The sequence below is a fragment of the Anarhichas minor genome, unplaced genomic scaffold, assembly GCF_050575085.1.
Source record: "Anarhichas minor isolate MPS153535 unplaced genomic scaffold, ASM5057508v1 ptg000020l, whole genome shotgun sequence".
Lineage (NCBI taxonomy): Eukaryota > Metazoa > Chordata > Actinopteri > Perciformes > Anarhichadidae > Anarhichas > Anarhichas minor.
This window is the reverse complement of record NW_027466466.1, coordinates 2,692,025-2,836,203: the sequence shown is the minus strand read 5'-3', so window position 1 is coordinate 2,836,203 and position 144,179 is coordinate 2,692,025. Positions and strand designations below refer to the sequence as shown.

At 41.6% G+C, this 144,179-nt stretch overlaps 3 protein-coding genes and 1 long non-coding RNA gene across 11 annotated transcripts in view; 2 read left to right on the top strand and 2 right to left on the bottom strand.

The window, feature by feature from the left end:
• The window catches only part of klhdc8b (kelch domain containing 8B), a 112,142-nt gene extending 64,812 nt beyond the window's left edge, over positions 1–47,330 (top strand). The window contains exons 3-5 of the mRNA XM_076095495.1: positions 5,316–5,540; positions 36,803–36,904; positions 47,134–47,330. Coding sequence (XP_075951610.1) covers positions 5,316–5,540; positions 36,803–36,904; positions 47,134–47,330 — 524 coding nt within the window. The remainder of the gene's footprint in view (positions 1–5,315; positions 5,541–36,802; positions 36,905–47,133) is intronic.
• Positions 47,331–73,160: 25,830 nt separating this feature from the next.
• Positions 73,161–88,640, top strand: LOC142954370 (scavenger receptor cysteine-rich type 1 protein M130). Its single transcript, XM_076095335.1, has 19 exons — positions 73,161–73,221; positions 75,413–75,724; positions 75,846–75,950; positions 76,900–77,109; positions 77,219–77,410; positions 77,602–77,760; positions 79,027–79,173; positions 79,373–79,675; positions 80,308–80,607; positions 80,794–81,078; positions 82,010–82,306; positions 82,482–82,787; positions 83,137–83,412; positions 84,179–84,354; positions 84,512–84,620; positions 84,828–84,986; positions 85,328–85,423; positions 86,362–86,511; positions 86,619–88,640. Exons 1-19 carry the CDS (start codon positions 73,161–73,163, stop codon positions 86,777–86,779), a joined length of 3,804 nt encoding a protein of 1,267 aa, XP_075951450.1. The 3' UTR covers positions 86,780–88,640.
• Positions 88,641–93,644: 5,004 nt separating this feature from the next.
• Positions 93,645–114,884, bottom strand: LOC142954417 (serine/threonine-protein kinase SBK1). Of its 4 annotated transcripts, none has more exons than XM_076095406.1 (5): positions 114,345–114,884; positions 98,869–112,245; positions 97,737–97,901; positions 97,117–97,319; positions 93,645–96,480 (listed from the first exon to the last, which is right to left on the bottom strand). In XM_076095406.1, the coding sequence occupies exons 3-5, from the start codon at positions 97,897–97,899 to the stop codon at positions 95,815–95,817; spliced, it is 1,032 nt and encodes a 343-aa protein (XP_075951521.1). In that variant the 5' UTR covers positions 97,900–97,901; positions 98,869–112,245; positions 114,345–114,884; the 3' UTR covers positions 93,645–95,814. The 4 variants fall into 4 exon arrangements, with proteins under 4 accessions (XP_075951521.1, XP_075951522.1, XP_075951520.1 ...); XM_076095407.1 differs by lacking the exon at positions 114,345–114,884 and having other exon boundaries at positions 98,869–98,904; positions 99,014–112,322; XM_076095405.1 differs by lacking the exon at positions 114,345–114,884 and having other exon boundaries at positions 98,869–112,322.
• Positions 114,885–125,462: 10,578 nt separating this feature from the next.
• On the bottom strand, positions 125,463–138,474 carry LOC142954421 (uncharacterized). 5 transcript variants are annotated; one of them, XR_012955705.1, is made up of 4 exons: positions 138,292–138,474; positions 131,242–138,211; positions 131,102–131,148; positions 125,463–129,803 (listed from the first exon to the last, which is right to left on the bottom strand). It is a non-coding gene; the product is annotated as an uncharacterized LOC142954421 (long non-coding RNA). The 5 variants fall into 5 exon arrangements; XR_012955706.1 differs by having other exon boundaries at positions 131,242–138,113; XR_012955708.1 differs by having other exon boundaries at positions 131,242–136,384; positions 138,292–138,467.
• Positions 138,475–144,179: the final 5,705 nt, after the last annotated feature.

Below are 144,179 nucleotides of genomic sequence, written 5' to 3'. Positions count from 1 at the left end.
TAAGGGTATGTAAATTGTGTGTATTTTTCAACCTATTTTCGCTTGTGTTTTCTGTCTGAGGGACTAATGGGGACAACAGCTTTTGTAGTTGGTCCAGTATTGAGTGAGAACGCTGTATCAGCAGCTGCCGCACGAGCTGCGAGGGCAATTAATAAAACTGTGCATTCAGTAAAAGAGCTTGTTTTTGTCACTGACGGGCTGGTTTTTATTACAAGTGTCTGACAACATTGTGGAAAGAACCCGACAGAGAAATGAAACGTCTTATCGTTCGCTTGATCCGGTCTGTTTGTTGTTGTGATCACTCAAGAAATCTGAATATCAGGTAGCAACAAGTCCCTCTCTTTTCAGCATTCTTCCTCTGAGGTTATAAGGTCCTACCCTGATATTCCTACCCTAACCCATGGGTATCAAGATGCAGAGGGCCGCTGCCCAAGGGTTGTTATTTGCCCCCCTGGGGGGGGAGACCAGGCTGGTTGTAAAGATCTTTCAGAGTTTCCTGTACAGTGCTGGTTATCTGGCCTCAGACATTGACCACCGTATTGAGAACCTTTTTGAGAATGATACCAGCAGATAACAAAGAACGTGAGCACAGAGTCAATAACAGATTGCTAAGAGATTTGTCATCAGGGTCCTGTCAACTTCATCCTTATTGGGGACAAAAGAGACGCTGTTTGCTTTTTTTCTCGTACACCATGTCAGCATTACTCTCAAATGTCAGTTTATTGTCTTGTATAGTTCCCCAATAATTCCACTATTTCTGTATTCTGGCCATCAATCAGTGCACTGTCAGGAGAGGGCTGAGAACGTCTGAAATAGATGCGCGTCCTCGTCTTTGACACATTCAGCACGAGAAAAGATTCACGACACCAGTCTAGAAAATAGTCAACAACGGGACCATCGGAAACTAGTCAAGTTAGCATTTATACTTAGAGTGGCTGAAGCTGAATTTATCCTTCAACCATTTTGTATCCATTACTTTATCATATTTTGACATTAACCCTCACATCACACCAATTCCTAGTTTATTTGTTTGTCTTGTGGATAAGAAATAAAGTTTATTTTTATAATCAACACTTGAAATGATGAAGGCACTTACAAATGACAAGGTAGTACAACCTGCAAACCATACTTTGGTGTTTCGGTTTTACCTCTTTACTTAAAATCTTTCCTAAACTTATTTTTCTTTCTTTTTACAAAATCTCCTGTGGCTCAGTGGTCGAGCAGGGTTGTCCTACAATCAGAGGATCGGCGGTTCGATCCCCGGCTCCGCTAGTCCGTGTCGATGTGTCCTTCCACAGGCTGTTCCTGCGGTGTAGGAATGGGTGAGAATGGTTAGTTAGAGTCCTGATGGGCAGGTGGCACCTTGCATGGTAGCACCCTGTCATCAGTGTGTGAATGGGTGAATGATGACATGTTGTGTTTAAGTGCTGTGAGTGGTCGGAAGACTAGAAAAGCACTATACAAGTACAAGTCCATTTACCATTTACCAAAACACATGAGTCACGACTTGAGTCCCAGTAATGGAAGGAAAAACATCTGGTATCCCCATCACCTGTTTGAATTTTCATAAAACATTGTTTTATTACTTTTGTCCACAGAGAAAATAGTTCAATGTTTCTATAGATAAGTACATAGTAAATTAGCTGAACTCCATAGGCCAAAATTTGATTTAACAAAGCGTTACACACGTTGTTAAAGGCTACTATTGCCCCTCTTTTCCAATTAACTTAAAGAAAGAAGTGGGATATTTTGGGAGATGCACTTATTCGCTTTCCGTCAAAGAGTTAGATGAGAAGATGGACTCTGAGCAGTTGCTCGGCAACGTGAAGACGGCAGATTGTTGTTTCATTAGTGAGCTGTAGCGGTGCTGCTTGGTTGATCTTAATGTTGGACAGAGCCAGGTCACTGAAGGTGTTTCCCCTGAATCTCCGTCTTTGTGCTAAGCTAAGCTAACCGTCTGCTGGCTGTAGCCGTTAAATATCAAACTGTTCCTCTGAGAGTCGGAGACCCACACACACACACACACACACACCAGCTGAACTTTTGCACTTTTGATTTATAGTCACATGTGAAGTCTCTGCACTTCATTTCGTGCTGTTTTTCTGGCTTCTTCAGACAGCCCATGAAAATCTCATGGGCTGTCACACTGCAATGAAATAATAATTAAAAAAAGGTCTGTTATGATTGTAGTTAAACACCAAAATAGAAATAAAACATGGTGCAATGAAATGAGAAGTCCCCCACAAATGAATACAACCTAACTGCAGACCAGCACGCTAAATTACAGAGACGAGTGACACAGCGCACACACAAATACACACACGAGAGTTTAAAGAGGTGGCGTCACAGTCAGAGTTCTGAGCGGTGCGCAAACAGAAAACGTGACACTCCTTCTTTTCCTCTTATAACTGGAACTCCAGGTCATCATTTATTCACCCCTCTCTCTCTCTTCCTCCGTGTTGTACTGTGTGAGCGTGATTCCTGTGCACTGGCTGCTTTTGAGAAGCTGATCACACCTTGTTAATTCAAGGCGCTTCTTCAGCTGCAGCTCCACTCGGCGGGTGTGTCTGGATCAGTTGGTGCCTGAAACCTTTTGATTTAAATTGCTGTGTGTTCCCAGACAGCAGCAGGCTTACCAAGCATGTGACGTAACTCATCAAGGTTCATGCTGCTTTTCAAATTCTTGTGCGCACATTTTAAAATCGAGGATTTCGTTCGCAGTGCTGGGGGCCGGTAATCGGCACACAAGTGCAGCTGAAAAGAGGCCGTCAACAAGCTGATCAAAAATCATGCGTATAAACACACACACTCTGCACTTCTTTCATTGCGTGAGGATCTTATCGGGTGTTCTTGAATGAGCGAATGTGGGATTATACTGTGTTGTCCTTCTGCAGCTGCAAAGTCAGATCAGGAATTACCACAAAGACAAATCTGCTCACTCTCTGCAGCCTTTACACTACTGAAGCTATGTGTCAGTTAACAGCAGACCAATCAGAAAGGGTCACTGTTTATACCAGCCAGCATCTTGAACCTTCATCAGCAAGGAACAGCAGGTATGTTATTGTAGCAACAAGCACAAGTAAGAACACAAGCCAGAACAGCAAATAAAAAAAACACTTGTTACAGCTTTCCTGGTTCTGTTTTAGAGGAGATGGTGAGAGGGGAGACAGACCCAGTGATATTTAGCTTTGCCCTGTTCAGAAGCATAAATATGTTATGGAGAAAAGAAAAAGCTCTTGTGGTGTCTCTAGCAGACGCTGTCCTTTGGATTTGAATGCTGCTTGTTGCGTGTGTTACGCTGTAATTTGTTCCATTCAATTAGATGTAATTGAGTCTCCGACTACAGCTGTGCTAGCAGTCTGTGCATTGCAGCATTCATTGATACTGTTTAAAGTTACTGGGACAGTGCACTTTAATACACCTCTGTAAATGTGCCAGTTTTTACTGACGACCACAATAGAACCACGAAATACATAAGAACAGGAGCAGCAATATTTACATGAAACACATTTCATAAAACACCTGAAATACTTTAAAACAAGGACAACAACACATGAAATGTAAAGCAAAGCATACTTCCGACTAACACATGTGGGATATGCTGATATTACTCTGGTCTTTGGACATGTAAACAGTGCATTTAGAATATGAGTCTCAATAGGGTTTTTTATGGCACTTTGCGACACACAGCCTTTCTCCTGTTTACGACCAGCTCTGTACTTTGAACACAAACCAACTAGCCAATAGTTTGCAAAGCTGGAGGAGAGATGCCTAAAAGAAAAGCTGGTCGAAAGGAGAAACACACCTGCTTTTAAGCACTATGAAGGACTTGGATATCAACAAGTTTTTGGACACGCGCAAATATCACAATGCCGACCTTTTCAAGAAGGTGGTTGAAGGCATGAGAGAGGGAGGCTGTGCTCGCACGGGCGAACAAGTCTTCCAACGGTGGAAAACTTTGGAAAAAAACAACATATTTTTAAGCAAAGAAGCAAAATGGCACAGGCGGCTCCTGCCGTTCCACTTTTCCATAGTTTGACCTGGTAAACGACATGTTAGGGCATCGACCCGTCAAACACAGCTGAGAACGCTGTCGACGTGGGATTCACAGGCCCGGTGACGAGGATGCAGCATGGGGTCGCTTTACGATAATCGGAATATGCACAGCTGCATGTAAACGGGAATATTAGTGGAATATTCATTTGTATCAGCCATGTAAACAGCTTATTAGGTATATTGTCTTTTTTAGGTAAAAAGCGCGAAAGCAGTAATATTTGATGCATGTAAATGTAGTCAATGTGAACTATCCGATCCCACATCAAATCCTACACAGAATAAACTGAACATACTGCCTATTGTGGATTTTTAGTACCTCTGTATACTGAACATTTATATTATAATCAACACATCTCTTAGCTCCAGAACGTCCTTCTTTCTCTCACGCCTCTCCAGCTCTAATGCTTCCCACTCAGTTCGACTCTTAGTCTCGCTACCGCTATCGATCTCCGTGCCACCCGGCCCACTCCAGTCGACCCTCTTCCACTTTCTTCTCTCACTCCTCCACATTCTCCTCTCTTCCCGGTCTTACTTTTGCACAATTTCCCTCGTGTCACCGTCTCATTTTCCCCTCTCACACCTCATTCCGCCTCTTTCTTCTTCCCCGTCTGTTTCTACATTCTCATTTCCTCCCATTTTTTCTGTCAATGTTTTTTCCCTCAGTACCCCTCTGGCGTTGTCCAGCGCTCGCCTCAACCTCCCTCCCTTTCTCCGCCATTCACATTCTTGCCGCCCCGCTATACGCTCCCTCTCTCGCCACTTGACTTTTCCCACTGCTGTTATATTTTACAAGGTTATGTTATGATTTGTGAAAGTAAACAACTTGTAGGCGTCCTGGGGGAGCACCCCCGCTTGTGTGCTCTGCTCTCAGTCTGAAATGAAATGTGGTCCCAGCGCTGGCCCGGACGCTTGCCAGACTTTGACATAAATGCCAAGGAAACTTTGTGACAGGAGCAGGGGATTAAAAGCAATGAAAAGAAAACAGGACAAGGGAAACGGGGACAAACCTTGTCACACCGATCCAATCTGTATTCGCAAGTCTCTGGCTCTGCTCATATAAATGCTAATATTCCTGGAAATGCATCGTTATGATAATACAGAAGTTATTTGTCGCTGATGATGTTAAAAGTTGTTGCTTTAAACAGGGCTGTGTTCCACAACTACATCAAGCGATCCAGCAGTGTGTTACAGCATCACATCCCAATATCATCGTTAATGCTTCGTGCCCCTGAATGTGAATGTTGTCCTTCCTCGTCCAGGCGGTCGTCAGGGAAAGATGCCGGTGACAGCGCTGGAGGCCTTCGACCTGGAGAAGAAGAGCTGGACACGTTACCCCTGCATCCCAAGCCGGAGGGCCTTTTCCTGCTGCGCCACCAATGAGCAAAGCCTCTTCAGCCTGGGGGGGCTCCAGCAGCCGGGGCCGCACAACTTCTACTCCAGACCTCACTTTGTCAGCACCATGGAGGAGTACGATCTGGATCAAGGTAAGCGGTGACCTGAGTATTCGTTAAACTACCACTTCCAAAGCAGGACTCGAGGGCGGACTGCCCATCTGGAGAACCCGGAGCTTTCCTGGGGGGGGGGGGGGGGCGCGCTACACAAGTCGGGCTGATGCGGGAAAGAAAACGACTTCTCGCACACACAGTATTAGTAACAGGCCCAGTGTAGGGAGCAGTCTGCCTCTTTACTGTTTGTGTTGAAATCACATTTACACTAATGGAGCTAGTCTTTGACTGTTGCTGAAGTAACTAAATGCTGAACAATGCACAGTGTGAATGCAGGACCGACAACAGTCAACATGAAGCGTTACACAGTGAATAGAATAATAGGTGTCGGCCGTAAAACAAAGGAAAACACAGGTCATACTTGCGATCATCATTTTCTTTTATTGTGCTTTACTAAAATCTGAATTCAAGGAATTTCCTTTTTGTTGTAACGAAAACGGAGACAAATTGTGTAATCATCTCATCAAAAAAGTTACAGCGATAGCCCGTGAAAATAGATTTGCTCATAGTTAGACCTATAAACAGATGGATGAGTAAATATATTGTAGCATATGCCAACATATAGGTGGAAAATAGAATAGCTAGCTCTATTCAAACTGTCTATCAAACTCCTCTACTGCGTTTCAGCACCTTGGACAGCGACAAAACGACAAAACGACAAAACAACCTATCCATCTGAGGAGAACTCATAATAATTAACTTTGATGCATAATAACTAATATAAGATTAGTACTCCTTATTTCATGTGCTATTTGGGATGCATAGTCTATAGCTATTTGAAAAAAATATGCATCCGAATACTGATTTGGACATCGATTTCCATGGCGAAGCTTTAAAGCGTCCTGCTCAGCATAAATATTTATTGAGGTAATTCCTTCTTCGCGTGATTCTCTTGGACGCATGAGAAGAAAGAAGCTGCTTTGTATGCGGCCCAAAATAATAGTTGTTTGGTTCATCACAGTGTACGCTCTCCACCCTGGAGCGCGTTGAATAAAGCGACCTGTTCTGTGCTCATAACACGGGAAGATTATGCATTAGTTGAGTCCGATCATATCAAAGCTGATGGTGATGCTGATCCAGAGAGTCCTTTCCTGCACCACACCTCTACCCAGTGAAAGACACAAGCAAAACACTCCGACGGGGACTTTTGCCGATGAGTTATGGCTCGCATGAAATGTTGCAGCATAAATGTATAAATGCATTGTGGGTAATATGCCTGCCGATGTAGATGAGGCAAACGCATCAGTTGCTGTAAATCTGTGAGTGAATGTAACTGTATGCTCTACTCATACCTTCTACTTTAAGGCTGCATTTTGCTGCGCGGTGAAGGTTTAACACCCAAAACCAGATGAATCATTGTGGAGAACAGGATGATTTGTGCTTTATTATTTAGTACTATTTGCTGCAAATCCCATTTTAACCAGCACCAATACAGAACACAGTGCCCTTGTCATGTTTCAAGCTGTAATTATGTCTGCTATCATTATCAAGGAGGAGACATCTGATACTCCAGATGGATTCCAGCAGCTCTGTGAAAAAGTATAATCTTTTTGAGAAAGATGGAATCGTGGTGCTATGAAATTTTAAGTGAATTTTAAGGGGATTATCATGGTTTATCTTTATGTAACTCAGCAAGTAGGCCGCTGGCTAAAGGGTGAATCAACACCGAAGCCTCTAGTGTGAGAGCAGAAGGGGTTAAACATTGCTTTTGTGCACAGCAGCAATACTGATACATATAAAATGTTGTAGTTATATTTAACAGGGAGTTTATGGTATCAGCATAATGCTGGAGCGTGTTTGGTTTTTATAGAAGAGATTTGATTGCAATTTTCGCAGCCAAGTCTAACTGTGCGTTAGTCGTGCAAATGAAAGGAATGAGATTAGTTTGCCAGTTGGCTGTCACAGATGGTAAGGCGCAAGTCAGACTGCAACACTGTCATTAGGCAATTCATAATGGCCCATTTACACAAGGCAAAACCTTTGATCTTCAGTCAAAAGCAACGGTTTTAGATCGCACTGTGAGAAGCTAACTGATGGCTGATCCAGAGCTTCTGCAACCAAAGACATCCATTTATCCACTCTTCTCATCTTATCCGGGGCCGGGTCACAGGGCCAGCAGGCTTAGGAGGGTATTCCAGACGTCCCCTCTCCCAAGCAATTTTTGGGTCATTATTTAAAGCCACAGCTGACAATTGGAACTGGTGGACTGGTAAATTAAGAGCTCAGCTCCTATACTTCACCACAACGGTCCGGCACAACACCTGCGTCACTGCTGAGGCAGCACCGAACCGCATGTCCAGCTCCCGCTCCGTTCTGAAGCCAGACCTGGGACTGGAGTTACTAGTGATCTTTCTCTAACCAAGCAGGCGTCCAATCACATGTGTGACATAGGACTCGTTGAGAAAAAAAGTACCAAAATTCCCACCATGTGATTGTTGCCATGACCCATATTTATAGAATGCGACATGAAATGAAGCAGAATACGCTGTTGAGGTAACGTAACGCCACTGTTCAATCAAACCTCAAACTCACTGAGCAAAGTCCGCATTTCACGTGTCCCTCTTCGCCCCAAAATGCCCTCTTACTACTACAACTGCTTTGTGAAACTACAGGCCAATATCATGAGAGCAGAAATTCTGCCTCACTGACAGCTGATGAAAACTGGATTCTGCTTCCTGTTGGACTAATATGTTGCACATGAGCTCTTCTGCTGTGTCATACCCACACTACAATATCAAAGAGTGCACCAGAAACATCGTAATATGAACATTATTCATCCTACAACGATAATGAAGCACCGTTGGAAGGGTGACATGTTTGCTCCCATGTCTCGTCTTTGGAACACGTTGTACAACGTTGTACAACGTTGTACAACCTTGGAGTACAAGCTCTTACATGAATCAGAACCGATGATATAAATTTAGAATGTGTGGGCATGCAGCAAAATACCGTGTGTGAGTGCACACTTTGAGGTGAGTGTGAAGTATTCACGACGGATGAATGAAAAACAGGGTCCGTCTACTTTAACGTACATGACTGACACGTTGTCTTATGTGTTTGTCATTTAATGTAGCTTCTTAGACAGAATCGCTTTTGTCCAGACAGTGTCTCAAAGTCTCCTCACTGAAATCATGATGATTCATATTCTTACAGATCCTCAGATACATAGATGGCCTTTGTTGTGCAGCGAGTCGTGATTTGATGCAGCTTGAGGGCAATTTAAGAGTCGAAGAAGGAAATTTGGACTTGGAAGAAAAAACATGAGGAGAATCCAGGTTTCTAAGCTTCCCTACCAGAGCTTTAGCTGACGGTTGTTTTCAGCCCTGTATTTAAGGGGCCCGGTGTGAAGTGAAGTGCACTGAAGTGTGCCAAGCCCTGGGCTTGGCAACACTCTTTTGATAATTCTGTAACCAGAGGCACCTGGAGCGCCTAGATACGGGGTAGGATCAGAAAGAATACCTGATCACACATTGTGGTGGGTGTGTTAGAGGCTGTGACAATCCTGGCCAATCACATTTGTGAGAAACCTTTTCCCTCATACAGCTGGTAGTCTTCATTCTAAATGGAAGAGAACCGTATGTGTGATCAGGCGTTGGTCAGTTGAAGAATGCAGAATAAGATGAGGGATTTATGTGATTTTAGAGGTGTCAGAGCAAAAGGTGTCGGAGGAGATATTTCTTGGTCTTTTTGCTTCCCATGGGTCCTCGGTAAGTGGTGAGTCAGCGAATCAAAATGTAGAAATATCTCAACATCAACCGGATGGATTGGCCAGAATGTTGTCCACACGTTCACGGTTCCCAGATGATGTACCCTGACTCTTCCTTGACTCTTCCTCTAAAGCCAACACGAGGTTAACAATTGTGCTTTTGAGCGACATGTCTCTATGATATTTGGCACGGACATTCTCTTCCCTTTCACGATGGATTATAATCACTTTGGCGATCCCCAGTGTCCTAATCAGGTCAAATAACGTAATAGGTTTATGACCAAATATCTGCAAAACTAATAACGTTCCTATCAGCCTCAGTTGTGCATATTGTTTGGTGCTAATTAGCAAATGATAGCATGTTAACACGCTAGATGGTTTAGCATGTTTCTATTTAGTACAGCCTCACAGAGGTGCTAGCTTGACTGTAGACTCTGGCCTTTACACACAGACCGCATTTTTTCATGTGGTCAATTTGCACATAAATAAATATAGTACATCAACAGTTTTGATGCGAAATATTCGCCGGCGAATGTTATGTTTTACATTTTCGTGTAGTTTATTTGTTACGGGTGTAAAGGCCTAAAATCTTGTTATTTCTATTGTTGAAGGCAGAAGAAATGAATTGACCAGCTTGAACATTGAAGCTGAGCTCTCATTCTCTGAGAACATTTGTTAGGACTTGGAAACTGTAAAAAACTAAAAAAGTCTTGAATTTGAATACCCATCAATAATGTAAGTCATTTATTACATTTCACATTTTGACTCCCGGTCAGGGAGAGAGTTCACACACACACACACACACACACACACACACACACACACACACACACACACACACACACACACAGCAAAAAGGGCCAAATGCCTCTGTGTTGGAGCCAGGTGAAAGAGGACAGTTAGTTATTCTACAAATGATGAATCAGCCGCTCATTGTTGGATGAATGGATTAAACCACAAAGAAGATATTAAGCAGCTACTTACTGTGTGTGTGTGTGTGTGTGTGTTTGTGTACACCTACATGTTTGTACAAACAGAAGCCACAGAACGGGAAGTGTTTCAGTGCGTTCAAATATGTAGATCTTTTGGTTGCTCTCTCGTGAAGAGATCTCCCCCTCTGAGTGTACTACTGTGTGTGTGTGTGTGTGTGTGTGTGTGTGCTGCATTTACGTGGAAAATCAAGCGAGTCTAACCTCCAGCCGTCCATATTAACAAAGCTTAATGATAACAAACCCTGTGGATCCTTCCAGTCAGGTTTAATGTGTTTGGCCTTAAAGGATAACGGCGCCCTTCTCAGCTATCAGGTCTCGTTCTCACTTTGCCTTTGAGAGGGAGCCACGACCTGAAAGAGAGGTGAATGCAGCGCTCCTGGTGTGCGGTTCAGTTGTGAACGCAGTATCGTTACATGGCTTGGGTGTGTCTGTGATAACACAGCGAGTTAACTACTACCAATGATGTCATCAGGGCTATCTCCACTTGGGCTTCAGGAAATTCCTAACGAAAGTCTGCCTTCTAAATGAAGAGCGTGATGCTTGAAAGACTGTTCACTAGCTTTGAAGAGTCCTGGGAAAAGCTGCTGCTGTTTGCATTGTGGGAAATGTAGGATCCAGTGACGGATCATAAAACTCACAGTTCGGATCGGATCATGGATCAGATCAGCACAAAAGATAAAGGGAGCAAATATAACTTTTAGAGATCCCTGATCACTGACGTTTTTTTGCTGCTGATACTAATTGCTGATCATGATGATCCAGATGTGCAGAATCAGATCCCTTTGTTGTTTGATTATACAGCTGGTCTTCAAGGTTACAGACAATCTTTTTTTTCATTTCAATCGCTCTGAAGTCAGTAAACCATCAAAAATACTGAATACTGAATGTTTGAATTTATGGTGGTTTTTTTCTTCATAAAAACACACAATTGTATTTTTATGGATTAAAACAAATCTAGTCATTAGTAGTTTTACTGATGTATTATAATCTGCTTAGAGCTAGTGTAAACATCTCATAATTCATCTCTAATATCTATTTATGTTGTGAAAACATCTCCTACAAGCTACTGGATTTATTCAAGTTTCTCACCAACACAACATTTGATGAGATCACATGTGAACACATCATGATAACGTTATCGTTTACCTTCACCCAATAATCATTTTCACTGAACAGAGCCTGAACACATCATGATGTAACTGAACAGAGCCTGAACGCATCATGATGTAACTGAACAGAGCCTGAACGCATCATGATGTAACTGAACAGAGCCTGAACACATCATGATGTAACTGAACAGAGCCTGAACGCATCATGATTTAACTGAACAGAGCCTGAACGCATCATGATGTAACTGAACAGAGCCTGAACATATCATAATGTAACTGAACAGAGCCTGAACGCATCATGATGTAAGTGAACAGAGCCTGAACACATCATGATGTAACCGAACAGAGCCTGAACACATCATAATGTAACTGAACAGAGCCTGAACGCATCATAATGTAACTGAACAGAGCCTGAACACATCGTAATGTAACTGAACAGAGCCTGAACACATCGTAATGTAACTCAACGGAACCTTTGATTGTTCGTCAGCCGGTGCCGCTATCGTTACTGACTCTCCTGTCAGTTCAAACACTGATTATTTGTTTACAATATAACGGTATCAGAGATCAGAGACTAGAAAAGCATAAATGATGCCCTGATCACATATTTGACTGAATATTGGCAGATAACGATCGTCAGTAAAACTTTACTTCACACTGTGATGGTTGACGTTAAACTGTGTAATTAATCCACGATTCACATGCGTGCCGAACCGTGAGGGGATCCGTCTGGATCACGGATCGACAATGATCCGTTACACTGCTGGTCTTTACCCTTACTTAAATCTCAATTAGTTGATCATCTTGGCCACTTGATGGCAGTCCAACAATCTGGAAACACAATTTGAACATATTGTCAGTTTATAAAGTTGTTGTGGTAAATGTGTGAGCAAACGAGCAGGTAGTTCACAGTAGGTTGATCTGAAAACGATGCTGATGAGTCTCTCACGTTTTACTTTGTCATATCACCCGTTCCTAACAGTATAACAAATATTTATTAGAGTAAGTTAAGTAAGTTAAGTTAAGTATTGGCTTTAAAAGTTTGAATTAAAAGCCATGAGCATGAACAGTCTGGAACAGAATTTGACATTATGATGAACAGCTAGCATGTTGAGCTTCTGAGCGATCTGGTTGGAACATATCTCATAATCATAATACTTACATATAGAGTAGGGCCATAGCAGCTGTCCAATCTGGTTGATTAAAGAGCACGTGAAAGTTTCAGCAAAGGACAGGACAACGTGATAAAAAGCAGGATTCCAATCGTTATTGCTGCGATTCTCGTCAAACCAAATCGTGTTCTTGTTTTAGCTTCAGTTGATACCAAGATGTCCTCAAAATAAAGTGAGACACTGAACATGTGCGTGAAACACACGTTCAACACCCAGTATGATCTGAGTCTTACTACCTGTATCCAGAATGTTTGTTCACGTGTCTGCGCTTTGTGTGTGACTAATTTCCTCATGTCCCTGTTGTTGCTCTGGAATACGTATTTCATCGCTGTTGCTCCCTCGTTTCATGTCTGCTCCTTTTGAGCGTGTCTTGCCAGTATCCTTTAGGAGGGGGGGGGGGGGGACGGCAAACAGGAGCAGGTACACAAGCGAGCCGTTAAAGCAACAACAACATCAGCAACACGGTGTCCTCCCGAGGAAACACGACGAACAAGAGCTGCTCTGTGGTAATGCTCTTTAATAGAGGTTATGACCCTCTGGGCCTTTTGCTAATACCGAGCAGGTTCATTACCTGTTCATTTCTGAACAGTCAGACCGTTTTCATCGAGGTGATTTGCATTTTAAATGTTCCCCGCATCGGCTTACAGCGCTGATGAGAAGCACAGCGGCACGCGGGGTTAATGGCTGCTCCGGTGTTCACTGAGAGTCGTTGCTGTGTGGAAGACCGTATAGCATCTAGAGCAGAGCGTTCCTGTGTGCAAGATTAAGTGATAACACCGCTTTTAAGTGCACGCGTCCTCGTTTTGGATCAACATGACCTGTAAACAGCAGAGAGGTAGTAGAGCAACTGGATAAAGTTCAATCATGAGAGACGGGCTGAAATGTTTGGCTTAGTCTGATGTTGAACACTTTTGGTTTGACATAAAAAAAAACGTTTTCTGGAACTTTTTGCCACATCTTGCAGGCTTCCATCAGTGGATGCAGTTTGCTCAGTTGTATCAGAGATGGTTAAGTTGTTATTACATAATCACGTAAGTGTTAGTCTATAAGGATGACTATACAGTTTAGCCCAATGTCGGTTACTTGGCAGATATACGAAAACAACTAATACTGTAGAGATGCACTTTTCAATTTTCTTCGCCAATTTCTTTTTTTCTTTATCTGAGCTGCCCATTCATAATTATATATTAACAACTATAAATTGACAACAAGGCTACATGTGGCACAATAAGTCATTTGAGTTCAGGAAGTACAATAGTTGCTTGGGTGTAGTGTAAGTTAAGTGAGTTTATTATGTTTCCTATGTGTTAATGAGGAGGAAGTGTTCATTTTAGTTAAAATGTGGGGTACAGTGTTATTTATCGCCAGATACATTTGTAGGCAATAGATCCAGTGGATCGCCAGTAGGTGGCAGTGTTGCGACATCAGCAGTGTTTGTGACAGAGAGCCAGAGGGAAGTCTCGCGTGAATACGCGAGAACATGAGAATCTCTGAACAGGATAGAAGAAGAAAGTGCTGAGAAGCGACTGCATACCTAAACGTATATATTATATCTTTGTATTTTACAGGTAAGCTGGTGATGTTATTTAGGTACCCCGGGCTAGTAGATACTGTTATACTGTACGTTGGTGGCAATGTGTTAGATCTTGTAAATGTTTATTTGTAACAGGATTAACTGTGTAAATTTAGCTAGCTAGCAGCTAATGCCAGATTGCTGACCGCCATTGTAGCAGTAGGAGCGCGGGACGGCAGCCGTGATAATGAGCCTCGTGAGAGGGAGCCCCGTCGCTCATATTATTGTTTTGTTACTACTGTTTAGTATACGCGAGAACAGGAGAATCTCTGAACAGGATAGAAGAAGAAAGTGCTGAGAAGCGACTGCATACCTAAACGTATATATTATATCTTTGTATTTTACAGAACCATTTTCATTAAATGTGTAGCACCAGATTGAGCCTGTGTGACGTCATTCTGTGCACCGCTACATACAGACTTAACTTTTTTCACCATTTATCTACATGCTTTGATTAAAAAACATTTTGGGCAATATTTATGTATTATAAGCTGCTTAGAGCTAGTGTTAGGAAATTAAACGGGTCATAATTCATCTCTAATATCTATTTTATGTTGCTGTGACAACATCTCCTTCAAACAACTGGATTTATTCAAGTTTCAAGCCAAAAACTCAAATCGAGTGCAATGTGACCATACCCCGAGGGAGAGGGACAGACAGGCCCGGTTCTACGAGGGAGCAAAATCATGCATTGCTCCCTCTGTTTAATATTTCACACCCTCAATTGAAATAATAAATTGCAAGGGCAAGTTGGTAGGTGCTCGGAGTGTGGGGACCTCTCCACGCGCCTTCTGTTTTGGTTCATGTGTGCAGCATATTGATGAATATTGATCAGCAAACCAGAGGTCTGCGGTCTGCTTCATTAAAATAAAAAATAAAAAAGCAGAATATGGATTTCTAACGGACCAGTCTGATGTGTGTAGAGGTCTGTCTGGTTAAACTGTGGCAGCCTGGTGTTGTTGAGGGTAAATGCAGTGCGTAATGACTCTCCACTCCAGCGCTATATATATCAACACGTGTCCCGCTACCTTAAAATGCTGCATGGATCTCATGAACCCAAGGAGAAGCTTTTCATCCAATATAAAGCAGCTGTGGACGGCAGACACTGCAGACTGATTTACTGACTCTCCTGCTTCAACCACAACAAAGGTTATTCTCAGGGTCGATTTTGGTTAGATTACTTTTAATTCCAAGTAAAGTATTATTACTTTTTAAAGGACTAACAAGTAAAAATTACACTTCCTGAGTAACTTTTCCCTGACTCATTAGCTTATAAAATGTTTTTAGTACCTGTCCCAATGTGGTGATTATTATAGGCCTTATACAGGATCACTCATTCTGTCTGTCAACATCTGTCTGTACAGGAATTAAAATGTCATCTGCAACGTTAAATTCCAAATGGACATCAATAATGAAAGGCAATACCCAAGGATGTTCCAACTGGAGCAAAAACAATATACTGTAACATTTTACAGTACCGTATTTGTACATTTAGTGCTTCATTGTTGTTTATGTGCCGTTATAATAAGTATTATCACATACCTGCTTTTCCTCCCTATAAATAGGAAGGTAATCATGGAAGGAGTTATGAGCCTGATCGCAAATGATGCGCTAAACTTCACCCATATTTTCCAAATGCCCTTTATGTGAAGTGGCGATCGGTCTGTAGGGAAGTCTGCTCCTTCACTCTACATCTGCTTTAGTCTGTTTCTTGTTCTCTTCTAGCTGCATCACAGTTTAATCACCACGTGGAGGTGGTCCGCTGCTCTCCCCAGCTCAAAAATATCCTGCCCTTGTCTCTGCCATCTGAACCAGGTCACCGGGTTGATTTGATATTTTCCATCCGTCCGCTTTCTCTACTTTAAAGTCTTGTTCGGCTGAAATTCATGTGAAAAGTCAATATGGATTTTTAAAGTTCACACAGGCGATGATGCTTGAAGCCCACTTGCCTGCAGATCTTCTTCCCAGAAATGACACCCGCTCCTCAGAGGGTAAACATGCACAGGGCTTTGATCTGCCAACGGATTGCTTATAGTGGGAAAGTCATATCAACCCGTTCATCTAAGATTCCTTTCCTTTTCCTACTCCCTCACTTCCTTTCTTCCTTCCTCCCTTTGTCTGAGCCCAGCTGCTCGGACAGACGGTCGGCACAGATTATGTGGTAAAGTGAAGCGTTTACAGATTCAATTTTGAAAAGCCTGAATGCTTTTGCATGTCAAAGAATTTGGATATTACCAATGACACTTGGATTCATGAGGAAAAGATTGACTGATTGATTGATGTGTAGACTGCCACGGATAAATCAAATGTTTGAAGTTACACTGAAAAGCTAGAGCTTATAACAGTGCAAATAGAAAGTCCCTTATCAGCATGATTCTTTTTGTCTTTCTCCCCTCCAACCATACTGAAGAATCTAGATTTAGATTCCAAAATATTCTTGCAGGGATTATACATAGACATCGCAATGATTTGCATGTTAATATAAAACTAGGTTCATGAATAATCACATTGGTTCTTCAGAGATAAGAGGCCCATACACAGTGACGTACAGGATAACCTGGACATAGTCATCGTGACGCCACCCATTGGTTTGTGGACTGCCGTTATGAAGCCTCAAATTCGGCGTCGCCATCTTGCCTTTTTTGCAACCAATGAACAGAAGTTACCATATTTGTAATACTGAGGAGTGACGTCGGATACCGCTCTGGTAGCGGCAGCGACCTGTCAATCACAGTAGCGAGAAGTAGAGTAATTTTCTCATAAACTTCTATACAATCAATCTTGGTGTATGTGGTGAAGTAAAATATCTTGGTAATTTTACAACAGAACAGATGACCGATGATAATGATATTTCTAGGCAATGTCGTAGGATGTATGCATAAGCAAACTCTCTCACGCATGTTTAGTATGTGTACTGATGGAGTATAGATGTCTCTGTTTAGAGCATATTGTCTGAAATAAAGTTTGATTGACTGATTGATTGAATCAGACTTCTTTTTGCAACTGGAGGAGTCGCCCCCTACTGGCCAGTAGAGAAATTCCAAGTTTTAAGACACTTTCGCATCAGCTTGACTCAACAGAACCGGAGGTTGCCGTCTGGTTTTATCATCAAGTGTGGGACATCCCACTCTTGCCTAAATGACTGTTCGCTAAGTTGCTATGCCAGTCAAGCTCTGTTTCTCGCAAGACACGTCTGGAGTTTACAGAGTATTAACAGTGTAACATTTACCAAACAAATCTCAGTAATTATTGAAACAATGAGTAATTGATGCCAGACAGAGGTAGACAGAAGCAGGCACCTCATTCCTAGCCGCTGAGCGTCGATTCTGTTTGCTGGAATGACAACTGTCGTTAGCTGATTTTATTAGCTCTAGCTAGCCAGCTATTTAAGCTAACGTTACTCCATGTGTTGGTGGAAACTCGTTTTTAATGTATCCAGCTGACTTGTTGAACCCTGTAAAATGGTTTCACATGCACTTGAAGGTTTACACAAGCAGTGGTGGGCCGTCAGGGCCTGCAAGGCCTTCTCTGCTGGCCTAAACAGAATCACAAAGCTATATCTATTTTATAATTTAATAATTTTTCTTAAATACACTACATGTATTATAATTTATAAAAATATTTTTCCCATTAGCTTATTTTCTCATTGCACAGCTACTGTCTTCTTCAGTTGCTCTGCTTCCAGTGCAGCTTGTTTTAAGTAGAGCTTTTATCCAATCAGATCTCACCTCTGTGTCTCTAGGTAAGAAGAGAGGCCCAGGCCTGCAGACGGAGGCCTGCATCCATTTGCAGTTTAAGTGAATGGGGACGATATTGTTGATTGTCATATTCTTCAACCAATCAGATCTTTAGTTTGACATGTTGGGCGTATTCTTTGATGTATCAGCGCCTGCTCGCCTGCCTATAATGACGTCAGCATTAGTGCAGCTCAGTGTTCATGTGTAGCTTTGCCGCGAGGTGCAGAGTGCGCTGTGATTGGTCAGTGGGCGAGCACGTGACTATCGTGAAACGAAATTTAACAGCAGAGGCATGTCGGGTAGTAAATCACATCACGTGATGCAGCTCAGCCAATCAAATATGGGCATTCTGACTGAGTGAGATGCACCATGACACAGGAGACTGAGACGAGGAAAGACACTGCAGAGCAGTACGTATAATGCTGAAGTTGTGAAAGTAAAATCATAAGACGATCTCTTTGTGCCGTGACTTGTCATTAAGGAGTGATGGTGGGTCCCACAGCCAGACCAGCTGAGAAACACTGTCCTCCATGAGCGCAGAAAACATTATATTTTCCTGAATATAGGCTTCTGCATTTTCCAGATGCTCTATTACTATTCAAAGGCATTGCAAGTCTCGTACCGAACGTTACGTACATAGGTACGGCCTTAGAAACTGATAATATATGTGGCGCCATCATGTGGTTATAAGGTGGTATTTCAGCTGCAGGACAACAGTGAAGGCCTAGGTATAAAATGCACGGCCTGCCACTGTACACAAGTGATATGATCCTAAACAACTGAGGCTAAAGCTATCAAGTCCCAGGTGAAGAACATACATATATTCATAAAGCTATGAAGCCGGGGGGAATTGTGGCTATTTAAAACATTTACGCATTACATAACGCTGGTTTAGGTTGCAACAGTACTGTAAGTAGTGAGCTAGTTAGCCGTACAAGCTAATGTTTGCATTTTATCACAGTTTAATCCAATTCTTACACTTTTGCGCTTGTATTTTTGGTTGAAAAAGACACCACTCTCTGACTCTTTATATACAGGGCATCACTCTTACTACAGCCCCACTGCACATATCACACTGCTTTGGGAGCTGAGAAATCCAAAGCTTGATTAGCAACCACGCCAAGTTACTAGCTATGATTTGGCAATCGTTGTCAATTGTCCTCCACGTGAGTCATATCCATCGCGTGTGTTTGGGTGGATTTGAAGATTAGTTTGGCCTTTCAGAAACTCTCCCATGTCTCCCCACCCGTTTCCTTTTGAGCTTTATGCTCCCTCATGCTGTCCATCCACACAGTCCACCTCCTCTCACTTTCACCTCCCCATCCAACTCCCCCAGCCTCTCACTTTTTAAATGTCTCCACTTTTTTTTCCCCTCGCTTTCCATGTCATTGAACTCCCAATTTCCTCGCACCGCTCTCCTCTGTGGCCTTGCTCTTGTCACACTTCTTTCACACTCTCATCCTTTCGGTGGCACACCTACTCAGGAAGCAGAGACACTGACCACATTACAGTGGAAACCGCTTTTAGTGAAACTCCATGTCAAATCATTCTTAGTGGATGATTTATAACCCGATTTCTTTCTTCTTTTTTTCTTCTTTATTCTTTAAGCAGATTACCATTTACTTTCCATTTGTATATTCATTACATAAAGCAATGAAACGGACAGCTTCACTATTTACCAGCTCGCTGCCTTTCCCCCTCACAAAGGGCCCCTCTTGGTGAGGCTCTGCCGGGTGCACTCAGATGAGCGGAACTCCTCGCTCACTTTGTGCCGGCGGTTGAGCGAGGAGCTGCAGGCGCTGGCGCCAATGAGGGAGGCAGGCGCCGTACGTCTGCATGTGATGCCCGAGCTGCAGTGGCATTTTTGGGGCATTACGTGACCAGACATTATCAATCCACTCGATGAGGCGCTTCACGTGTGTGCATTTGTTTCCTCTAGACTACACAAGGTAGCCTGAGGAACACCAAGTTTAGCTGCTGCATCTCTTTGGCGGTTTGTCATAAGCTTCGAGGAGACTACGTTTTTCACTGAGAGAAAATCACTTTTGTTCCCTGTCATTATCTCAACGTGCACGCAGCATCAGCCTCAGGTCGCCAGCCGATAAGCAGATGGGCTACCGCGAGGCAAAGTATCAACGCAGTAAATTAAAATGAAGAAAAAAAGATTGTTTTTGAGTTTGAATGAAGTGTCTATATATGGTTAGCGCATTATAGGTTGTATTCATTCAATCACACAACGCAGCAGTGGCTGGGGGAGTTCTGAACTCTACTGAGTGCACCTTTCTAGTTATATACCATTTATGTTTATTTATTTACCACAGTTTTTACTTTTCTTTTTCAATATTTTGTCACGTATAAAAAGAGCCAAAATGAACACTGTACGCGTTCTACATGATTACTATTCGCAAATTATTTCAACTATTTTTACAGGAATGATTTTGTCCCAAGTTTATAAGCAGTTGATTAATGTAACCGTATTCGCTGTATACACATGTTTTATATACCCTAAAAGCACAAGTTCTTCCTTGCTGTATAGCAAGATAAATACATTAAACCCATAAATACAAACAATAATTTCACAAACCATTTCACTACTCGCGGAGTTATTTATAATTAATCCACATTTCACTGCATCTGCTCCTGGTGTCGACACTGATTACCAGGCAATTACACAGTAATCAGCTCAGTTGACATTAGTGTCTGGTGATTAGGAGAGAAGTTCACTTTGTGAAATGTCAAAGAAGCCTAAAAGTGGTGTCTCTCTTTTTTTTAAATTCTGTTTTCCTCACCTGCTCTTGCTCTCTAACTGTGTCACTCTCTCTCAGTCACATCCCCCTCTCTCAACTCAAGCTGATAATGAGTTTCATTACTAAAAGTGTTCCTCCAGTGCTTGATCGGGGGCCGGTGAAAATACAACAGGTCGTCGCGGACATTGCTTTTCCCTCCTACGTGTTTTAGTCACGGCGCAGCAGAGCAGCAAAGACGTGGCGCCACAGTCATACCGCTACACGGCCCATTGGCTTTATGGTAATTATATTCATGCATATTTAACTCATCTCCTAACCGACGGGCGCTGCAAACAAATGTAATTATATTAAGTGTGAAGCTGAATAGGTGTCTCATATCTGTTGACTAAGTATGTGATTAAAAGACCGGCTTCCTGTTCAGACTATTATTGGTTGGGACATGCTGTCGCAGAAAGCCTATAAATAGACCCCAGGGAGTGCTGCTGAAGGCCGTGTGTGTGTGTGTGTGTGTGTGTGTGTGTGTGTGCGCGCGCCTGTTTGTTTGTGCGTGTGTGCATTTGCTTATGTCTGTATGAGCCTTATGTTAACAAGATGATTGCACAGGTTGGGAAGATGTTTTGAGACATGAATTCGGGCAAATAAACACAACAAACGATGACATAAATCGTCCTTGATTGTTATTATTTGTAGATTCCCAGCTGTGGTGAAATGTGGCTTGAGAGAGGAAGGGCAAAATAGATTCATTATGTGGTGCCACATGTGATGCAAAGGAGCCTGAAACCAAAGCTTGTCTCGCCATAATGCACAGAACATGTCGTCTGTGCTGGTGGAGGCTGAGCCCTTACTGTAAGGGTATTCAATTATAATCCAGCGAGGTCCAGGTAGAGAGAATTTCCTCACGCAAAGGTCTGGGACATCACAGTAACGTCTAACTTGCGCTCTGATTTAGTGCCATACATATTCAAGTAGCCTAGCAGTTTTATCAACATCCATATGTAGTCAACAACTGATTGATCTTATATTATCTCATATAATATTTATAAATAATGCATACTCTTATAATAAATACATGTTCTTCTCTTATTTCAACTAAAATAAGGGCTGGATTAAAAAAATAAAATACATACCAGAAAGTTTAAAAAAAAGTACTTAATTTTAGATAAGTGAATGTAACTGAATTGTCTTTGCCCTGCAGCTTTACATTCTTTTGATTCCGGTGTGAAGTGATGTCAATCAAAAAAGCCACACTATCTATATTCTTCTCATCTTCTAGAAAGAGAAATTTGTGTGGAGGGACTTTATCTGTTGTTATTTAAACCACTTGTTTCAGCTCTATTCCTCTCTGTTAACATCATTGTTGGTCAGTGAATTCATTCTGATCATGTTGGGCACTTAGGTTTATTATCTGTGACTTAATTTCGGATGTGAGTGGGTACGTTTGCTCAAAAGAGTCGTGCTTCGTCTCCTAGTGGCGCTTCACATTACCGCCTTTAATAATCGTCACAGTCTCTGAACATGTGAGACATTTCTGAACTGACGTGGGAAGAATTAACATATACATATATATATATATATATATATATATATATATGATGTGTTGAGTTCTGTATGTATTTGGGATAAGTCAAAAACGTATGTAATCGGAGAGAAAACAATGCAGTTTTGTCAGATGGGACAGCTATTTTTTGGAGACAGGCGGCTACATGAAGGGCACCATGGTCTGAAATTAGGTTTCCTTCTCAGCTGCCGCTGTGGCAGGTTACTGAACATTCCTACTGGCCGCTTATTCTTTTTGTACCTGCCACTTCTGAAAACTATGTAGAACGTAAATTGTAAACACAATTGTGTGGCAGCAGACAGGAGAAACATTTTTAACTGAATTGCCTTTTGAAAATAATGATTCTAAATATAAGGAAAACCAATCTGCCATGGTGGCAGGTGACCTGAATCTTTTACCTGCCAGAGCTAACATTTACCCTGTTTTTGGCAGGTGCTAATTTTATTCCCTGAAGGGCACACAGCGTATCCACTCATCAGGCACCCAATGAATATACCTCAAGCAACCTGTAAATGGATAACATGACTAATCAGGACCTGGCATTTGAAGTAGTCATCGATTCAGTCAAACCTGGCATTGCACATTAGCACAAGAGCCAGAAGCACCACCTACATAAGGCACATGAAAAGCTAATTGCAGTGATTTTTGTGATGCAATGTCATTTTTAACATTGTATGCTAACATGGCCCCTCTAAGCACTGAAAACCCCATTTGCCGAAGGCATTGTGTCTACGGGTTGTCCGTCCAGTCCAATTTCGTGAACTCGATATCAGGAATGCACAGAGGGAATTTCTTCAAATTTGGAGAAAACGTCCACCTGGACTCAAGGATGACTCAAGAATTCATATGCTAAACATGAAAATTCAAATATCTAATTGGATAACATGGCGGTGTGCGATCACAAGGTGGTAGTTGTAGTTAAGTGCATTCATCTTTTAGAGGCATAAACACACGTCTGTGTTCTTTTGACAGCAGCTTTGTTCAAAGCACCAACAAAGACAGAAACACTTGGAATGACCATATTCCAATTGGTGTCAGACTTTTGATTTATTCTGGTAAAATACATCACAATAAAATCACATCAAAGCCGGCATATCCGCGCTGAATGTAAATTCAATAATGGGTTATTGACCACAGTTTGCTCAAGGCGGAAGCATGTGTAAGCAGGTTGGACTTGGGAGTGATTCAATCAGATGTCAGACAAAGTCAAGGCTTTATCGAGAGGTTTGGAGACGCACTCGACACGCCCCACCGCCCCAAGCACTCATTCAGAGACGCACTCCGAGGAACACTCATTGGACCTGAACACAGCCTCGTAACCTCTTCTGAAAATGACCTTGTCAGGGTAAAGCGATTGGCCCTGGCGGTGTGTCCTCCCTTAAGAGTGTTTAAGTGTCAGTCCTCTGCAGGAATATGACTGACGCTGTTGACTCTTTGTCCCTTATGTGCGTTTATGCGTTTCCTCTCCAACCCAATCCCTCTGTGACATGAACAGTGAGCAGACACGCTGTGAACACTGTTCCTGGCTGCTTCTTTATCCCTTTAAAGGGCCATTTCACCTAAATAACGAAAGACAATGAAACAAAACAAAGCACATGTTTTCCAGTGACACCTAGCCAAGCGCATCGTTTTGGTTTAATTTACTCAAGCTTTGAGACATTGTTTCTCTGATCTTGGATATTGATTTCTGTTGAAACACTAACATTATGTTGAGGTCAATAGAATTGTATTTGTGGTGCTCTCAACATTAAAATAAGTCTGAAGATATTCTATGATTATTGTTTTTACCAACATCCTTACGAAAAGAACTAACAGTCGAAGCTGGTTTCTCAGAAGCAGGGCCGTTCCCTTTCTGTTACCATGCAGTGTTTAGACCCAAACCGGGATCTCTCCATACAAAGTCCCTTTTCTGCCGTATCCTATAACCAAACCTCACACACAGCAGTGTCCGCTCAGGCAACTGTTCATTTTATTCTTTCTAGAAGGTTGTTTGATAACGTATTATGTCACTTCATTTGGGGGGACTTGTTGGAAGTAAACCAACCGGCTTGACTGTGAGTGCAGCAAACTCTTGCATCTGCGAGCCAGATACCAGCAGCAGTGTGTGAGAAAGGATGTGTTGTGATGTGGTAGACCTCGTGTTTCTCTCTGACTCACACGCGGCTCAGTATGTCTCATATCTGACTTGAACTCAAACACACATGCTGAGGGGATATTTGACATGGACTCTGTTGGCTTTTGTTCACGCAACAAGTCGAGCTGAACTGAAGAGTGAACCTTTCATGTGACCGACCTTCAGAAACAGAATCAGTCAGATCAGCGTGCATATTTAAATTTGAAAGAGTGGTTTGGAGACAAAAAGAGAGACAGAATGATATCATTTCCATTTCTGCCTTACAGCCCACAGTGGCCTTCAAGCAGCCTCTGTGCTAAAGCTGATATTATCCTGTGATAGACTATCACAGCATAAATAGGTTTGTTGAGCCTCCCGCTGATTACTTCTCTTTAAAGCACTATGTGCAGAATAATTACGGTGTGCAAATCAGTGATACTCTACACTGCCGTAGAGGGGGGGCGCAGAGATGTTGAACGATGACTCAAAAACCCGTCAGCCGCTGCCAGACCTTCAAAAAACCCCAAAAGCTGTTTGTTTTCTTTCCATGTGACTCATCTCTCTCATGTTTACAGTCTCCCCTGCCTGTCTTCTCTCTGCTATTCTACGAGCAGATTTTTCAGATTCCATGGAAGCTGTGCGCTCACTAAGCTGTTTCCTTCCAGTATGTTTCGCTTCCTCTCTTTTGTTCTCTTTCACCACACAGCGCCGTAGAGGAAGGTGACAGTAAATGAGAGAGTGAATGCAAAGCTTGTGACCCAGATGGAGCTCTCTTGACTGTCATTTGTAATCATTGATCTCATTGTGCAACCATTCTTTGAAAAATGGACCTTTTTCCTTTCCATCTTGTGGTTTGCAAGCAAAAGCAATGACCTTATGGATCCTGACAACTGACTATCTGTCCAGTTCTGTTTCAGATATCAGCTGGGTTGACCTCCACGCCGCTATGCCTTTAAATAATATGCCTCAGCTCCGCTGCATGCTTTAGCCATCCTCTCTACTCGACTTACTTTTTGTGCCAGCAGCTTTTCTCGATTTCTTTTTCCACTGCAGATAGTACCCCGTCAGTGTTGGCGGGATCCTTAGCCGATCGTCATAGCAACACCGCACGAAACTGCCGTGACATCATCTTAAACGAGACACGGCTCTAGCTTGGATCCTTTTAATGGCTACCAAACAGAGGGATGTCTGCACCTCGTCAAATAACCACGGCATAGTTTTGTCGGCTAAGAAAATGTGAATTAGAAAAATTGCGGTCACCATTGATGGTAGCTTGGCTGTTAAAAACAGCGGCCTGCTGTTCTCACTGACCAATCCGTGCTTTAATTTGAGTGTAGAGTTATGCACATTATAGAAATTCTGTGAATCCATGCCGCAGTGTGGCCGTTCCAATTCAAATGTTTCTAGATCTGCCACCGGTTGAGTCACGCTCATTGAGACGTGAGGAATTAGCAGTTTCTCTGTTACGTCCTCTCACTACCTGCTGCAATGAAGTCTTTGTAGAGTCGGAGATTTATATATTTATTAACCCACAGCGTTTCTGGATGAGTGCTCTTCATCTTCATGTAGGCGTGAGTGTATCCATTTGTGCTCTGCTTTGAGTGGGTGAACGTTCATATACTCTTCAGCAGCTGACTGACTGACTCATTGATTTCTACAAGTTTTGCATACTGGAAGGTCATTCAGAGAACACGCACCACCCACCTGAGCAAAAGGGGAATTTCTAAGAATGCGATGGGAACATTGATAGATCTGTCAGTAGTTCAGAGATGTCAGGGTGCATGGTATCGCCCACACTAACTTTCATACCCACCCACTAAGCATGAATATTTATAGGATTACTGAGAGGCCAGGGAGGCTCATTAGCAGACCTAGCAGAGACCTGCTGTTTGCATTTCCTGCCCCTCCACTACTTTAAGTTCCCCCTCAAAGCCCCCGCTGGATCAGACTGAGCCGCAATAATCGCTTTTGTCCAGGATCATCTCCAAAATGAGTTGGGTGATACCTTCCCTCGTTCATCAGATCCTCAGTCAGCTCAGTCTTCCCTCATGTCGGTGGAGCTGTCCGCGGTGCTCAACTCGTCCGTACTTCACGTTATGAATGAACACATGCTCTTATCTCTGCACTCACATTGCTTTACGGTGCATTGTTCTTTTGGATTGTCTTGCGCATCCTCATAAGACGTGGATTAGTGCATCGATCTTGTATTCGATAGTAGAGCGCTATTAAACAAACCCTGCATTGCAGCAACTGCCGCAAGCTGTAGTAGATTCATGAGTGTGTGTGTGTGTGTGTGTGTGTGTGTGGGGGGGGGGGGGGGGGGGGGGGGGGGGGGGGGGGATTATCTGTCCGTCCCAGGATGCAAATCCAGCCTCAGAGAAAGGGGGGAATACATACTCACTATCAGAGCGCCAGATAAAGAAATGCAGAGAGGGGCCGAGACCTGCTGCACCAGCGGATCCAGCAGAAAACCTGGTTAAGTGAGGGAAGGACAAGCGAGACAAAAGTAGTTTTGAAGGCTTTCATAGCAGAGTGTACCATGATTTACAAGAGACAAAGAAAATGGACAAATATATTTCTTTGTATTTTTTAGTACCTTTGGGGTGTTTACCAGATTGACCATCTTAATTAAGCATGCTTACATTTGCTAATTAACACAGCTGAGGTTGATGACAATGTCATTAGTTTTGCTGGTATTTGATCATTAAGCAAAGTTGTAGGATATAAAATTGGAGGAATTCAAATTTTTAACCGATGATGTATGAAATAAAAAGTTTTCCTGAAAATTACAAGACAGCCGCCTCCGTCAGATTCCATCCCGCCTCCAGCTCTCAACAAAACTCCGGTGTCTTCGTGGAAAACACTATTTTTTAGCAAGTGTTGCAGAAAAAAGCTGTTGATACATTTCAGTCTGGACCAAAGTGGTGGACCTAAGCATAGGCCTCTTTTCATGAAAAACTGTGGACCCACGGAAGGGCTAAGAAAAGCCTGCATTCCTCTGCATGAGTGGAACACAGATGCATTAGTTCTGCTAATGGATGTGCGGCCGTGCTTCACTTGCAGCAGTCTGATTGGCCTTTTAAACGCTGTATGATTGCTTGTTTGACTGCCTGACAGCCTGTTTCGGTACATTATCAACAACAGCTTGTATGCAGCTTCAGTACAGTATTCAGTGTGCTTTCAGCTGGCTGGCTGCTGGCTGACTGAATGCCAGCACCTACGTCTTTCTCCATCACACTGATGAAGTCTCATCCCACCTGCCTGTACAGGTCGGTGCGGATTCACCAGCAGTCTTGTCAGCCAACAGATGCAGATGTGTTCCACCACACGGGGACAGCACGGCACGTAGACAGCTTGGTCTGCCATACACACTGTAGACCTTGATGCATCTCAGTTGAGTGTGTAGCGACAACAAAACACATCAAGCTTATTTTTCAACACCTTGGATATATTAAGATAATTTCTCTTCATTCTGCAAACACTTGTCAGCGATGATTCACATGCTGTGATGTGTTGCGTATGTCTGAGTGGTTGTGGAACATCTTAACGGTAATACAGTATATCGCATCGGAGGATAGATAATGTGAAATTGTATCCTCTTAATGGGGATCATTTTTCAAATCAGCTTGGATTGTGCTTTTTCATAAATGGAATTTACGAGATCTAAGATGGATATGTGTTTTGTAATAGGTGCAAACTATACCAAATAGCTTTCCATTACATCGGTTATCTTCATGGCTGCTTTTTTTTTTTTTTAATGATAGATATGCTATTTTTATTACTGCACGTTGGTGTGGTGGCAGTATGGCCCTTCTGTGTGAAGTTTGCATGTGGGTGTGAATGGTTGTCTGTCTCTATGTGTCCGCCCTGTGATAGTCTGGCCACTTGTCCAGTGTGAACCCTGGGATCGACTCCAGCCCCTCCGCGACCCTGAACATGATAAGCGGCTTCAGATAATGGATGGATATTCTATTTTTAAGAAAAATATCGTCCAATATTAACAATATGATACCTCAAAATTTCAGATCGTGCACTCTGCCTTTGGTCATTTTTAACAGAAGGCAGCGGGTGTTCTTTCAACTCTCTAGTCGTTTGAACTGGTTCGCTTAATTTAAGAAACTTTATTGAGTGTATATATATTTTGCTGATTAAACAGTTTGGGTTAAAATAACTACGTTGTTCCATAAAACCAGCCCGTTTGTTATATACCTTATTTAGGTAGCATCACGAAAGTACGTAACTTGCGTAACAAAAGTAAGGTAAAATAAGTCAACGTTGACATTTGGTTTCACACGGTCTCCTGAGTGAAAGTCCTGTGTTTGTTTGACCCGTCCATCCACCCCGACCTCCTCGCTACTTGGACTTTGTCGCTCTTTATACTCCGTCACCTGACTTCCTCAGGTTAGCCCTGCACGCCTGGCTCACGATTGTGTCTGAATGAGATTACTAACGACATTATGAGTGCATTACTTTGCTTAGTTATACAAACAGTGAATGAAAGTGGATGAGCCATGTGGGAGAGAAGCAGCGCCGCACAACCATTTTCTCTCATAACAGACTTCAAAGAGTAAACTGTTTTTCTCACCTCCACTTTCTTCCAGATGTGTTTATAACTATGTTATTAACATATGTAAAAAAACAACAAGTGCAGTCGATCACATTTTTTCAACTACTGTACTTACAGTACAAATTTGAGGTGCTTTACTAATGTAACTACTTTACACTTTTACTGCATGACGATTTAAATGTGACGCATTGTTTTAGAATTAACTACCCAACAGCACATAGAATAGTTCAAATGAGCAATATGTCAACCACGAAAAACAGTAACATCCCACTTTTATTTTGCATAAGTAATAAAAACATGAAATTAAACAATATACAATAGTATATGATATGAGACTCGCAGGGGCCAAATGTAATACTTTACACTTTGCTCATGTTTCCCACGTACTTTCACCCACCGGACCTTTTGAATGCAGGGCTCTTGTAAGACGAGCTGTCTGCACACTACCGGCGGCTGAAAAACGTGTAACCTTAGGCAACATTTTTTCCAGATTTTCTGAATGAAATGGACATCTGCTGATTGGTATTTCCAGGTGCATGTGTGTTGTGATCACATGCAGTGTGGCTGTTTGATTTCTGCCTGAATAATTCAATGCACATCTATCAGAATGGGATTCCAGAGAGGGCCCGCTGTGCTCACCACCTCATTTTCTTGCAAACATCTTCCCATTTCTACCTTGTGATGACGTGTGGAAATGGGGGTCGGTGGGGTGCAACTGTATCCTACCATTGAGCAGATGTGTGTGTGTGTGTGTGTGTGTATCGGGAAAAGAGAGTGAAAGATTTTTAGTATGCATGGGAGGAATTGGGCATATATATGTGTCCACATCTGCCCACATACTTTTAGAATCTGCTCATTTGTGTCTTTGTGTGCATATGCATCTGTTTGAAGGCTTGTGTCTTAACGTGTGTGTGTGTGTGTGTGTGTGTGTGTGTGTGTGTGTGTGTGCGTGCTCCTGCTTCTGTCTCATATGCCTTTTTGAATGTGTGTGTGTCCTATTCAGCTCGGCGATGGGCACAGAGTGAACTGCTGGTGTCTGGGAGGGCGAAACAAGAGAGGGAAGGGGATTGATTCTGAGCTTTAAATAACACACTCTCCTCTCCTCCAGCTGAGTCCACCAGACACAAATCTGCCCCACACGTCACTCAACTCACCGGCATGTGTGTGTGTGTGCTTATCTGTCTGTGTGTGCAGCCCCGTCAGTCACTTAGTCCAACAGGAACAAGAGGATTGTTGGCCAAAATAAACCGCTCATTCCTCTTAGTTGCCTAGAGCAAACAAACGAATCGTTCTTGCTGATGAATGGCAACATTCTGTCCTCAAAGCGGCTCATTTGTCCTCTGATATGCTGCAGTGAAGAATGTTGCACGGGATTCTTTCCCTTTTGTATGAGAGGAGGGTTCGCTCTGTCTCTTGGTAGCTTTCTGCTTGACAGGCTTTGTGAAAGGCACGCAGCATTCCTCTCTCGCATTCTCGTTTGATAGAGTTTACGTGGCCGTTTCTCTGCATGATAAAAGCACTATGACATCCTCATTTATGAACTCTCCCAATGTAAGGTTCAGTCTGGCCTTTGTAACCGAGACATTATCATCAACTGTGAGATTTCCTCTTTTGCAGAGAGTGAGGGCTGAGGTTTGTACGAAGTGTCGTCCGACTATTTCTTGAAGCTGAAGTGTTTTGTTGCTCTTCCAAATGGGCTCACTGGGAGGCAGGGTGAAATGCTGATTGTCACAGAGATAGAGAGAGACAAGACGTGCTGCACACTTTCAGTCTCTCCTTGAAGACGTCTGTTGTATTTTGCTCTTTTGTACACAGAGGAAGTGACAGAAGCAATTACTCAAAGAAACAAGGCCTTAGGCCAGAGGTATTCAATTAAAGTTCAACAAGGTCCATTTAGAGAGAATGTCCTCATCCAAAGGTCTGGAACATCACAGCAATGTCTAACTTGCGCTATTATTTAGTGCTATATATATTGAAGTAGCCTAGCAGTTGTATCAACGTTTGTACGTAGTAAAAAACTCATTATCAAATCAAATAAAGAAAGTCCTGTTGAATAATATCTCAACACTATTTATCGTCAGTTTTCAAATTGAACTGGATGAATTATAAATAATTCAAACTATAATAATATGTAAACGTTCTCTCATTTCATGTAAAATAAGGACTGTATTAAAGAATAAATTACATCACAGAAAGCTTTCAAATAAAAATAATTCTCAATTATCTATCGGTTGTAGATCCAGAGTCCAGATACAGCGGCATCTGGGACCGGACCCGCAACACGGCCCGCCTATTAGTGACCCATGCCTGAGGCCAAAGTTCAAACCCTGCCAATCTTCTGTTCGGAAAGTTACAGACATCGCAGAGACAGGTGTGGGGTTGTGTGGGTGTTTTCCGAGGCGGTCTGACGGTCTGACGGGCCCTTTGGTTGCGGTATACCTTAAAACAGGGATGCCTCAGGGTTCTGTCTTTGGCCCACCTTTCTACAGTTTACAAATCAATGAAGGACAGGAGTTATTTTATGGAGCAGCACTGACTCATGGACAATGTATTTCACAGGTTTCAAAAGTAAAATGTCTTGGTCTTCCTAACTAGGGATGGGTATCATCAGGATTTTATCGACAGTACTACTCTTATCGATACTCCTTATCACTTCGGTTGTTCATGGTTACTCTTAGCGGTTCTTTTTCATTATTAAATAATTGATTTATAAATATATATATATTGAGCATGGTTGTGAAAGGGAACTTAATGTAAATACTGCATTCCATGATTCCACAGAGTTATTGGGCATTTTCTTGCTCCAGTCCCAACAACGATCATACTTCTCCAAATTTGTGATATTGGGCTATAAAAATAATACTGGCAGTGGATTTGCATTGTGGGTAATTGAAGCATCAAGTTTTGACAAGAGAAGAAAATGTGTGGAACAAAAAAGACACCATCTACGGTTCTGCTGCATCGATTTTGAATGTTTTTTTTTTTTAACTGTCCATTGCGAGTCTGACAATATTACGTGTAATGCTAATTCTGTGGGCTACTGTTTCTACTCCGAGGCCACCAGGGCCTAAATAACCAGGCTTCCTAGGTGTTCAGTGACACAATGAAACTTCTAAGGTTTTGAGCTTTAAGCTGCCCTTTCGCAAAACCTCCTTTGGCCAGACTTTTACTAGATGGATCAATGTGTGGAGGCCACAGAAATAAAGACTGATCATGAATGGAGTCATTGGAAACACAAGTTCAGTCATGTAATCATGATGAATAGTTTTTTTTAACTAGCTGCTAGTTGTGTATTTTCTTGTTGGGTTTTGTATATTTCAAAGGCCCATCCATGGACATGCATCGCAAACTAGCGTGGGCTGTATATGCTGTGGCATGTGGCAAAAGGTGCGCGCTATATGCTTGTTCATATAAAAATAAACATTAACAAATATACAAACCCACGCACGCACACACACACACACACACACACACACACACACACGTATCAGTCAATCAGAGAAGTGCAGAGGCTGAACTGAACACAGACGACAACACTGTCATGGCTGTTTCTGCAAATTTATCTGCAGACGGCACCGGGGGGGGGGGGGGGAGGCTTGCATGCCTGTTTGAAAGCTCAACTCCTCCCGTATATCTGCACCACATTTGCATGTTATCTGGCCTTTCCATTTTCCACGGCTGAATAGCTGATGTGTTGCAGCTGTGAGTGAGCTGCTGGTGGCTCTGCCTTCACTCACGTCCTCTTACTCAGAGATTACCGCTTAGCTACTTTCCCTCCAGCCAGCACTACAGCAGCTCTGCAACACATTTGTGTTATCTCAAAGAAACGCCTCTCCTCTCCTCTGTCCTTTCCTCGCCTCTCCTGTTCTATCCTATCCTCTTGTCTCCTCTCCTCTGTCCTTTCCTCGCCTCTCCTGTTCTATCCTATCCTCTTGTCTCCTCTTTGTGTCCTTTCCTCACCTCTCCTGTTCTATCCTATCATCTTGTCTCCTCTCCTGTGTCCTTTCCTCACCTCTCCTGTTCTATCCTATCCTCTTGTCTCCTCTCCTGTGTCCTTTCCTCACCTCTCCTGTTCTATCCTATCATCTTGTCTCCTCTCCTGTGTCCTTTCCTCACCTCTCCTGTTCCATCCTATCATCTTGTCTCCTCTCCTGTGTCCTTTCCTCATCTCTCCCATTCTATCCTGTCCTCTCTTCTCTCCTCTGTCCTCTCCTCAACTGTCCTGTGCTCTCCTTTCCACTTCATGTCCTCTCACCTTTTGTCCTCTCCTCTGATCTGTCTTCTCCTAGCCTGTCCTCTCTTCTGACCTCTCTACTCCTCTCCTCTCCTCTATCCTCTTGTGTCCTCTCCTATGCTCTCCTGTCATTGTTTGCAGGAAATCAAATCTGCTAAATGTCTCTAGTTTCTGAACATCTTTGTAAACGGGTTGATTCCTTCGTTTTTTACGAGAGCATATTCTTTGTATCCTGTTATGCTTCTTTATTATTATCGCTGACTAACAGAAATGAGAATTTTTCCACGAAAGTGGTGGTTTCTTATTAATTCTCTCGAGTAGTGATGCATGGCAACTTTTACCAGCGGTTCAGAAATGGTTGTAAACAGGAAAGTATCAGCAGTATGCATACAAGTTCAGAGAGCAGCACCTGCCTTTCAAAAACTACATTTTTGTCAAAGTACTGGCCCTTCATGAGCTTTCTCTCTGTCATGCTCAGCGGTTCGGGCAAAGAGGAAAACTGCCAGTCTGTTTGGTTTCCCAGCGCTGGGAGACTTGGCTGCAGCAGAAGTGCACTTACAAACAAACATCTCTCTGTTAGGTGAGATAACTGCTCTCTGGTGACCATTTACTGGCCTGCACCTATGAGACAATGTGAAACTAAGCTTATTGTGTCATCAAATGGCAATTCATTTGTTCACCCATCCATCTATCCACTGATCAATACCTCCATCATGCTGCTTATCCCAGTCTATGGTGGCAGGGTGAAAAGAGCAGACCGCGCTTTACCCCCCAGCAATGTCCTCCACTATTTTCTTTAAGTGCCTCCCGGATTCATCCTCGGTGTTTGTTCCGGTAACACCACAACAGGAAGGCGACCGGGTCAGCCTGCAACTCTCAGGTTCAGGAGTATCATCTTGACTCTGAGGGATTCAGAAAACCCCTGAAGAGCTTGGGTTTATCCATTTATATTTGCTTTACGGTCCCTTTGCAGAGCTCCTGACCGTATGTGAGGTTTGGAGCGAGAATCAGTGGGTAAATATAGAACTCCAGCATGTGTGGCTGTACCACAATCTGACACAATTCTGATACAATTGAGATTCCTTAAACACCGGTCCACCAATTTGGTCCAGATTTAAACACTGTACATTTACAAAAGAAGTCTGATTGTATAGAAGTCTATGAGAAAATAACTCTACTTCTCTCTTGATTTATTACCTCAGTAAACATTGTAAACATGAGTTTATGGTCTCAATCTCTAGTTTCAAGTCTTCTTCAATACAGCATGATATTCATTTAGTTAATGATGGTCCATTTAGAGTCAAATAGACCATAGAGCAGGGTATGATTTAGGGCGGGGCTACCTTGTGATTGACAGGTTGCTACCCTACCGGAGCCGTATACGGCGTCTCTACGTTACGTTCCCCTTTTTAGGGTCTTCGGGATGAGGGGAGTAACAATATAAAATTCCCGGGGAAAGAGAATCATGAGCAACGGATGGGTTAACAAAAGATATTTATTTACAAAAGATGAACTGCTCACACGGCAGCAACTGAGAACTACTTTCTTATGACCAGAAAGCGACACTACTTGACCATATACGAACAGCACACACGGCTTAAACACACGCTCACACACACACACACACACACACACAGCTCCACTACTGCGGTTTGGCCCAAGGGGTTGTCCGTATGGAGCTCCCAGCTTCTTATTCACCGCTAATCAGTGATTGAGCGCAGCTGCGTTCGATGACCCGGCAGCTGGCATCCAGGGAAAGGCCTGCACCAGAGAGGACACTGAGGGGGGAGGGGGGGGGGCAGAGCACAAGCACAACACGGCACGTAAGACTACGTCACTCTTCCGCCGTCCAAATACAGTAACTTACACTCATTGGCTGCAAAAAAACAACATGGCTTCAAAACATCAGTCCACAAACCAATGGGTGACGTCATGATGACTACGTCCACTTGTATACAGTCTATGGGTAGCACTTTAACATTTAGCTCAATGGACAAGAACAGCCCCTCAGAGCTGCCAGCATGCCTGTAGACATTTGTCTTGTTTGTCTTTAATTAAAAACACATCAAGATTCATTTCAGCAAAGCTGCCTCAGCACAAGAAGACTGTAGAGATCAAATCAAAACTGTTCATTCCCACAGTGCTCAGTCCTGTCGGCCTAATGTCCACTGGGAATGAGGGGGAGAAATGCCCATCATCACCTTTCAAAATCCATGCTTTCCATCCACGAGTGAGAAACTACAATTTAAGACTTTTCAGCTGCAGCATTGCAGGGAAGGAAACTACTACTTATGGGTACTTAACATCCGATCTTGTAGCATTCCGCATTAATTTGCATTACGTCCATGCAGCACATTTTTTATTGCTTGTTCTGTGCTGTATTTTGTTGCATTTGCCTGAATTTGCAGCTCATGTCCCTCGACGATGCTCTCTGCAGCAGAGACGTGGAGGAGTACGAAATGGGATGTGTCACTGCGTATCGCTGTCCCAAATATAGAAATTGAATCTGCTGTTGGGTAGTGGGGTTCAAGCCAGAGAAAGGGGGAGGAGGGGGGGTGGAGGGAGTGAGGGAGGTCCTGAGGCGGACCTTGTTGTGCTGTCAAATACAGATCCCTCTAGGATGAACTCCATTTCTTTCTCTATTTCATGTCTGGATGTGATATGATGTGTTTTACTGCACACTTTTTAGGTTTGCACACAAAGCCAAAGACATATTTCTGCCTTTTGCAGGCAAAAAAAATTTAAAAGTATTTATTTTTTCTCTCTCTGTGCAGTGACCTTCTCCGTTATTTGTTGCCTATTCATTTCATGTTGTTTTAGGTGGTGTACAAAAACAAAGACTAATACAGGCAAAGCAAGGATTGTTAACCCTTCATATTCTGGGAGCCATAGAGATGAGGTTAAGAGTAGTGAGTGAAAAGTCAGCAGGCAGTCAATGGCAGTATAAAACAGGTCATCAAAGATGAAAGTGTGAGTCCCCACAGCCACGAGAGGTCCATGAGGATGCACCCATATTATGATGCAGTTTGCTGCAGCAGAATGCGAGATTAGCCGTGGACAGACACAGAGGTGCACACTCACTCAGTCGTGGACACACGGACTCACACAGTCACACACACGACCGAACACATAACAGACTTGGTTCCATTAAAGAGAAACACACAATGACACAATAGCTATACCTCTTGTAAACGGGAAATTTTTTCATTATGTATTTTTTGCCTTATTTTTTATTATTATTATTATTATTCATGTTTCTCATGAACGTATTATTTCACGTTTTTGGAATCACTGTTTGATATTGTTCTTGTTAGATTCAGCTTCTTTTGTAAAAAAATAATAATAATTTCAGCCAAAAGTTAAACTTGAAACGAATGAATACTTTTAAAAGGAAAAAAGAAAACCTCTCTGACCTCGGCCACATCCAACACCTTTGAGATGAACTGGAGCACCGACTCTGAGCCGGCCCTGATCACCCGGCATCAGCGCTGGATCTCATGAACCCTCTTGTGGCTGAAGAGAAAAATCCCCGCAGCCAGGTTCCAGGCCAACCATTTGGTTATTGAAATTCAATGTTTAACAATTCTATCTGGGTGTAATGTTTGGGTGTCAACATGCTTTTTTGGCTGTTTTTGTGTTCTTCTTTAAAATACTTTGTCAATGGGGGCACTTCCCGTTTTCTGTTGTGGACCATGATGACTGACAGTGACTCGTGTCCTCTCACCTCTGGCAGGTATCTGGATCAAACCCAGCCGAACGTCCAGGATGAGGGAGAAGAGGGCCGACTTTGTGGCAGGATGCCTGGGAGGAAGGGTGATTGCAGCCGGTGGTCTAGGTCAGCACCTCCCTTTCCTTTAGCTTGGTCCGTGTGTTCTTTTCTGTCAATTTGATCCAGCGCTGTGCTTTGACCCACAAAGGAAAGAAAGGGAAGAGAGACGGAACAACGGAGCAGGTCATCCTGTGATTGATTTCCAATGTTGCACTACCTTTTGTCTGTTAATGGCCAAACCTTACAATGGGGTATGTGATGTATTGGAGTAATCTGATCAGGTTAAGTGTTTCACCTCAGCGGGAGCACAACAATGTGCCTGATGCTTTCTGACTGCAGTGTGTGATTTCAAGGAAAAGGTTCTAGAATTACACTGATTGTTCAACTTTTCTTTCCCTGTTTGTTCTCTTCTACTCTGGAGGTAAGCAACTCAATGTAGCAGAGTAGAAATCCTGATGTTTAATCTGTAGTATTGACAAGCTCCAAAAAGGCTGGATTCTGCTTTTCCCATTCCTCAACTCAATAGCGTCTTTCATTGGGAGCCTCTTGACAGGCCGCTACGACCTGCAGGGCGAGGGTCACGTGACTGACTGACAAAGACGAAGAAGTCAGCAGGCTAGTTTTCTATAGCATTTCATCCCAGCTATTGTCAGTAGAAGAGGGGAAACGGTGAGGAAGCAAAAATACTGTTTTTTCACCTCTACTAATTTGAATTGTCTTTTTTAATATCAAAACTTCCGGTGCCCTTGCTCAGACCACACCTGTCTTCGACCTCGGCCTTAAAGCTTTGTGACTGCATCTTGCGCGGTTGTGTCGCTAATGTTGTGACAAAACCTGTGCACAGACAGACATATAAACACCTCAAAAGCATCTGTGGTAGTTCCAGCTACAGTAGGAGCCTCAGAGACCACATTTTGCCACAGCGACACACACGAGGTAAAAACAAATCCAGCGTTGATGTCGCGGCTGCTAACCAGATTTCAGGATCCCCCTCAAAATCTTCACGACTCTACTATCTGTTAATTCTCTTTAGACTTTTAGGACAGCTTAAGACTTCCTCTGTTTAGAACTTCTACAATAATATCAGCTGATGAGGCGGACACACCTCAATGCCATTTTAATAAGACAACCAAAAAGTCATTGTCAATTTTCAATTTCTTAGAAAGGTATGTCTATTGTACCATTTTTTTTCAAATAAGAACTTACTTAGTAAATAGTTGATGACCAGGTATTAACTTGTAAACTAGTAGATTAGCTAACTAGTGGTAGTGCTAGCTCAGGGTCGTGTGATCTTTGCCTTGCAGGTCACAGCAGTCCATCAGTCATCTTACCTCCATCATACCCAATACTCAAAATGTGTTGTCTCCAAGGCTATGCAAAGGTTATATTCTGACTGTAGAACACACCCGCTGAATTCAGAGAAGACATTATGCAAACGTTTTCACAGGCTGAGTCGTCCTCACGACAAATCCACTGATCTTCATGTGTGAAATGACGACACAAAGCAGAGCCTTGAAAATAACTACCTAGTAACGTGTTTCTGCTGAATTCATATAGTAATTACTAACGTTACTATTACTGTTCAGTTAAGATATGAAATGAATACAGTTGCTTCATCTGATAATAAAAGGCCTCACCACTTACAATCAGTGAAGTTGTCATTGCCGACTTTACTGCTTACAGCAAATCAAACACCGCAACTGTGATTCATCACAGACACCATACACATGTTCACACACACACACAACCAAATTAATTATCCATTAACTTTCTATTTTCTGCTTGACCGAGCTGCATTTGTTAATTTGAATATAGTGTGAAGAGAGACCAATGCTACCAATGAATCAAAGGTCAGCGTTTGTCCTCGCAGACATGCTTGTTAAGAAGATATTGATTTACATTTCAGTGCACCTGCATGCATCAGCAGATTACACACATTACAGTGTGTATATATAGAGTATATATATACATATACATTAAACTTGTGTGGTAGTTATGAAAGGAACTCTATTGGCAGATTTAAAAGCATCTTGTATTCCTGCAAGAATGTCTCTCTGCACATCGCACACAAACAGTATGCGCACTGTTCGTGTGCGATGTGCAGAGAGCTAGATGAACAACAGAATGAATAGGAATGGTTTTACTATCAAAGTCGATACGTGCTGTATTTTGCTGTGTGACCATTTCTGAGATTTTAAGCAGTGAAGGCTTTATTAAAGGGGCATTCTGTTGCATTATAAGTGTTGTACAGATGCTTAAAGATGCTACGCCTTTACATAGTTATTTATTGATTTAAAGCCTTATTCCTTGGATAGTTTCTTCACAAATTCCCATGTAGCCGTAATTCAGTTTGGCAGTTTTGTTTTTCTCTGTCCACAGCTCAGAGTGACAGACAATAATATGAGAGACATCTGTTTAGACGGTGTGTAAGAGAGAAAGAGAGGAACACGTCAGTCTTGTCCTGCTGAGAGGGACAATTGGAAATGTAGCAGCCGACAAGAGAGAGAGAAAGGGAAGAGGATTGAATGAGATACAAGAGTGAAGTGTGTGTGTGTGTGTGTGTGTGTGTGTGTGTGTGTGTGTGTGTGTGTGTGTGTGTGTGTGTGTGTGTGTGTGTGTGTGCGCGCCCCTGTGTTTCCTAAAGTGAAAATGACAGCTTGGGAGTGGAGAGGAAAAGAGGGAGATATGTTTCTTTGCGAGTGTCAGCTGTGCGTCCGGCTCAGCATGTAATCCGTGGGGATATTTTGGGCCTGTGAGTCATAGCTGGTTAATAGGACATTTCCAACCCTCTGCCTTTGGGAAATGAAAGAGGAAAATACATTCACAAAGTGCATCTATAATGCAGTTATACTGTAGGTGTGTGCACATAAATAAATGTATACAGTCCAGGGTAGGATGAAGTAGTCCTTGCATAAGTTTTACATATATACGTATTATATGTGTATAAATTAACTTGATTGAAAAGCAGCATTTTAAAGAGCAGCAGCAGGAGTGGCCAAGGATCGTGTAGAGGGAGCCACATTTCTTGAGGCATTAATATTCTACCAATGAATGGCTGAAACATAAATGAATAGGCTGCTTGCAGAAACATGCACTGCTGATGGTCAGTCTCCTACTTTGCAGAACCTTTATAGTCGAGTATGCTAACATTAACAACACCAAATAAATAGGATCCCTTTTTAAAAGCTTAAATACATAAGTTGAGTCTAATAAGTAGTTGTATGTTCAAAGCAAACCACCAAACTAAAATTACATTCTGTATACCCTGGGTTCTTTTCTTCTTCTAAATAAACTCAAAACGACTCATTTTAATTATATAGTGTACATACAATGTAGCATATACTGATAGAATAAAACAATTAGCCTGGATATTTTTTGAATATAGAATAAAAACATATTTTAGGCCGTTAAGGTCTTTGTTCTGCCGAAGAAACTGCAAGGTGTTGGGCGACACACCAACGTAACACCCTCTCACAGGCTTGTTCTAATCTGAGGATACTAGCATGAAGTGACTGTAACATGAATCACAGTGTGATATTTTGAACAAAGCAACAATGTGAAACAACAACAATATTACCATTTTCAGGTTCCTCGGATTTGTTATAAATAGTATAAAAATAATATATCTATTAGCTGAAATGAAATATAATATTAATAAGTAGATAATAATCTCCTGAAACTACGAATCGTTGTGTTTTCGTTACCTTACAATGAGCCGTTTATATCTAGATACGGAGCGCGTGCTCTTCACGTAGTCGGCCGCCATGTTTCTACAGTAGTCCAAACCAACCGACCTGCTTCAGCTTCCCCACTGTGGTTGGAGAACACAAGGGGGACGCCGGTGTTTTTAGTCTCCATGTTGGTCTTGAGGAGCTGCAGCATTTTATTTCTGCACAAACTGCAACTTCCACTCTACCTTCACTTGAAATCCTCACCGCTAAGCTAACTCGCTTCAACCCGTTCGCTCACACACATTCGCCGCAGCTCTCTCTCTCTCTCTCTCTCTTGCTTCACGACTCTCTTTCACTACACACACACACACACACACACACACACACACTGGCCTGGGCAGTGGGACCACCGTAGTTGTCCTACACGCTTGGCAGACAGAATTCATTTCATGGTTTCAATCTGCAACCTCAGCCAAATCCTACACACTGCATCTTTAAACGCAAAGTTGCACGGCATCAAACAAACAGGCACAACCAAACATGCCGGCCTGACTAACTTATTGTTGCTAAGCTTATTCTAACTGTTAGCGCAAACCGGGCAACAACTTTCTGGCCTGACAAGTGATGGTCGATGGTAAAGTTGAATTCTGTTACAGTTAGTTCTCAGATCTGAAAAGATATAAGGAAAAAAATAATCCAAGGTACTTTTCTTTTATGAACGCCTTTATTTTTTTTTGGTAGCTAATACTGCACATGACATAACAAATTCTAAAGGTATCATAGGAAAGACAAGCAGATGCAATAACCTATTAGTATGGCTTTTATAGCTCTTCTGTGCTCGAGTATGTGAGTTGAAAATGTAAAAAACAAACAAACTATTGAAACCATTCAAAACAAATGTCACACACATGGAAAAAGCTACTCAGTGATTCTCAATTTGTGTCCATGTTCATTTCTGCGTGTTTGTGTTTATTAGAGACACTTACGCACCCTGTATCAGTCCATCTCTGCTGCACTGCCCCGATATCTGTGCACCCCCACCGTGTCTGTATAGCTCACGATGAGCGCCCGACAACTTGACATCCACGTTAATTGCAATTAGATGCAACTCGTCAGAGAAGGAAGATTTGAGGTGCAATTATGTACTCAGCCATATCATTTCATCTTTGCCAGAAATGTGCACACACACACACACACACACACAGACAGGCATTTGCGTACCAAATACAGCACTAACATATACTTTATATTTGCTTCATCTGCGCCTCTCAACCTTTTGAATGTGCATTACCATCATCATCATCTTTGACATCTCTTTAAGCCTATTACACTGGATTATATTTGTATAGCCGCCTAAACCACAAGCCAGAAATAACACAATGTCAGAGACGTGTAATGATTCATAATGTGGCTTGAACTGAAAAATCTGAAGGTACATGTTGATATATCCGTGTCTGCAACTAACTTCTGTGTAATTTTGCCATTTTGCGTCAATGCAAAGTGCCATGGCAACGTTCACACATAACATTATGAAACAATATTTGAATGTTAGTTTGGAATGAACTACATGGTGGTTCATTGAGCGAGGAAGAACTTTTGAAAGTAAGGGGCGTGTCAGTCTTAACTTTAAGACTCTGGAGTAATTCTCAAAGCATTTCAGAACTAAAACGAGCTCCTTGGTCTGAGAGAGGTTAGCGGCAATTCAGAGGACTCCGAAGTCACCTCGACCTGCTCACAGTGTTTAGACAAAGCAAGGCAAAAGCAAGGTAACATAACAACAGTGAGACCCAACAAAAGCAAGTCAAATTGAAACCCTGAATAAACAGTCAAACAGATGAAACAATAAAACCAGTTGATACAATAGACATGTTGATGGCTGGTAAGGTTACTTCGGGTCTAGCTCACCAATAGATCCAATAACAATGTAGATGACGGTTTGGACATCTCTGCGCATTTCTTTTGTTTACTTGAGAACACTGAGTTAACTCCTGTGAACCTGTAGCCAAGAATTCAGGATGCATTTTGTCTCCAACCACAGCAATGGCGGGAATTTTGAGCCAGTCTTTTATATTTTTTGTCATACAACTGTTATTCCATGTTTCGGAATTGATCGCATTTTTACTCGTACCGGTCTGTTTTTGGTCTCGACAAGGTCTCAACTTGGTCTTGGTCTTAAACTTGATTTGGTGTCATTTTTCAAAGTCTTGGTCCTGTCTCGGTCTCGATACACTGTGATCTCGGTCATGACTTGGTCTTCGTTTAGGTGGTCCTGACTACAACACTTCTTTTTGCATCCTTATATGTCCAGGTATCACTACATTTGAATAAAGGTTAGTAACTATATATAAATAACAACAAACAGTGTGCTGTATATTGTAAAATACATGAGAGTTTGTTGACAGCATCAGACTGCACAGTTTGCTTGATGAAGCTGAGTACTCCCGTCCTCTCGACTTTAGCTTGCCAAGTTCAACCTCCCAAGGAAACGAGTCCAAACTAGGTGGACCCCATATTGAGTCACTGTAGACATAGTGAGAAAGTCAATTCATAAAACATGATGTCATCCATAATGACGTCAACCCCTCCCTTCCTATCAGTTTATCATCTCTCTCAGTTTCACGGTAAAAAAAACTGCTCTTAGCAGCTTTATGAAGGAGAAACTTTTAGCGAGCAACATTTAGTGCCATTTAGGAGGTAGATATGGGTAAGATAAAATATGAGTCCCGAGCTCGAGTGATTGTCATTATGAGTTTTTATGAGCAAATACGTCACTGATTATTCTCCCCCCGAGCTACAATTATAGACGGGGATTGAGAACAGGGCAATATGATCTCCACTCCTCTCCTGCGTAGAGGAACAGTTGGTCTGCTATTGAAACTAAATGGCCATTTGAAAAACACACAAACTATCAGGTAGACACGGAGAGCAAAGGAGGACAACATTCCACTTCACTAGCCATGGAGGTGCAGTATTGGTAGTAAGGTTGTTTTCATACATTGCTGGTTTCCGCCTCTCTTTAGAAGATCTTTTCAGGTGTACTATAGGATGCTAACTGTTCACCCTTAGCCCTATCCATCAGGACAAAACGCATAATATAGCATATCCAGAATGAAGCAGGAATAACTCCACAACATGAGGCCCAATGCATATTTCAGGTCTCATTTGAATATTAAGAGGCTAAGGACTGTGGTAGACATATTTCTATTACCATTCTAGAGACAGTGGAGATGCAATAAAGGAAAAAAATAAGATGTTTTTCTTCGCGTAGTATCACATCTAAATTTCAAAGGCAATATCACTATTATAACAAATATATAGAGATAATGATGCAACTGAATGTCTTCTCCTACTCGTTGACTTTAACTGTTATACATTTGCTGAGAATACACTCAAATCCCACATTTAAAACAGACTTTTCAAAGATATTCTCAGGCGCTCTCTATGTTTTGGCCATGTTTACTCCTTACATGTTGACTGCTTACTTGTTTTACTTCACAACACTATTTACATCCATATAGCCATGTTACAAATACCATAAATCGACCGAAAACATTGAAATGGTAATAAACACAATGAGTATTGATCAATATTCACATATCACCAAAGAGCTCCTTGCCATAAGGCGAATAAATGGAGAATGCAAAGACCCATCGTGCTGGAATAGATCTCATTGGAACCCTCTGGCTCAGGGGTAATAGGACATATGTTGGACAACACACAATTGGTTTACGGATTCTGAAAGCTGAAGACTCCATGTTATCAAATCAGTATACCATGCATATCTTCTATCCATTTTCGGCAACTTTTTCGTCTCACTGTGTCTCTTGCCAGGGTGTACAAGCTGGCCCATGTGGTGATGAGTCATGGTGGCCATGTTGAGCTGCCATTTGTCCCCTGAAAACGTCTCTTGCTTCTGCTACACAAACATTAGTTACGGAGAACAGCAAGTCAGAAGATCACGGACGAGTGCTGAGAATTACCTGCTAAAATATGATAAGTGCTGTAAATGATGCCGTTTGCATTTCAAACATTACCACAAGCTCCTCTGCAGGTTTGTTGTGCTGTGCTATTGTCTCGCTGTCTGAAAACAGACGCAACGGGAAGTCTCAGGGAGGCGAACAGAAGAGACAGAAACATAAACACCTGTGAGCTTCGGAAAGGGAAACACTGAAGAATAGAGACGGAAACAGTAGAGGATGAAACTGATATTGGAGCTGAAACTGCCAAAAGAATTACAGGATGCAAGAGATGAATTCTTGTTTGGGACGTTTTGTATTTCTTAAGCGATTCCTAACTTTGTGACCCTAATCACCTACATATCTACATGTCTACATGTGTGAAAAACAGAATGGAAAATCTGTCTGTTTTTGTGTGGAGTGTCTCGTACTCTAGCTTTCAATTATCTTAAAGTTTGTTCCCAGCTTTACCGTTTCACTGATACGAGCAGGCCTCTAGATCACTTTGGACGTCAGGAGAAAAAACATGAGGCACATCGAAGGATCGTGTCTTTAATTTAAAAGTGAATTACATCAATTTATAAATAAAAATCACTCCTTGAACGACTGGTGAAATCCAACAGTGTTAAAGCTAAACGTTAGCATGAAGCTAATGGAGATTTAGTAAGTGGTTAGAAGGCGCACATCATGAAAGAGCAGTTGGGCTGAACAGAGCATGAGGAGGACGGATGAGTCGATTAAGAAAAAGTAGAAGATGTTTCTGAGAAAGGACTTAAAGAGAAGAAGAGAAGAAATAAGGAAGATGAGCAATTAAATAAAGAAAAGACAGGAAAGAGTGAGCTTTATCGGAGACAGGCAAGAAGAGCCAAAAGGGATTACAGCAAGAAGTAATGGAAGTAAAGAGGACAGGAGGAATGGAGGTCAGGAGGAGAGAGGGAGCAGAACAGAGGACAAGAGGAGCTGCCGGCGAATTGACATGACGTCTGTCGGCTGTGAATCAAAGCAACGACAGGAAGCCTTTGAGATCCAAGAGCAGCGCGCAGTATGTTTCTGTGAGAGTGTGTGTGTGTGTGTTCGTGTTTGTGTGTGTGTGTGTGTGTCTGTGTTTGTGTGTGTGTGTGTCTGTGTGTGTGTTTGTGTGTGTGTGTGTGTCTGTGTTTGTGTGTGTGTGTGTCTGTGTGTGTGTTTGTGTGTGTGTGTGTGTCTGTATTTGTGTGTGTGTGGGCGTGTTAGCGTGAGCAGGCCCAGATTGCTTTGAAAAGGCCGACTCGGCGCCGCCCTCTGTTCTTCCAACAAAACGATGATAATAGTCTTCCTCGGACACACACGCCAAACACCACACACTCACCAGCCCATTCACTCGAGGACTCGCTGTGATGTGGGTGTCCATGGCGACGGCAACAACTTAGCGCCAGCTGATGCATAATGACAGCGGTTGCACCTGAGGTGAGAGGGAGGGGGAGGGGAGAGAGAGGAGGCACAGCAGACCTCAGAGAGGAGAGAGACTGAGCATAGATAATATTACTGCTACACTCTTAAATACGCTTTCAAAACTGCTGCTGCTACTTTGCATTTCTAAACTATGTGAAAGAACAGTAGTTGAACCTGCAGCCACAGTACATTGGCAGCTTTTAAAGTAATCTTCTCTAAATAACCAGGAGGGTTTTAATAAAAATACAGCTTTTTTTCTTTAACAGACATTTTGGCTTTGGTAGACCTGTGCAGGTAGTTACGTTTACAATAAGTCACAGGCAAGAATTCCAAATAAGGAAACTCAAAAGTCCTGGCTGTGGAACATATAGAAGATAATAAGTGCTACAAAGGGATGTAAACTGCAACATGACTGGTTAGCGGAGGCATTCATATTCAAACCTGCATTAATCGAGCACATTGATATATTATCACCGTATAAATGTTGTGGCGAACATCTTGGCAAACAGTTGCTTATTTATACATCCAGCAGACAACATTCCTCTAGAGTCCTGATTCTTTCCATTGAATGCCAGTCCAATATTCACACCCCCTTCTCTAAAGCTGCATACAAAAGCTCTTTCAGGAAAAGGCCGATTATTGTATTATTATTAGTCCGAGACTATTTTAGTGTGTTTACGACTCCGGGGGGTGATGGAGTCATGGGGATTCTCCATCACATCGCTGTAGGTGGTGTTACCTTGGATTTAATGTCTTTACATTTGTGTGTGCACGTGTGTTTGTATTAGCTCTCAGTGCAGTCCAAGTGTGTGTCACACCCGGAGGTGAGCCGTGTGAGGGGTCAGTCCCTGATGAGACATGTCATGAATACGTGCCGTAAAGATTTGAATCTTCTGAGCAACTGGAACCAAATTAATATTGAATGTTTTAACACCATCAAAATCATAGCTCTGACTTATTTAACCAAATTTATACGAATGTGTTAGGTGTTGTCTGACTTGCCCTGTTTTAGAATGTCAGCAGTAATCAGTAATAATCAAAATCTATTCAAATTTAATAACTCACTTCAGATCTAAACTCTGTTTGCTTAAAATGCCTTTTGTCTCGTTCAGACAGGAGAAGCACATGAATATTTGTCTGTTTGCAACTGTTGTCCAACCTGAATGAAAGTCCCGGCTGATGCTGCATGTGAAACATAATTGCTTTCATCCTAACGTGTTCCTTTTTCACTTGGCAGGTAATGAACCGACGCCGTTGGGCACGGTGGAGAGCTACAACCCGGTGAAGCGGCGCTGGGAGTACGTGGCTCCCATGCCCACCGCTCGCTGCTCCTCTGCCATCCTGCAGGCAGCAAACATGCTCTTTGTCATCGGCGGAGTGGCCCAGGGACCCAGTAACGCTTTGGAAGCCCTCTGCTTACCGGAAACGGTGTGACACACACAAAACACACACGTGGGAGCCCAAACCGGCATTGATGTTTTATCCATGTGCGTGCATTAAACACAGATGAAATGGATCACGCGGATCGTGCTTCGATTTTTCTACTGTTATGTGGATTCCTCGTGCACGCTGGGATTTAAGAAAACTTTTTGACGTTCAATAAGCATCTTCAAGTGCAGAGACAGTTTGTGACGGAGCTGGACGAACACAAGATGAAAGGACATTGCAGCCGGCTGCTGTGACTGGCAAGGACAGAAAACGGACAGCTTATCTACGCTGGGGAAATCAGAGCAAGAAGAACACGAGCAAAGAAAACAGACGCACACATGGTGTCTGGAGAAACAACACGCCTTTGACCTGTTGAGCATTTTTCAGAATAAAAGCAGGGTACTTTTCTGGACATTAAAGGAAGATAGGGCCATATCTGTAACTCTTTTTTTTGCAGCAGCGTCGCTCTGCGCTGCTGCTGCGACAGTGAGCTCGGACACTTTTGTACGACCTTAGAAACAACAGCTGAGTTTTAGACAGTGATGTTCTATAGCTTTGTGAATGTTTCGGTTCATCTTCTTCTATTTTTGTTGCATACGTGTGAAAGTTAGCACTGCTAGCAAGCGCTAGCGCAGTGTCGACAACGGTGTCCCTTAAACATGCGTTCACACCGCTTGCATCTCGAGCAACCGCTTGTCAGAAGAATGGCCATTTTTCTACAACGAGCGAAGCGTCGGCTTACGTTGACCACAGTCACTGTTTCCTTTGTTCCTAGTTGCAGAAAAGCTGACTGTGGTCCAACTCGCCGGCACCTCGCTCAGCTACCCATCTGTCCGCCTCTACTAGCTCCGCAGCAATCAATCCCAATCAATCCCCAAGGCTCAAACGGTCCGTCGCACATAACCCTTATGTTGACTTCTAGGTAGAACCCTATGAAAGGATTCCAGCCGGAAACCTTTCACAAAAGGTTCTACCAGGAACCAAAAAGGGTTCTCCGAGGGACAAACCGAAGAACCCGTCATGGTTGTAGTTTATTTCCAAAAGTGTACAGTGGGTGAGCAACTGATACTCTAAAGACTTTTGGTGGAGATTTAGTTTGTTTTGGCTGAGGTCAGGCTTTGCGTACGAGAGTTGGGGATGGAAGGTGACAGAGGGAGCGGCAGCGCAGAATGTTTTGTGACAGCTTATGGACAGCAGGCGAGGTTGGGCATAAAACAAAGGAATTACCCAGTGTATTGTGTTACCATGTGGCAAGCAGCCTCTGTCGGTAGCAGTTTTGCAATCAGCTTCTCCAATCAGAATATTAAGAAGATACTCTAACTCGGGAGTCCACGTGGCCTGGTACCAGATGGCGGTACAGCCGAAAAAATGATGGGTTCCTGCTTAATTAGAAAAGTTTTATTGCCACACTACAGTGTAAAACTTCAAATTGAATCTATTTATCGTATGAAAGGCATTTTTTGCAACTAAAGTAGTCAAAGCACTTGGGTGTGCTTTCACTAAAAGTTGCGCAAGAAAGAGCAGAGATGCACGGGGCATCGTTTAGAGACGACATTCATCCACTACATTCAAACACTTTTTAATAACTGAATAATTGTTGCAGTTGCATGACAAACTGAATTGACCAATTATGTCTCTCAATACAGGAAACTCTATTTCAAAAGAGTCGTATGCACTCATGGTTACAGAGAGGGGAGAGAGAAAAAGACTGCAGATAAGTCAGAGACATACAGGAAGAGGGAGCTGTCTCTGACCTGCAGTACAAGCCTTGTTTCTTACACACACACACACACACACACACACAGATAGACGCATCTTTTTACCTGTCATGCCCCGTTTCATACACGTGTCTGGTCTGCACCATCTGGTCAGACCTCGTTAACAGAGTCAGACTTCTGTTGCTGTGAGGGAGCACTGAAGCCGCTGGAGCTCAGATGAGGTGCCAGTTGAGGCATGGCTATTTCTGGTGCAGTGTTGTGTGCATCCAATGAGTGCGTCAGGTATAAGCCACTCACACATGTACCCGTGCACACACACACACACACACACACAACACACAACACACCCTTTGTGTTGTTTGTACGCAGAGCCATGAGCAGACCTGGTGCAAGAAATGCAGTCGATCAGTCACAGCTCTATCTGGCAACATTAACAAAAGCTGGGAGAGAACACCGAGATCATTTTGTCTGTAAACAGCACTGCTGGTTTGGGACTGTTGCCCTCTCCATTCAACACTGATCAGCCTACTTGAACCACACACGAGTGTGTGTGTGTGTGTACGGGGAGAGATGAAAATCATCTTTCATTTTTATGTCATGGATGTATTTTGAGTAGATAAGGTCTGGCAAAATGGCGAGTTTATTTGCCTGTAACTTGCTCCTGCAGCACATCCTTGTGTGTGGCTCGTGGTAGTTTAAAGATGCCTCTTTAATGGCGCCACAGGGAAGAATTGGCAACAAGGCTGACCTTGCTACACTAGATCTTAAAAGTTCCATTCGCTGATTTCTTGTTGGCCACTTGGGGGCAGCAGCTCAAGCTGTAGACTCAACATGAACCCATTATCGCCTTAAGTTGATCGGACAAAGTTGTTAGCAAACAGTTGCTCAGCACATTCAGCAGACCGAGTTGTGTTTCTAACATTCTGATATTCACTCTCTTTAAGCTCTTTAGTCTCCACCAGCTCCTGAGGAAAATATCAAACCTGTTCTCCCGCAACTAGTCAAATATCACAGCTTGGTCAGTGCCAACTGATGCAAACCCTTTAGTGTCTGCATGAGACGCACCGGGCTTTCAACAAACGTCATTGTAAACCCATCCGCGTCCTTTTTAGACGGTACGAGGAACTGATGCAGTACACAATAGTCTGTGCAGTGCGGGTGGGACGGGAGGTTGAACGGGTCAAACAAGCACGGAACTTTCACCAAGGAGACCGCTGTTTGTGTCCCGTGTGAAACCAAAGTCGACATTGACAAGCTACAAGTGTAGTTTCTTTCCTGTAACAAACGTATACTTATTTTAAACCAAACCATGCTCTTTTCCTAAACCTAACCAAGTACTCCTGTTGCTTTACTATACTTAAAAACGAAGTAAACCTATGTTGGAAGTATTTTTTGGAAAGACACACTATGCATGTAACGAGCGGAAAGCGAGGCACCGTCCCTGACACGTCCAAAACTGACATTCATTTGTAGAGCCTCCTAGTTTGAAACGCAGGGCCACTGACCAGGGGAGAACATGTTGAAACATCTGGCTTCACTGTGTTCACCAGCTAACTTTGCCCGTCTGTGACTGGAAACAAGGTTGTTGAGTGCCGGGATACCGGACCAAAATAGTAAACTTGTGGGCTGTAAAATCAAAACAGCGGGCACAAAAATGCTCTGTAGAGCTGAGGTGAACTCATATTTCACAAAGCAATGTCATAATTTAGCACCGCTCTAAAGCCGCACTACTTGCGCTTTTTGCCACTTACTCTATGACAAGCTGAAATCTGACACGTCATGATATTAAATGTGCGGCTGCGCGTGTGTCTGCATCCACGGTTTTATGTGGGTTTGTGACTGCGTGTGGGCGCATGTGAGGTGGCTGTTATTATGCTTGTGTGTGACACCAAGCCACGCACACTCACCATCTATTATTGTGCGAGCTGTCTGGAGGATGCTCAACGTCTCCTCTGCAGTCTTACTCTTCCTCCCGCTCTTCGTTCCAGTTTACATGCCACACTGCAGTCCCCAAGGAATTCTGGGACTTTGCCAGAGCCAGCTCTGTCTTTTGGTTGTCTGGTTTTGAATTTTTTATTTTTTTGCTTTTCTCTTTCACTCCCTCTCTGACCCTGGATTGTTTTTTTTTGGTTCTTTTTAGAGAAGAAAATGTATCTTTCAATGGAAACGATGCCTCATAAATCTTGCCTCATAAAAGAGCTGGATGCTTCGGTACGGTCGCAGCTCATTTACGCGTTGTCCTGAGCGGATGATGCACAAGCGTATGTAAATGTGTATGTAAATGTGTTCTTACAAGTGGAAGTCAAAATGCATTGTGGAGCTGCTTTCTACGACAAGAGCATGAATATGGTTTTAATTCATTTCTTGGTGACATTTGTTTTCAAACTGGAGTCTGAGGAACCTGAGGCACGGGGCAATTTTTTACAAGCAATACAGTGCCCAAAAATGATCACGCAGGTCTTTAACACCGCACAGTGTAGAGCAAATGCCACCTGGCAACAAGTACAACACTCCCTTTCAGGCACGTGTTTATTATCAGGAACACATGGGCGTAACTTGCGTTGCCTCAAAAAAGTTGCCTTGAGCATCATTACCTCTCAAACATTTGTAGATACGCTATGTCCAAGATACATTCAGGGCCCTGTTTTAGTGTAGGCACGCTGTGCGCGGCACGCTTTGTGCCTTAATTCACAAAAACAAAAGCCCCACAGGCTCAGGTTCTGACTGAACAACGGGGGTGCATACAGCACAGTGCAGAGCCGGGGGTGGAGGATGCTGAACTTACACTGTTTTCAGTTTTATGAATTCAATGCAGAGCTGTGTCTTATATTTGACAATTGAAAGCCTCTCCAGTTTTTTTATTTTTTCTCTGTGCAGGCAAACTTAACACAGTTTCCTGGGCAACAGGGAACAGTGTCAATGCCTGCAGGTAGCATACACGTGTTCCCCTCACATTAGCATACCCATGTGTTCTGTTTCCTATTCGGGCCTGTAGTTGAAGAATATATCAAACCTCCCCTTGATTATTATTGATTGGGATACCAGAATTAGGTGTAATTGTATCTTCTTGTGTGTGTTAATTGTTCATGTTTGTTCATTATTTTTGCCGTCCAGTTGTTGGTGTCGTGGATTGAGGTTGTGAGGTGACACATGTGTCGTGGCGTCGTTCCCCAAAGTGTTTGTCACTAGTCGGGCCTTCTTGCAAAGCTTCGCTTGGGTGGATGTTGCTGCAAATATATTTTTAATAGAATTATATAGAGACATCTGTTTATTTTCACCATGTTGCTGAGATAAGACGCGTCGGAGCACAGTGTGTATCATACTTGGGGTGAGAATTATCTAATGTATGGTTATTGAGTAGAAAAGCGTACATGAGGTTATATTTAGTGTGACAACAAAGACAACAGAGATTTATTTGGATGTTTTTTTTGTATTCTTATCTGTTGTGTGATTTATAACCTTCTGGGTTTTCACACCTAAATGGTCATCAGCAAAATAAAAAGACTAATTAATGTCAACACAGATTGATTATATTTTAAGATGCTTCAAATGAGCACGATCTCAAAAAACCCACGCGGCTTGAGAACCGTCCGTCATTACAACTGACAAGCGTCGAAGTGAAACTAGGTTGTACAGACATTTTGGCAAACACAAACCCAGAATCCCTCTCCTGTTCTAATCCCTCTCGCTGTGCTGTTTCCCTAACAGGGATTGACATGGTAGAACAGCTGGTAAACTGCTTTGTGGTCTCAGTGGATCAGTATTGCCATGTGCTCTGTACTGTATGTGCGAAATGTGATTTGGGAGGTTTTTACTGAACTTGATGAAATGTACTAAAATGTCACTCAAGGTGATAAGAAAGACAGAAAACTGAGCGTAAGGAAGGCTGGACTGGATTCACTCAGACAGCGTGTGATGCTGTGTGTGTGTGAAATACTAAAAAGTTAGATATATCCTTATTTGTGTTATAATGCTTTACACTTTGTATTGTAGCCATATGACTGTAAACATTTGGTTGTAGAAACACTTGCAGTCAAATAGACCCACACATAGTAACTTCTGCCACTTCAAACTATGCACTTACAGTAAATCAAGCCTCATGTGACACGAACAATGACGAGCCAGATATGACCCCAGTTTACTGAGAACATATATATTTTCAAACATTGTAGCATGAGTATAAAAAACTAAAACAACATAAGTATACATACAGTTTTACACAATTGTTTATCGCACTGAGATCATGTCCAACGAGACAAATACAATTCTGCTTCAGTTGTTCCACAGCAATATGGCTAGAACATTCATCTCTAAACATTTATTAAAGGGACACTCCACCAACTTCACACATGAAGACCAGTTAACTTCTCATGCTGAGTACTACTTAGCTGGTGAGAGCAGTTGTGTAACGTCCTCCGTGGCTTAGCATCGTGCTTTCTACAGCCTGAGCAAACGTTTTGGCTCGGGGTCGAGATATAACAAGCGGCTGTAACAAACTGGGCCATTAGTATGGAGCTAGCTTAGCTTAGCATAACGCCTGGAAGCAGGGACAAACAGAAGTGTCATAAGCACAATTTGTGGTTTTAGAGGACGTTACCTGCTGTAACTATTCTTTCAACACTTTATCCGTCCGCCTGGCTGTCGTTTGCTAAGTAATTGTTAACGCCCCCTTAAACCACAAACTCTTGTTTGTGCATGTCTGGTCCTGTATGGATTAAAGAGTTACAATAGATTCATTTAGAGGACCTGGTCGGCAGATCTTCGAAGAAACTTTTGAGAGAGCCAGGCTAGCAGTTTCCCCCCCGCTTCCAGTCTTTATGCTAAGCTAACTGTCTCCCGACTCTAGCTTCATACACACAGACATGAGAGTGGTGTTCTTCTTTTCTTTTTTTCATCAACACACATTTTGTGAATTTGCTGACTTTGACGGGGGTCATACATATACTGTAGGTGGGTGAATGAGAAACCAAGGCAAACTAGAAACAATGGTACAAGTTTCAAATACTAGTGTCATACTAGCTTTAGTAGGGAAGTAGCAAAATAGTATTTCTTTACGTGTGTGGACAGATCTGACCCCAGCTGGTCATTTAATGGTTAGGCATCGCTAATTAAACAGAAGAAGCAACTCTTTGCGTTGCTGATTGTGTCAATGTGAGGTACTTATTCTGCTCCACAGATGTACAAAGTTATTATCACACGGTTTGTGCTACTCCATAAGTCTACGGCCCGTCTCCTTGTCAATACCTGCTCACGTGACAAAGAGAGCGAAACAGGACGGGAGACGGCGACAATGGCGTTGCTTTTGTTATTATAACTTTTATTATGATAACAATAGAAATCACAATACTATTATGCTGTGGTTGTTGTTGTAGTTGATCAATGTGAGACTGCAGTGTGTTCTTAAACTGTTGGTTGAGATGACATACGCAGAAGAGAACAAGCAATGTATTACAAAAGTCCAGGAAAAGGCGAGACTGCATTAGTTCAGGATGTGTTTTGGTGATGTAATGTACACATTGAAAGGCCGCCTCCCCTCACCGAAGCCTGCCAATCACATTGTTACGCCAATGATACCAATCATTGGGTTTTCAAAATGATAACAAGGGTTCAATGTTTGGTTAAAGTTTCATCAAGGGCAGGTATATGACGATGATAATGTTGTATGATAGGACTAGTAACAGAACCATCCTCCCTCCTCTGTTTTGCCAGACCCAGCATGCACCTGTTGGTCACGCAACATGTGGGTGTGTTTGATTTCGGTCCCTGCTAGGTGGTGTAGTAAATCAGAGTAATTAAGGTAGGCTAGCTGCAGTAAACCTGTAGAGAGGCGAAGTCCCGCCCCTTCCAGTTGACCTTATTTTTGAAAACATATGTATGGTTGTCAATGACGAGAGACAAATGATTATTAGATCCCGTTTGAATTGTGCCATGAATCACACAAATGATGTTTGTCAATTTAAAGCATCATTTTGCACGTCAAGAAAGATGCATTTTGTCGATAAACTGTCAAAGTACCAGACTGTGAAAATATATAATTAGAAGACTGCACACCCAAACGTTGCGTTAGCGTCATGTCTCGATGAAGCTACCGCGCCCGTGTGCTTCGTACCAGGATGCATTCAACACATGAACAACATGGTCTCACTCGTTCCCTCGCTTCCCGGATAAAAAGAGTCGCTGGATAAAAACACATCAGGTAAGACAACGGTACATTTGTGCATGGAACACCGCTAAGCTACCTAGCTAGCTAGCAAGGAATGTAACAGCCGTGTCGGTGACGTACATTGTGCGAGACAGGAGATGTAGTTCGGTTTCCCACACAACTAAATGATCCTACGTCAAATCTATGTCAACTTGAGACTTTGTTGACTTGCAAAATGATCTCTTTAATTGACAAACGTGTAATTCATAGCACAATTCAAACAAGATCAAAAAGTAATTTGTCTTTCCCCGTTCATTACTGTACTTTTTTTTTTCAAAAATAAGGTCACAAAGTGGACACAGAAAGGAGCGGGACTTCGCTAACATTAACTATAACTATATAACTATAACAACGTTTACATCTAGAACATGCTGCGTGTTCAGAGTGTCACCTCTGCAGGTGGAGCCCTCCTGAGGCCGCAGACACCAGCAGCTTCTTCACTGCTCATTTGCATTTTCGTGTTACTTTTGTCCGCGCTCTGTAGCGGATGCGACTTGAAATGTAGCAAAGTACAATACTTGAGTTAAAAAATTCTAGAGTTAAACAAAATTCTTAAATACTAGAAGTTACAAAAGGTTTTTAAAGTACTCCAAAAAAAGTACAAATAAATGAACCTGTTACTTCCACCTCTGCTTCATAAGATAATAACAATGATAATAATGCCCTGTTTACCACCTTGAAGCAAATACAAAAAAGAAAGCCTCACATCTCCTTAGCAGCATTTAGTATGGTTACATGCTTTGGTGCGTATAGATCCATGTCAGATCACTTCATTTAGCATTTATGTAATATTTCAGACTCTCGATTGGCTGGGGGTCAGTCAGGGTGATGACAAACTGTAGCCAGCGTCAATGTGGCGGGCAGGCTTCGGTCTTCAGACCGCGTCGTGGCTGTGACTCCAGTGCAGTAGTTCAGTGCCTATACTAAATGTGAGGTAGTGCCTCGACTATGAATCCTGTTCTACAATAAACTATTTTGACTTGCTGTCTGATTCCATATGTCCTGTGCACTCTTTTTTTTTTCTTTCCTCCTGTCTGACTCCAGCACAGCAGCAGCGATAATAACAGAGAGGAGCATACAGGCGTCTATTTCCATGTGCCTATCTCCATGCCAGCCTCTTGAGAGGCGTATCGGGGGCTGTCATCAGAAAAATGTCACCGGATCCATAATAGATGAAGCCGACAACATCAAAACCCACTTCAAACGCAGCGCATGGATGGAGTGCTCCTATAGAGAGAGAAAAAATTGGAGTGAGCATTTCTATTCCCTCTGTGGTAATAACCAGATTCATGACTCCATGGTCAGCGTCTTTGCCTAAAGAATCTCCTCTCTTCATCGTCTGTCACACAGAATATTTTTTCTTACAAAAAACAAGCTGCAGTCTCCAGGAAACAGCTGTTAACACCATGTTGTGATGAGTGTGGCGATGCTTTCAGTGTTTCATACATCTTTAGATGATCACAAAGCATTTCAGCAGGTTTTGCAGCGAGGGATTGGTTGCAAATGAACTTCAGTCCCCAGTGAGCATCACTGTGTTATTCCAATTGAAGTTGGAACAACAAAGTGACGCTCGGGCTGCAGACCTTCATCAGATGAAGGCTTCTTGAAGTGAAAACCATGGTTTGGAGTAGGATTGAAAGAGCAGGAGGATGCAAAGACCGTTCACTGAGCCCCGGCACCGTTAGTTGTGCTACGCCTGTCGAGCTTTCCGTTCTCCCTCGGCCTATAATGCGGTTTACAAGATTTAACAAAAGCAGGATTCCCATAACGCTAGCTCCATGGGTTGGTTGGAACCCTGTCCCCAGCTGACTTTACAGCTATCTCATTTTCAAAATGAGAATCTTGTAAATGAGGTGTTAGATGGGCTTTAACACTGATGTTAAAAGCTGCCATGTCCTTGGCAAAACAAAAACAGCATCCCCTCCAGTTGCTGATCTATGTAGACATGGAAATAATTGAGCAGCATTGTTCTTGTAGCCTACTGCAGAACGATACAAGCCAGATACTCTGAGCAATGCAATAGTAGTAGTTCTTAGTTGATCAAACCAGCTTGACTTGATGTGCACTCAGATTTAAGGATGTTGGTGTTGAGCAGGGGGGATGTTTGCACCACTAGGTGGCAGAAACAGACAACTGCTTGGAATTGTATCAACTGACAGTAAGAGAGGAAGCCTCCTGCCACTAACTGCTTTTCTAAATGTCATCTCCCTAGCTTTCTATTTGGTCCGAGCTTAATATCAACCTCGTCAAACACAGAGAGGAATCCTGGAGGCCAGTGAAAAACGGGTGTTGGTCTTCCATCCCTAATGGTATTTTTTTCAAAGGCTTCTTTTCACGACACCTGCAGGGTTCAAGATGACCTCACCTTTATAGTCCAGATGTGGTGCTCCAGGTTGGGGAGGGTTGGAGCGGCTGCACTGCTCGTCATCGTCCCTGAAGTGCTGTGGATCCTTTCTGGAGTTATTGGCATTATTTTGTATAGACTTGTTTAAGCACTCATGAGACATGGCCCACCCAGTAAAAAGCATTTTTGCATTGGCATGATGCTTCATGTTTAACATGCCCTTTTCTGGTATTTGTTGCTATGTGGAGAACGGGTTCCACAAAACATAGTAGCCAGACTTTATACCACACGTTAGAATATATCCAGGGAAGGAATAACAACGTGTCTTGGATGAAAGAATATCACCCAGTCGGGATTTTCTGATGTGTATTTGCTTTTGTTTTGTTTTTTGGCCTCGGCAGAAATACTAAGACTACATTTACCAGACAGCTACCAAAGTCATTGTGCACGTGTCCCATGAGAAATAAACCTCATTATTCTTGTTCACCAGCCATTAAGAATTGGATCCCAGAACAAATATTAGAGTGCTGTTTAATGCAACACTATTGTCTTCGGGCAAACTCATATTCTGCTTGCACTCCACCTTATTTTTTTGCATTATCCATCTTTCGTCTGCCGTGTTTAGATCTAAATCTACAACAGCAGGTTTATCATCGCCATTACATGATTATAATGATGCTAATTAGAGTCCGGGTCAGACCAGACACCGGGGACTAAGAGGTGATCGGTTTGATAGTTAATCTTTAATGACTGATTATCATTCATCATTCATGTACCTCTAATGTGCGGCCTAATGTTGGGTCTCACTTGAGTTAAAGCGAGGCCACAAAGAGCTGCCTTCGAAATGTTCCCTCTAGTTTGCAGTGAACCGTGTATGCGAGTAGTGTCCATCGCTTTAATTCCCTTCCAGTCGAGTTGGAACAACGGCTCAGCAGTTTCTGCGGGGGTGTTTCTTTTTCGCTCGTTGCTATCTGCTGTCACTGTTACCTAGTCGAGTTTGCTCAGCAGTCAAGAGAGTTGAGGGAAAATGGATTTTTCTTTTAGCGGATTTCCATATTACAAATGCGTGCTTCGTCATTGGATCGCTCTCTGCTGCAGTGTCTTCCTCAACTGACCGTTTGCTAAACCCCTCCGTTAGCATGCACGGCTAACTAGCTTGCTTTGATAGGCACAGAGCACGATACCATAGATCAGGGGTATGCAACTAAAATTCCAAAAGGTCCAGATTGAGAAAATCTCCTCGGGCAAAGGTCCGAAACATTACAATAATATCTAACTCGTGCTATTTAGTGCCATATATATATATATATATATATATATATATTCAAGAAGCCTAGTAGTAGTAACGTCTCTGTGTAGTCAACAACTGTCAAATCAAATAAAGAAAGTACACATCAATTATATTTTAACAAATTATTATTCTCAGTTTTCAAATTTAACTGGATGGATTATAAATAATACATAGATGTTCTTCTCATTTCAAGTACAATAAGGGCTGGAATAAAGAATAACTGACATAACAAAGCTTTTCAAAAATGTGCATCTTAAAATAAAGTGATTCATTTTAGAAAAATGTATTTCACTGAATTGTCCTGCAGCTTTAAATTCAGTTCATTCAGGTGTGAAGTGATGTCAATCAAAAAAGACACAATATTATATTTTTCTCATCTAACAAGATAAATCAGTGAGCATGGACTTTATGTGGTTATTAAACCACTTGTTTCAGCTCTATCCTCTCTGTTAACATCCTTGAACAGTGAATTAACGTGTAAGGATTCTGATCATTTTGGGCTCTTAGGTTTATTTTCTGTAAACAAAATGGATGAGACACTATAGAGCAGGAAACCAATTAAACATGCAGTTAATGTAAATAAAAGGTGTATTTAAGAGGTTTTGAGGAATGATTTAAAATACTCAGCAAACCTCAGATCTTCAAGCAGGGAGCTCCAGAGCTGAGAGGCCCTGACAGCTGAGACCCTGGTCGACTGTGGTCTCGATCCAGGATTCAGGAGCAGCCAGAGAGTCCTGCCTCTGAGGCAACAGTGTGTTAGTATGTAGAGGAGCAGCAATTCCCATTACATGTTCAGAAAAATATAAAAATCAATCAACCCTAAAACTGACAATCAAAAAAGACAAGATATGAGTAATGTGATCTTGTCTCTTTGAATTTGTAAAGAAAGGACTTCTCTATTTATTTATGTAGTCAGTTAGAAACTTCATTTAAACCTTACAATGCCTCCACATCTCTCCTGAATCATTGGTATTTTTCAACATTTGAAGCCAGCAGAGGACTGTAGGTTGTTAATAGCACTTATGCTTAGTTTGCTGGCTCAACTCTGTCTTTGTAGCTGTACTTTTAATTGGTGCTTAATGTGTTTCAACTCTGGAAGATGTGAAGAGACTCATTTTCAAAGCCATGGGTTTCATTGTTTGATGACGTCGGACAAAAAGAAGGCTTGTCCACGTTGAGTTGTACATGAAGTTGCTGGAGCACAACCATTGAGAGCTGTCGAATGATTGTGCCACAAACACCGAACACCGCCGTTCTTATTATGGAAAGCTGAGTCATTGAAATGTAAATCTGCAGGGCACTGTTATTCTGCCTTAAATTACAGGAGACAGGTTTTCCCAGTTATTTATTCATCCAGTCTTTAAGTGTTACCACCTATAATTATATGTTCACTATAAAGATGTTGCTCTGAGCTTGTTGCCTCCTGTCCCTCATAACTGCACACAAGGCTGGATTTACCTTTTATAGATGTTAATGTGTGTCTTCACAGCAGCTCTGTCCTGCTCTGTGCTCCATTTGGGGACGTTTACACTCAAGCGACTCCAGCCATTGTTACCCAAGATTATGTTACGGTTGTCGAACATATAATTGGAAAATGTATATATTTTTCATAATTTTGATAATAATAATAATAATACATTTTATTTATAGAGAGCTTTTCAAGACACTTTACCAACATTAAAATCATCATAGAAAGCTATACACTAAAAACATAGAACACACAACATTCATGATTGATGATGATGATCATAAGAAAACTTACTTCATACCGCAAAATACAGCAAGGTGTGATGAAATTGATCAATATGTTGACTCACCCCACTGGCGAAAAAAAGTGCAGAATTTTTTATTTAATTCAAATTTGCTTTTATCTGCCCTTCTCCTTAAATCAATGTTAATATCAAGATATGTAAAGACTAGGTCTTCAACAGGGGGTCCGCGACCCCTAGCGGGTCCGCGGAGGTACTGCAGGGTTTCCGCGAAATTTTAGATTGATTAGACAATTTAAAATTGTTTTTTTTTCTAAACATGAATGTGTCCATTATTGTAATAGTTCAGTATTGTATGCAAGATAACAGGTATGTTTATGCATGGCAGTGGCACTAATCACTCATTTTTCGTTTCTACATTTATGTTTAAAATGAAAACGTCTATTTGAATAGCTTGTATGCATGATTATCATGCAATTGACAGACAATGTTGATATTGGCATTGGTATCAGTTGACACGGTATGTTTCTAAATGGCAGTGGCACGGCCTCCCTACTCACTGTACCTTGCACATGTTTAAATTAAAAACATGAATATATGAACCTGTGTATTATTTGAATAGCTTAGTATTGCACAATAAAGAGGTATTCATGGTACTAGGCCCATTTAATATAAAACACAATTTTATACAATATATATAGTCGGGGGTCCCTGCTCCATCTCTCTATCAGTTTGGGGGTCCTTGGCCTGAAAAACGTTGAAGACCCCTGAACTAGATGATACAAGGTCGTCATCGGCGGAAATTTCACACAGACACCTTTTTCAAAGAAATGTACTTTTAGATGATGGAATGTTGCCACAGTTCAGACCATCACATCAATTAAGATACTTTTACTGCAACACTAAAGGTGTTGCAGTAAACTAAAATGTGTAAAGTGAGGAGTACAATTTCATTTTTTTATTTGCAAAAATAAACTTTTTTATTGCTTCTACATACTTTTGGAGATGTATCAAAAATACAAATTTAACTCTGGAGCTCAAAATTTCAAAATGTATCTGCTCTTATGTTCAAACTAGACGCCCCATGCTCCACTATAATAGATAATACAGATTTTACAAATCCTTTTGAGTTTTTAAGTTCTTCTCTTTTCGATACCCTCCATTCATCATGTTCACCCTAATGACACAAGACGAAAACCAAAGATTACTGTGAGAAGGAACATGGCGTTTTATATTGATTTTGTCATTTTTGAATTGTCATACGTTTCCTACTGTTATAGTCAGAGGAAATCAACGCCACCTGTGGATGAGCACTTAGCGAAATTGACAAGTCTACAGGCTCATCAACAACACGGATGGGCAGGAGGGGAACAGCTGAAAATCAACACGAAACCCACCTTAAGCATAAGCAGAGATTTAAGAAACACATTTATTTAATAACGAAGCGAATGTTGAATGAAATGGCTGATTTTGTTTCTTTTTCGCTGTGTGAGGTCGACTGAAATTCGGATTTCAAAATGCCAAAACAATAATGATAATCAGCCAATAATAATATGACAAAATATATATATAAACCCACACACAGAGAGTGTTCAAATTAGCTGAAAATGCAAATGGTTATAATGAAGAAAAGTTGCCATAGCAGGATAAATGTTAATGCTCTCCAAAAATGTTTTCCTAGAGCCTGTCCCTATGAAAAGAGAAGAGATGGGATTCAAGAGAAAGAAAAAATGAGTAGATATACATCTACATGTTCATTCTTCTCTGATTTTTATGCTATATGTTGTCGCCTTTATGAGCTTCTGTATTGCACAGCATAATAAGATCATAAAATATTTTAAATTAATGAGTACAAAATAGACAGTATATTTTAAAAATCAAACATTAAGAAGTAGCTCATCATTCACACATTTGGGAGACGAGGTCTGTGGAGTGAGGATCCAAAAGGCTTCACGTTTCTTTGACAGCAAGTCAAGATCGCCACCTCTGGGTGGTAGACTTGACTTTTTCAATGTCACTTATAGATCACGGTCTGTTTTACAAACATGCCAATGATTTCTAAAAAACAGATTTTTGTGACATGTTAGTAAGGAAAATAAGTTAAGGTGCAAGTCACAGCAAATCTCTCCTCCTTTTTCTTGCTTTTATCAATAATTGCGAGCGGTGTTTCGGTGTGGTCTGATAATACCCATGAATCCTTGGGGCTTAATCAGATTGCACCTACTGTTCCATGCTGGTTTTTGCACATCATAAGCCCACACAACCTACCACAACAGAGGCTGCTAAACCCCCGACCCAATGGCAGCTACCGCTGTGGTGAAGCACGGTGCAACGACGCTCACAAAACCAGCACTTTTTGTCGTCCATACACTAACTAAGTACTTTCCATAGAGAGTGTCATCACTCCACACATGCTGTGTACATGCTACGTTGTCCATGTGGGCTCATGTAGTATGTAAGTACAACTACTAGAAAGCTGAAGCAACGTGTAAGTGACCACAAAAGCTCATGAGATGTTCTCTGTAATTTTTAAAATATACCGTCTGTTTTGTACTCATCAAAATTATGTTATAAAGTAGTTTATTATATGATCTTTTTATGCTGTGCATTTACAGCATATGCAATACAAATATCCTAAATAAAATACAGCATAAAAATACTGGGAAGAATAAAAGAAAGCAAAATTGAATCGCATATTTTAAACATTTATCTTGGTATGGCAGCTTTTCGAAAAATAGTTATGAAATATCTCTAAATATGAATGAAGGGGACAGCGTGCGGGAGTCTTGTTGATCTTTATTAATAGTAAATTATCTGTTATAACAGTCAGAGTTTATGACCCATGTCATCATAGCATTGTGAGTTCTGGAATAACCCTGGACCATATTGAGCACAACATGCCATGTCGTTAAATAATAGGTTAACGTACTCCCACTGTGAGAAAGCGCCAATTAAGCCTACGCACTTTGGAGAGTGTGTGCCAATGCTAAAGACTAAAAAACAGTCACATCCTCTCCTCTGTGATTACATCTTCTATCACTGGTGGGACTTCATCTCTCATGATGGTTATTTATAGATTCATGGCTGATTGATTGAAATATTCCACCTCTCTATTTGGCAGGAACATAATTGGGAACAAGTGGTGCGTGTGTCTTCCTTCTTGAAGAAATGTATAGGCTACAGCTATTTCTAACATATGTTATTTAAAAAAAAAATGACATCTTTTATAATATGTACAATTGGCCTTAAAGTCCGAAAGTTATTCCTGAATTGTAGGCAGATGCCAGATTCCAATGTCAGAGAAATAGATCGTTTCCTAAAACCACACTTTATTTGATTCAAATGATTAGTTTTTATGTGCTTTTTTAACATACTATGATCATTTTAAGATAAACTATACTAGGATTTTTTAATGACTTTTATCAACATATTATACTATGACTTTTTATACTTAACATGTATACATATACACAGATATGCATATATATATATATATATATATATATGTATACATATATATTTGCATATGTTAAAGAAACGAGAGCCCTTCAGTCTACCGACCTCGTCTCCCAAAGGTTTGAATGATGAGCTACTTCATAATGTGACGTTATGAGATGTTCTCTGTGATTTTTAAAATATACCGTCTGTTTTGTACTCATCAAAATGATGTTGTAAAGTAGTTTAATATATGATCTTTTTATGCTGCATTTCGTCTTCACAAACTTCTTTTTGTCTTTCTAATTCCATCTCTTTTATTGTGTAAGGACAGGTTCTAGAAGACATTTTTAAGCGTCAACCAAATTTGAAGCACATATCTTTACTATAACTATTATCTTGGTACGGCAGATATTCTATTCTAAGCAGTTGTCTGTTTCTGCCACCTAGTGGTGCAAACATCCCCCTGCTCAACACCAACATCCTTAAATGTTTCTTGTGTGGGTGTATGTGTGTGTGTGTTCTGCATTCAAACATTTACTGAATAAAAGTACACAAATATTATCAGCTACATGTACTTTAAGTATAAATAAAGTAAAGTACTGATTGTGAAAATGTACTTTGGTACAGCGTTTGATGAATGTACGCACACCTGAACAACTTCCTCGGTGCAATACAGTCGTGTAGTTGTAGTACGAATGCAAACTTAACCCAACCTGCTGAAAGAAAACTAGAGAGGAAAGACAAAATTAACTTCAAAATTCCACATATAGTTTTTTAAGCACCCTTTGTATGTAATAATTGCAAGAAATATACAAAAAGAATGTAAAGCAATGACTCAATGCTAATGCAGGTCTTTGCCTCAACGCAGGAAGTAGTGAAAAGGTCCTAAAGACGAGGCGTGCACTGCAACTGCACTTATTGTATTGGTATTAGTTTGTTTCTGCACTGTACTTTTGATCTGGTTTATGCTCTTAGATGCTTGTTTAATAAAGGAGATGCACTTATGACTTCTGGTGACTAGTAGTTCTCTTGAATACCTATGTTGAATACACTTATAGTAAGTCGCTTTGGATCAAAGCGTCTGCTAAATGACTGTAATGTAATGTAATGTAACTGCTCGACCTGAAACTAAAATCCATAACAATGTTTGTTTTTTGTTGTTGTTTTCGGTCAGAGCTGGTTGTTTGACACATTGTGGAAGGCCACCCCTTTAGTTTATTATTAATATTACCATGGGATAGTAGTAGTAGTAGCAGTAGTAGTAGTAGTAGTAGTAGTAGTAGTAGTATTGTTCAGGGGCTGGAAACCAGTGGCCAAAATACAACATTTCACTGAATGATTGTATGATCAAAATCAAAACGCACAAAACAAAGTCCAAGGCCAGACGCCATCTTCATCAGAATCGGTTTATTGCCAAGTACGTTATGCACGTACAAGGAAATTGGCTTGGTGATTGGTGCATAACAATAAACACAATGCAATAGTATAAGACATAATACAAAAATACAAATATGACAATTTACAATAGAATAAACAAACACATAACAAATTCAGAGTATGTTAGAATAAGTCTGTTATTAAAGTATCAAGTGTATAGTTAAAGTGAAGGGTTGTGCAAGGATGTGCTAATGTCTGTGATTGTTCTGGTGATGTAAATGTCCAGGTCAGTGGGGGTCCCGGGCTTTGCTGATGAGCCCAACTACGGACGGGAAGAAACAGTTTTTTGTGGCGTGAGGTCCTGATAGACCGCATCCTCCTGCCAGAGGGAAAGGACTCAAAGAGTTTGTGTCCAGGGGGAGAGGGGTTGGCTACAATCTTACTTGCCCTCCTCAGGGTCCTGATGGCGTACAAGTCTTGGAGGGATGGCAGATTGCAGCCAATCAACCTCTCAGCAGACAAGTCTGCTCTTGTCCTCGGCAGTGTCTGCAGCCTACCAGACGGTGATGGAGGAGCAGGGGATGGACTCAATGATAGCAGTGAAGAAGTGCACCATCATCGTCTTTGGCTGATGTTTATGAGCTCATCTCTGGTAAAAGAGCTCCGGGTAAACAACACAAAACAATGCGCACCAACGCACCGAGGCAGCCATCTTCATAGTACAAATATAAATTATTGTTTTGATTTTCTTTTTACATTCTATATCTGTGACATTGTTTATGGCATAAATAAAAAATATTTAAAAAATATAGGACTTTTTACTACATAATATATCCTACTATAATTGTTTTTATGATATACTTTAAAATGACAATTTCATTACTTTTTATGGCAGACTAAACTATGACATTTTATGATTATACTCAGATTTGTATGACTTTTTGTGACATACTGAAAGTTTGTATGACTTTTTTATTATATTGTTTATGGCATATGACTTTTATTACATATTAAAGCCTAACACTACTTTTTCATGACATTAAAATTGATTTACTTTTGCCCTCACCGACTACAACTAGTAACCCTAATAATTAAGCTACCATAGAATAGAGAAAAATAGAAGTGGGGACACACATGTATATATATTATGTATATATATTGTTAAATGCTCTCAACAGCCATGCAAAATCTCTTTCGCCATGTTTTTATGAATAAAATACAAAGGATATATAAACAAACCGCTCTGTAAAAACCTTCAGAATACAGAGAGGAATGAAAGTGGAACGTCTGGTGTCTGTAAGTGCTGCTGAAGTGGAGATTAATGGCTCAGAGTCTGAGAAAAAACTTGGCATTCAAAGATATGTATTGTTAAATGCCATACATTTTCACACTACAGGTGAATAGGGTAAAACATTAAACGATTGGATATCATCATAAAAACTTCCTCAGTTGATTACTCACATTAAAACAATTCTTTTTTGTATTACAAGTTTTCTGAAATGTTATGTTACAATTCAAATGAGGCATTGTCTAATGGTAACTTTTGGTGAATTTCGTAGAAATCTACAGACGCAAATAGACAAAGTAGTAAAATAAACACCGTAATGTGTATTTTGGATGTTTTCTTTCCACTTGTCTGAAACAAGACGTGTTATAAGAGCAAAATAGCCCAAAATCTTAAAGTGCTTTTGCCTGTCGTGTCTCATCTTGCACCCCTTTGCAATAACCCATGAAGCCTCCCCTCGTCTCTTTCACCACACACGCATACTTGTGTGATAAGGCATTTCCTTTAGATGCTTCACAGATAATACAAAGTGCTTCTCATTCTCTTTCAGAATTGGGGACCTGAAATATGGAATGTAGTTTGAAGTCCCTGAGATATAAAATATATACTTCAATTACTTTCATTTCAGATATTTATAAATTATATAAACACAAAAATTGAATTAAATTAAGAGAGGAACTGTTGCACCTTTTATTAACAATAATACTCGGGTTAAAGAATTAGTCATTTTCCTTCAGATTACTGGCCTGACAAATGATTTGAGTTTTGTGTCGGAGAGTTTCACTAAACAGCTACTTCATTGTGCGAGCACACTTACATGATATCCATCAGTGATGGTTCAGGGGAGAACTCTATTTTCCATTATTCTTCCAGAGGATATCTCAACCTAATACAATTATTGATTCTCTTTTTGGACAGTTTTCATAATAAAAAAAAGCAATGTGTTGATCAGTGTCTACATAATGAAAGACTTCCCCACTCTGTCTGTGGCTCTCAGCTCCATGCGCACTAGTTCTAACCAAAGGCATCAATCTTCAAAAACGGGTCAAAAATGTACACCTTTTATTGAATGCATCTTTTATTTTAAGAATAAGAATAGGGAGTATTTTTAGGACACTTATTGTGGTTGAATTAAGATTTCCATTAGTGACAAAACATATATATGTTTTTAAATCATGCTAAAGCACAAAGTCACAGATCTAAATTTCCGCTCTAGTGCTAGTGAGTATTAGTAGTGTGTGTGTGTGTGTGTGTGTGTGTGTGTGCGTGTGTGTGTGTTCATGGTGATGAAGGAACATGTCAGCTAGTGCAGCAGTGTGGCTCATTGACGTGTTTTTAAATGGCTCTTAACTGACAGTACTTGTTGGTGGGATCAATGTATTGTTGGTTTTGCTCTTTTCATTGGATCCAGGCCTATTGACAAAAACAAAAATATATCAGTGGTATATGTGGTGTATATACGTATATATATATATATATATATGAACATGAACTATACATTTATATAGTATGTTAAATAAATAAATAGAAACTATATGAAATACATCATTACAGCAGTAATTCCCCATTTAAAGACTAAATGTAGCTTTTCAGTCAATTTTCAGCCATTTCTGTTCATTAGCCAAACCATCTCCGTTGGCAACAAGATGAAAGCACAGCCTCTTAATTAGTTTTTTAGGAGGAGGTAATTATAACATGAATGAACAAACTCATTCTCAACCGGCTCTTGTTTTGACTCAGTGGGAGTAGACTTGAAAAGTTCTGAAAGACATCTATTGGTTTGTGCAAGACATTTCCATTTTCTTAAACTCTAATAAACAAAGTTCGCAGTGGATCGTTTCATAATTTCTGAGAACACATCTGATGCAAAAGCGAGTGTGAGATCGCAACTTCCTGCCTTAGATAGTCGATTTGCCCACACACAGACCCCGAGGTTTGTGGCTTCATTTCTGCTAAGCTGCTATGCTAGCGGTTGAGTCAGTTATGCCTAATCTCCGATCTTCGCTGATGAGTGTAGCGTGTGCGGTCTGCATGAGTCATACGGCAGATCAAACCTTCAGAATGTTCTGCCGTAATATTGAACTGGAAATTACACCTATTAATATTACACCTATTAATATGACTATATTCTTCTGCAGCAAATCATCTCAGAAATGTTTTGTTCACTAGTTGATAAGGAGAGATGTTTTGCATACTGTAGATAGTCTAACCCTGAGCATCTTTATCGTTAATTTGTGCTTAAAATTAAGTGTAAAAATTAATAAAAAAACCTTGCACAGCCACAAAAAGATCATTCACTGTCAATAGCAATAATAGCAATAAGCATGCAGGTTATAAACTGGAACCACTGCTTATTACACCTACAACATTACTAAATCAATAAACAATCTGCAAACAATCCAAACAATAAATACAAGCATTTATGTAATATTAATACATTATATCAACAGATTGCATAAACAACTTACATTTTCTTTTTTTGCATTCTTTTAAATTGTTCTATTTTATCACAGGTTTAAAAATAATAAAATCAATCTCAATATTGTTCAATAATTTTATCCCTTTTATTGAACGCATCTGTGTTTATTCTTTTTGTTTTAAAGTATGAGAATAGGGAGTATTTATAGGACATCAAATACATTTAAAAAGTGTTTTGAAAGTATTTTAAAGGAAGACTGTGTTATCTCTTCTTGTCGGCAAAAGGCTGCGATGACATTGAGAAGCAGCATTTATCTAGTTGGAGATGTAAGAGCATTTTAAGTGCTTATTTATGTACAGTATTTGTCAACAATTATGGTTTATATTATTGCACAAATATGTCATTCGGTATTTGATTGCAGCTGTGGGGGCTCATGGAGGAGTTCTAGTTGTTGACAAATAAATTAATTCACACTTTTATTTGTTATCAACCATTTTTTTGACAGTTACTTTAAAAATGTAAATATTTTACATATTAAAGATGGTATATGAGTTCAGACTTTGATGAATTGTTACATTTTTAACTGCCAAACCATATTTAAATGGATAGAAATTTGATCCAACTTGACAGAAGGCAACAAACGCTGCTTATCAAAACATGAATAGTTATGAAATAATATGTATTACGAGTCACAGGGGCCATTTTTCTGTATTAAGTCATTTTACATTTGCTACTTTAAGTGAATTCTGCTGATAATGCGTAAGTGCTTTTACTAGAGTAACATGTTCAATGCTGGGCTTTAACGGTGTACTTCAGTAAAGGATGTGAATGAGTCCGTGAGAAATGCTCACGGTTGCTTCTTCTGTTGCCCTTTGACAGCTAAAGTCACTTCAGATAGTTCTGCTGGCCTCACATGTGTTTCTGCACAGCTACGTGGGGTTGATGTTTACTTACTGGTGTGTTTTAGCTCTGGAGAGTCTGAAACCACACAGGCACAGTTCTGAGCAGCTCTGTGATATCTTTTTCAGTTTGCACCTGTAACCACAGTCCACATCCAGGCAGCATGCACATGTACAATCTGACCACGGGCACCAGAGGCCATCATGCTGGTTTGGTTTCAGGGAAGGACTTTGTTTCTTGTTCCTGCAACGTTGTAGATAAAAAAATTTTTTTTTTATAGTAGTGACATTTTAATTAAATGCATCTTTAACGAAACATGCTTTTAGAGAAACGTTTATATTTACGTCTTTCTACAAATGAATGCATGTGTTATGCATGTGTTATGCATGTGTTATGCATGTGTTATGCATGTGTTATTGAAAACATATACACATGTAAATACTTTATAAGAGTTAACGCTATCTCATGCTTTTCAACTAACATGCTAGCCTTTCATATTAGACTGAATGTTATAGGTAGGTTTCAATTTTCAGAACAGTACAAACGTTCAGACTCTCTCATGTGGCTCAAAGGTGAACTGCAGATATAAATGTTGAATAAAAGACGATGGAAGACATTTTGCTAATTTATTTGGCGACCCTGATAAAATCTCCTGCGACCCTCCTTTGGGTCCCGACCCAGTCTTTGGACTACAGTAAAGTGTCCAAACAACAAGTTTAAAAATACTCTGTTACAAGTAAAAGTCTTCCATTCAAAGTGTGCATAAGTAAAAGTACAGAGGTCAGCAAAATGTACTCAACGTTTCAAAAGTAAAGGTACAGGTTATGCAGAGAACTGTCAGTTGTGACTGAAATATTATTACACATGATCATTACTAGAGAGTTAATAGCTGTTATTATTTTTAATACAGAGTTGCATATTGGATACTCTTGGAGCGTACAAGTATCTCAAACATTGTACTAAAGCATAGGACTTCAGTAAATGTAGTGAGTGACTTTCCACCACTAAGGGATACGTCTTCTAGTTTCAAATAGTTTGTTGAATCAGGAAATCAGTGTTAGAGTTTTCTATGAGAAACAGTTAAGGTCGTCATTTTGAGAGAAAGGAAATCAACCTGACCTCCTCAACTAGAAGGCTTTGAATGATGCTCGGATGCTGTGACACAAAATAGACAAACCTGCATTAGTAAAAGCTCCCAAGAGTGTGTTTAGGAAATATGACCCTGGTGTGACACTGGATACATTACATTTGGATTCATAATGGCTGGCAGGGATGGGGGGGGGGGGGGGGGGGGGGATATTTATTTTGGTCATCGGAATCAGGCTGAAACACATTTACAGCCCACTTTATGTTTCTGTTTTTTTGTCATGTTCTTTTTTTTCTCATTTATTTGGGAAGGTGGACTTCAAAATGTTGAGAACACTTGTTTTTATGTCTGTTTGAGGGTCTTTGTGCTTGAATCATGTTCTCTATCCGAGTTGAGATGCTTCTAATTGTTTTTATTTTTATGTGCTATTTTCATCATTTGTATTCTTTTGTCGAGCACTTTGTCGAGGTGCTATATATATATATATATATATATATATATATATAAAACATTCAACTTGTGTCCTTACATGTGTGTGTGTTCAGATTGAACGATTGCATCAAATGTAAATGGAGAGTTACATCTGAGTAATTGATACATTCATCTTCTTTGTCATTGTAGCTCAACAAATGTCAAAATAAATCAAATGAACCATTTCCGTCACGTTATTCAAAGTCTTGACGTCTCTGTTGAGGAAGCAGGATATTTCACTCTTTGAGCTTTTTGTAGTTCCTAGAAGCTTTTTTGATAATAGGCAGCAGGAGGTTGGTCGCTTTTTTTCTTTCTCAGTAAAATAATAAATCGTTTCCAAGAATATTAATAACTTGACATTTCTCTGATGGAATGTGGCATTTGGCTCCCCTGATGACTGCAGTGTGTTGCTCCTTACAGCTCAGTCTTTGTATTTAAGGACTTATTCTCAGATGTCAGAATTACTTAAAGCGGTTCATACATTTGACATTTATTAAAGGCAGTTGTCTTATATTAGCGATGCTGTCATCGATTTTAAGACAACTATATGACATGTTGTCTGCTATGTGACTGAGATCTCAGTACAAATAAAACAAAAGGTTATTATGTTTTTAAATCATTTAATCCTATTTCTTACTCACAGAATATTGTTTGTTTTAGGATTGTTTAGGACTTACAATTACATTGTTGGGCACACTACCAATATAACTTTTGGCTGAGCAGTCATGTCGCATAATTGAAAAGTGAGAATTTCATAAATTTAGATTTTAGCTTTAAAGCAATTATTGACATTTATTAACTATTTTTATAAATATCAATTTGAATCTACCAAGCCCCTCTGTGTTGCCGTGACATATTTATGATGAAAAAAAAGACACTTTAATTAGATGTAACTTTAAAGAATTGGAATAAATTCGAGACATCAGATTTTGTTAATTGCAAATTTTCTCAAATATTTTTTCTCCCCCAGTTGAGGCAGATATTGGGAGAATATTAATGGATTGTTCGGGCGTACATCGCAGACTGTAAAAACTAAAAACCTACATTGCAATCTTTGCTAGAGGACAAAACCACATTTTTAAAAATACATAATGCGTAACAGTTGTAAAACATGCCGCACGTTAAATCACCTCACAATTTACCAACGGACATGAATTTTACAATCTCATGAAATCTGTAGCGGCTCTAAGATACTCATGTGCTCTTGCACATTCATGTTTTTGCACTAGTGTGTCTCAAATGATGAGAGTGAATTTTAGTGCTCACATATTTATTTTACACAAATAAAAGTATGTAAAATATTGTATAAGTTGTATATTTTTGTAGCTTTCACCACTGATTTATTCAGGATATTTTGGTCGCAAATAATAAAAAATAAAATAATATTTCATATTAGGCTTTTCTTTAATGCCGCAGATCCTTCACCTAAATGAGCCATTCAGTTTTCCTTCATGAACCATATCTGTGAGTGCGACTCTCATGCAGCACAGCATGTAACAGCTCATGTCCGTCTTCGGTGGGCACATCCTTGGCAATATAAAGCGGAGCCGATCACTCGTCTGCCTCACTCTCATGACAGGTCATGAGCTGTGGCGATGATGTGGTTCCTCCTTCTGCTCCTCTGCACAGCTCACAATCAGCTGCTGATCGTTCAAGGCAAGTTACAACTATTGTCTTTAAAGTCAACTCTCTGTATCTGGGACCATTTCAACAGTTTATATAAGTCAAGCATAGCAGTTCTGGAAGGTAAACGCATGCAGGTGCTGCAGGAAATGTCTTGCTGAACCTTAAAAAAAAATGTTTTCATCATTTCCTGAAGGTAAACGCTCCAATGAAAAGATAAGGGGTTGTGTGAACAGCACAGTAGTTTATTAGAATTACACCCGTTAGCAGCAATGTAGCGACTATGGTTCCAGTCTAGAAGTTTAGACACTATTTTTCTACATTTTCTTTTATCAAGGTTTAAAAATGTAAGTGCCGCTGTCAGCGTTTGACAGCCTCAATTTAGTGATGCGGACTGACTCGGCACATTTTGATGTAAGGTTAAAAGCTGAATAATAATAGTAGAAAAATATTGTATATATTATTTGATAACTGTGATGTGTAGAAAGAAACCCCATGCATCATGTACATTTAAAATTTGTACCAATTTCATATCTTTCATAAAAAATGTATGAGGGTGACCAAAAGTCATAGCACGTGTCCTCTGTATGATAAATGAATTCCTATTATGTAAGTCTCTTGATATAGAAGTTACATCGGAAGACTTTTGTCTAAAATACATTTAGTAAAGTCTGTGTAAAGCAATGTGGGTGATATTTAAATGAAGATAATCTTGCGTTGTTTTGGATTAAGTAATTTACAGGTTGCAGTGAATGTTTTCTTTATGTTTGACAACATATACATATATATATTTATATATTATATATATATATATATATATATATATATATAGTATTTGCTTTTATTATTTCTGCTCTTACCTTTACTTTACGTAAAGTGCCTTTGATTGCTTTTTAAAGCACTATACAATGTATATACGTATATATATATATACGTATATACATTGTATAGTGATTAAAACAGAAATAATAAAAGCAAATACAATATAACAAAAGAGATGACAAAAGAGTAAGGAGCAACACAAAAACATTCATAGCATCACAGGTTACAAGTATTTTAAATAGATGAGTTTTAAGTGCAGTTTTGTCTGAGGTGCTGGGGGAGGGAGTTCCAGAGGGATGGGACATCAATGGAGAAGGCCCTGTGCCCCCAGGTCCGATGTTCGGACAGAGTAGGGGGGTAAGAAGGCGTGTGGGAGCATGTCGGTGCAGGAGGTATGAAGGTATGAAGGGGTTCAGGGTTATGAAGGAGAATCTAGACCTGGATTCTGGATGTATTGTAGTTTATTGATGATTTTGGTGGGTGAGCCGTACAGGATGCTGTTGCAGTAGTCCAGTCGAGAGCTGATGAAGGCGTGGATGAGTGTTTCAGTGGCTGAGGAGGAGAGGGAGGGGCGGAGACGGGCGATGTTTTTGAGATGAAAGAAGGCGGTGTTTGTGATGTGAATGACGTGGCGTTCAAAGGAGAGGGTTTGATCAAAAATGATCCCAAGGTTACGGACATGTGTGGAAGCAGGAACAGTGGTGCCAGGAGAAGGTGAAGTCGTGGTGGGATTTGTTCAGTGATTTAAGGCCGATGATGAAGATTTCAGATTTGTCACTGTTAAGTTAGAGAAAGTTGGCTTGCATCCAGGTTACTATATCAGTGAGGCATACTGTTGATGGTGGAGTGGGTGGTGATGTAGAGCTGGCTGTCATCAGCATAGCATATGTATATACAGTATACTGTATATATATATGTTTATATTTATATATATACATATATATAAATTATTTTGAAGTACTTGGGTTTGAATCAAGCTTTTTTTTGACAAAGATTGACCTAAAGAGATATTCCTCGAAATACAGAAATGACCGATTTGTAAAATAAAGTTTTTTTCTCTATAAAATCATTTTTTTATTTGCATGTTAAAGTTGCGCTAAACATTTTGAACTAATAGTAACACATGATAGGGTATTCAAAATGGGGGGAAAAAAGAATGTTTCATCGTAGTGAGAGTTCATGTTTCTGTGACAGCTAAAAAAGCCTTCAAGACGACAGAGCTCACACATCTTTGCAAAGTTTTTATAACATTTGACTCAGTGAAAAGCACTTTTTGTCATAGTAAAATGTGTAGCGATAACTTATAAAAAAGAAAATGAACAGATGAAGCCCACAAAATGGTGACTAATACCCCCACTGCTTATATTTACACACTTCTATAAACCTCCTGCCGTGTGACCAGGTGAGGAGAGCACCATTCTGTTACATGGGAGCAACCCATGCGAAGGCTACATCGGGATCTACCACAATAGCAGATTGGGCTACGTTGGGGGGACAAACTGGATCGATAATAACGATAAAGTGGTGTGCAAGAGCATTAACTGTGGGGACCCCAAAGAGAGCTCGTCGATGCCCACGCCAGGGCCCATCGACATGGTCTGGATCGACGATGTGAACTGCAAAGGAGACGAGAGTAATCTGTGGGAATGTTCATTTCCTGGCTGGGCCGTCATTCCCCCCCCAATGGGTTCTCTGCAAAAGATTACATGTTCACGTAAGGCTGAGCTTTTACACTTATTAAGATACAAAATGTGCTGCTAAAAGTTTTCCTAAATATAGAAAATTACATGATGATGATGATGATGTAATTGGATTACCTGTGTTTGCTCCTCTAGGTAAAATCAATATAAGACTGGATGGATTTAGGTGTGCGGGAGCTGTCCAGTACTCCATAGATGGAGGGGACACGTATTCGGGTTACTTTTGTGATACCAACTGGGGTAAGAGTTCGCATCATGCATACAGTGCACTTCAACAGCATTCAGTCTTGACCCAGTGGGTTGAAGACGTACTGCACTCAAAATTCTACTTCAGTAAATGTATGAAAAGTGGGCCTGTTATGCATCAATGTGTATTTTACTGCTGGTGGAGGTGCAGTAGTTTTCTCTACTTTGTACAAAGTCAGGTAGTTCCATCCTGTGGTTCCCAACCTTGTGGGCCTCAGGTATTTATTTAAAGTGACTATGAGGAACTTTGAACTGGTTCTGAAACAGTCTCAATTTAATACTGATGTCTCTATATGACCTATGTAAGTAAACGAGACCGTCAGCGAGAAAATTAGCTATTTCTACAAAGTAATTCTCAATGCTCTTCTGTGCCACTGGGGTTAGATTCAGTGCAAAATCAGATGAAATCATGCAGGTTCACCAGAAACTCCTTCCAGGCCTCTGACCAGCAGAGCTTCGCCTCACTGGGAGCCAACAGAGACACCGCACTGCTGGAGGCCCAGGCCGTATTACTGGGCCTGCTGGAGGGAAGAGAGGCACAGGAGCACCAGAACCTGGAACTGTGCGGAGCAGACTGTCAGACCCTGCTGCGGTAAAATGAGAGGTTTTCTAAAAGGGACTCTGGTGCTCAGAAACACTACCGCTCTCGTCAACAGGGACCGCCAAAATCGACACAAAATCGACACAAAATGAAAGTTCCTCGTAGTAACTTTAAATGAAACGACCTGAGAAGTTTAGAGGGGAAGGCAGTTATAGCTTATAACTCAACTTTTTTTTTTTTCTCCTTCTATATTTTAAAGCTCAAAGAAGTTTTGGTGTTCACTTTTGACTTTGTAATGCATTTAAATGGATTTGTTTGGGTTAGGTGTCAGGTGTTGTGATATGTTTAGTAGTATGATGATGATTATTCAACACTGTACATGTGATTCCTCTCACATAAAAGACGAGACTGCTGCTGACCTTTTGTGCCACACCCTCAACTGCGGCACGTCCAAGGAGATTGTTAAGCAGCCATGGATGGGTTGGAAGGGATTTAAAGAAAAGAGTGAAAGGATGAAGATCAATTGTTTGGGTAATGCCACTCATCTGTGGCAGTGTGCCCAACTGCCGGATAAAACTCCTTGCACCAACCCTGCTTCTGTCACATGCACAGGTAACACACACACACACACACACACACACACACACACACACACACACACACATACAGTCATTAAGTTTACTCGAGTGTTGCAGAGAATTAAGAAATGGTTCATGAACAGATCACGAGAGAGTGCAACTCAAACCAGACGCATCGAATGTATGTTCCGGAGAGTTGCTAAAAGAGGAAAAAGACGTCTGGAACCCTGTCCAAAACAACAAAACCGATCCTAATGACTGGTGCAAGCAAATGCACTGTGGCAGCAGCGTCAGTCACAGTCAGGATGACAACGGCTCACATCTGACATGTTCAGGTATTTGAGCTAATTCATATCCAAACCTCATCTTTCCCACAAGCAACCACTAATTTGTTGAATTTCCAGATCATCAACAACTTTGTTCACCATGATTTTTATTCAACCTCTATATCTTGAGCCACTCAGAAAATATTAATCGTGATATCAAAAACCACTTTCCTATGTTTGTTTTGTTTTTTCCTTCACAGACGATGTTAAAGTGGTTCTGATGGTGAATAATAAACACACCAGGTGCTATGGTTCAGTTTATGTTGAAGTGAATGGCACAAGTCAACCGGTGTGCGCCTCCGACTGGAACGACAGGGCTGCTAAAGTGGTTTGCTCGGAGCTAAAGTGTGGGAGAGTGAGTTTTCCGAACCAGAAGTTCAGTAGCCGTGTTTACATGTTGCATTCACGTACATTTATGTGCATTAGATAAACCTGTATGGGAACGGTAAAATGCGCCCAAAAAACTTCTGCCGTAGCAAACATTTAACTTGTGTGTCTGAACAGCTGCTTCTGCTGGTTATTCCCATAGCGTGCTGACGCTCGTCTTTATTCGACTCCTGACAGTATGAAACATGGCCGATACTTGCTAAAATGAAAGAACTATTAACTCTTGACCAATAGAAAGAAATTCCCGAAGACCTCTCTCCATGTTTCTCTTGTTAAGGGACTTTTGGTTTATAACCGCTTCTTCTTCTTCTTCTGACGGTTTACAGCTATGTAGCCTATAGCGTCGACTTCTGACCAAACTATGCGCCGAACTAGCATTTATTTTTGTGGCATTTTAAAAAGTTTGCTTAAAAATGCTTCACAATTGAATGGAAGCACGGCTAGTGGCACTTCTAAAATAAATGTTTTATTTAATGCAAGCCCATGTAACTTTGCTCAATAGCAGCCACTGTGGCCACAAGTGACAATTACAGGATAATGGCAAATGTATAGTATAGTATACTATAATATAATATATATATATATAATATATATATAATATAATATAGTATAGTATATCAGTTGCAGAAGTAGAGAATAAAGTCATGAAGTCAGCAAAATGACAATAATATCGAACGTGTGCTAACATTAGCAAACATTAGCAGCATAAGCTACTGGTCATGCCAGACCTCGTAAATCTGTAGCAGCAAAACCCCCGAGTGTGTTAAATTAAGTATTAAGCACGAGTATGTTTCATGGCGCATTGTGTTTTATATTATTAGCATTCTTTATATAACTTTTCATTTGTAAGAAGAAGACTGTTGTTTTTTTTACACAAGTTACATAGTCTCGCTTTAAATGTGGAAAGAAATAGTTTGATATTTTTGAAAATACGCTCATTCACTATCTTGCTGAGAGTTCCATCAGAGGATCAATACCACTCGCATATCTTTTCGTCAAACATGAAACCAGGAGACGATTAGCTTAGCTTAGCGGTAAGGCTGGAAACTAACGGGGAGGGCTTTTTTACCTCTAGGCTAGCTGGTTCCCCCCCAGTTCCAGTCTTCATGCTAAGCTAAGCTAGACATCTCCTGGCTGTAGCTTCATATTTAACCGACAGATGTGAAAGTGGTACTCGGTCTTCTCATGTAGCTCTTGACAAAAAACGGCTTTCTTCTAGGTGTTTCGTACAAGTGGAGAGAAGTCTCGTAAGAAGTCTAACACACGGGGGATAATGGACCACGTGTCGTGCTCAGGCAACGAAGCCTCACTGTGGCACTGTAGAGCCAAACGTGACAACAACAACCCTCTTTCATGTACTTCCACCGCCTACGTAGTCTGTGCAGGTGAGATATGGCAGGAGTCATATGGTGATAGTCTTCCTGTTATTTTTAACTTTGACATGATGGTGGAAGCAAAGATTTGTGTGATGTCATGTTGTGATACGAAGTATAGTATACATCCAATGTCATTTATTTCTGCCCATGTGGGTGCAATATGAGCACGTGTTACATGTTTGACAATTCTCTTGATGTCATGGAGCAGATAGCATCGGAGTGAGATTAAGAGACGGTCCTGGAAGATGTGCCGGGAGACTGGAGATCCAGCATGAGGACACATGGCAAAGGGTTTACAAAGGATTGTCCAACATCGACTCAGGTTTTGTCTGCGGACAATTGGACTGCGGTAAAACAGGAAAATCCAATGAGAAAGAATTCAGCCAGGGTTCAGGTGAATTTCTGCAGTATGCTGTACAATGCGAGAACAAACCCAAAGACATATCTGATTGTCTCAAAGAAATCAACAAACCCATGGGGAACGGGAAGGCAATGGAAATAACCTGTGAGGGTGAGTGTTTTTTTTTCTTTCCATTTGTCTGTTTTTCTCATTCATCGAATCCAACCTGTCAGGTACAGCAGAGAGGTGTAGACACTCAAGTGAACTTGATTCTAATACAGCCATTACAAGGTCGAAAGAGTCCACCTGGAGTTTGTATGTGAAATTTGACTCCATATTTTAGCCCTCTGATTGTCTCACCTTGTGAAAAGTGCATTAGCAAATACTATTTATTTTATTTTATTTTTTCATTACACATCCAGCTGACATGGAGTGATATTAGCATCCAAGTCGTGTTTCAGGGTACCTGACCAATATTCGCTCTGCTATAGCACCAACTCCTGAGAGAAATATTAGGTAAAATTAAAACAAATGTTCCAATATGTTCACAAGCTAGTTGCTACCGTAACGCGGTTGATGATATTGCTGATACTGAACCAAAACTGTACAATCTGTACAATCAACCCAATTAGCTGGAAGACGCTAAACTGCTAAACTTTAAAACTACATCTCACCATTTTCATGATTGTTATAAAGTAACTTTCTGTATTTGCTAACCCTATCTTGTGAGGAAAGAAGGGTGGACACGTTACTAGTCTATAATAACCTAATATAACAGCCTGTCTTTCTTTTGTCCCTGTCAGAGCACAAGGTGGTTTTTCTGAAGGAGTCCTGTTCCGGCATGGTGGGGATAGAGCAAGGCGGCAAAACCTACTGGCTCTCCGGCTCTAACACGACATGGAACCAAGAGTCTGCAAACACCGTGTGTCAGCAGATGCACTGTGGGAATGCTTCATTCGTTACCTCAAGCGATAAAATGACACAATCCATTTGGGAAAAATCTTACAGCTGCTCATCCAACAACGAATCTCTGTTTAACTGTAAAAAAATCGAAACACTGCCATCTGACCATGCAGACACTATTGCCACCGTGACATGCTCAGGTAATGTGAAATTACATTTTTGAATTGAAAACTCGTCTTTTATTCGTCATGGCCATTAATTATTACGTCACCGGTTGTCCTGTGATCAAGTTTAGAGATATATGAATGTAGACAAATGGTTCTGTTCTGAAATAAATGATGCAAGTCTGCATACAACATCCTTTTGCTGTTTGGTTTTCACGACAGGAAAAATTACAATGGAGCTGGACAAAGAGTGTTGGGGCAATGTCAGAGTTTGTTTGAACAACACGTGCGGAGGGGTGTGTGCCGACGCCTGGACAGTTGAAAAGTCGGTGATGCTGTGTAAAAATCTGCGCTGCGGTAAAGCCCTGATTGCCACCGCCCAGCCTAAACAAAGCCAGGTCATTTTCAAAAGTGTGCACTCCACGAAAAAGACGACCGACCTGACCCAGTGCAACTTCGTCAGAAATGATGACAAGACGTGTGTCCCAGCCTATGTTGTCTGCTCAGGTAATTGATTTAAAAAGAATATATATATGTATATATATTCAAAACCAATATTATTTGGAAAATTAGATGTTTATCCTTCACCTTCATCACTTCACATTTCAGTTGATTCTTGACCCTATAGGTAATATTTTCAATTGTATCCTTCAGGTAGTCTGTTTATTAGGCAGCTACCTGAACATCTCAAAGATTCCAGTGAAATCTAGAGGCAACTTAGACCGAAGAACAACGTATTCGTTATATGCCAAATCATTTTACATCAAAACAAGTTACTCTTCACATGGGAAAAATACTTCCTCACTCCCAACTTGTCAAAAACTGAGGCTTTATCTATGGCCCTACAATTCAAGCTATGACGCTCTAGGTACCCTGCTAGCGCCAGGGAAATGTTACATGCTCGTGCAACATAAGTTTGCTTAGATTTTAGGTTACTTAGTTAGGTTTAGGAAACCAAACTTCTCGGTTAAGTTTAGGAAAAGATCGTGGTTTGGGTTGAAATAACTGTGCTCGTTACGAAGTGTGTACGCGGTTTTAGTGAAGTACATAAATGACGTAAGAAAAGTATGGTAAAATAAGTGGTGTTGACTTTTGGTGTCACACGGGACATAAACAGCGGCCTCCTGGGGGAAAGTCTATGTTTATCAGACGGGACCCCCTGACCTCCCGAAGCGGACTTCCTTACTCCTTATTCTACAGTCAGATGAGTTTACATTGGAGTTAGTTGAAAGCCTGGTGCGTCTCATCCTAAAGGGTGCCCCGGGTGTGTCGTTATCAGATGGCGGGAGCCGCGGACCAAGCGTCTCTATTTGACGAGTTGAGATTGAGAACGGGTTGGGAAAAAACCAACAATCAATTGTTTATTTCTCTGTCTTTGAACAAATGGCATAAATAACATAAGGGGTCTAACTTGGTAACTTGAATTGTTGCGTTGCAGGTAGCGTCAAACCCAGATTTAATGATCCAAGAGATAAATGTTCTGGAAATGTGGAGGTGCATTATGAAGACAAGTGGCTCCCAGTTTGCACCGGTGCTCTCAAAGACAATAACATAAACACAATCTGTGAGGAGCTGAAATGTGGTAAAGCCGGCAAACCGATCGCCTACTTCGGACCTGAGGCAGCACGGCCTTATTCCATTACAGAAATCCAATGTGATGCAAAGGAGTCATTCCGGGCATGTACTATCAAGCCTGAGAAGAGCTCCTGCAAAGCAGGTGCCCTCCAATGCTCCGGTATGTCAAATGATTTTGTCTCAAATTGATCAATTTCAACATGTCTTCCTTAATCTTAATCACAGTGTAAACTAATTAACGTATGTAATCTGCGTCTTGAGTTCTTGCCACTTAATAATTTGTGTGCATTTCCTTAATCTTATCTCACCTCTGCCTGGATGCTTTTTGTTGTTAGAATGGAGAAAGATGGCGGTGGCTAAAGGCAAGGCCTGTAGCGGACCTGCGATGGTTCACTCGGAGGGGAAAAAAAGTGCCATTGTCTTTGAGGGCTGGACAGAAACTATGGGGGAGAAACTTTGCAAGGATTTGGAATGTGGCTCATTGAAGAACAACACAAAAATAAATTTTTGGTCTTTTTTTAACACAAGCTTCAGCTGTGCAGATGTAGGGGATCCAAACAAAACCATCTGGGACTGTGAAAAGAAAGTCTCTCCCTTCGGTGAAAGTCAATCAAAGCCGCAGCTCTTGATTGAATGTCAAGGTAAAATGAATTGTCTGCAGGATTGCCTTTGTAAATGATCATAGTATCTTCACTAAGAAAAACTACTATTACTATAGCTGTTTTGTTTTTACAGACGGCAAGCTTAGTGTAGCTTAGCATAGCTTAGCATAAAGACTCACAGGAAGCAGGATAAAACAGATAGCATGGTTCTATCCAAAGATTAAAAAAGAAACACTAAAGCTCACTAATTTACTAATAATAATTTTCAGGGGGTTATGAGTTCAGCTATTTCTAGCTAACTAGATATTCCAGCACATAGCCCTCCAGAAAACCGCCGTCGTTGCTCCTTTGATATTTGATCTTGTTACTATACTGCTTTCCTTCCTAGGTGAACCCGAGGTCACCCTTTCAAAGACACAGGACAGTAACGTGATGATAAATGGCATAGAGGTGTGCGACAGTAACTGGAAGGAGAACAACTCACATATGGTTTGCCGACAGAATAATGAGAGCAAAGCCATTGCCAAAACCTCCCATAATAAAAATCCTATCCCAGGTAAAGACTACTACCATGTCAGTTGTGAGGACAACCATTATGCACTTGGCCAGTGCAAGAGAGCCCTGGGACAGTGTACAGGAAAGTTGGTGTCCGTTTACTGTGTTGGTAAGTATGATTGTGTGTGCTTTTTGTCCAAAATGCAGAGTATTCATCTGATCTCCCTGTCACCTTGTCTGAAGAAATATTATTAATATTATTTTAGAGGGAAAAAATATGTTAGCAATGAGCCAAATTAAGTTTTTAGGGCCCTCACACCTTGTTTTTCCACGTTATTCTTGATTCTTCCATTTTATCACAATATAAAATATTTATTTGTTTGCACATTTACGTAAAATACACGGTTTCTCTGTTGATGCCTTGAAAGTGTCCCCTGAGAGTGACATCATTTTTCTGATCTTTGCAGCCGAAATAGTGAATCCCTTCCAATACAGAATGAAATACAGTACAGAACTGTTTTGACGCGCTTACTCTTCGCTCTGTTTGCAAGAGAGCCATGTTCAAAATATTGACGCAACTCTCCCGTCAACTATAGCCAGGAGACGATTAGCCTAGCTTAGCATAAAGATGAGGAGCAGTGGGGAACAGCTAGCCTGGCCGTCTCTATCCCAAAAAAAAAAGAAGCAACTCATCCTTTTTACACTTTGGTTTTAATACCTTTGGACCGAGCCAGGCTAGCTGTTTCCCTCTACTCCCAGTCTTGATCCTCAGCTTAGCTCACCGTCTCCTGACCCCAGCTTTATATTAACGAAACGGATATATTAGAGCATTATGGTTCATTCTGTCGAATTCCCGGCAAGAAAATGGATAAGCCAAAATGCCAACCTATTCCTTGAAACATAATTCCTTTTTTTCATTCTTATCATTTTTACAGGCAATGCCCAGTTCAACACCACAGAAAAATGTGGAGGTCAGATTCAAGTCAAATATCGAGAGAAATGGGAAAAAGTGTGTCTCCTGACGCCATTTACCAAGGCACATTCTAAAATACTGTGTGAGCAGCTTAGCTGTTATGGCTACAAACAGATACCAAGCAAATACAACGACATGGTAAATCTTTGAATTTCCACTGTTTTGTTTGTTTCCACTCATTAGTCTAATAAGTATGGTGACATCACAGGATCTTCTGTTTCACTATATGCTGTTCATTCAGCCCTCACTTGTAGCTGTCAGGCTGCATTTAAAAGTATCCCTTTTGAATTTCAAGGTCAACTTGGAAACATCACTGAGTTGCACCGCTGATAACCAGGACATCAAGCACTGCCTCAGCCAAGAGTCTTGTGAGGGAAAAAGACCTGCTGAGATCTACTGTGACGGTAACCAAAACCACAAATCCTTCTCCCCAATAAGTCAAGCTTGTTCCCCAAATATCCATTCAGTTGTCTGGCATCGGAATCCGCTTTTCGCAATCTGTAAAATCTGAATTTATTCAACATCGATTAATGTGTCACAGAATGTCTAGAAGAATCCAGCAGCATCTCGGCTCTGTGAGTAAAAGACAAGGTGGCTGTGTTTGATTTCAGAATATGTGGTCCCACCAACCGAGCGACCCGACTCGCCCACGACCTCCATATGGCCTGCAATGCTGTTGGTAGGATTCGCTCTGGTTCTGGTGATATTGATTGTCGTGTTCATTCGAATCTACACGATCAAGAAAGCCAAGAAAAGCTCGAACGACTTGCGTGAGTATATTTTTCTATCACAACCTGTCTTAGTTTTTATTGCTTGAGTTACAATTGAGTATTGGTCATTTGTTTCATTTTTAATGTCTTGAAAAAGTGAACCATTCTAACAGAGGTAATGAATAAAGATGTACTGGAGCCTTCTGCCACAAGAGGCCAGACGTTCTGCATGCTGACTCATTTCTGACTGCTGTATGCTGCTGTATAAGACCATCAAAAATAACAGCTGCTTTTGTCCAGCATTTATATTTCAGCTCAAAACTCTGACTTTAAAAAGAGTTTAATATACGCATATGCTGTCCTGACCAGTAAACATCTCATGCTCTCTTTTTGTGGTGTAGCTGGAATGTTGTCAAGAAAAGAAGTGGAGATTGAAAGTGGCAGCTATGACGACGTGATGAGCAAATCAAATGAAATGGAGGAACTGAATCATGGCGGTGAGTCGTTGTTTTATTTGAATTTTTTGTGTGTAATTTCCTAAACAATTTGAAGAAGATTGAATCCTAGTTTTATATCACCAGTATTTACATGTGTGCAGTGTGGTAACATAAGATAAGAAAAGATAATATAGAAATGTATGAATCCCAAAGGAGATTTGCTCAAAAAGAGTAGCAAATATAGATAAAATAAAAGAAGTAATATTAAAATAAAGGGAAATAGAATAGCAATAAGAGTAGGATCAATTTGACTGAAATAGAAATGTAAAATACAACAATATAAGAATAAAAAACCGAAAGTGAATAAGACATAATGCTAACACCAGTGCCTAATAGAATAACAATAAGAGTACCATTGTGCATGGCAATGAGAGAACATTGGAAAAGGTATTGAATTTGAATATTATTAAACATGATATTGACGTAATATTGCACGATGTTGCAAAAGCAATATTTTACAGGAGATGAATATAATTGTTCATATCGCAGTATTTCATTTTACATTGCATTATGTCGGCATCCCAGCGATATTGCTATCATTGTGCTTTTATAATATTATTATTATATATATGTTATATTATAATATTTTTTATAGTGTATATATTATAAGTATACTTCTACACACAGTCTATATAACATCATAACACTAATTAATAACACATTCAATGTCACCTCTCTAATGACTTTCTATCTTATTTTAGTTTCTATTTATTTCATTCAAATCGTCCTCTCTTTGTTGTCGTACCTCTGTTCTGCTTCCTTGGGGATGAATTGAGTCTCAACTTCAATATTCACACTTGATGTCAAAGTAAAAATAAGCACAGACTTGGAATATGGAGAACATAACTTTCATTTGAATGGTTTAATTGCATCGTGATTTCGAAACGCAGGACGATGTGAGCGTATTTGTTAAAGGCGCATGAATGTTGTTCACGCAGGATTGAGACCCGAGTCTGAAGTCATGATGGAGACCGACGCGCCGAGCACTTCCTCATTTCCTTACGATGACATCGACGACCCGGCTGCGGCTCAGCCGCTGATCTCTCAGGCCGCCACTGCCGGCGCCTCAGGAGGTGACTGCATCCAAAGTTCCGAACCACTTTGATCACATCTTTTTACACACCAGAATACCAGTACTGTGACAAAGTCTCGCATTGTCAGCAATCAGACTAACTAAGTCGAACTGTTTTCACAGATGGGGTGATTTACGAGGTGGACGACCAGCAGGAGAATCACGAGGACATCGAGGCCAGCCCTGAAATCACTCGGACCAAAGCTGAAGTCCACGACAGCACCCAAACCACACCACATGAGAGCGATGCAGCGGCACCTCTAGGATCAGTGCAGGGGGATTAGGACTACCTGGTGCCAAGACGGGTGAGCCAAAACTGAGTTTGGCTAAGCAAAGCGGATCTCCCCAAAAACCCATAAACTATGGGAGCTAAACTCTGACACAAACATACAAAAAAAAAGTCAAAATTACAGATGGGTAAGCAATATTACAGTACCGGGTCTTTGTATGCTGCAGAAATTTGGTGAAGGGGTTAAAATAAACTTAAAATTATATGTATAGAAGAAAAAAAAGCATCTCTAGATGAAACAGAGTGAATCCATACTCTGAAATACTGATAATTTCGGATAAGACAATATTGTATAGATTATGAATAGAAAAAGAGTCTTAGAAATGTCTTGTATACACAGAAAACACGATCTGATTGAAGTGTGTTTTAGCTCATCATTTTGCGTATTATCAGTCATCACAAACAAAGTGTTAGCCGGTGAGGAAAAATGCCATCCCTCTTCAAATGTAGTAGATGAAAGTGATGCGAACTTAGAGTCATAAGCATAGTTGCAATAACAGCTTTCTGATTTTCTACTGCCTGTGTTGATTTTATGTTTTTTTTTTAATTAAATGTGCTCATGATGGTTTAGAATCATGTAGGATTTTATGATTTGTTTGTTAAATCTGATGCAGTAGTTTCTGTTGTACAAAGCTTCGATGATTTAAACAATATTTTATGAGAAAATGTGATTGCTATAAAAACATATATGTGAACAATAGTAGGTGAAAAAATTGTCAAACGTGTATAAAATGGTATAACACAGCTGATAGTGTAAACCCATATTATCACATGGTTACATTGTATATTTCTGTGTAAGTTCATAGTTGTAAGTTGTAAGAATGTCACATTCATCTTTAAAAAAAAAAAAAAGAATAGTTGCTGAGAGTTCGATGACGATGTCTGTACGGTGAATACGAAGCTATAGCCAGCAGCTGGTTAGCTTAGCTTAGCATGAAGACTGGAAACAGGGTAAAACAGCTAACCGGGGTCTGTCCGCAGGTAACAAAAGCCAGCTGGGCTGTACCCAAATCTGAATTCTTCAACTTCAAGATTCAAGAGATTTATTTGCCATTTGCAGCGTAGAAAGTACACAGGAATTATTCAAGCAATGCTCACTGAGTCAGTCTGAAAGGAAAAACAAGAAACAAAAGGCACATCGGTAATAAGATTCATCTTAATAAATGAAAATAGCGGCATTTATAAGTTAACAATAAATAGATACAACATAAATAAATTTGAATCTGATTTTACTTTTCAAAGCAAAGATTTGACAATTTGTACCGTTTTATTTTTTAATATAAACTGAAAAATCTAATTTCAGTGATAAATTCCACCACAGTAACATTGTCAAATGCGTTTAAGTACTATTTGACAATATATTGTCTTTACTATAGAATAAAGAGAGCTAGCCGTTTCCCCCTGATTCCAGTCTTTGTGCTAAGCTAAGCTAACCATCTCCTGGCTCTATAGCTTCAGATTTACCTTACAGACGTGGTAGTGGTAATGCTCGGCAAGAAAGCAAATATACATACTTCCAAAATTGTCAAAGTGTTTTTATAAAACATGAATATAACGTTCAGTTAGCCGTGAATGTCGTCTTTTATTGTGACTTCAACAACAATGTGTGTGTTGTCAAATTGGTGAATTACTTTTAACTGTTGTAAAATGATCTCTTTCCCTGTGTCGTATTCGTTGCATTGTTTTTGATTCTTGTAAAATTGCCATTTATCTTGCCACTTCATGTTACACAGTTCACAATTCAGTCAGTGCATCATGGCATCGGCTGTGAAGCAGTCAGTGTATCTTGTGGCAATGCTCCATTGTATTAGCCTCGTGTCAACAGCAGCTTTGTGCAGCACAACATTAAATTTTTTGCAGAGACGTGGTGTGTGTTGTGTTACCACTTTTAGGTTTTATCCTCCACTTGCAACAGGTGATGCCCCAGAGATTCAGAGCGTTTTTTTGGAAATGGCTCAGATGTTGAGTATCAAACTGTATGTTATATATGCCATATATAGTTTGATACACAGCACAATAAGCCTTCTTCACAAGACTCCAATTGCAGAGCGACTCAAGATTGCCTCAAATTCACCGCTGCTCTCATCTTTAACAATATCTTATGTAGCTTTCTGGTTTTTTTTTTTTAATTTTTAAATTTGTTGAGTTATTTTTAATTAATTAGTTGTGATTTTTCCCAGCATTTATCACACAGAGCCGAGCGGTCACCCCGGACGTCAAACAAATGTAAAATGAATCCAAACAATGTGGCTCTGCTCAAAACATTTTGAATACAGTTTCATCCCCGTGCACTTTAACAGTCTCTATAATCACTTAAACATCCCCCTCCCCCAGTAGTGGAGACACAGAGAGAGAGAGCAGCTGCTCGCTACAAATGTTAACATGAGTAGTGCCATCCGCCAGGGACCGACAGACACACCGGTGCTGCTTTCAACAGACTGACAGACCCCGCTAGAGCCCCACATGTTTAGTCAGGAGTTATCCAAGGGCCACTGAGATCACAGAGCCAGCGATACACCCAAAGGGACTAATTTGAAAGCAGCAGCCCTCCTGTGATATGTAAACATCACGCCCAGCCTCGATGTCAGGGGCCTTGCTGAGGGATCAAGATGCGGGATTAAGTCTGCCGTGCGACTGGAGCTGAAATAGATACGGTGGAGACAAAGTGGTCTGTAAGGTTTTCATTCAGTCTCAGTAAGCATTCAGTCAGATTTGTAAGACTTTAATAAGTAATCTGCTTTGTTTACCACAGAGCTGATCCCTTGGCAATAAAACTGTGGTGAGCAAACTCTGGTCTCTGTGATCCTCTGACCCTGTTTATGTCTGGCGTCACACTGGAGTTTTTTAGCCCTCAATATCATGTTAAATGTATCATTTCCCAAAAAATACCATTGTTCTCAGGAATGACAATGTCAGCCGGCCCACTACTTGGGTCCAGACTGAAATAATTCTTTATCTTATGTGAATTTCAGTTTCAGTCTTTTATCATATTTTTAGTTTCAAGAGTTTTTATTTTGCTTCACTGTCACGTCCTTTAAATGGAACATTTCATGTTCTGAAAGAACAAAGGACCACTTGTCTTGAAATGAGCCCTCTTTCCATTATGCATCCGGAACACTCTGACGTGTCTCCTCTGCTGGCTTGCGGCTCTAGTGGTCCTCAATTGGAACCAAAAGTTTCCTCAGACACCTCACGGTGTCTTTTTAAGGAGGTAACATACAGACGAGCCATCGGCTGAGAGAAAGGCCCCAGTTGTGGTGATTTTCCATCACAAACAATATGGTATTATTAATAGTGCTCCCTATTTGGTGTCATCCAGAATGCCTGGATGTGTGTGCGTGTGTGAGACAGACAAGACAAGAACGGTGAGAGAGAGGCCGTGTCAGGCTGCCAACACATGACTTCTCAATATATCGTCTTTTGATTCAACGTGTACTCCACACATACTGTAGCCGTAACAATTCATACGATGTGCCAAAGAGAAGGAAAATCATTTAATATTTTTTTAACTGGGTGGGAACTCTGAGCTGTATAATGTAGAAAACAAATAAACAGAATTAAAATGAATATTGGACCAAAAAAACAGGTGAATGTCTGATTGTGGTAATAGCTCAATTAGTACAGGAATGACAGGAAATTTGCAGAGATTGAGACTCCTAAAATCATGAATGCAGACATACGAATAAGACTCATGACTGGAAACTCATGTGCATCTAAGGCCCTGTCCACATTACTCCATTTTTACTCCGTCTTTGCTACGTTTACACTGAGCGGCCACACTACGCCGGAGTTTTGGAGCACCCTAAACGGAGGAGTCTGAAAACTCCCCCGAGGTTGGAGGTGTTTGAGAACTCCGGGGTTGCGTTTTGCGTGTGGACGGTCGGATACGGATGTGCTTAGAAAAAATGACGCCCACACCCGTGTTCGCTACTGGATTGGTTCTTGGCAACCATGACGTCTCCGTCCCTGATTCGTCACACTCACTATCACGTGACCCGTACCCGGAAGAAAACAAACTGGGCTACCAGTGACAAACATTCACCTTCACACCTACGGGCAATTTCGAGTCTCCAAATAACCTAAGCTGCATGTCTTTGGACTGTGGGAGGAAGCCGGAGATCCCGGAGGGAACCCACGCTGCAACAGGGAGAACGTGCAAACTCCACATAGAAGGACCACCCGGGATCGGGGATTGAACCCGGGTCCCTCTGTGAGGTGACAGTGCTAGCCACTACACCACCGTGCAGTGTGTAAGTGTAAGTGTTGATGTTAAAGTAAATTTGATGTGAGAGAGAGAGAGAGAGAGAGCGAGAGACCCGCAGCGCTGTAACTACGTCTGAAAAATAAAACTTCTAAAACTTTCCACGAACTGTGTCTGTTTGAGTTTATAGAGGAAGATTTTAGAGGAAGATCTTAAGTATCAAATACAACCTTTCATTATTAAAGACTACTTTATTACTCTGTCGTATTTTTTTTTAAACTAAGCAAGCAATCCACTTCCTGTTTACACCGTCACGCGCATGCCCAGTGTACGTTAATGGTCACGTGCTGTCCGCCTTCGAAGGCTGCAGTGTGGACGCAGATCAACTCGAGAATGATGCTGAAACTCCCGTGTGGACGGAGATCGTTTCTATTTGACAAATCTGCATCCAAGGAGAAACGGAGTAATGTGGACAGGGCTTAAAACATCAAAACAGTTTTCTTTAAGAACGGGGCGAGTAGTTGATGTACAAATGGGCATTTCGGGGGTGTAGTTTCCCCTTTAAGGTCTGACAATTCCCTTGGGTTTGTGGTAAACTGAGGTGTATGTATTTTAATTTAATATGATAAAACATAAGGTATGGTTAAGACTGAGCTGTAACTAGTGACTTTATTGACAGCTTATAAGTGGCCAGGTTGTAAAAAATCCCTTTAAATGATTTTTGTCCTATTCATCGGCTACATTTAATTTTGAATCAACATTTAACAAATTGTTTATAACATGTGGTTGTAGGCAGGTGCAAGTGGTTATTAATACATTTGTCAATGACTGCAACTCTCTCTGTGGTCACCCATAGGTGGAGGTTGGTGTATAAACAGATAATGAGCGAGAATAAAGTAAAACATCTGTAATAATCTCTTATTCATGTAGTTATTGCTGCAGGTAAAATGTCATCAATCTATTCTGTTCCATTTGGATATGACGCAGTTATGAACGTCAGCAACATTAATATATGCTCATGGTTTCTCTCGTTATATAATAAGACATTGTGTCTGCAGATGAAAAACTGGAACCAAATCATAAATAAAAGGTCATTAGATAGTTTTATTAACCTGGTAACAAAAAGTTGTTTTTGTTAAACGTTTGAACCATGTCAAGTCAATTATTTATTTTATAAATTATACATTTTCATACAAGCAGAGCTACTCCACAATCTATCCAGGTCCCCCCCCCCCGGTAACTGCAAAAGCAACCCTGGCAGGGGGCCACTGGCGTTGGGCAATAAAAAGGGTCAGAAAGGCCCTATCTATGTGTCACAGTGCATGATGATTTACCAACATGCCGTTTAAGTACTCGAGTATCTGAAACACGGCAGCCTTGTAGATAAGATAAAAGGGGGAAGTCCACGACCACAGCAGCCTTTTATAACAGCACGATCTTTAATTGGCAGGCAAAGGAACCATGCGACGATAAGACTTCTGAAGTTTCCTGGAAATCAAACTTTGCTCATCTGCTTCATCTACCACGAAGAGTTTGTGCCGGTAAATTCAGCAGGAAAGCATAATCTCTCCATCATATGCAAAAAATAAATCACCAATGAAACACTTAAGAATATATGTATTTAGAGTTATTTTGTGAGGCGTAAGATTAATATATACTGGTTGTAATGCTGTGTTACACTGAACAGGCATGCAAAGCAGTGTTTTACCAAACACTGGGTCTGTTACTGTATGTGTGTGAACGCCAGCACACAGGGCTTTGTGGTCAGTTCTTACTTGGCTGTATAACTGTTTGCATGACAGGCCTGGATGTGCAGTCGGGGCCCAGGGGTCAGCTGAAAGCTGAGAGGGGAGGGACACGAGGCACACAGACATCGGACACAGGTCATGGTTCGAACTTCAAATGGTGTAACGGGATATCGGCCTCTAAGAGAGGGGATGAAAAGAGAAAGACTAAGTTGATGGATGCGTGGGGTTTTATTCATGCTGTCACAGCATGTCAACATCAACAAACACGTGAACTGTGGTGGTGGTGGGGGGGGGGGGGGGGGGACTGTTTACGGAAATAAATCGTCACCTGTGCAATGCTCTTTGATACATCTATTATATTGTAATATGTTTGATGACTTCGTTATGATTTATTAGTATACCCAACCATTTCTGACTGTTGCAAATTAAATATTTAGTTATAAAGTCTGTAAAAATAAAAAAAATAGAACAGAAAATGTGGTTCCTAAATGGCTTTAACATTCATGAACATGTCAACTTACATCCTACATATTCATAAGCTATAATGCATGCTTATGAAAATGATCTAGGTAAACCATCCACCATTAAAACTCTCAACATTATTTATTAGTTTGTGCAGCGCCAGAAGGGAAACCTATAATAACTAGGCTGCTTGTCCTTAAAGCTCAATGTGATAAGTTGACAAAACAGCTCCATCAAGCTCAAAAGGTCTGAATATGTAACAGCACACTGTTGCACTCCACATGGCGTCTGGCAGTGAATGAGCATCTGCTGCCTGGTGCTTGCAGACCACAGTGATATCTGGAAAACCCCAAATTAATGTGGAAATAAAAAGAAGAAAATACATAAGTAAATAAAACCCCAAAAGTATGGAAATATAAAGACAAATAACAAAAGAATAATTGCAAGCATTTATTTATGTTATTTATATTTATTTAATAATTTATTTTTTACATGTAAATTACTTCTTATGTTTTCAGTGCGCACAGTAGATGCAACAGACTTCCACATACGGAGTGAGGATATTGGTGGTTTGAATCTGGAAAGGAAACATCATGGCAGAAGAAGAAGAAAATAAATATTTACATAAATAAATATATACAGAAACAAATGAACAAATAATGTGAAAATAAATGAAAATGATTAGAATTATTTTTTATATATTATTTGTATTTATATTTCCATATTTATTTATTCTTTTATTTATTTATTTTTATTTATTATTTATTTTCTTATTCTTTTACAGAATTATTCTTTATTATGCCACTCCTAGGACTCGATTTATCGGTTTATGTGGCCATGTATTGTATAATATTCCTATGGTTAAAACGTTGCTATAGCACTTTCTCAACATACTCAGAACAGAGCAGGAGTTGACACTGAAATCCAGTTGCACAGTCTTGAGCAGAACTTTTTACAACAAAGCAAATTTGCCAAAAATACAGAAACAATTTCATTAAAACAAAAAACATAGTTCACACATACATTTCTATACCTAATAATGTATGAAATCCACAGTGATTGGAAATACCTAAGTTCATATTCTGGTATTTTATACCTGAAGGGGTAAGCCAGTATTTTAGTATTGCACTTCAACAAAGTTGGGGGGCCACAAGAATGGAGGAGCAGAGGTGACATGAATCCTGGTCTCTAGTATGGGTCAAACACTGGATCCTACATTCACAAAATGAAAGTATGTAAAAAAACAGTTGAAAGCTGATTGAAAGATAACCCCAATAACATCACCGGGGTTATTTATTCTTCCTCCAGAGCCACAGAAGACATACTACTGTCTCCACATACTGAGTAGTATTCCTCGTGACCAGTAAACTGTACTGAACTTATGAAAGATATTTGGAGTGCCCCTTTAAGTACAAACTTGAGTATTTTCAAAAAACAAAAAAACAGCCACTTGATACTTATACTGCACTACATTTTAGTAAGCAATATTGTACATGTTGCTCTGTTACATACATCTGACAGTTCTAGTTACATTGCAGATCAATATCTTACAATCAAAACGTATGATCTATGAAATGTGATGCATTCTCATGGGTCAAAAAACCCAAGCACCTGTTGCTCCCGTTAGACCCAGAGACCAACCAGTACTCCTACACTGGAGCACGACGTGGTCCCATCTGAGTGCAGCGTAAACCAACATTATGTCTTGAAACTAGATTCTGACACAAGGTCCCTCTGTACAAGACAGGGCGACAAAGATTAGGTAACAATGCACTACTGTACTTTTGTGGTGCAAGTATGAAATTGTTAAAATCAGCTCTACCTTGACCAACTAAACAGCTAAATCTACTTTCATTCTACGCATCAGTAATAACAATGAAATTATACGATATGTAAGTATTTTTACTTTTAATATGTTAAGTCAGGCTGGTCTCATCCAGCATTCGTAGCCTACAAAAAATAAGTTATTTGTAGATATTCCACCAAATTATTTTGCATGTTATCCACGTAAATATGGAAAAGGGAGTCTGAAGACAAAGACCGCAAATACCCACCCAGCGTGGGAGGGAGGTGAGGCGGATGGGTCCAACAAACATGGATCTCTCACCCAGGAGACCGTCGTTTCTTCCCCATTTGAAACGAGAAGTCAACGTTGATTTATTTGTCACGTAACTTGCGTAATTATTCTAACCCAAACGACAATCTATTCCTAAACTTAACTAAGTATTATTTTAAAGACACTGTGTACATGGTAAGAGCAGAGATTGATACCATACGAACCGTTGATATGAGGATACGTTGGTTAAGTGAGTAAGCATTTTGCTTGTACTCCTTGAAGTACAATTTTAAATGCAGGACTTTTACTTAAATGATGGATCTGAATATGTATTCTACGACAGGAACTCCAGCTACTGTGGACTTTATGTTGCTGTCTGAATCCTGCTGTCAAATGTGTCTTTTGAATTGACACAAGATTCAGAACAATGCGTCTCGATAATGTAAACACCATATGTTTCATCGCTGCAAATCACATGGCTGATACCAAGCACCACTGATTGTGTATGTGAAATGCTGTCTCGGCATATAGAAGCTATAGATTATATAAAATGCAATCCAACACTAAGTATTAGGCTTTACCTCCAACTCGCCATACCCAGGATTATTCCCAGAGGCACTGACTTTTTCTGCTGTTGGCTGCTGCCCCATCCCATTTACCTTCTTAAGCCAGTCCTTTTCCACATACGCTCTCACTTCCCCCACTGTACACCTTTTTCCTACATCCAGGGCCAGGAGCTTTCCGAACATCTCCATGGCCTCCGGAGTGAACTTTTTCCACAAGGGAGGGACGTCCTCCTCAGTGTTGGGTCTCTCCTCCATTTGGCACCAGTCCGCGAACTCTTGGTAGAAGTCATCCGAGCCCAGGCAGCACTCCCAGGGGAAGTAACCTGTAAGGATGCAGAAGATAACCACCCCGAAGGCCCAGGTGTCCAGGCTTGGCTCCACGCTAAGTGGAGGAGCGGCCACTTCTTTCTGGCCCTCCATCAGGGCCATGGTACAGAGCTCTGGAGCCATGTAGGGCAGGGTTCCCGTGATGAAGCGTATCAGAGTGCCTCTCTTCTGGGCCAGTCCGAAGTCCGCCAGCTTGACCTGGCAGCAGCGATTGTCCAACAGGAGGATGTTTTCAGGCTTGATGTCTCGATGGACCAGGCCGTGGCTGTGGATGAACTCCAGAGCACTGGCGATCTGGAGGACGCAGCGTTTTACCGAAGATTCTGGGATACCCACCTAGAACAATCAGACAAAGGAGGGATGGGGCTCTTTGAGTCATTTTCAAAGGAGCCAGAATAAAAAAGTGAGCACTCATCACAAAGCACGGCTTTAAGAAAGAAAGGAAGAATGGCAGGATCCAAATGTCCAGCCTCCAGACTGTCAGGCGTACTGTGCACAGGGTCATTGTTACAGTTGATTTATACACAATTCATTCTTTTGTCAGCTAAAAACAAGTCTGTAGAGAGTCCATATGACCCACCATTCTGGACTATTAAAATCCTAAATAAGGATTCTCCACTTAACATGTAAATTCCTTGCCGTAAGTTTTGAGGAATGCCTCTTTACCTTACCGTTCAGGACCTACGTATATGTAGGTTGTCTGACAATTTAATTTATCTTTTCCTCTCTGCGATGTTCTTTTACAAAGGCAACATTTATACTTTGCCACATGGATAATGGCAATCAGATGCAAAACTTTATGAGCGTGTTGTGGCACTAATGATATTACGGCCCATCATTTCCGAATCAGACCTTGAGACGGGACGGATAGCGATTGCAGGTGATGCAACATTTCATGGCTCGATCAACGGCCGTAACCCATTCTTTGTGAATTCACCCGGCAGTCTCTGTTTTTGCCAATGTTTGACTCACCTTTGGCTGGATGACAGCAAACAGGTCCCTTCCGATGACAAGCTCCTGGGCGAAGCAGTAGTGCTCATTGGACTGGAAGGCGATGCCAAAGAGGCCCACGATGCAAGGGTGGCAGGACAGGTGTAAGGAGATGCAGTACTCTCGCAGAAAGCCCTGCAGCTTAGTCGAGGCTTTGGGCATCACTTTCAAGGCCATGGGAGTTCCTGCAGATCATAGTTTACGTTATTATTATCACTGTCCATGCACATCTTCTTTGTCTTACTAGAGAAACTGAGTCAGTAATGCCTCTTCAGCGAAACTGTGCTGTATACTCTAACGGTTTGCATTGGCTGGAAAGTCTTGGAAAGGTATTGGTTTTTCACAGATTGGACTGCACGCTCATTTTTGGGATTTTCAGCACATCTACGTAAAATTGTAACTGTAACAGTAAAAAAAAAAGACATTTCTTGTCTAACTAAATGTCTACGTTCTTGCTTTGTTCTGGAGGGAAACGAGGGCTTCGAATGAGCAAATGTAAAACATTTCATTACATGATTAAATGACTGTAATTGGTGATGGAAAATAAGGAAATTACTACAATTCTCCGCTGGAAGAGATCAAAAATGGAAGTGCGGTCATACCCCTGAAGCGATGTGTGACCAGTAGCACTTTGCCGTATTTCCCTCGGCCGATCTCCTTGATGATGTTGAAATGTTCCTGGATCTCCAGCTGACCGAGGCTCTGTGCCGTCAGCTCTATCAGCTCGTCAATCAGGCTGCCGTCAGCGAGGCCCAGCTCAATCATCTCTACCCATACACGGACAGGACAAAACCAATACTTACACAAATCTTAGGAGTATGAACACACAGATTTTTGACTACCTACCTACATTGTACCAAAAAAAAATCCAGCATTTTTTAACAAATCACTTCCTGTCAGTTGCTTTCCATTTATATAAAATGGTCACTAAATAAAAACCATGTCAATAAATGTCATAAACTCTGGCACCGTGAAGCTCAAACAATATTATCACGTCGTCTTCACTCGACCATCTTCCAACGCGGCTGATTGGAACAAGTTAATACTTTTGATTTTGGACTTGGTCAGACAACACGTCGTACAAACTAGTTCCGTTTGAGTATAATCCGTTCGAGCATAGCCCAACCCTAAGAACTATCTAAGTGACAAAATTGCAATAGTATTTCATTATTAATGTCCCCAATTACACAGACAATTTACTTGATTTTTTGTTCATGGAAGAACATGGGCCTTGTGTAGCAAACCTGCTAGTTTAAATAACTGACTTTCCTTACAGTTTTGACACAAGGACATTTTCAATGTTGAGATATTTGTATATACTTCCAATCATTCTCTTTTACCCCAAATTCTTAATTTCAGCACTAGTCTAGTGCAGACTTAATGAGTATGCCACAAATACACATATCACAAGTGCATATGGCAAATATAACCTTGAATCCTTAAATTCTTGAATAATAATAACAGCAAAGTGTACTGATGATGTATAAAGACATTTAAGTTTGTGTTTTAGACACATTTGGCTGGCGGTAATTTGTCCATAATTGATAAAAAAAAAAAATCAAAAATGCATATTATAATATATAACATTTTGTATCATATTATAACATACGTATTGTGTTATCCTGTTATTAAAATTAGCTATTAATAACAGTAGCAGTAATAGCTTTCAATAGTAGAAGTATTGGACAACGTGATATTAACCATGATTAAATATTGATCAGTTTCACGTCTTACCTCTTTTCAATTGGTTCCCAATAAAGTCACTGGAGTCTGAAAACACACAAAAGGACTCATACCACCATGCTAACAGGTGGCAACATCCAGTTTATCAATATGTAGTAGAAGTGTCGGTTGAACGTCTGTCCTGTCCGTCCTCCACCTTCGCTGCTGCTGCTGCTGCATGGATCCGCGTGCAGAGTGGACCTGGGAGCTTTTCACTGCCCAACACGCAGCTCTGCTCTCAACTGCTGCGATGGGGACAGAGCCCACTTTGACAGCTGATTATAAACTGCCTCTGCATAGGGCAGACACACACACACACACACACACACACACACACACACACACACACACACACACACACACACACACACAACACACACACACACACACACACACACACTGGCCTATATACATTATAATCAGCTGCACACATATAGATGTAAGTATATGTAATGCATATGCATATGAAAAGCATTGGCATAAACTTTGACACAGATATCAACTGTCATGGGTCGGTCACCACGATGTAATAAACTCATGCACACACACACACACACACACACACACACACACACGTGGATGTTTTGTTTTTTTTAAACTGGATTAAATTAATAAAACTGATCTTTAAGAACTGTAAGGAAATACTAAAATTGAATCCCTAAAATTGAGCAAATGTGTCATTTCTTTTCCCGTCTATATTTTTTTTAATCTCAGACACGTAAAATATTTTACCTCAAAGCATTTCCAGTGGTGCGATGTAACATTTATTCAAGTGCTTGGTACAAATTTGAGGTACTTGAACCGAATGTTTCATCAGAAGCTACACTTTGTTATACACACTACTTTATAAGTTAAGAAAAACACATGATCTCATGAATTGTTAAGAAGAAGCTACTAAAGAGTTTATGAAATATGTAAAATGAGCTCTATATTGATCCAAAACTAAAGCGGTGAAATCAGGGGTAGAGTGCTGTTTGTTTAAGTACCGGAGGGCCCCCATCATGGGGCCCCATGTAACGACTGTTCAAGTTTACATACATCAGCCAACTATAACAGACCTTTCGTCATATTGAGAATATTATTCTGAAGCATCGTCAAAGGCTACCGGCAACTTTTAAAGTGAAATATCTTTCGCATGTTACTTAGTGTATTAGTTGACGTTGTGAATCAATCAACTCAACTTAAATGTCAATATGACAACTTTGACCGTTCCATTTATTTTTATTGGCTCTCTTACATGACATAGGCTTTCGTGACGACTGGATCTTTTAGCGCCTAAATCATGTATGTGACTAAATCATGTATGTGACTAAATCATGTATGTGACTAAAGCATGTATGTGACTTTCCACCGGATATTCCTCACTTAAAAAAGTGAAAACAAATTTGCGTTTTGGTGCGCTCCAGCAGCATTCCGCCTATGAATAAAATGCTTATTTTTGATACTTTTAGTACTTTTAACTACTATGACTACTTCTGATAGTACTTTTAGTAATTAACATCTTCAATACAGTGCCTAATTATTATTTAGATCTGTGTACAGCGTAGTAATGCTACTTTTACTTCAGTAAATTATCACAATTTTCCTCCATTATTCCACCTTTGACCTCTTTGCAGGGATTTCTTGCCACTTTGCCACCACTGAGCTGAGATCTCAAGTCTCAGTAAATACAACACATGGGTCTAATGCTCTGATTAGATTACACACAGACAAACACTCACACCTTGCAAGGCTCCTGCCACACCGTGGTTTAGTCAGCATTAGGAAACTTAAACACTGGTACTGTAATACTAGTGTCGTCCCACATTTGGTCAGAATCATGTTCTTGTGACGCTGTGGCTTTATAATTTTCAGATCTTATGAAAGAAATAATAGAATATGAGCATTTCTGGAGAGCACTAAACTTTTACAGTTACCGAAGAAAAGCAAATACAAATTGATGTGGAAGGAAATGAAACATCCTATCTTGCAACAACACTGATGTCAGTCCACCACTTCGGTCCATTGGATGGATTGCCTTAACATTTCTCTCAAATGTTCTTGGCCCTCAGAGGATGAATCCTACTGCCTTTGATGCTCCCTTGAGTTTTCCTCAAAGAGCCACCACAAGGTTGATATTGTTTTTTTATTGAAATATCTCAACAACATTTGGATTGATTGCCATGAAATTTGATATACATGGTGCCCAGAGGATGAACCCTAATGAATTTGGTGACACTGACGTTTCATCTATCACCATCAGTCATGGTATCGAATACTTTGGTTTATGACCAAAACCTTTTGACTAAAGCACTGCCATCATTGTCTGCTGTAATGTCTGTTTAGTGCTAATTAGCAAATGATGGCATACTTACATGCTAAACTAAGATGAAGATGGTAAACATTACGCCAGCTAAACATTTGCATTAGCATTGTCAAAGTTTCTAAGTAAATACTAAATAGACTTTGTATTTATATATATCTCCTTTCTCGACTGCTCAAAGCACTTTATACTACATGTCAACATTCACACAAGCATTCTTACACTGATGGCAGAGGCTGCCATGCACGATGCCAACCCTCCCATTAGGATCTAATCTAAATACACACATTCACACACATGACACAACCATCATCCAATCAGTGGAAGACTAGTTCAAACTCCGAGCCACAGCCGCATCATCCTTAAGCCAAGTTCAAACTAAACAGCCTTTAACTTTGTCTAAATACCTTAGGATTATTTATTTATTTATTATTTGTTTTGGTGAAGCTCTTTTTAGATAAGCATGTCGAGGCTTTAACGTAACAGGGTCAAACAATACAAGATCTTTCATCAGGAGGAATCCCTTACTTTCCAAGCAATCTGCGTAACTCTCCTTGTATTTATGCTTGTCGTTGGCACATATATGTCCACAAAATACCTGTTCTCACTTATACATCCATGGTTTAAACACGTCTTTACTATTTCTTCTCGGCGCCACAACAACTTTGGTCATCGTTGCAAATGTAACACATACAGTAAAGTTCCTGATGTTACAGGCCACCCCTCCCCCAGACATTTAACCTGCTAGATATCTGGGATGCGTCTGGGAACAATTCACATAAATGGCACTTGAGCACCAATTTCCGTGTTCCGATGGTGTGAAGTAGGCATTACAGAGCTGTTAGCATGGATGAGACTTCCTGTCTTGTTAGGTTTTCTTTGTGTGGTACCTCTGAATAGCATCATCTCATCTGCAAACAAATTCAGATAAAGGAGGAATGCGAGACGCAATCAAAAGCTCAGGCTTGTTGTGAGAGTGTCCAAGATTTCTTTAAAAGTCTTCCAAGTCTTTGGAAGAGCCAGACTCTGTATGCTTTTTCAATTTTATGCCAACCTCCAGGCATAATGCTCATAATGTTCATCATCTACACTGTTGCAGAGAATTGCACGAAAGGCTCCTCGGTAAATGTAACACTGATTATCAAACAATGTTTTTGCAGCACAGGATAAATAGGGATGTGAGAGTAACATTGAATGCTTGTTGATTAGAACTTTCCACTTCAACACATGGCCCTGAACTGGAAGCCATGAATGCACTCAAGCTGTGGCACTCACACAGACAAATCCCCTGAGGTGTCGCCCACAACTCGGGCAGGCCTAATGGGGTGTTGTCTGCACCTGTGTGCGAGTAAGTGTGTCGTTGTCTGTGAGTGCGTGTGTGTTGGCCTGTGTTTCATTTACAGCTAATTCACTCAACACTGTGACCTCTGCTAGCTATTCTGGAGGCACCAAGCGCCCACATGAGCAGGACTACTGGTACAAAGAAACAGATACTTTGGTGTGCTGGTCTCTACAGGGCTGTGGTGGGTTAATGAGGTGTCAGTCACATACAGTCCAGGGCTGTTGGCTTTCACTGAAGCTACAAAGGTCATTTTGTTGGAAATAAAGGGTAGATTCTTTTGGGTGACCCATCCAAGGAAAGTGGTCAGACAAGGTTTTACATTTTTAAATCAGCTCATTATAGTCTGAGACAAAGTTTAGATCCACCTTTATGTATCTATTTTTTTCTACTACATGGATCCTAAAAGCATCCTGTTATGTTCTGTAGCAGTCCACCAACATCAACCCTCCCGAGTGCTCAGTCAGGCTGTGTGAGGCTGCCGTGATTGAAGTTGTGTTGTGGACGTGTTATGAAGTTTTTGATCATCATGTTACGCTGTCACCACAGACATGGGGTCACGTCATATTTGGGATCTTTTACATCGCAGGATGGTGCAGAGTCTTCGAGGAGCCAGACGGGGTCCATATCCCAACTTCCCATCCCATCGCCGTACCACTGCTGTCCTCATAGTTTCACTGGTATGGAATTACTGAGCTGGGACAGACCAGGAGTTCTTGCAGTTCCTTTGGCAAACATTTTGAGATCAATTAGTTTCAGCTGTCAGTGCAGGGATATCAGTGAGCAGAGTATTGCTATTTTCCACTATTAATATTGGGGAGGCATTCAAAATGTTCTTGTTTTTGACATGAAGTGGAAATGAAGCCAAGACTATCAATTCCAAAACAAACTGGAGGGAATATCAAACCCAACTGATGATTGCTCCACCCACCACATCATGGAAAGTTCATCAGGAGAAATGGGGCCTAATGTGTGCCTAATTAATCAGCTGGGGTGTCTTCAAGTTCATAGTGCCCACAGTTCTCTGAAGAAATCTGTGAATATCTTACAGGAACACTTTATGTAGCATTACAAACAAGCATAGTTTCCCAAATGTCAGACTCTTGTGTGAATCTTGTGTGCAGGTGTAGAAGTAGATAAGACATGCTGGTTTCAAGGACACTTTCATAGCATATGTCCTGCTTCCAATCTCAATAAGAATAAATCAAAAGTTCTACCAGAGGCAGAGTGCTCTGATGGACATTTTAATACTCTCTTCACCGATGACTTAACCCTGCACGGCAGCTGGATTCTCACAATGTCACGAGATCATGCAAGAATCACTGGATCACATGTCACACGGAAATTCATTTGTGTGCGGCAAGCTAGTGCATGGACCAGTCAGCATCCTGTGAGGAGCTATTGGCAGCTCCGTGCATGTCTTAGTGTGCAAGACAACACAGAAACACTTCTGTTGGTTCAAAGAAACAATGGTGGCTCCTAAAGAGGTCGCCGTAGATGCTGCAGTTATTTTTTGGAAGCGCCTGCCTTTTCCCAGTTTCCAATGACGGCTTCCCAGATGATTCTGTGTCAACAAACCATCCAGCCGGTCAGTTGACAAGTTAATAGGCGAGACACATCCAGCAAAGTTCAGCAACTATGTGGCGGTGCTCATAGTACCATGGTTACCATGTGTAGCCATTGTTGTAATTCTCACATCCTACTTCCTATAATGGCGTCTACAGGCTGTGGAAACACACTCCCATAGTTGTACTTCTGCCGGAGAGCATTGGCATCACTACTGGCAACATGCTTGTCATGATAGTGCAACAAGTTCAGACTGACTAAAGTACGTGAATTCAGCATTCTACTACATTGAGTGGCAGTAGTTACTAATAATTGTTCAGTAATCAATTATTTTCATGAAAAATACACAATAAAGAAATAAAATTAAAAAGATTAGGCTTTGTGTTTTGAGGTGTGGTGTCACAAGGGCCCGCTACAATACATGAATTGGGGACAGCACAACAAACTGGAAGCACAACATTGACACACCAATCACCTTATGAAGATGATATCGCAGTTGCCGGTTTAGGCTACAAATCGAGCAGACTAGGTGTAACATAAGCATCCATTTGTCATGTTATGCTTCTGGTCACTAGATACATGTAAATGTAATTTTTAGCATCTGGCTGCTGTTGGAAACAGCGATGAGACTGAACCAAAACAGTAAAGTTGCAGTTCATAAAACCAGCTCAGAAGAACTAAAACACACAGACATGTAGCTGAGGGGAACTGAGTATCGTTAGGATATTTATTAATACTACTACTAGTCAATACTCAATACTGCTTAGGGGGTTCGGTTCTTTATCAATATCCGTATAGGTTCATTTTCATTTCTAATTACTTGCTGCTTTAAAAAAAATATTTTAGAAAGAGTAAATTCAGGACAGAATCAGAATTTATTTATATTTGATAAATAACTAATGTTGTTTCTAGAGCCGCAGCAGTGCTAATGTTTACAACAACAAAGTCACTATAACTCAGTTATATCTGAGAAACAAAACTAAAATGTCAATAAAATGAATAATATTCCTGACATCACAATGCTGAGTGAAGTTCAAATGAAGCATGATAATAAATTATAGGAAAACTGCAAAAAAAACTTCTGATAAAAGAACCGGTAACGTTGGAGCTTATCAATATTAATCTCTTTAATAATCTAGGGGCCGTTTGAGCAGGTTTGTCAGGATTAGTCACCATCAGTCACCTTCACATTGTCAATTCATCCATTCTTACAAAATATTGATAAAGCAGCTTAAATGCATCAATGATTGAACATTGCGAATGGTTCAGAATATAGTTTAGCTTAAAAAATACCTTGAATACTGGACATTTCCCTCAAATGCAATCTACTTTTACTCTGAACCATTTATCCCCAACTGTGAGTAGAACAGGCAGCGGGGGTGTTGAATGGGCAATTCCTCCCAAACTGCATGTCTCACACAGCTGCTGTGAACAATAGCCAAATAAACAGGAGGCTGAACGACACATGACGTTTAGTTCGAGGCTCGAACGCTAAGACTGAGAAATTTATCCCTGCGTGAAATCACATTAACATGTCATCATTTTCAAAAGGGCCGCCCGCGTTTATCACAGCCCATATCTGGCAGCTGTTCTGTACAGCGGCCAGTCCATTAATCTTAACTTGTGACTTCACTCTTTTTGTACGTGCACAAATCGCCCTGTACATGATGTTTCAGTCATTTGGCTTAGTTCACAGGCGCTTTCTTTTTATGTAGCATGTGTGTCGGTGCATCGTGTGCAAGAGTGGTTTTGCCCATCTGACGAGAGTGAAATGCTTGACCCCAGCAGCACACATTGAACTATAGACGTGGCTCAGACACTCGGTGTGTAAGCAACTGCTGTGGGAGAAAAGATATATTAATTACCAGTAATGATTCTGGGTATAGGGTTCTTGGGCGTGAGAAACTGCATCTTCGCCGTCCAACTCTTAGTGACAGATGCTTCGTCTTGTAAGTCAATCACACACACACACACACACACACACACACACACACACACACACACACACACACACACACACACACACTTGTACATACACACATCTTTAACATTCTTCAGCTGCTGCTTTTAAGATCTGAAGGTTCCTGATTATTGCCCCCTCCAGAATGATCATCCATATAAATGTTGTTTTTACTGTTGTCCTTTTCTATTGGTAATCCCTGATGGTTGATTTAGTATCCATGATTACAAAATGATTGGCCTTTTTAAGCAGTTTATAGACACTTAATATATGGATTAGAACACAGTATAAAGTTACTGTATGCAGATGTTTCGACATTTTAAGAGGTTATTAATGTGTTAATCAACAACTTTTACTTGATAACTGGTGAATACCAGTAATCATATTTAACAATAAAGACGCAAACAAATTACAGAAACATGATAAACAAATCCTAACAAATGTGTCTTTAATTTATAATAAAATGCACGGACTTAGTGAGTTTCATCGTACATGTAATCAGAGCTCACTAATTAGTTGCATGTGTAACGTACTACAGAATAGCTCTGATGCAATAAGCACATACAGCACTCTGATGGTCAACCAAGGGGAGGTGGTCAGTGGGCCTTAATATAGAAAGGTTAGTCAGTGGATGGAGTGAAGGGATGAGGTTTACAGCAGTGCTAGTGTTGACGGAGTGGGTGAAGACAGGCTGCTAAGATATGGTTACAGACTGACATGCGGCTTCACAGTCAGAGCTTTCTGTTTAATAGAGCTGTACCTCGTTTTCCAGTTCATCAGGTCAATTTGACAACAAATGTAAAGTGTTTTCAATTGTATTCTTTAGTGACCGATAGAGCTGTAACTATTCCTTTGTTGATTGACAAAAAAAAAAAGAATTATATTTTAATTTTTTTTTTTTTTTATAAAGAATTGAATGAGTCATTGACTACAGAAGTATCAAACAAATCTGACGTTTTATGCTTTGTGGTGTCATTTAAAATGTATTACCCTTTTTTGGGCTCTGGCAACTTGCAGTTTTGTATTATTATTGTTCAGACAATTCTTTAAGCTATTATTTGGAACTAAACAGTTAACCTATAATTTAATTTGTCACTACGGCTAACGATGACTGACGGAATAAAAAAAGCTTCCAGACCCTCGTGTTGCTGCAACCCTTTAAATAAAGTGCTCTTCATGATGTGGGCCTGACTCTCTTTGGGACCTGTCTTAGCAGGCTGTAGTAGAAAAAAGTAGCTTTGTCCAATTCCGACCTGGGCCTGACAACCAACCGGCTCTGCTCCATAGACTTTACATTATTGTTTCAGATTTTCTTAATTTTTAGGCTGGTTTTGTGGATTTGGAGCAAGTCATGGTCAAACGTAATAGTGATACTCATCACCTTGAGAGGTTGGAAAGAGAAATACGTTTCTAGAATTATACGATTGGCAGAGTACGTTAGCACGTAAATACATGTGCTGCTTTGGCTTTTTAATGATTTTAACAGTGAATAATGACCTCCTGGGAACAGTGTTGTTCCTTAAATTCATCGTCTTCTGTCTCGATTGCCAGGCGATGTGGTGGTTCACTTTTACACTGTGATCTGTCGGCGTTAGCTTCTATCTTTATCATTCTAACCTGTTGTCACTGCTGAATCAGTTTGACATCCTTGATACATCCTTAAAATGCATGAAAAAACCCCAAAAACCCAAATGTCCAACCCCTTACCCGTCAACTACATGCCAAGGCCTTGTGATTAGAAGGTTAATCAAGTGTTGAACGGATATTGTTTTGTTCACCGATAGCAGTTATATGAAAACGGAGCCGCTGTTAAAATCAGAGAAGCAACTCAGTTTACTTGGATTTATCGTGGCACTGCGTTTAAATTTAGCCACGCTAACAGCAAGACTCTAGGGATGCAATGTTGGTCTGTCGGACTATCAGTTAATCATCAAAATATCTCAACAACTTCTAGGGGACATGATATTTGAAACAGGCATTCATGGTCCCCAGGAAGGTGTATCTTAATGACTTTAGTAATCCAGACCTTTCGTCCAGCAGCACCAGCAGGTCAAAGTTTTCAATCATCCATTGAACTATCTCGGCATCTCAAGTGTCACCGTGATGTTGGCATTTTAAATCTTCAGTGAAATCTCGCAACCACTATTGGATGGATTACCGTGACATTTGGTACATAGATTCATGGTGCTCAGAGTATGAATTTGAAGGTTTTCACATATCCTGTGAAATATCTCCTAGATTGATTTAGCCCAACATCTGCATCAGCATGTTAGCGTTGTCATTGTGAGCATGTCAGTATGCTGATTTTAGAATGTGGCCTGCATTAGCACAGCCTCACAGAGTGGACGGCTTTAGCACAAGAGATTTTGGGGATTGCTAATCAAGCGAAGGCTGTCATTCGTGATCGGGTTGTGATTTAATAACATTCCCTGCAGTAGCTGTGTTAACATACTTTTAAGAACGGCAAGTGTGAGGGAATGCCTCAATTCATTTACTGAATATGACACATTCACTGCAAAAAGAAGTCTGGTTGTATAGAAGTCTATGAGAAAATGACTCTACTTCTCTCTTGATTTATTACCTCAGTAAACATTGTAAACATGAGTTTATGGTCTCAATCTCTAGTTTCAAGTCTTCTTCAATACAACATGATGTTCATTTAGTAAATGATGGTCCATTTAGTGTAAAATAGAACATAAATCAGGGTATGCTTTGAGGCGGGCTTACTGTGATGGACAGGTCGCTGCCGCTACCAGAGACATATACAGCGTGTCTACATCACTCCTCCACATTCCAAATATGGTAACTTCTGTTCATTACCTGCAAAAAACAAACATGACCACAGGCGTAAACCAAAATCGCCAGCCTCAAGGCTTCATAACGGCAGTCCACAAACCAATGAGTGACGTCACGATGACTACGTCCACTATATACAGTCTATGGTTGTTAGGTTTTTTAGGAAGCACAGGTTGCATATGGCGTAACCAGAGAGCCTCCACATGTAGCTGCTGTAGGTTGTAGGTAGGTAATGCAGGAGTATAAATCCAGCCTCACATTTGATATATGTTGATGATACCTGGTACTCAATGTCTCTACGGTCTGGACTGGACAAATGACAAATGACAAATTGAGCTGTGATAGCACCACAGGTGGCTGGAGGGAGAAAGATACACGATGACTGGTGTGCTACGTCCCGGTTGGTTTACAGAAGTTATGTTCAGGATGCATGTTTCGATGCCTCCTGGATCTGCCAAGGCAAATATCAAACGATGGAATGAGGAGCAAAGACCAAGGCGGTCCTCACACCAGAGTCCCGTTACAACGTGAACTCTCTTCTCTTTTTTCTCCTCTCTCTCCAACTTTTTTTTTCTTTTCCATCTGATGAATCCAAAACAGCACCCACAACATGGGCCCCGTGGCTGGTGCTAATTGAGATAATTGTGTGGCATGAGGCTGAGCCATCGCTATGCCGGTCCAGTTATTCTTACCATGGGGTAACATGGTGGCACGCGGATTCCGTAGATATTTTTACAGGGAGCAGAGAATTGGAAATTTATCCCGGCACAGCACGTACGCCGTGATCCCCCCCCCCCCCCCCGGAGGTCTTCCAAGTTGCTGGATACGGTGTGTTGTGTTGTATCAACAACTACTGTTATAGTAGAGCTGTGTCCTGTCTGCTGCGGTGAATCTCTAAGAATAGCTCAATGGTAGCTGATATTCTGTCAACTTGGCTGGTAGGACTGTGGCAATACTCAGAGGGAGGTGGCAAGATCAGAAAAAGGTCTCAGTCACTGAATCTTTGTCTATAGAGTCCCATGAGAAAAACACAAAAACCTGGGAAGTTTTAAACATCTACAGTTCCATGACAACTGACAAAACACAAAGCCCAGTGTATTTATTCATTTGAGAGAAAGAGTTTATTACCACCATATTAAAGCAGCCACACTGCGTTAATCCTGCCGTTCTTACCTTTCACAATAAAAGCCCTAGACATACAGTATACACTGCATCCCTGCTTACCACTCAGGGAAGGGAACTTCGTGAATCACTAGTGAATGACAAGTAAGAGGACCTTGGAGGAAGGAGTTGCATTTTGTTGTGCCAATGTTTGCCTGAAGAAATAAAGAATGAACAAGACAATTTCAAATCAAGGTCCACTTACAAGCTTGTTCTGGAGGTTTTGACCAAGTCATATCATCTTAATCAGTCGCAAGATTTTAATTTAAATAAATGTCAGTCTATCTATATCCATCTATTGTCGAAGGAGACAACACAGTGGTGATTGAGCCTGTGGCCCACTAATGAAAGCATTGCAATATTTTCAGTATTACTGAAATGAGCTTTATTACGGTCAGACATGAGTGAAATTAGCATTTGCCTCCCGTTCACTTCCATTCCATCCTCGGCTGGAGATGATTCATGCACGTGGGACCGTGCATTTACAGTTTTTCTGGAACCATGCCCACAGTTCTAAAAGCTTGAAGCACATGTACCAGCAAAAAGACTCCAGGCTGAAAACTGTTCTCACTCAAACAGGAAAACTATATCAACCAGGACTGAAATCTGAAGGATTGCCTCAAGTTTTAATTTAATAATGGACCGCATCTCCATTATGCTACGACGACTCCATCTGCTGATGAAGACTGTGCAAGAAAGGCTCCAGAACACGTGAGTGGACCTTGAGTTCAGATTGTTTTGTCAATGATTTTTACTTTTTCAAATCCCAAATAAAAACGCTGTTAAATACCGGAGGCTCAACGCCACCACATGGCAGAAAACCGAATATGTCTTTGACATCTTCCCCAATTAATTCATTTGGAGACTCCGTTGGGTCACTTTACAATAACCCCACCCCCTCTTCCACCCCCCTTCATGGGCCAAGCATTGTAAAGCTTTGTAAGGTGCGAGTCGCTCCACTGTTAAATTATATAAAATGTTCATAAGGGCCGTCTGGTTTATGAGCTCGGGCAGTAAAGTGTAAAGAGAGCCCTGACCTCCGCCGTGATGACACCGCTTTGGAATTCCCTGGGTTTGATCCACGGGGGATTCCTCCCTTTATCTATGCTGCTGAATGACACTGATGATATCTGGAGTTACAGCCTACAGCACGCTCACGGCTACACGATCCTCGGACACGATAGAAGCCAAGCCGCCGCCATCAATCAAGTGAAACAAGGGAAATGCCGCCACCTAGTGACGCTTAAGGTGAACACACTGTCTACCTTTTACTACATGAAACGTTCATGCAGACCTGTTGAATATTTATATGAAATGAAAGCTCTTTTCTTCTTTTCTCATTGTTAATATACCATCGATAAACTTTGCACCACATTCATCACGATCCCCGACAAGCAGCCAGCGGCGCTGTGCTGGCTGCGTCTCCATGTGCTGAAACACCGGGAGAGAGAAACCAGATAGCCGGCCGGATACCTCGCTCTGGATTCTCCCTCTGCACACTGTAACATCTCAGCTTGCGAAACAGAGTTGGCCTGAATGTAACCGGAGCACTGATGTCACCCCTACGGTTCACATTGCAACAACCGGAAAGCACATGTGAATACTTACATGTGGTGTGACGAGTGTGTGTGTGTGTGAGAGGCGGGCTGTACAGTGTTACAGAGCTAATTTAAGACGTTATATTTCCTGTAAGTGTGCGCATTGCTGTTGTGTGTTAGAAGATCACTTATGTGTTCAACGTGACATGTTTCATCTGAAACGTTCCACTAAAGGCAACACTGCAGAGATGTTCGACAGTTTATATAGAAATGCACAATACGAATTTGTTATAAAAAAAAGTTGTCACTGTCAATATTATCCCGTTCTAGACAGTTTGTATTTTCCCTGATTAATTCTTTGCGTTCTGTTACAAAAAAGTTGTCGTATCCGTCCTCACAGGCTAATGTTTCCCTTTATTTTAGTGTGAAGAAGTTTATATTCTAAAAACGTTCACAATTAATGAACAATTCATTTAAAAAACCTTGTCCTTGCAAGTTCTTGTATTTTTTGCCATGATGAGTCTGAGAGTGGATCCAAATATTCTACCCCTTGAGCACTGAGAGGCCTCGGAGCACAGAAAGCACGCTGGCTTCACATTGTTGTTGTTGGAAATTGGAACTGGTCGTTTCTTGCTGGAGAACTTGACTCTCTATGTCCAAGACATTTTCCACCGGCAGCTCCTGCATGAACCGCAGCCCACACTTGACAGTGTTGTGTCAAGTACACCTGTAAGCACAGTGGATCTACTTTATAACAGCGTATCCATCATAGGGCCTGATACTCTCACTAGGACAGCGTGCCCCCCCCCCCCCCCCCCCCCCCAAGTGGACAAATAAGAATAGCATTTTATTGAAAAATTTGAATTAATGACTTCTCTGCAATTTTCACACTTCACAAAGTCATCCAGAGGGCCGGATCGGACCCCTTTGGAGGGCCGGTTCTTGCCCTCGGGCCACATGTTTGACGTCCCTTGTGTAAACAGATTAATGTCCTCATAAGATGAGTAATACACACACACACACACACTCAGACACTCCACAGGACACTTGGCTCTTTGACAGTCGTCTCATCCCTTTCTCTCTGAGCGTCAACTCTTAGTCCGTCTACATAGGTCACACTTAACTTACACACGGTACTGTGTTTCTACTCAGGCCCTTAGTGAGTCAAATCAGCATTGGTCTATGAAAATAATACCCCCTATGTAATATATATGAATGTGAAATCAGTTTGTTTTTTAAAATAATACAATAATAAATGGCAAAAACTGAAATATCACCGTAAACATCACGTGTACTGTCTGTCCGTGGGACCCCGAGGGGCCACGTCGGAGTGTCAGCTGGTTTAACAGGCACAGAGGGAGGTGAAGCTCTGAGTAACAGTGAGAAAGACAGCGAGCACCGTCACCTACACCACATGTCCGGTCATCAGCACTGCCTCGGCTTAACGTTTGATCGTCGTGTGCGAAGAGAGGTCAGTGTGGGAGGTCATTCTGACACTGGTAGGGGTGGGTGGGTGGGGGGGGGGGGTGTTGTGTGAATATATTTGTAGGGCTGTTGAACGGCAGAAAAAAACAGGAAGAGGACTGTTTTGAAAGTGAAATGCGGCGGTGTTTGACTTCCACGGAAAGAGGAACTGCCGATGGCGTTACTGGAAAGGGGCCTCCTCTTTCCCATGTGCATCTTCCCTTTTTTTTGAATACCATTTTCATATATGCAACTTAGCTGCGTCCAAATTTACAATTCATGACAAAAGAGAATCTATACTAAATATTCCTAAATGATCACCCCCCCCCCCCCCCCCCCCCCCTCTCAAAAATAGAGATGGCTACTGCACACATTTCTGTTTCAATACTTGCATGTTTTGTCAAAATGAGGTTTGTTCTGAGCCAGAAATCTCCACTTAGCACCGACATCCACTTTCATTCCTCTCTATATTCTGAAGGTTTTTACAGTTTTACAGAAGGGTTTGTTCACACATCATTCATAGCCTGATTTATACAACATTTTATTCCTAAAAATATGGAGAAATAGATTTATTTTTTATGGCAGAATTTTCTGATTTATGGAGCGATAAAAAAAAAAAGGTATTCAAAATTCCCTCCTTTGATTCTTAATATGTCAAGATAAATAATGAAGCATTTTGACCCTGGCTTTATCAAATGTCCACATATTTAATAAGAGAATGCCTCATTTGCATATTTAAAAACAAACATTTTCAGAAAACCTAATATTTTATGCAATGAATCTACTGGCTATATTAGTGAAATCTTTTACCCTCTTTACCTGTTGAGTCTCCATTAAAAAGACACATTCAGACCAGCAGAGGGCGCTCTGATACAAGTAAAGAGAAGACTGCAAAGTATAAACATACAGTATGTGCTCTTATCATTATGTGCATAAAACATAGACTCCAAGCTGATACTGGAAATAAAAGGAAAGATAAGCTTCAGATTTCAAAACATGGAAATGACATGAATAAAAGCAGAATAGAGAACAGACAGTCCTTATCTCTCCCATCCAGAGGGTAACGCGGTCACTGCTGCGTCTCACAATTCAGCCTCGTCATGTGGCTCCTTCCTTCCTCTTTTGTCCGACCAAAGAGTTTGTTTTCTAAGAACTCATTCTGCGGCTTCCCGCGCGCATCTCAAGCTGGAAATGATCACTTCTCCGTGTTCGTTTGTCACTTTGCCCCGAAACACTTTCAACAAGTGTTTGACAGTAAACTGTATCTGCACAGCATCATGAGGACATGCAGTCCTCCTGAACAACTATATTAAAAGGGACAGTTCACCCCCAAATAAAAAAACAACATATTTCTCCTCTTACCTGTAGTGCCCTCTATCAATCTAGATTGTGCAGTTGTCTTTTTAACATTGCTGAAGGTTACAGTGTGAAACTTTCTCTTACGGACAAGTGTGTGTACATACGTGTGTGCGTGTGTGTGTGTGTGTGTGGACTCCACGCCGATGCGTACAGCTGGGCGGTACTTCAGCTCTGTGATGAAGGGACGCAGAGATCCCGCCCTCGGCCGCAGGGGGGAAAAAGGACAAAAACTGTTAAATTGGATCGCTTTCCTTGGATTGCTGGGCTGCAGCATGTTTCCTTGATAACGTGGGGGGAGGGGCAGCCAGACTCTGCACTGTGGAGTCCCACCGCATTGAAGGCCAGCCTAAATATACACCCATTTTTTCTCGCTCGCTCGCTCTCGTGCACGCATACAGGCTCACTTGACTGCAGAGAAAGACACCATGCATCAATTCATAACACAGGACCACATACCCACATATGGGCATGTGGTCCTGTGTGTACTGGAGAAAACACAGAGACACACACACACTTCCACTCTCTTCCAACCCGTTTCTGGCAGTTTCTCCCCCCCACCCCCCTTTATGCAATCACAGCCTGATGCACAAGAGTCTAACCACTCTCTCCAGGTGCTGCGGTGGATAATGAGCTAATATACTGTAGTGGAGTGTGAGTGTGTGTGTGTTTATGGCCTTGTGCCTGCTGACAAGTGTAAATTCTAATTACATAATAATGAGCACATCTGACACATCTAGTGCAGTGCAGACTAGTTTGTGTGTGTGTGCTACTGATGTAAAAAGGAGTTAGTGTGCCACTGGGCCAGCGTGGGTTACACAGCTTAGATGTCACAACGTCCTGACTGATCTGCAGCGGCTCCGCTTCCATGAAACTCTTATCACAATAAAGCTGCTTTGGCAGTTTGCCTTCGCCCAGAATCGATACACATGATGTGGTGCTAAATCTTTTCCTCCTTAAGCTGAATATTCAGTGTCCTGGAGTTGTTCATCTTCCGTGGGGTATAAAATCATTTGGTCTCTATTAATGCAATTAAAGGGCAAGCCAATACACTTCAAATACCTTCAGTGGAAAAAGAAGAATTGAATATGTGAACAAATAAAGGGACGGACAGGAATGACACAAATAAACCCAAAAATGTGTGGATTCCTGGGCGCAATTTGAGAAATCAACCAGTTAATGTTACATTTTCTTCATTTTGGGAATTCGATGTCATGCAAAGACATTTTCAAATTCTTACCAAAGAGACGTGGACCCGTTGGTTTGTGGACTACTGTTTTGAAGCCTCGAGTTTGGCATTTCGGCCATCGCCATCTTGGTTTTTTGCAACCAGTGAACGGAAGTGACCATATTTGCACTGCAGAAGATTGATGCCGTGGTAGAGATGCCGTATACAGCTCTGGTAGCAACCTGTCAATTTTCTATTTTATTCTAAATGGGACCATAAGATAGTAAATGGATTGAGACAATCAACTCATGTTTACAATGTTTACTTAGGTAATAAATCAAATAAGAAGTAGAGTCATTTTCATATTTCTTTGCAACCAGAGGAGTCGCCCCCTGCTGGTCAGTAGAGAGAATGCAAGTTTAAGACACTTCCGCATCGGCTTCACTCGGCAGAACCGGAGGTCGCCGCCTGATTCTTATCCTAAACCTTACCTTTCTTTTCTGTGAGGCTTGCTCATACAAGTGTGTTGCTGTATAGGCCCGGATGAGACAGGGTGTGCTTCTTAAGGTTTCGGGTAAGTTGTTTTCATTTATTGAAACTATTACGTAATGTAAAGTTCGTGGTTTGTGTTAAACTTACGTTAGCTCTCATTCGGTTGTTGCCTAGCAACCAATAAAAAAGAGACTTAGCTAAAAACGCTTTGTCTAATTGGAGGTCTTCATCAATTAAAATACAACTCAAGCCTTTTTTTTATTTTTTTTATTCAATTAAATTGGAGTATTTTTTGAGTATTTAGTATTTTCTCTAGATGGTAAAAAAACAAACTTCAACAATCAGGGCAGTGCCGTGGACCTGGCTTTCTTTTACCGGAAAAATTCCCCCCAGTCTAAGACCAACTCTAAAAAGAAGAATTTCAAAATGAGCTCAGGTTGTTGGAATATCAGGACTCGTATTCGAGGGCCTTAACAAAATGAGAAATATTACTACAGCTGTCACAATAATAAGGAAGGAAAGACATGACATTAGATGCTGTAAATCTGTTTGTACAGGTGGCACCCATGTCTTGGATAATGTCAATAAGATACATGTTTGGAGTGCCTTGGGAGCCAAGCACATACCATTACCTTCTGTTCCCCATTTCCAGTCTCTGCTTCTAACTGTCAAATAAAGACAAAAATGCCCCAAAAAACTATACAAATGGAATGTTTATAGCGTTCAGATAAAAACACGAACGTGATATCTCTCTATGATATGAAATTGAATGCAATGTGACAGTATATAACTACATTATTTCTGCTCTTGGAAAAGCACCGATTGGTCAAACACATTTACAACCGAACAACCATCCATCCATCCATTTTACTCCGCTTATCCGGGGTCGGGTCGCGGTGGCAACAGGCCAAGCAGGCTGACCCAGACTTCCCTCTCACCGGCAACATGTTCCAGCTCATTCTGGGGGATCCCGAGGTGTTCCCAGGCCAGCTGGGAGATGTAATCTCTCCAGCGTGTTCTGGGTCTTGCCCGGGGTCTCTTCCCAGTTGGACGTGCCTGGAAAACCTCCAGTGGGAGGCGTCCAGGAGGCATCCTAATTAGATGCCCGAACCACCTCAGCTGACTCCTTTCGACGCGAAGGAGTAGCGGCTCGACTCCAAGCTCCCTCCTGATGACCGAGCTCCTTACCTTATCTCTAAGGCTGAGCCCGGCCACCCTACGGAGGAAGCTCATTTCGGCCGCTTGTAGCCGCGACCTTGTCCTTTCGGTCACGACCCAGAGTTCGTGACCATAGGTGAGGGTAGGAACATAGACCGAGTGGTAAATTGAGAGCTTTGCCTTCCGGCTCAGCTCCCTCTTCACCAAGACGGTCCGGTGCAGCGCCTGCTTTACTGCTGCAGCCGCACCGATCCGTCTGTCGATCTCCCCCTCTATCTTACCCTCACTCGTGAACAAGACCCCGAGATACTTGAACTCCTTCGCTTGAGGTAGGCACTCCGTCCCCACCTGGAGGGAGCAATCCACCGGTTTCCGGCAGAGCACCATGGCCTCAGATTTGGAGGTGCTAACTCTCATCCCCGCCGCTTCACACTCGGCTGCAAACCGCCCCAGTGAATGCTGGAGGTCACGATCCGAGGAGGCTAACAGGACCACATCATCTGCAAACAGCAGAGAGGCGATCCCGAGACCCCCGAACCTGACGTTCTCCACCCCAGGCTGCGCCTAGATATCCTGTCCATGAAAGTCACGAACAGGACCGGAGACAAAGGGCAGCCCTGGCGGAGGCCAACACCCACCGGGAACGTGTCTGACTTATTGCCGAGAATGTGGACACAGCTCCTACTGCAGTCGTACAGAGACCGGATCACCCGTTGTAATGGGTCCGGCACCCCATACTCCCGCAGCACCCCCCACAAGAACCCCCAAGGGACCCGGTCGAAAGCCTTCTCCAAGTCCACAAAGCACATGTAGACTGGTTGGGCAAACTCCCAGAACCCCTCCAGTAGTCTTGCGAGGGTAAAGAGCTGGTCCACTGTTCCACGGCCGGGACGGAATCCGCATTGCTCCTCTTGAATCTGAGGTTCGACAAACGGTCGGAGCCTCCTTTCCAGCACCCTGGCATAAGCCTTCCCCGGGAGGCTGAGTAGTGTGATACCCCGGTAATTCGAGCACACTCTCCGGTCCCCCTTTTTGAAAATGGGAACCACCACCCCGGTCTGCCAGTCCATGGGCACTGATCCCGACCCCCATGCGACATTGAAGAGGCGTGTCAGCCAGGACAGCCCAACTATGTCCAGCGCTTTCAGCATCTCAGGGCGGATCTCATCCACCCCCGGCGCCTTGCCACCAAGGAGCTTTTTGACTACCTCAGCGGCCTCTGCCAGGGATATGGGTGAGCCTCCCCCTAGATCTTCAGGTGCTGCCTCCTCTGCAGAGGACATGTTGGTCGGGTTTAGGAGTTCCTCAAAGTGCTCTTTCCACCGCCCGACGATGTCCCCTGTCCGGGTCAGCAGTTCCCCCCCCCCCTGCTGAGAACAGCCTGGGGTAAGCCCTGCTTTCCCTTCCTGAGCCGTCGGTTGGTTTGCCAGAACCTCCTTGAGGCCAACCGAAAGTCCTTCTCCATGGCCTCCCCGAACTCCTCCCATGCCCGAGTTTTAGCATTCGCGACCACCGCAGCTGCAGCCCTTCTGGCCTGCCGGTACCTGTCAGCTGCTTCGGGAGACCCCTGGGCCAACCAGGCCTTGAAGGTCTCCTTCTTCAGGCTTCCCTCACCTCCGGTGTCCACCACCGGGTTCTCGGGTTGCCACCACGACAGGCACCGATGAACTTCCGGCGCTCGACATCCATCCTCAAACTCAACCTTCATTTTGACCTCAACTACACGAGCACAGTTTCGTGCCCGCGACTTACACAGCTGGTGATGAAATCTGTCCACTTGCCAGGTCAAATTAGATCCATGTAAATTTGTCTCATCAAGGTCAACTTCTATTTGCACCTCCTTGACATTGCTGGCCCTTGAGAGTCCAAAGCAGCGGAAGCTCTCCTAGCTTATTAGCACCATTAACTTTCATTTAACCCCCTGTGTCGGAGTATACACTGCTCCACCACAGAGGGAAGGTTTGCAGACAGTTTGAACTGTTTCAAACTCTGAATTTATTGCCCCGTTAGCAACCGAGCTAACAAGCTTGCTATAACTCTTGAGCTTTTTCCTCCTTCAATATATATTGTTTTGCGACAGCAGAATAAACAACACGGTACAGAGAAAACAGAAAAAAGCTTGGAAAAAGTTTTGGGACTTGCTTAGCTCTGCCATGTTTTCCAGAACCAAACAAGACACTTTCTGCCTTCAATCTGTATTGTGAGAACTGCTTTACATTTTTAGCATTTCTTCATGCATTATTTGCAAATTTCTATGGCATACAGCTAGTGTCACATCTTCTCTAAAAAGATTAAAGCTTGCTGAAAATGTTGAAAAGATCATTTTGACAGCTTCTCTTCTTCATGGCCCCGAATTTAAGGTGCTGCTCGGACGGAGAGACAAAAAGGTCTGCTCTCTATGAGACACCCCATAACCTAATAGCCCTCATCACGTTCCTTCAAATTCATTTTGACCCCCGATTTCATCATGCCCTTCTAGTTCTCTTTGGGAGCCTTGCGTCAGCAGTAATGGGATGTGACGGATGTTTAAGGGCAGTACTGTGTGAGAACGGGACCCGGTGGAGGATCTGCGTCTGCAGGGACCATGGGAAGAGGAGTGGGGTCCAGCCCACAAGCCTCCCTCCGCTTTCTTTCTCTCTCATGCATACCTCCTCTGCCCTACCTTCCTTTTTTGCAGATGCTCTTTCTCCCTGTTTTGCCCTAGCCTCATCCCATCTCCCGCTCTAACCCGTCACCCCCCACCCAGTCTTTCATGCCTTCGCCTCCCCTCGTCTTTGCGATGCTTTTGTTTCTGCCGATCTGCAAGGAGTCTAAGCCGTGGAATGCTGCTGGCAGCCTCAATCCCGCCTCCTCCTCCTCCTCCTGGCATTCCCATGCTGGGTCATTGTGGGTGGGATTGAACGAGCAGAAGGTCACAGCCAAGGAAGTGAACTAGGAAGTTTTCACAAGAGTATGGAGGAACGTAATTATTGCAGTCCACCTTTTCCCCGTCCCCAGGCCTCAAAGGATTCATTTCAGCAAACAAATAATACCACATTGTTATTCGGAACATGTACTCATTTGTTCCATTCGTGGAATTAGGGAGTGTCATACCTTTTTATACCGAAGCCAAAATCCAGATTTGAGCTCATACTTAGTTTAAAAGGAGCTCAGAATTGAAAGGCATTTTTACGGCGCCGGCATCTCCATCTCATTTTATACATCACAATTTATTACCTCAATTTATTACCTCCGAAACCTACCAAAGAGGTTTGTGTTTGGTTGTTGGTTTGTTTGTCTTTTTGTCAGCGTGAGTATGGAAAAACTACTTTACCCATTTTCAGGGAATTTGGCAGAGGGGTGTATCTTGGGCCAAGCCAGAACCCCTTTGATTTTGCAGAAGCTCTGAATCACGGGGCATGCATTATCTTTTTTCCACAGCCTCGGCGGAGGTCTGCGCTCTGAAGTTTAAAGAACTTCAGAACTAAAGTTGCTGGTAACAAATCTCCCGCCTGCTATTGTCAGCCAGCTACACGCAGAAAGCAGGAGTCTACAGTGTCAAATGTGGTTAAGTTAAAACAAACATAGCAAGCTAACATTATGTAACAGCATTGGAGGATTGGGGGAAAAAGTGGCAGTATAGCAAGTCAGCTTACGGAGGTTTTATTTACCCTAAACCGACATTTTACAAACAAAACAGAAAATCTAGCTCCTTCACCAGCCATAGGAAACAAAACTACCTCAGCTGGTCCGCTGGCTTTTGACAAAAATCCGACAAACGTGCAGCATGAGACTGCATGCTCCTCACGCTCAACATGTGCCACCCAAAGATGAACTCTCCGATTGCCTTTTATATTCCCATGATGTGGAGACCAGCTCCAGGTGTGTGGAGTCCAACACCTGCTCCCAATACTGTGACATGGGAGTGGGTGGAGCCACCTGGCAGGAATGTAGATGCCTCCAATTGACCCATCTCTAAGCCCCGCCCCGTCACTACCTGCACTCCCTGAATAAATATAATTTAATAATCTTTTAAAAAAACAACGAAAAAGTGGAAAGTTATTTGCTAGCATACATATACAAAATGTACGGATGTAAACTATAATACGTATACTACATACATTTTCAGTAATTTCAAGTGTATTATTCATAATAGAACTTTTCAGTTCATGATAGTGTCTTTTTGTGTGTGCATGATGTGCATTTCCTAGAAACATTTGCTGTCTTCCAGATCAATGGCCTTCTGCTATGTTCACATTCCTTTCTTGGTTTAATGTGGGATGGAGAAGCCATAGATTACATGAGGTGGGGGTCTACAGACACACACACACACACACACACACACATTAGGGGAGAGTGAGTACTGGGCTCCAACGGCCAGCTCCAGTGAAAGGATCTGTGTGTGGCGGTCGCGGTGATTCTGGGGGCCCTTTCTCCTCAGGAGCCTTTGTGTCTCATCCAAGGAGAGCAAGTTCACAGAGGACACAAAGAGGCTGGAAAAAGGAGGGAAAGTGAGGGTGGACAGTTTTTTTTTTTTTTCACCCTTTCTCCTTAAAGCCTCTTTCTCTTCTTGACTTCAAAGGCCACTCATGCCCATCATCATTCACTTTCGGGCAATTTCCAAGAAAGGCTTGGCTTTGTTGCCACGCACACTTTGCTCTGGAGGCCGTGATGAGGAGCTAAAATAAAACTGATGCAGACTGAGATGCAAGAGTCATGAACTTCTGTTTAAACATGATTTGACAGAACTGCATCACACCGTGGGGTCTTGTGCTTTGCGATACAGTGAGTTTTAAGTGTCTGTATTGCAGCGGTTCATTTTAGGTGAGCGCGGGCGAGTTCATTCGCACTTTAATCTCGTTGACGATGGGGATATGGATCATTTTTAAAATCATCCCATCAGCTCCTTTGCTCTCCCTTTCCCGCTATCTAGTTACATAGAAAACAAATAACTACTTCCCTCTGCGGGAAAGAAAGTCAACTAAAATACACAGACCATCTGCTAATGCCCCCTTTAGCTTTCCAAGAAAGCGGACCATCTTCGAATAGAAACATTAAGAGGATGGCTCCGTGTTCGCATTATCGTCTGGCTGAGTGGTGTAAGTGTCTCCTATCGAATATGCCACCCATTAGTAGGTGGTGTGAGTGTGAGCCTCCTCGCATGCACTCCCATAAAAATGTGCACATGCAGGGATGAAAACACAGGCATCTGCATACACATCTCCCAAGTACTTGCGCGCACTCACACACCAGCCTCTATGGGGTTTGACGACCATTTTGTTCTACACTTGTTGCTAATGAGTGGTCGTGAGATGGGAGGCATTTCCTTCCTGGCTTTTTTGTTTCCACAGTGCCCCATTAAGCACCTCATCAATCATTGGATCACAGGCTGAAACCCTCGTCTGGGGCCGATGGCATGGCTTTGGATCTAAAGCACCTCTCTCCTCCTCGAGATGCAAGGATTAAAGGGCTTATTTTGTTTGCGGCCATTTGGCTCAAGTGTCTTAAGAACCCAAATTCCCAGGTCCGTATCCATTTATTGTACTGCACTTTGAAGGGGTTATTCAGTCATGTTCTTTTGTCCTCATTTTCAAGTACAAGATAAAAGTTATTGTTATGTGTACTTGAGAGTGATCCTCAACTCCCCGTTACAGCAAAAATGATTTGCTGTAAATTATATAATTGTGTTAAAGTCCATATCTACAGTTGGGAACCATTTGCTCCAATACAACAAGCATAGTGGGTGCATTACTCCCACCCAAGTTAGCTTTGGGCCAATAGAAACTCTGATATGCTTGTGACACAATGCGTCAATCTGTCTTGAATCGGTCACTTCACTCAAAGCGCAACGAACTGTTCCCGCTGCTGCTAGCTAGCTGACGAGGATGGAGAAATATTTGAGCCACAACGTCAAGCGACGCTGAGTAACAAAACTAGCTAAATTGAGAACATACGATGACAGTTAAGAGTTTGGTTCTTTTGAGAACAGCGGCGGGAGACGGAAAAAGGGTCATGTGTCTTGCGGGTGCAAGTGAATAAAGCCAGCAAAGCTAAAGTGGCATCTGACTACAAAGGACCGGGATATCAGGGCAAAACAAAGAGATATTAACATAATTCATATTTATTTATCACTATCAAACAGCTTTGAGGTATTTAGGTTATATGGTTTCAGAATACAAATATGTCCAATGTTATCTAATTACAAATGGTAGCAAACATGAGGGGGTCCTGAAAAAACTGTCAAAGACCAAAAAACCAGAGTGAAGGCATCAGTATGCTTTAACCTAGCTGTTAGTTGGATGGTTCCCCCACAGTTTACCAATGCCAGAATTGGGGGGTTGTCTGCCAATTTCTGTAACGTTCAGGTCGACTTTGAATTTGGAACAGCTACAAGCACGGCTGCCTTTTGACGGCACTTTGTACAAAGTAGCTAATTTCAAGCATGGTTATGATAGCTGCCAAACTTGTTTCATTAGAAAGCCACATGTTTGTATTTGTTTGTTTCTCCAGTGTCATTCTCTGATAATTCCACTATCTCTGTCTTTTCCGCCTCTCCATCTTCATCTCTTTCCCTCCTCATTCACCTCTCTCTCTTTTGTACATTTCTCATTCTCAACCTCACCGTCACCTCGCATCTCGTCATCCGTCAGCGTAACTGCCTCTCACCTCCTCTCCCGTCTACTCTACCACCCACTGTTCTCTGTGTCATGGGATTCCCGCCACTTTGGTCGCCAATCTTGTTTCACGGCAACTGGCTCTTAATGAGAGGAGCTGTGATTGTGGCGATGAAGAGGGGGAAGGGGGTGAGGGTTGAGAAGAGGAGTTGGAGAATATCTGCATTCTATGAGGGCAGAATGTTCTGAGAGTAACACTACACGTGTTCACACTACAACCGTAGCCTTCAACGGTAGCCGGTGACTCGAAGCTACAAACTGACGCCGGCTTGCACCAATCACGTCTTTGTTTCATGCTGTTCCGTTCCATTTTTTAAAAATGCCAATAGCCAGTTCCCAGTGCTATTTAACGTCATAACTACATCAACGAATGCTTGAGCTACACTTCCAACAGCGACTCGCCAACATTGTAACTGGCCGCGTTGAGTCGTCTTGTTTTTTTTTTGTCGCTCGCTGAGAGAACTTAGCAAAAGAAGTCCATGTGAAGATGAAACCGTTCAAGTTTGTGATGTGTTAATATTTGTTGCAATTTCTGCTCTTCACATGAAACAACTTAGTTAGGTTTAGGGATATCTCGTGAAATACGTAGGAAGGTTCAGGCCAGAAAACTACTTAGTTATGTTTAGGGATAGATTGTGGTTGGGTTAAAATAACTACGGAAGTGCGATTACTGAAGAACGCAAGTTACACGACAAATAACTTTTTGCTGTGCATTTCACATGAGGAAATGCACAGCGGTCTCTTGTGTGCAAGACCAGTATTTGTTGGACCCATCCACCGCCTCTCTCACCCTCCCCATGTGGGCTTTTGTGGCCGTCATGCTTAACTACGAATAACGCCGCATTCGTTTTTAGCAACAAATGCTGGATGAGAATGTATTCCAAAGAGCTCAAACTCATTGCCACAGGTTTATTACACCGCAGGTGGGAAAGGCTTCTCAGATGATGCTTCAGCTATGATTTATTCCGTGTAATGTGTAACGTATTCTGTAGCAAATACACGGACATGACAGTTTTACACTTGTTTGCACTGGATGAGACATTTCATTTGCAGAGCTGTTCAACCAACACATGAGCACAATAAACAGTTATTAAAGGTTACTGATACAATATGGATTTTTCAAATGTTGTGTATAAATGCATTGATTATATACAATAGTTTGCTCTTCAGTGAGAAGATCCTTGTTAAAAAACATGATCATCTGACGAAAGTCGCAGACGCACATGCATGTTATAAAACACTGATAGTTTGACAGCTAAATGGGGCTGTTATAGCTCCTTCCCGCTGCATTTTGATAAATCCCAGCCTGTGTTTGTTACTGCTGACCAACCCACTGCAACCCCGTGACCCCAGAGACGGAATGACTGCATGTTAAAGAGATTTCCCCTCCATGAACCCTCAGTCTGCCGCCCAGTAAGTCTGCGTGGGAGTGTATAGTATTGCACATTTGCGTGTGCTTTTGTACGTGCGCTGTATGGCCCAGTGTTTTGTTTTGTTTTCATGTTTTTTCTCTTCCATCAGGGTCTTATGTAGGCTATTAATTTGTGCAAAACTATTAACCAATATATGCCTTGTCCTGTGTTGTGTGTTCATTTTGAGAAGGTGGTGAACTTGTATGTGAAGTCAATGGAAAGATGAGATGCAAACAGATGGTAAGTTCAATCTATTTAAGCAAATTAAATACAATAGTTGGAACATTTTTGGAAATACCCTTATTCTCTTGCCAAGACTTAGATGTATGCTGAATAGAAAGCTAAAGTCAGGAGATGTCTTGCTTTGTAAGATTCACCTTCCAGCTCCTTCTCAGTCACGTATCATGTTTACTTACTCCATTTAAAATATTAAAAAAAGTAAAAAACGACTAGTAGTGGTTGGCTTGTACTATTTCTTGGCCGGGCCAGCTAAGCTAGTACTCTAAATACAAGCTAAACATTTTTAAAGTAAAAACAACAGTCTGCAGGATTTTTCCATCTGTGGTTTAGCATGTCACCCGGGTCCCCTAAAAATCACATTTCCACAACAAAACTGCATTGTCAATTACGTTTCATTGGGAAACTTTTTTTTGACGTATCATAATTATGTTTCTAATCAAAGTCTGCAGAAGTCCGCATAGGAAGGATGTTGGGCTCAAAGAACGGGTCAAAGAAAGACACGACTTTCAGCCAACTGTTGTTGGTGTTTCGTCGCAAAGCAAAAGTCAAAGTCGACTTATTTTAATTTTACGTTCGTAACATTAAAAACCTCACAAATGTACTTATTTTAAGCCGAACCGTGATAATTTACTATACCTGACCAAGTACTTTTGTTGCGTTTTTGTTTGGTTTCATCTTACAACATTAACATTGTAGAAAAACATTGTAGGAAAAAAAACAGAGGTGAGCAGCATTAGTGTGCACATGAATCCTTGTTGTCCATCTTGGTGTACATTCAGAAATAAAAATGGGAATGTGTGCATATGTTTGTGCAGCCATTGTATGTCATTATCTAAAGAGACATATGTACTTACAGTATGTATCCATATTGAGGTGTGAGTGTGTGGGGACATACACTACATGGGAATGTGAGTGAATGGTGTTTCCTGGTGTGTGTGTGTGTGTGTGCAGTGGCGGCTGGTGGAACATGTTCTAGGTAGAGCTGTGCCACTTCCAATACATTTCAGCAAACATCCCAGCATGATTTAATGCAAACAAATTAAGGTATCAAACACGCATTACTACTTTGCAGTTAAATATTTAACATTTATTCCAACACGAAAAAAAGCAGTAAATAACACTTTGACAAACACGTCAGGACATCTTATTTTTGTCACCCTCACAGTATATATGTCACCGTATATATATATATCAAATATAATAAAGTAGAACATGTGTATTTATTGAGATGCCACTATGGACCTTGTTATAGGAGGTAAAGATCAGGAGAAGTAAACATGAAGTGTAATTATGAATACTGATGTTAAATTAAGCTATGATGAGTTTTCGTTGTTAATTTACCATCTCAATTAAATGTTGATGCCTCCATTCTGGTGTACAGCTAGTAGAGAAGCTTCGCATGTACTGCTTCCCTTTCCCGCTAGTCTGCTGTCTGATTGTGAGGTCAGGCTGATCTGGGATGAGCTCTTTCACCTGGAGTTTCTCTGCCAAAGTTCTCCTCTCAAATGGGTCTTGGAGGAGTAGTGCTCTCCTTGCCTGTAGAGACTAGTCCTGACGAGGACGCACAGCTTATGGGCGATGCAAATTTCGCCCCATGCTGAATGTATTTGAGGATGCTGATTGGCTAAATTGTATGTCATACATTCATATCTTTAATCAGCAATTGGCTAAACTGCTTCACAGACCCGCCCCCCTGTGGGCGATTTTTCCAGCGCCCCAGAGCTGCTGAGACATGCAGACAGGCGGAGAGGACGTGCAGGAAAAGCAGATATTTTGCACAGGTATCATATTCTACACAGATATTCAAAAACACAAATATTGACAATTTGTATAATTTGTTTTGTGGCTCAAGGGGGTCGGCGCCCTAGCGCCCTCTATTGACCAGCCGCCACTGTGTGTGTTATGTGATGCTTCCACCCATGATCATCAGCAGCAGCAGAGATGAGGAGGTAAAAGGAGAACACGGGGTCACAGATCACCCAACTCACCGCCTTAACTTGTAACAATGTGTGAGCGAAGTGCTTAACCCAGACGGAGGCCTGTTTGCGGGCGCTCTCGTTAGTGAAATAAATCAAACCTTTAGAGGCGCATGCTGACAGTGGGACCGGCCACAGAACAATCAGTTAAGGGCTCAGTATGTGTGAAAGGGACAAGGTCATGGGGCTGACCCCTAAAAAAAGATGTGAGGGCAAAGTGAGGAAATGAAAGAGCTGAGAGAGCTGGGCTTTGCTTCTGGATCTGCAGGAGGGACAACTAGGAGAGAAGGAAGAGGCATAAGATGAGGCGGGAAAAGAAAAGGTGCAGGTTAACCCCAATGCCCTGTCCTGGAGGGGGAGAGACTGGAATCACAGCAGGGGGGGGCAGTGACCCTGGGGACGACCTCTCTTTGGAGGGTAGTTAACACAAGAAAAGTCCTCGTGTTCAGAAATAGAAAATGGTCACTAAATATGTTTCCAGTCGAATTAGCAGTAAATCTTAATCGCAAGCAAAGGTGGAGACGAGATAAAAAAGAAAATGGGTCTGGTCTTCATCTATAGTGCTTTATTTTATGGACTGGTTTAAATTCTGCTCTCATCTGGTGCACACACCTTGCACTGATGAATTTGTGAGTTTGAGCCACTGTCATCTGCATGCAAACAAAAAATGATGTACTTCACTGAAGGGGTCTTTTGAAATGGCATGCATGAATTACTAAAAAGGGTTGTTTTTTTTAAATCTGAAAGGGACCCAGGACCTCCTGATAACCAGACTCAAACAGAGAGACACAAATAACCCATTATTGGTCATATTCACACACACCGGGGCAACCAAATGGTTCCCAACCCAACCCAATTGGGGACCGCTGATTGTTCCAACGGCCCGTGATTCAGAAACCCCAATAGTCTGAAAAATGTCCCATTAGACCAAAGGCCCATTTGTCCGACAGCCCATTATCCCAAAATCGAAAGCCAAAATTGTGGAAGTCATTCGGCATAACAATTTGCCATGTGCTTCTGTTTGTTGCACGGACAGTTTGTCATTTCAGAGCAATGGGGCTTCCGAAGCGTTTTTTAAATAACGGGCTGGCATGGCCCAGGTCTTTTCGATTGTTTTTTTATTTCACAAATATTTCACTGTCTCTTGTATTTGTTTACAAGGGAATGCTTTTTTCATCACTAGTTAAGAGTTACAGTGATAAAATTGCACTAATTCAATACCTTAAATCTGTAAAACAGGAAACAACATCTCAAACCACCATCTCAAGCCGTTGTTTCCACCTCCTCATGCATGCAATGATTTATCCATTATTTATTTTCATTATTCTGATTGCACCCAATTATTCACACATCCGTATGTTCAAATGATGAATTTCTAAGAGGCAGCCACACGAGAAAGTAATCCCACTAGCATAATAAATCCAATTATGATCTCAGCTGATCAAAGATAACGTGTTTTAAAATCTGCAAAAGATTAATTTCTTGTTGCCTGCCTCATTGATTTTTTCCCAAGCATATATATATATATTTCATGGTTGCATGAATTGATGACTCGGTAATTGGGTTGGGATGAGTGCTGCTAAGAATTAAATGTGTGTACATGTGAAATAGAAGTCCATAGGACTAAACACGTGCTTTGTGTTTCTCTCGCCTGAGTGGCGAGCTAATGATGATGGTGGTGCTGCTGCTGCGGGTTTTCACGCTGCCGCCCATCTCAGGCCTGCTGTCCACCGGGTAGTCCTCTGATAGTTAATGCCCATGTGGTAAATGAGCTCAGGGGTTCGGTAATGAAATGAAAGCACTGTGGGTTTGTATGTTCGTGAAGGCGTTGGGGGGGCGTCACCATGTGTGTCTGCACATGTGCACATGTTAGATAGAAGATAGGGAATTAGTGGGGCGGGGGAAGGGATGAAGATGGAGAGGAGCCCTTCTGTCTTTGTGCTGGTTTCCACCCTGGTGTGAGCTGCCGTCTGCGCTACGAATGGCACATGAGAGTGGGCCTATAAGATCACTGACACGTTATCTCACACGCACTGTGACCTTCCACCCCTTGTCTGGTGGGTTACAGTTTATGGTTCCTTGTTAACACTGCAGCGGCAAAGTCAGCAGGCTCTCACAGGGATGCTGCTGCTGACCAGGCAAGACGCGCACACATTCGCTCGCACTCGAGGAATACACCCCCCAGATACAGTTAGTCCAGAGTGAACAATCCTCCTTGCTCCCCCACCCGCCCATGTGCCCCTCCTTTAAACGCCCTTGTTGAACCCATGCAGGCAAGGCCACGCCTTCCCATTGGCCGTAACAATGTCTGCGGATCAGCTGAGGGTCTTGCTGGGGGCTTGGAGGGGGGTTGTGCGTGTGTGTGCCTATGAAAGAGAGAAAGATAGACACAAAGAGGGCAAACATCAACCTTAATAAATATAAATAAGTGCTTTACAATATATACTGTATATATATAAATATATATATACAGTATATATATTTATATTATTATTCAGAATATATTTACATTCATAAGGCTCAAACATGTATAAATAAAATGTCCCATTGGCCTGAAAGCCCATTGGTCCGACAGCCCGTTACTGCGAAAAACCGACGTCCATGGTTCCGAAGGCCCATTGCTCCAAAAACACAAACTCTGCCTACAACAAACAAGTATGTGGCTAATTATTATGTACAATGAAGGACCTTCACAAACTTTTCTTTTTGTCCCATGTCGAAGGCTCCACTTAATGGTTTTGTTGGTTGGGTTGGTAAGGTTGAGGCATGAGGACGGATTAGTTCGGTTAAGGGTTGCATAACAATTGAAAGGTGCTTCTTTTCGCTGCATGGAGAGCAATGGGCCTTCGGAACAATAGACGTATGATTTGTGGGTAATAGGGCTGTTGGACAAATGGGCTTTTGGTCCAAAGGGACTATTGGGGTTTCGGAAAATAATGGGCCGTCGGAACAACGGCATGGGCCCCAATTGACTGGCACCTGACCACATGTGATTTATATTCAAATGAAATTGAAAATAGACGTAATAATCCTGTTTTTGTTTTCATCACACTTTTGATTTTAGGAGGATAAAGTGTTAACACAAGTGTTCTTCAACAAACTATTATCTGAGGGTTCCTTTCCATGTATTGCTGCCAGTGGATTTTGTTCCAAAGGGCGAAGTAAATATACGCACAACTCGCTCATCTAGTTTAACTTTGGTGATCAGGTAGTTATTGGATTCTACCATCATCATCTCCATGGTATTTGAAAATGTAAAAAGAAGTCAGCATACGTCTGTAGGAGACATGCATTGTTTTCTGATTTTATATGTTAACATGTGTAACTGCTGATGGAAAATGTATATAATTCCTATTTTTGATATTTGCAAGATTTCTCATTTTCGCAGACATATTTACTTGACAGAGGGATACAAATATGTCCTTCTTACTCTCTGTCTCACACACGTAAGCAGACATTAACACAGTGACACACACACACACTTAAACACACAAGGTCCAAAGAACAGCTGCGGTGTAAGGTGTGTGTGTGTGGGGGGGGGCACAGCATCACAGTTTGGAAGCAGCCTTGGGGAGCGGGGGAGGGATGGGAGGTCACGTCTTTAAGGAGATTGTCCTTCAACTTGAGGTCCCGGATTTTGACCTTCATGTTGGGAAGCACCCACCATGCACCAGCGTCTCTGAAGAGTGCACACTGACCCTGACCTCTGACCTTCATGGAGAAAGGCAGTAAAAAAAAATCACCAAAAAGGTATAGAATTATTGAAACAATCATTTAGTAATAAGCCTTCATCTTTAATCTCACCGTGCAGCATCTTCTCTCTACTTTGCCCTTGATATCTCAGCAGTACATCTGTCATCCTTGCCTGACATTAACTGTAGCTGAATAATAAACAAGGGCAAGGAGGGAGGAGGAGAGAGAAGAGCAGTGAAGCAGGTTAATGAATGACTTGAGCTAGACCTGAGTTCAAGCTGGACTGGTCTGAGGATTGACCAAACCATATTGAGTCACAGTTCAACTTGCATTCTCTCCTGCTCCTCTCACTCACCTAATCAGCTCATTCGGTGCACCTGTTAGTCCCACCCACCTCACCAGCTCAATCACTCTCACCTGCCACTATACGGCACCTACTATTTAAACCCCAGTCTCACACAAACTCACTGCCAAATCGTTCTCCGCATTATACCAGACTTTCCCGCGTTTACCCTGCGACTGGTTTCCCGTTGCCGACCCTGCCTGTTTGGATTCTCCACCTTGACTCTGCCCTGGTAAATTGCCATAGCCTTCTGTCCCCGACCACGAGAATGGCCTCTGCTTCCTGTCTGCCTTCTCCCCTGACAGCTTGGCGTTCCACCGAGTGGATTTCTCCACGTGAGCTGATCCGAGACTGTTTGCCTGTTGTGTGTTCTGCCTGGAATAAAACTTCGTTCAACTATTCTGTGTGTCCGTCGTACTGCTTCTGGGTCCTTACCACACCCGTTACATATTGAGGTACTGCCAGTTCACTATACCTGCATGGCTGTTGTACTCTGGGGTATTTTGTGGGAACTATCTAACTGTCAATGCCACTCAAAGTTTGGCCATCAAAAAAAAACCTCCTTCAAATCTTTTGGCGACATTAACAGATTTTGTCATAACCGTGGTTTCATAACGCCACGGTTTCATAACCGAAAGAATTGTATAAGCTACAATATCTGTGGCTTCCTGATTCCTGCATTGTTGTACCTCGAGAGGCATTTATTTAAATGTATATGAGAAGTGGACGTGGTCACGTCACCAGTCGGTTTGTGGACTGCAGTTTTGAGGCCTGAAGTTCAATATTTGGACATCGCCATCTTGTTTTTTTGCTACCAGAAGGGACAGGACGAAGCTCAGTACAACATAATGCTGAATTAGACATTTTTTAGGTGACCAAAACATTTAACTTTCATGAACAGAAAACACACTGTAAAAGGGTTAAAGTTGTAAGACGAAAATGCGGACAACTCACAAACTGCCATGATAGCGACCTGTCAATCACTGTGTAGCCCCGCCCTAAAGCATCCCCTGCTTTATGGGCTGTTTGACTCTAAATGGACCATCATTCACTAAATGAACATCATGCTGTATTGAAGAAGACTTGAAACTAGAGATTGAGACCATAAACTCATGTTTACAATGTTTACTGAGGTAATAAATCAAGAGAGAAGTAGAGTCATTTTATCATAGACTTCTATACAACCAGAGGAGTCGCCCCCTGCTGGTCAAAGAGAATGCAAGTTTAAAGCAGTTCCGCTTTGGCGTCACTTTTCAGACCCAGATGTTCCCGCCTCAAATTGACTCAAGGATGAACAGACAAAACAATATAAATATCTCTAAGATTGAATGGGCACTTGTTCTGACCCTGTCTTGACTTGATCTCGGCGTGCTAGGAATTGAGCTTGACTCAGGCTTTGACTACACACCTTTTAAAAGCGAGATTTTAGAATGAGAGGATGGATACAAATGGAGAGGAATAGGTCAAGGAGAGTGGGAGGGCAGATGGAGGTGGAGAAGCAGACTGAAAATGGCGGTTGGTACGATGAAAGAGAGCAGATTATAGGCGAAAGGCTAGTACGTTTGATGATGATTGTCTCCAAAGCTACATCAAACACAATTAACACTGTAAAGTTTACTCGGTACTCCAAAATGATTTCAGGGGGGATATTTGTCCTGTCGGGGCAAACAGGACGTACTGTTCATTTGACGTTCATCAGCAATTTACCTCATTATGTGTTTGATCTTGCAGATGGGGTTTGCATACACCTGAAAAGACATAATTGCCTGTCTACGCGAGTATGAAACTGAGACGATCTTCCGGTCAAAGGGTTAATGGAATAGCCAGGTAGCCATGGAAACGGAACAGATAAGTGTGTGTGTGTTTTCATGCACATGAATTAAAGGATCCCCTCTATGCCACAGATATATGTAGCAGACAACACAGCTGGAGATTTATCATTTCAGTGCCAAAAGCTAGCAATTGCGTGGAGGTGGGACCCAGAAAATGATTTGTATTAATGGATTTAAATTGCTTCATGCGCCCGTCCTTCCTGCCACATGATAGGGAAAACTAAATTGCCACTTTCTGTCACTGTGTGGAAGTCATTAACAAATTACCATGTCGTCTTTCTTATCCATTTATAGACGCTCTACGTAGGCTGCATTTTCACTTTACAAAATGTCAGGGCCAAAAATGCATCAAACTGCATGTTGTACTGTCTCAGCCCAAAGTTTGTTCTCTTCTGTCATATGTATGATCTAAGCCCGTGATTCTCAACTGGTGGGTCGCGACCCAAAAGTGGGTCGCAGACCCGTTTTCAGTGGGTCGCAGGCCTTTACCTGAAAAAAAATAAAATCCTTTGTTTTTATTTTGAAGGGGATTTTTTTTATGCAGCGGGGTGCTGTCTATTCACACTCCTAAACATTATTTGGCATTAATGCCCTCAAAGTTTGTTTTCATATGCTAATTGAGAATGGCGAAACGCAAAGTACGACACAGACTACATGAGATATGGATTTTCTTACTTTGAGGACAAAAGAGGGCAAAAACTTCAGTGTGTTTTGTGCAGCGAGGTTCTGGCACAAGAAAGCATGAAGCCATCAAAACTGAAGCGGCATTTGGAAACAAAACACCCTTCTCTCAAAGAGAACTTCAAGACCTGAGGACATGACAAACGTGTCTCACTTACCTGCAGCCATGGACATGGTGAGAGAGGTGTTGGATCAATCCGCAGCGGATAAACTGAAAACTATACCTTTGTCAAATGACACTATAAGTAGGCGAATTGAAGACATGTCGGATGACATCAAACAACAGACCACAGCTCGAATTAAGGCAAGTGGTCATTTTACATTACAAATGGACGAATCTACAGACATAACAAACAAAGCAGTTTTACTCGTTTACATGTGTGGGACGGGGACTTACAGGAACAATTTCTCTGCACAAGAGAGCTCCCTATACTACGACTGCAGAGGACATTTTCAGCTCAGGTTCAAACTGCACCTTCTTTTCATTAAATACATTTTAAGTTGAAAATTTTCCTTGATTTGGGTCGTGGCTTGTCATTAAGGGGTGATGTTGGGTCCCGCAGCCAGACCAGTTGAGAACCACTGATCTAAGCTACAGTGCAGTTGGTTGAGATCCATATGGACAAAGTCATGCTTAAAAATATCATGCAATATACTCAATTATCCTCCCAAAGCTGGGGCACACAACTGACACATATGCAGAACATATAGAGCAAAAATGCATAATTAACATGTATTCTGCATGCGATCAACAAATGGCACGCACACACGTCAGCATAATGCCCCGCATCTCTGATTAGCTGATGCTGACTTGTGCAAAAAGTTGGAATGTTTAAAACACAAGTAAATTAAAATCTAATCTAGATAGATTTCTTTTTTTTTGGTTATTTAAATAATGACTTGAATAAAACAGTGGTTCCATTAAAGGACAAGGTTGGCAGTATTCTTTATTGTTACTTGCAATAAATCTCATGAAAAGACCCAAACCAACGATGTGATAGTCCCTCACTACCTTCTCTGTAGACTCGGCTCCAAGCCGATTTGTTGCTGCTCAGAATATAATTACTAAAAATAGTTACATATACAAATGTATTTACTTTCATCCTCAAATCAAAGACTCACTAAAACAGCTGGGCATTGAAATGTATAGCAAACGCTACTCAACCAGGAGTAAAGGTGCAGTGCTATGCTGTCTCTAAGTAAAAACATCTGCCCGGAGACATTCAGAATGAACAAGTGAATCCCTTTGCAGTTTAAGTAAATGTGGACGATATTGTTGATTGTCATAGTCTTCAACCAATCAGATTTTTAGTTTGACATGTTGGCCGTATTTTTTGACATGCCAGGGCCTTCTGGCTGGCCTACAAGTATGTCCGCATTAACGTGTGGCTTGATTGGTCAGTGGGCTAGCGTGACTGCTGTGAAACTAGCACAACTTTGTAGTAGTAAGAGTTAAAGTTTAAAGATATGTAAGAACTTTTTACATGACATTACATTTTTAGCGTTTTGGCGGTGACAATCCCAAAATCTGCTGCCTCTGTCTAGCGGACATTTTCAGCCCCGAAACGCATTCAAACGTATTCAAGAAATACAACTGGGGAGGTTCGACTGTCATCACTGGCCTCCATGAATCGAGAAGGACCTCTTACTGGAACAGAACCGCACGGATGTACTGAACAACCGTGGCATTGAGCTCTTTGTAATCAAAGAAAGGAGGATGGACTTTGCTTTAATATTGTTTCCTCTGATGTGAATAATATTTGAATGGTGCATTGCCCGTTAATGACGAAGCATCCCGTCATGCTGGCGTCATAATGAGGTTATTAGGAGGTGGTTCAACTGTAGTAGGACAGCAGTGAAGGCCCGGGTATAGAATACACGGCCGCCACTGGATTTTAGCCACGCCAGCGGCTCTTTGAAATATTTTTTGGTGTTACAATATAATTCTGTCCAGATATTCAGAGGATGAATCCGCCCAATCTTGGCGGTCAATCAACTTTAGTGCTCTAGTGCCATCATCCGGATAAAACTCATTTGTCATTAGTTTTGCCAGAATCTGGTCATAGCTCATTCACATCAGCCTCAGCTGTACTTTATGATTAGTCCTAATGAGCCATTTGATGGCACCAAATTTTGTACCGCACATAATGCAACGTAATGACATCGCCACGAGTGTATGACGTGAGGACAGAAGCCTTAGCTTTTTGCTGCAAAAGCAAGGAGTGCTCTTGCTATTGTGGTTTTCATTTTAGATCTATTAAAACAGGATCATGCAAACAACAAATACCTTTCTAAAAATAGGGGCTCAAGGAATCAGCTGATTATTATACTTATCTTATCGATGGCGTGGACACTGTCACCTGATGACCACACACACGAATCATTGTAATCATCTGACCTAAAACAGAGAAAACTGGTCTCACATGACTTTATCAGAGCTGAAGGGATCCACGTGTCTCTCACATTGGGTCCTCAAACATTCCTCACATTCCTCGCGGTAACAGTAACATGGCCATGCTGTGGGCTTCCTGGCAGTTTACGGCAACACACAGACCAACGAAGCACCCACCCCAACCCTCCTTGTGACTTTCTCTCTCTCTCTCTCTCTCTACCAGAGCCGCTGACAGTAAGACCTTTGGAAATGACGACAGGCTTGCACCAAATACATGCGGTGGATAAAGGGAAGAGCGAGAGAGGGTAAGTGCACACACAGAGAGAGTGTCCAGGCCTTTTTAGTGAAGGGTCAGCCCGACATTGATGTCATCCGTGACCGTTGGGCATGAGAGAACTCCATAGCCCCCCCACCCCCCGCCTTGCCTCCATGGCTATTTTGCCATATATGGACGTCTCCATTCATATCATGGCTCAGTTATTATTAGTAGAGCTGCAGTGCAGTTGGCTTCCCAGTGCGGGAAAGGCCAAATGCACACATTCACATCACTGTTGTGTTTTTTTTACAACACAGGCCAAAATAAATACGAATAAACAAAAAATATATAATAAATAAACGATAATTTTGTTTTTAGCGTGAGATGTGGCTTGTTGTGTCACATGACTTACTCTTTCTAGCAATGTCACTGTATGAATGAAGATGATGGATGGATGAACTTTTTTTTATTCAAAGCAATGAGACTAGGATCTCACAGTTGAAATGCCTTAAACTTGCATTCCCTCTACTGACCAGCAGGGGGCGACTCCTCCGGTTGCAAAAATAAGTCAGGTTGTATCAGGTTGTGTCTATGAGAAAATGACTCTACTTCTCACTTGATTTATTACCTCAGTAAACATTGTAAACATGAGTTTATGGTCTCAATCTCTAGTTTCAAGTCTTCTTCAATACAGCAAGATGTTCATTTAGTAAATGATGCTCCATTTAGAGTCAAACAGACCATAAAGCAGGGTATGCTCTAGGGCGGGGCTACCTTGTGATTGACAGGTCTCTACCACGTTGTTGTCCAGTCTGGGAGTTGTCCGTGTTTTAGTTTTCGAACTTAAACTCTTTCACAGTGTGTTTTCAGGTCATGAAAGTCAATTGCAACATTATGGTTGTACTTTGCTCCACCCTCACATCTCACTTCTGGTTGCAAAAAAATAAATAAAATGACGATGGCAAATGCCAACAAAACTGTCGAACTCAAGGCCTCAAAACAGCAGTCCTCAAAACAGCAGTCCTCAAAACAGCAGTCCACAAACCAACGGCTGACGTCACGGTGACCACACTTCTTATACGCAGCCTATGCCTGCAGGGGACACCGCTGTCCCGCCACGTCTTTCCTCATCCGTCGTCAGTGCCCCTCTGCTGCGACGCCTTGTCGCACTGTGATCAATGACCTTCAGCAGTGTTATTTGATCAGAGCGCCTGACACCCGCATCCTTTCATTGGATTTTTCCTAAATGGCACAGATGAAATATAAAAGGTCGCCGAGCCCCTTTCACTGTCTGTGTTTATCCCTCTGACGCACACTAAGACACACACACACACACACACACACACACACACACACACACACACACACACACACACACACACACACACACACACACACACTAACACACCCTTACGACACAGGACTGAAAATACTTCCCTTTCCCGATCCACTGGGGGCTCCCTCATGCCGACTTTGGTGCTGTCACACACAAACACAGGCACTCTCACACATCAGTAGTGAAACCTGAGCTAACGTCTGCAACTCGACAGCTGCATCCCAGTGTGGGTCCTCTTACCCTGTGAAGGCATAACTATGCATAACCATCAGGGCTAAACCCGAGACTTCCCTATTAATAACACACTGGTGGGAATCTCACTTTGGCAGATACGTATCCCCGAACTCCTCTTGGCAAAAGGTAAAATCAGGTAAAAATTAACTTCAGATATACGCCACAAAACCACCCCATCATATCCGGTGCGCAGCGCGTCCAAACGTGGTTATGCGGTAAATAATTAAATAGTGGCGTGTACGGAAAACGGGACGTGCACTGAACAGCGAGAAGGAGGGATTCCCTGCGTGTGTGTGTGTGTGTGTAGGTGGGTGGGTGGATGGTTGGTTCTGTATGTGTGAGTCGTGCTAAGCAGGGGAAGCCCCCTCTCCCCGTTTCTGCCTCTGCAGTGAGCCTCACCCATCCAAAAGCCAATCGGATCATGGCTAGAGAAGGGGAGCAAAGTGATGGGGGGGGGGGGGGGGGGGATGCTGGGGATGATGCTTGACCGCAGTGATGGGCGTAGGTGTCTGTGCATGTTCGTGTGCCTGCGTGGCCATGTACAAAATGCTTATGTAAACGTGATTTCCTTTTTGCACCTGTATGTCACAAATATGATGTGTGTTTATTTCAAACATTTCAGTTTCTACTAATGTTGACCAGTATGTGAAATTTAAAACTCTTGAGCTATATTTCACTAGTATTAGAAAGTGTTGTGTGTCATAAAAAGCCTGTCATGCTTAGAAGTAATATTTTTTTAACAAAATAGTCAAGAACAAGTCCCTATATCTCACTGAAATGATCGTAGTTGGGTTATTTTGTAATCAAATATATTTGGAAAGATTTGACCTTTTTTCAGTCTAGATCTATTAGATGCAGAGAAGAGAGGTTCATGTTCCACCAGAAATACAAATAATGTACGAATTTACAATTTTTATATATTGCATTATTTGTTAAAATTATGATCACAAAAATAAAATATAATCGAACAAACTAGAATTTTTCATCTATTCAGCTATTTTGCGAGCTAATGTGATCAGCGTCTTAGCTTAGCTTGGTGACATGCTAATATTTTGTAATTAGCACAAAACACTAAGTCCAGCTGATGGGTGTGGTGGTGGTGGACTAACCTTGCCATCCCTAGAGCCGTACCATGCTAGCATCGCTAACAAGCCAAAGGGACTTAGTCCAGTCCAAAGACCGTTATAAGATAGACCAGCTGCCAAGACTGAGACTGGCCTACTACCCTGTCACTTTATTTATGTTACCCTCCATCTCTGTCCATATACCTTGACTGCCAGCCATCCAGCATTCCTCCCAATCTCTGCTGTCGTATTTCAGCATGAAAGTCTATAAACATTCAAAAGCTGCATGAAACTCTCCACATACTCTCTCAAATGTCCGGACACCAGTGCGCCTTGTTATTTGGTGGTTCAAAAGGTCATTCAAATTGAACTTGTGGGAGCGACAGGAAGCGAATGCATCTTGACCCCTTTCTTCACTCAAATGAATGGGGACGGACTTTTGGTGCGACCATGGCAATACTCTTCTTTTTGCCCCCAACGGAATTGCCGATGATTCAATGCTTTGTTGGCTTAAATTGCTTAACACCCGTGCTGATCCAATGAAGTGCAGAAAAACATACATTCCAAAAATTTCCAAGACAGTGTACTCGCTGATTTAAAAGCTGCGTAAAAGCCCCACAATCCTCCACTGCACCCCTTAATTAGCGTTGGCATCCCACATCCCACCCAGATCCACTCTTTCAGGATTAATCCAAATACCAAATTACCAGGTAATAGCACATTGCAGTAACGAGGCACCGCAGCTCGTGAACACAACATTACGCAAGCTGAATTATGTCCTTTTAAGGGCTGACAGAAACAACAATTACATTTCTATTTTAGTGTTACGTCTTTTGTTGAAAATAGAAACATCGAGGACGTTGTTGACCCGCGGGCCCTCTGGGGAAATCTGGAGATAATCAGTGAATTCCAGACCTGCTTGGCTCTGCCTCTCTTCGTCTCCGGAGACCAGGACCTGTCAGTGTGTGTGTGTGTGTGTGTGTGTGTGTGTGTGTGAGTGTGAGTGTCAGGGCTGGGCTATGGGGGACGGGTCAGCCCACGATTAAAGCCTTATTATCTTCTTCAGAACCAAATTACCAAAATGACTTACGTGCCCTATGAGGAGAAATGGCCATGACCACAGGCAGCGAAGTACCAGAGGTTAGGGTTCAAGGGTGAAACTGGTGACCTGCAGGGCTGCTGTTTCCAGGATGCTTCTCCCTCTCTCTCTCTTCTCACTTCATACCCTGCATACTGCCAAACTGCAGCCTAATTGATGTACTTATCTTCAGATTTTTATTGAAAAAAATGTATTTAGCTTCACAGCTCTTTTCAAAGAATGTTTTTCACGCTCCATCCACATGATCTGGCAGAATGTTTTTTTTTACAGTCAAAGAGGGTTGTGGCGTGTTTGGCTTGAAATTGTGCCTCCTCGTGGAAAAACACACCATAATCACTTCCTCACAAACATGAAAGCTTTGGATCCTATTTGAGAATCAGCTGACTGGCATAGTTATGACAAGAACAGAGAAAGCTACTAATCTAACTACAGTGGGGAATCTGTCAGTGTGTCTTTCGCATATCTCGAGGACCTCATCCGATCTACTTCGCACTTGGCCGGTGTATTGATGGGGGTCTCATGGATGCCTTCGTAATCAGGAAAGGGCATGGCTGTTAATTAAGAATCAGAAATAAGAATCTTTATATACCTAATATAAACAGCTCCTCACTGGATTTTAACGGGAACCTTTGCCGATTTTCAACCAGCTTGGTATAGTTGTAATGTGGGCGGTATGTGCAGATGAATTTATCTGCCGGCGAGGGTCCGCCGGATGACACCAAACACATCATTTTGCGTCATCAACACGAAGGGAAGCTGAACATCGTTGCAATGATACAAAGCAGTTTGAGAGTCGTCAAAGATGCTCTTCAGAATGGGGCTAGTGACAACGTGTCATCTCCCTGGGCGGAGCCGAGGATGATGAGTCTCAATCGACAAGCAAGCATTGTCTCAAAGCAAGAGGTGGACAATGCAGATGCTGAGACACTTCATTGATCTAGCTTGGGTCGATAGTTTGGTTATTGTTACACCAAGGTGACAATGGAGTGCAACGAAAACGATAACATACTGTTCCTTCAGCAATGCACCACAGTGGCTCAGACATGCCAGAAAATGTTACTGGATCCGTACTGGGATATACATCAAACATCCAAACTAAGCATGTTTAAGTGTAGTTATAGTCGGAGAGATTATATTCAAAATTCACACAACACGATACTGTTGCAAAGATTTCAGCAGGAAATCTTTCATATATTAGGTAAGTATAAGTAGGTGGGCCGTGTACATGTTCTAGTCTATGTAATAGATATCGCCATGGAACTTCCCCAGTTGGTAACTTACATTAACAAAATACTTTTTTTGTTTTCTGAAATGTTACGTTTAAATATGCAAATGAGGCATTGTCCTATTAAATATGTGCTAAATTGCATAACTTTCTAGAACAGAAATCTGAGCATTGGATGAAGCCAGGTTCAAAATGCTTGTATCATTTAGAGTCAAATGGTTTGTTACTATTTTTATTACTCCATAAATAAGAAGATACTGTCACCAGCCAAAAGAAAAAATATTTTTCACCAATTTTTTAGGAATAGAATGTTTGATAAATTTGGATTTGAATGAGATATGAACAAACCCCTCTGTGAAAAAGCCTTCAGAATATAGATAGGAATGAAACTGGAATTGTATGAATTGAATGAACTTTCTGAAATTGTATGTTTAAATAACCAAATGATGTATTATTTTATGGTAACTTTTGGTGAATTTAGGAGAAATCTACAGAAACAAATAGAACAAAGTAGTGAAATAAACACTTCAATATGTATTTTGGATGTTTCCTCTCCACTAATCTGGAAGAAGACAGCAAAATACAGCAAAATAGCAAAAATTCTCAAATTTGATCAGTACATGAGGCAGGAAATCCAACACATTTGTTCATCCAAAATGATACAAACAATGTGTTTTATGATTAACACTGTAAACAGTAACTTTGTTTGTTCTACATTTACTGGTAGACTTCTTCCTCTTTTTCAAATTGTACTTCTTCTCCTTGCTTTTGTCAGCATCAGTTACATCACTGTTGCTGTCAGGCCAAAGTCTAGCAGGCTCGGGGTGATTGGAAGTGGGTCACGAGGCCTTGCAGCCCCCGGGCCCATCTCCTTGCCTCTCCCTGCCCGCTATAAATGCCTGGGAACTGGGTGAGGGATACAATGTAGCGGAGAGCGTGCCAGGGCAGGGCGGGGTCCTGTTAATGGGGGGTGTTGCTGGGCAGGAGCCACATCTAAAGGGGACGGACTCAGTGACCCTGGCTCGACGGATGTAGCTGGCAAACATTTATGTCAGCTTGTAATGATTTATTAATGGGGCCATTAGAAACTGTGATGAATCCGATGTTAGAGAAGGAGCATCAATCAGTCGCAGTGTACGGGGTTTCGAGTGAGCCCGCGGTCTGCATCCTATGGCTGTTTCAGGTGTCGGCGGGAGGTTAATGGGCGACATAAAAGCACATTATTAGCTCTTCACTTACATAAGATAGAGCCCTTCATTGCAGCCTTTTTCTTGATTTGTACTCCCTGTCTCTGTCTCTCCACTTCTCTCTTTCTCTCCCACTGCGGAGGACTCTCTGACACGAGCAGAGCCTTGGATCTGTATGACAAGCACGTTCAGCGTGAATAAGAGAGGCGGAGTGTCTGCGTCATCGCTGCCTCTCAAAGCCAGCCGCAGCTCCACTTCTGCATCCGTGTCTCCTCTCTCTCTCTCTCTTTCTACGTCAAACTATCTCAGTAGCTTTTACTCATGATCCACAACACACTCCTCCTGCGTAGGACAGATTTCCAAGCCTCCGCTGTCCTTAGGACAGAGAATAATGGGGATGAACGGAGGGAGGATGCTCTGTGGAGAAGCAGGCCGTTCTCACCCACCACCTCTGGATCAGCGCAGCGCTGTCTGATGTCAAGCACGGGTCTCTCTCCCACATCATGAGATAAGAGTCACACACATTCCTCTCCTCTCTCTCTCGTCATCCTGCATAGCTGACTTGCTGCAGTTGTGAGCATTGAGCCCGCCATGTGCACCGAATAGCTTGCTTTGACACACTGAAACGGATTTGATGAAACTGTTTTACACACACAACTGTGTTAGATACATGTCCTTAAGCACTTTAATGAGGAAGATACGCTAATTTATCTATTGTGTATAAAAAAAGATCAAATGTATTTTTTTCTTTCACCAAGCAAAAGTCAGTTTTATCAACCGGTAACTAACCAGATCATTTTTAAGACAAAAAAAGCGCTCTGCACTTTACTTTTACTCTCGGGCTCCAATGAGTGAATGAGCTTTCGGAGGCACTATATGTCCATCCAGTTTCGATGTTTTGTGGTGTAAATGTCTTGCCTTTGACATTGTTTTCTTTTGGCTTTGCTGAAGTTCTTGATCCGGTCATCGTTGAGGTTGCTCGGATCAGCGATCCTTGTTAGCGGATATTCCAACACTCACGGTAGTTTGTGATATCGTCACAAAATGCAATCTATTGGTATCGCGTTCAGGGACACAAATTTTCGGGGGGTTCTCTTGGTTAAAAGTCCTGTGTTTGTTGGATCCATCCATCTCCCCTCCTACCCACTGAAGGTGGTCTTTTTTTATATGAAATAATACGTCACCAGCTCTGACTGTTGCCTAGTCATGTTTAATTTGTGTGTCCACCACGAAAAAGGATCCTAACTGACTCTCCATGACAAAGCTTTTTTTGGCGCTCTCTTTAAATTAACATATAAATCCTAAATCAACCTATAGGCCGATGTGCGTCAGAGGTCAAAAATGTCCTTTCTGGTGACATCTCTAGTCTTGACCAAATGGACTTTGCGGCACAACGTACA

Coding starts and splice junctions, on each gene's coding strand:
- LOC142954370 (XM_076095335.1), top strand. CDS start 73,161: ATGATGTGGTTCCTCCTTCTGCTCCTCTGCACAGCTCACAATCAGCTG. Junction 75,725..75,845: donor GCAAAAGATTACATGTTCAC/GTAAGGCTGAGC, acceptor TTGCTCCTCTAG/GTAAAATCAATATAAGACTG. Junction 79,174..79,372: donor CGCCTACGTAGTCTGTGCAG/GTGAGATATGGC, acceptor GTCATGGAGCAG/ATAGCATCGGAGTGAGATTA.
- LOC142954417 (XM_076095406.1), bottom strand. CDS start 97,899: ATGATTGAGCTGGGCCTCGCTGACGGCAGCCTGATTGACGAGCTGATA. Junction 97,320..97,736: donor GGTCACACATCGCTTCAGGG/GTATGACCGCAC, acceptor TATGATCTGCAG/GAACTCCCATGGCCTTGAAA. Junction 96,481..97,116: donor TTGCTGTCATCCAGCCAAAG/GTGAGTCAAACA, acceptor TGATTGTTCTAG/GTGGGTATCCCAGAATCTTC.